The 144,179-nt window shown below is 38.6% G+C and overlaps 3 protein-coding genes across 8 annotated transcripts; 1 reads left to right on the top strand and 2 right to left on the bottom strand.

The window, feature by feature from the left end:
• Positions 1 to 1,363: 1,363 nt before the first annotated feature.
• On the bottom strand, positions 1,364 to 37,485 carry AGL (amylo-alpha-1, 6-glucosidase, 4-alpha-glucanotransferase). Of its 3 annotated transcripts, none has more exons than XM_065657611.1 (34): positions 37,238 to 37,485; positions 36,667 to 36,816; positions 33,961 to 34,171; positions 32,903 to 33,069; positions 32,226 to 32,429; positions 27,679 to 27,860; positions 27,326 to 27,437; positions 26,903 to 27,023; positions 26,618 to 26,720; positions 26,430 to 26,527; positions 25,636 to 25,775; positions 23,049 to 23,236; positions 22,113 to 22,236; positions 20,873 to 21,036; positions 20,220 to 20,321; positions 19,834 to 19,986; positions 19,603 to 19,753; positions 18,332 to 18,456; positions 18,109 to 18,221; positions 17,848 to 17,982; positions 17,215 to 17,345; positions 16,464 to 16,600; positions 14,716 to 14,849; positions 13,810 to 13,985; positions 11,350 to 11,452; positions 9,867 to 10,092; positions 9,312 to 9,423; positions 8,797 to 8,932; positions 7,185 to 7,297; positions 5,081 to 5,292; positions 4,426 to 4,523; positions 3,794 to 3,881; positions 3,569 to 3,702; positions 1,364 to 2,116 (listed from the first exon to the last, which is right to left on the bottom strand). In XM_065657611.1, the coding sequence occupies exons 2-34, from the start codon at positions 36,746 to 36,748 to the stop codon at positions 1,999 to 2,001; spliced, it is 4,593 nt and encodes a 1,530-aa protein (XP_065513683.1). In that variant the 5' UTR covers positions 36,749 to 36,816; positions 37,238 to 37,485; the 3' UTR covers positions 1,364 to 1,998. The 3 variants fall into 3 exon arrangements, with proteins under 3 accessions (XP_065513683.1, XP_065513684.1, XP_065513682.1); XM_065657612.1 differs by lacking the exons at positions 22,113 to 22,236; positions 37,238 to 37,485 and adding exons at positions 21,626 to 21,749; positions 36,910 to 37,092; XM_065657610.1 differs by lacking the exon at positions 37,238 to 37,485 and adding an exon at positions 36,910 to 37,092.
• A 700-nt stretch (positions 37,486 to 38,185) lies between these two features.
• Positions 38,186 to 67,202, top strand: FRRS1 (ferric chelate reductase 1). Of its 4 annotated transcripts, none has more exons than XM_065656344.1 (17): positions 47,268 to 47,355; positions 48,284 to 48,440; positions 54,588 to 54,783; positions 55,000 to 55,136; positions 56,374 to 56,468; positions 57,149 to 57,299; positions 58,030 to 58,209; positions 59,115 to 59,213; positions 59,756 to 59,903; positions 60,465 to 60,581; positions 61,392 to 61,507; positions 61,792 to 61,878; positions 62,838 to 62,935; positions 63,121 to 63,179; positions 63,895 to 64,038; positions 64,904 to 64,965; positions 65,065 to 67,202. In XM_065656344.1, exons 3-17 carry the CDS (start codon positions 54,588 to 54,590, stop codon positions 65,155 to 65,157), a joined length of 1,782 nt encoding a protein of 593 aa, XP_065512416.1. In that variant the 5' UTR covers positions 47,268 to 47,355; positions 48,284 to 48,440; the 3' UTR covers positions 65,158 to 67,202. The 4 variants fall into 4 exon arrangements, with proteins under 4 accessions (XP_065512419.1, XP_065512416.1, XP_065512418.1 ...); XM_065656345.1 differs by lacking the exon at positions 47,268 to 47,355 and adding an exon at positions 47,455 to 47,542; XM_065656347.1 differs by lacking the exons at positions 47,268 to 47,355; positions 48,284 to 48,440 and adding an exon at positions 38,186 to 38,267.
• Positions 67,203 to 68,594: 1,392 nt separating this feature from the next.
• Positions 68,595 to 99,005, bottom strand: PALMD (palmdelphin). The gene is made up of 8 exons (XM_065656022.1): positions 98,671 to 99,005; positions 93,588 to 93,668; positions 88,302 to 88,432; positions 79,322 to 79,436; positions 78,425 to 78,458; positions 78,222 to 78,332; positions 76,391 to 77,485; positions 68,595 to 72,139 (listed from the first exon to the last, which is right to left on the bottom strand). Exons 1-8 carry the CDS (start codon positions 98,713 to 98,715, stop codon positions 72,096 to 72,098), a joined length of 1,656 nt encoding a protein of 551 aa, XP_065512094.1. The 5' UTR covers positions 98,716 to 99,005; the 3' UTR covers positions 68,595 to 72,095.
• Positions 99,006 to 144,179: the final 45,174 nt, after the last annotated feature.

Here is a 144,179-nt window from a genome sequence, read left to right on the forward strand (position 1 = left end):
ATGTGTACAGTTTGACACCTTGTGGAAATCTTTTTCAACAGTCATTAACATTCAACTGTCTTAAGCTGCACTTCCAATTTTAAAGTGTTTTCATCAAGGAAGAGCAATTTATTCTGCCATATTGCTCCTGCTTTCTAAACCACAGGAGCTATAAGACATACCTTGAAATAATAAATAATTATCTAGGAAAACAGTAACAAGCTAGTGATACAGTAGGACATACACCTCCATATCATTATTACAAATTTTGGCAAGTTCAGTACATTATGAAAAATATATGCCTCTTGCATATTAAAAAAAATAACCTGTGACAGACATTTCAGTAACGTTTTTGACCAAATGACATCAGTCATGCATTGTGTCAAGAAAATAAAAACTTCCCAACCCATGTACTGCAGCAGCTCAAAAGCTGAGGTACAATATAGATCTTCGCTAATCATAACTTCTAAGTACTGAACACTTCAGAAAGGGAGTTCAAATACTTATTAACCTTCCAAATAAATAATGTGAATATAGCCACTTATTACAATTCATCTGTCTTCAGCCTATTAACTTGCCCTTCAGTGTATCTATCTGTAACATATCTCTGAACAAGAGGGCACACTTGCACTGTACTTTAAACAGGGTACGGAAACTTGAAAATACAATAAAGTCTTGACCTACGTGTTATTAGTGCATTATAATTACATCCTGTGTGTATTTTTTTTCAACATATGTTGTCTAACATTAAGAAACGCAATACTACTTTTGCTTTCCCTCCCTGTGATGTGGGAAGTGTTATCAGCCTCACTTTCTGCCTGTTTATTACACTAAAATGAAAAAAAAAAAAAAAAATTCACATGACTAGAGAGTTGAGAATTACCAGCTGCTCTTTTTGTCAGCCACCCTTCCGTTTCGGAACACTGACCGCACTTTGCATCGCATTCACTGGATGCGGTTCCCAAAGACCTCCACATAGAGGCAGCACGCTTATTCCTAGTGGGGTCACTTCAAAAAGGCCTAGAAACCTCCACTTCTCTGGTGGTAGGGTCGTATCTCTTCCCACTGATGTTAAGTGTTTTCACCTGCTTCAATGAAGCCAGGATTTTCTTAAGAATAAAGGGCTAAGGTGACTATACTTCTTCAACAAATTAATTTAATTAAGCAGTCAAGCACATTGGCTTCTCTATCTTTGGCCTCCCCTAACATATAGGCTGTACACTATATGCACATGCACATGTTTCTTATGAATGTCTCACGGTGAAAAAAAGATTTAAATAAAGAAATAAGTTTGCTACATGGCCCACACTATTTAAATAAATTTTAAAATTGTTTACCATAGGATATTAACTTATTAGCAATAATGAGGTAACTCTCAAAGTAGTTTAAAATTTTCAAAGATTTTATATATCACTTCAAATGTTGGCTTATTACAGTACTTGTAAACTTTATTTCTGTGGTTGCTTAATGGAGTGTTCAACTGAACACATACAAGATATTCCTCATAACACAGTTCAGAGAGACAACATATTTGGCCTTCATTACTGTATGGTGCTATAGCACAAAGCATAACAAACTCAGAAAGCTATAGGTTAGTCTACTCCTCTTTAAGCATGCATTGGCAAAATATCCATTTACTCTTAAAGAGACAAAAAAAACCCATAAGAGCTGTTCTTCGTACTTTTAGCTCAGGAAAGAGCCACTTTGCTACATTTTGATTCGAAAAGTCTAAACCAAAGCTACTTAAAATTAAGCTTGTGCATATTCTTAAAATTGCTCCTTACTAAAAGTTTCTGCATCAAGTGTGCACTGCAGTTTTATTGTCATGGCCTGATTTTCAAAAAATAACCCAAACCCCACACAGTCTGAGGGCATGGGAGCTGCCAGTATTCAGCATCTTTGAAAGTCAGGACACAGCTTAAGCAATTGTGCGGAACAGGATATTTCCCTTGCAGTGTAAGCCAAGAGTCCATTTATGCCCAATAATAAGAATACCATCAAATCAATCAAAACAAACTTTTACAAGTCATAAAGGATTTCAAGGATAACACCAATTGACCAGGCCTGAGTTTCACAGCTAAAAGGGCAATACTGTCCATTCTCATTGGTCAGTTCTGGAAGCCCTTTCCAGGACGATCTGATAAAAGAAAAAACAAACAAACAAACAGTGTAGTTGTTAGATTATACATTGAAATTAAAAACATTTTATTTCAAAACCTTTTAGAAGATTATTCCAATAGGAAACTGAAAACCATGACTAAAGGTCTGTTGTCCTAAAGGCGCAGTATGTTCTTCCATAACTGAGATCTGATTAATTTTTTTTCATGCAGCTAGAAATTGTAATTTTTTGTGGGGGTGCCTCTCCTTCGATGTAGAATCTCTGGTACTGATAATACCTGAACTTACACTACTGGCATGTTACTCCTGTTTCTCATTCAGATAGTTTTGCAGTGGAAGATTTACAAATTATCTTTGAGACAACGAATGGTATACAAACTACACTTGAAACTGGATTATGGTGCTAAAAAGTGAAGATGCCATGACTGCATAAGCCTTTTTTTCCCCCTCTGTGGGAATAAAAACACCCCAGAAACTAATGTACTTACAGAAATACTCATAAGTTGAGCCTGTTGCTACGTTAATAATTCTGTACACAAATGAAATACCCAAACAGTAAAAGTGCACTACTTCAGTAGTAAGGCCAGTGTTAAAAAAAAAAAAAAAAAAAAAAAAAGGGTACCCAACTAAGTTATTCGGTAATACCACCAAACAAGACACTAGGACAAGACACTACATAAGGCAAAAAGTTGATTAACAAATCCCTTTTCTTCCTCATGTGGTTAGACAAACCCTTCTGTCATGGCCAGTCCTATCAAAACTGAGTTACTCTTATGGGTACAAATACATATCTGAAGTACTGCAGAACAGATTATATGGAATAAATGGCAAGGCCAAAATCTTTGTTTTGTCTCGAATCCTTAAGAATTAAGAATATGACAGAAAAAGAGGAAAAAGAGCCTGATTTTGATGGTTTGTTTTTTAAGAGAGAGAACTCAAAATGCAAAGGAACATCTAAGGGCCATAAGCAAGTTCCTCTGCCTTAGTATAGCAAGGTTATCAAGATTCTGAAACAGTCACTACTAATTTACTCATTTGTAACACAAGAAATCCTAACAGCATTTTGCAGAGACTTATCTCGCACAATTTTAATCTGTCACTACTAGTCCTTTAACTATTTCGTTTTGCAGGTTGTTTTGAAATATTTTGATTTTTTTTTTTAAACCCAATCTCATTAACATCTTTTCTCAAATAATTTTTTGGTACAAAATTAGATTCCTAATTATTACACAAGACTTATTCCACCCAGTCTTCACTTGGGTATTAGTAATTCTGCAATCTATAAAAACCACTAGATCTCAGCTGTACTTGAAAGCTGACTTGAGTTCTGCAATAGCACATATAGCAGTGAACTTTGTATGTAGAAAACAGATACTATTTATATGACAGATTTGTACTGTTACATGAAATTGGATAGTGGATACCGCTAGCTTGAATGAATATTTTGAATCTCTGTTAATTGGTGTCTTACCTTTCAAGGTGAACATAGTGGCGCGAAAGAACATTCTTAATCATAACTACAGTTTTTGCATATATCTCTGGACCAATCAACTTTGAGAAGTACAATTTGGCACGAAGAAAATATCCAATTGGCCACAGCCATTCCTAAGCAAAGAATGATAAGAGATTAGTATTACGGCTGTTAGTTTGAAAAAGTGACAGCACTTTTTCTAAAATTGAAGAAACTGGCTCTTACAGGTCCTTGGTGATAATTAAAGCCTTTGGCTACATTATAGTTGTCGTTGTCAAGAGCATTATCATATACTCCACAGTAAACCATATCACTACAAGAAAGAAAAAAATAAATTATGCAAACAAAGCCTTAACAAAAATGATACATAAACACAGAAGGCAGAAATGAACCACAAATTCATCATGGCATCTACATTTAATGATGATTAAGTCAGGGAGGTCTCCATCAGGTTCTGTATTTTATATGACAATGAATTCTAAATAAGGTTTGAACTAGTGGGAAAATGGTTCAAGTCTCCAAATGATTTGAATTCATAATTTTGCCCTTATGCTTTTACACAAACTGTAGTGCTGTCACTACATCATATATAAGTATGTATCAAGATGAAAATTCGACATCTTTTATTATACCAATTCTAACTTGCTTATTGTGTGGCATCCAAAGCCACCTGGTGACCGTGTACATAAATAAAATAAAATAAAGTTGCGTGGACTTTTAGAACAGCAAAATAATTATTCTGGAAGTATTTACTGCAGCCTTTTCACAGGTACATATGAGCATTTTAACAAAATAAATACTACAAATAATTCCTATTCTTATGTTTTGTAATTAACACTTATCTCTACTATACGTACTCTGGGTCTAAGGTCTTCATGCCTAATGGACCAAGCAGTTTTTCCTCTGCTATCTGCAGAGCTTTCCAAGCTCTCTCAGGTGTGAACAACTCAGGGGCCTAAAACAAAGATTTAAGGAGTTAACTCTGTGCATATACGCACATAAGACTGTGTATACAATTGCAGACGATCACAAAAAGCCTAAGTTTCATATTACTGAATCAACTTCTCGAACCTACAAGTCAGAGTAAGCAAGAAGACAGAAGCTATCCAGTGGTGGTTTTTAATTTTATTTTAAATACACTTCCCAAGTATTATTGCTGAAGCTCTTTACAAACCAAACAACCCACCCTTATTAGCTAATTTGATGAGAAAAGTGGCCTCCCAGACCTAACATTAAAAGACATTCTGAATACAGCAAACACTGCAAATTTATCCTGGCTATACACTGGACAACAGCTTCATTTAGTTAAGTCCTGCCAAAGATGTATTTTTAGGAGATACTCCAAGATGGACCAATATTAAAGGCATGGAAAAGAACAGCTTTCAAAAAGTTATTCTAAGCAATGTATGGTCCTGATATAATGCCATGCAGATGAACCTTACAATGCAAGCTTAGTTCAATAATAATGAAAATTCTAAGTGCAAATGCTTCTCCCCACTCCCTTTCACTTACCACAACCATTGCTATTGTAAAATTTGGCCTGAGTTGATAATCACACCATGGACTCGAAGCTCCATAGCTGTCCTTATAAATTCCACGTTTATGAACAAGATTCGGATGTTTCTCATTAGGATCTGCTGGGTTCTCAGAGACAAAGAATAGCCTTTCAAAGTGTCCTTGAATTTTTCTGTTCCACTCATCGTATGTGATAGTTTCCTCCTTTCCTGCAAGATGTTACATACAGGTTTTGTTTTCTGTAAACAGCCACGGTGGTAACACCAGAAGTATGCTTATGATGCTTATGGCTATTTTTACTGTTTTGCATATTGAAGCTTTTTTAAGATACTTCTAATACAATAAAGGACATAGTAGCATTGCAAAAAGTTATTATCTAGAAGTGGAATTATACTGCAGATCAACTCCAACACAAGCACAACTTTTTTTTTTTTTTTTTTTTAATTGTTTGGTTTTTGTTTTGGTTTGTTTGTTTGTTTTCCCACACAACATTTTCTAACTTGCAGTTAGCTGGGAGCAAACGGTATGAGGTACTGTGATCTGTAGTAAATATTTAATTGAGTAAGTTTAAATTTGTAATTAACATGTCAGTATGGTAATGTGTCAGCTCTTTCATAGCACTTTGTATACATATTCTTGCTGTTTTGGAGACTTCAGAGAGTGTCAAAACATTAGGATAAGTGTCACTTTCGAAAGCTTTCTCTTCCTGAATTCCTGACGCTTAACATAACAGGAGCAGACCAAGGATCACCTCTCTCCAGCTGGTGATTCTCCATGTTTAGGCCAATTCTACAGTTCACAGGAACAGCTCACTGAAACTTCAAGTGAGACTAAAAAACCATCAGGTTTTAGTCAGTAGAATTGTGCTAGAGGTATCTTCCTGATTGAGACACACATACGCCTTAAATAAGCAAGGCTTTTATGAAAGAATCAAAAGCAGTAAAAAAATTGTACATCAGTTTTACATTAGGTGAGTATTTCTTAAAATACAGCTGGAGTATAGCAAAAGGACAATACTACCAAAATTGAAATACGGTATTTGCTGGAAGTACAAAACCCTAGAAACTTTAAGTCTATTTTTAAGAAAGAAGGCATAGATTGTCTTATGAAATTTAAACTCAGTTACATGAGATTAACAACAGTAGTGAGTATACACACATCAAATTTAATCTAAAAGAGTTGTTTATGATTCTGGAACAAAAGAGATAAAACGAGTCCTATAAATATTATTTCTACATCTATGGATTATAATACTGCTGTGTACTGAATTCTAAGTTGTCTACTCTAGACATAGATTTTAAGAAATCCTGAAGTGACAGGTTAAGTTCATGACTTAATCTGTACTGTCTAGGATCAATAGGAAAACAAAAACCACGAAACAAAAACAAAAAAAACAAACCAAACCAAAAACAAAGAAAAAAATCCACAAAAACCGCCCCAAAACCCTAACCACACATACATACAAAAAAACCCCCAACAAAACTAACTTAGTCACATTTTCTAAAATAGAATAAAAGAACTGCTAAATTAATGGTTTTCCAATATTATCCTTTACTGAAGAGTAAAAAGGCTTTATAGGGCACATATATTCACTTGGGCTGGGTAAGCTCAAAGTAAAGTAACTTTGTACCCAGATTAGTATCCCTCTGAAATATGCAGGACATCTAAAGATATTTATATAAATATCCACAAAAAGTGATTTTCTGTATTGTGAATATTGAAAAAATAAAAATAAAAGAATAGTCTTGTGTCATTTTACTTATTCTGGTAATAAATAGATACATATCATCATAATACATAATAATTCTACCACTTACATCCATTTTGAGAAATGTTATTTAGTCTCCAAAATTCCTTTTTAATCTGCACCTTAATGCATGGAATAAAATCTTTGAAATCTTGACAAGAAAATAGCAACTCTCAATAAATTTCTGTAGTAACAAAAGATTTTAATCATATAATTTACCAAGTTTTTCCTCTTTTACCCGTATACCTTTTCAGTAGTTTGATAGTCATCCCTGATGATATATGGCCACCATTTCATTGTTTTAGTTATCTTTATGCTCCAGTAATACAGTTATGAGATGTGCCTGTTTTTTACCTTGTCTTTTTATGGTAACTCCACGGTATGGAAACACATTTTTCCCAGATAAATCCAGCAACCAGCGAACAGTTGACTTGCAGAGGCCAACAATCTCCACAGCAGAGCCATCTCTAAAATAATGATGATAAAAAAAAAAAACACCAAACCCAACAATTAGTTCAAGAAAGCTATTAAAGTTCAATAAGTAACTGAAAAGAAAAAAAAAATCACTAAGAATCTTATTTATAATCACTAAGAATCTTATTTATTTCTCCTAATATTCCTCTATTTCTCCTACTGAGCATCCCAAAGTTCTACAGTATTGCAGTGTTTTGTGAGTAACAGCTCTCTTATCACTACTGCCATGATCTCCTGAACTTCAGTCATACTTCTCTTACCCATATTCTCTTGAAAATGAAGAGTCCTTAGACATTCCAGTCTCTCCTTGCAAGGCAGCTACTTCATCTGTTAGTGTTTTAGCTGCCCTTCTCTACTATCCTTTGTGATGTCGTCTTGAGACCAGCACTACACATAACACTCAAGATACAAGCACATGGTGCAGGTGCAAGGTCTCACAAAGAGGGTGGAATGATGCCCTCTGTCTTGTTCTAAAAACCTTTACTGATGACACCCACTATTATTTTTTCATTAGCTTTTTTGGCTGCTGCTGTACACAAAGATATTATTTCAGAAAGCTACCAATGACTCAGATTTCCTTCCTGCGTTGTAGTTCAGTTCTGATAGCATTGTGTGGGCATGGTTCAGACTATTTTTCCCCTAGATGTATATCTTGATTTTATCTATGCTGAAACTCATTTGCCACTTTTAGGCACACTCAGTTTTACAAGGTACTTTTGAGTTTCATGAAGGGCCTAGAACAAGAGAACATTAGCATAAGCACACTCTGTCAATTTACTTTTATTTAGAGCGGTAGAATTCCACCTGATGAAAGAATGGAGGAAAGGGTGGAAAACAGGTGAGACTTTCTGTCAGCTAACAGTCAGGGAACGAGCTTTCTGTACAATAGACTAAAGTGGCATTATCATACCCAGCTAATTTGCACAGATTTAAGATAATTTTATACCAGTAATTAAGAACACAAAGAAAGGATCAGCTCCAAACAACTTGATTCTCTGATATTAAAACTGTGCTCAAAACAAAGGCTCTAATCTGCACACGCACTCTGGTAACATAGGTAATATTTCTGCCGTGATAGATCACTCAAGTAAAAAGCATTAAAGTAAGTGCTAAATGCACTTTTGGGCTTGCTTCTTTTTTTCAGGTGATATTCAGATCATCACCACATGCATATATTTCATATTATAATGAGTTTTATTGCCTGCTTGATGAAAAATTTTTCTCCAGCATCACTGATTTAGCCTCTTCAGGGCAAGTACCTCAACCTCTCTTGGTTCCCAATTAAAATGCCTGACTTGTCAAGCCAGATAATGTTTTCCTTCAGTTCTCACCCACAGATGGCAAATTGATTTGAAACTGATGCTGTACTAAACGCAAGCAAGGATACCTGCAGCAGTTTACTAGCGCATTGTAAAGAGCTTATTTTTAAAGTGTTTAATCTCAGCTAAAAATATAATTTTAAAATGTCTCCCCAAAAACCTGGCTTTTGTACCTTGGAGTAGCTGGAATTCCTCTATTGCGAGCTCTGTCGCTCTCTCCCATTTTATCCATCCAAGTGCCACAATTGAAGCGATTCCCTCCAAAGACAAAGCCAGTTTCCTGGTCAACGCCTGCAGTTACATTAAAACCTGCCGAGCAAGAATATCATGTGTGAAGACTATATTTTAAACAAAACCAAATCCCAACTGCCCACCCCGGCCCAAACCTCTAAACAAACACAAACCTCTTAAAGGAACAGCAAAGCCTCCAAAAAGAGATTTGAGGTGTGTTTCTGAAGGCAACTGTACTTTTAAAGTGAACTTTTGTTTAAAGATAACTTGCACCAAAACATAGAAACAGTTGCTGATAATAAAAAATTAGGCATTTTTTTTAAACATTGAATGTATTTAAAGTACTACATTTTTAGTTGCATTAAATCTTCAAAAATATACTCAATAACTAGAGGAAAAGAAATAAAATATAATCATCCTCTTTTGACTTGCAAAGCTAGTGTTTTATGTATGTTACCTTCATCTCTCATGTTTTGATCTATCTGCGGACCAGCATTCCTTTCTCGGAAATTTATGCCTTCCATGTGCCGTTGCATTGCTTCCTGTATTACTTCATAAAGTGGCTGATCCTAGATTGAGTGCATGTTTGGATGGTATGTGAAAGGCAAGATGAAAAGTGAGTAGAAAGGTAATATCTAATGTGCAAACAATAGTAATTCTTAGCCTCTATATTTTATGATGCTTCAAAATAAAAGCATCTCAAATTCCAGTAGCAGCTTTGTCAATAGCAATACATCATATACAATTTTTAATATAAGCATTGTTTCAAGACAGAGTAAAGAAAAAAAACTAGAAGCTCATGGATTTTTTTTCTCCATTCCCAACTCCCTGCACCTGCCTAATCTTATGATGCACATGTAGTGAGATGTGCCTAAAACACAGAATACTTGTGCTGTAATCAGTTTTCACCATAAACAGCAGATAGTGACAGCTTCTCGTAGCTAGAAAAATTACATCCTTTCCTTAAAAGTTTGTAGTTGCGTTAAGTACTTAAATCAGAACTATTATTTACCACAGCGCCTGGAGGTTGGGGAGAAGAGTCATCTCTTGGATACATCCTGGAAACAGGACACCTGAGAATGTCTAATCCATTTGGAACAATTTTACAGTAGTCCTGGATGCACTGAAGCCACCACCATACAGCATCACGACAATTGTATCTGGCATGTGTCCCCTGGCCAAGCAGATTGGGAATGAGACCATGTCTTAAAGTCCCACCAAACGCTAAAATGATGTTTCTAGAACAAAAGGAAGACATGGTCTTGACTAAGCTACTTTCAAGGCCATTATTGGACCAAGTATTAAGTACAAAGCATTCAAGTTTACCTTAATAGCAAGGTAAGCCAAGGAAACAAAATGGATCTTAAAGACAGATGCCAAAAGTTTGCTGCTGAAAGCAACTAATTACTTCATTTAGCGTGAACTTATTTTACAATAAAAATTTATCTATTCCCTACAAATTCCCCAAAATGAATATATTTAAATCAGTTTGTACAAATCATACATCTGCTAACATGAAAAATCTAGTTTGCTTTTTCATACATAGTGTTACAGAGCCTAAATCCAAATCGCACCGAGGTCACAGGGAAGGTTTTTATTGACATTGTTTATGATTACCCTGGTATCCATTCTGATGGGTGGGGTGGAATGGGGACGGAGGGCAGGAGTAGATGGGAATTTCCTATTAAAATACAGAGAGGTGACAGCAACTGAGATTATGAGAAGTTTCATTTGAGAATCGCTATGCATATCTTGCAGAAAACATGGATTCCAACTAGCTTTAAAAGGGAATAGAAACACACTAGTAGACTGCAGATCTTACTGCATGAGAAAGGTAATAGTTGGCCAAATGTACAACAGCATAAATATGCTCTCAATTAAAACAACTAATTCTTATGTTTGTATCATGTGGTGAGCTTCACCCAAATTAAAAGATTAATGGAAACATCAAGTCAATAGATTTGGCTTATATCTGGCTCATTTGTCAGGTTAAACATTTACATACAGATACCAGATGGTAACAATCCAAAATTAGCTGATTTCTAGTATTAATAGACAAATACTAGCACTTACCAAACTCAAACAACAAAAACCCCCAGTAGACATAAAATCATACTTTCTCCTTAAAGTAGTATTCTCTTGCTACTTCAAATTTGTAAATAAATAATTTTGAAATTATTGCTCAGCAACAATGGCGCAAGTACATATGAAACACTATCACTTTAAGGACAAGCAGTAGTGTTACAGGGGTTAAAACTACCTTATCGATAAAGAACATCAGCTTCATATCAGTGCTAAGAAAGCAAAACAAAATTATTTAAGTAGAGCTTTTAAATCCACTTAGAGAGAACTCCTAAATCCATCTGGGGCCATTAAAGTTTTATATTGCACATCAACAGTTTCTAGCAGCTTGCGTGTCATCTCAGGTTCTGAGAGCATGCCTTTTTCTTAAGTACCTGCAAAAGCAATAAGAACTAAGAATAAGTCAGTCTTACCTTGCTTCTAGATAGCGCCCAGTAACTAACATTAGACCTCTCAGTGCAATAAAGGTATCCCTTCCCCAAGAGCGAAAAATTCCAGAAGAAAAGTGGGGTAAACCTAAGAAGAAATGTCATTGTTCATCTCATTTATTGACATGGTAGAAACCTCCAAGCACACATGCAAAGTAACCAGAAGTAAACATACATTCACATTTCTAATTTTTTTGCCAGCTTAAGATAAGTAAACAATCCTTTAGATCAAGTTCTTGACAAAACAGAATAAAACCTCCTTTTAGAACCATTATTTCTAGAATTTCAAGACCACACAACAGAATTTCTCATATCAATAACAAAGTCATATTTAAATTTTTAATAAATCACTTTGTGCCATCCTTTAATTTAAAAGCAGAAATAAAACAAACAAAAAGCCAGAACTATTACTTATGTATGAGAGCTGTGTCAACTCAGTAGCATAACAGGGATAAGACTGGAGAGCTGAGTTTCTTCAGCCCCATATTGTTCTCAGCCACTGTAAAAGGAACCTGGTTTCTCTTTTCCAGCAGCTTCTAGTACTACATCTTACTGCAGACAGTGTAACTTGTAACTTGAACAATTCCGACTGATAAAGCATAATAATTAATTACAACAGTAAGGTCCACCCCTGTCTTTCCTTCCATTTAACTTTCAGTCTAACAAACAAAAAATTCCATATGGTAAAGTAAAAATTCCATATTGTGAAGTTTCAAAACAGTAGTCTCTCGGTGCATTCTAACTTCTATCACTTTTCCAAAGTACTTGTGAATACTCAATACAGCCTCTACACCTCCACAATGGTACATGGCAGCAGCATGTGTGAATCACAGTTTATGTATGAGTTACAAATCTCAGACATGAGTACCGGTGAACACGTGAAGGGAATATTTAAAACTAAACCCTTTAGTATAATTAATCTTTATGACCAGTTTCAGGGAACATTGTGCCTGTGTGCTTCTAGGTAACACTAAAGCAAGGAAATGGAATGTTACTAAAAGCAAGAAACTAAAAGCAACAAAATTCCATGAGAGAAAGACAGCAAAAAGAAGAAAATAAACACCCTGGTGAGACAGATGCCATAGAATCCGTGGATGTTAAAAGTTTCTGTGGTTTCAGAAAAGGAATGGGCCAACTCAGAACAAAAATAAATTAATTCTAAGCCACTAAACACAGAACACAATACTTCTGACACAGTAAAGTGCCCAGTCCAAGGGCTGCCAGAAGCTGGCAGAACATTCAGAGGTATAAACACTATTTGCTGACTGCTTTTATGCTCCTTCCTTCTGGAGACTGTTTCAGATCAGGTGTTCTTGTGGTCTGTTAATGGTTCTTTTTCTGCAAACTTCTAAACACCAAATTCACCCTTGACCTCCGCTACAATTCAGTTCTTAAATATACTTAGCATAATAGGTTTATCTTTTTTAAACATGAATTTATCTCAAGCAAGTCTTTTGGAAAGAAAGAGAATGTACTTGTGGATCTCCATAAGTGACAGAAGTGGATAAAGCTAAAAATGTCTCTAAATAAAGTGCTTATGAAGTCCCCCCTCCCCAAGAGCAGTAATAAAAAGGTGGTGAGTTTTTTGTTTGTTTGTTTTTAAATCTTAAACACAAGTTAAAACACAGGTGCCCTGGTTTTGTTAAAAACAAGACCAGTTTCTCTTTTAGTGAATTTTCCTTTCGGCTAAGTTCTTCTTAGTAACTGCACTTTTCTGAAGCTGGCTACATGTTTTGGTAGACATAGCAATGATATGCAAAGTCGCTGATAAGAATGCATGTCGCGTATTTGCAAGGAGGAGCAAACTGAACAGGTGACTAAAACTGACCAACTAAGTATTCCATCCCATCCATGTGATACTTCATATAAAAGTGGGAGATCGAGGGTCTTGCTCTCTTCAACTATGGCTGGCATCTAGGCAGGACCCTGCCTGCTGTCCCTGCGACCTGAGGCCTAGTGACAGACCCTGCATCCTTGAATCCAGTTCCAGTTTGCTGCAGCGTCCAACCCAGGACTTCCAGGTGCCTGCCCTGCAGCTGCTGGAGCCGTGCTGAGCTGTGTCAGGGAATTCAAGATTGGTTTAGTATGTTTTGCATATTTTGTATTATTTTCTCTATTTTATTAGTAGCATTAGTAAAACATCAACTTTTTCCAACTTGCAAGTTCTCTCTTTCTTTGCCCTCCTATTGCCTTTCCTTAGGCGGAGAGGGGGCTGCAGGGGGGAGAAAGGGGAGGGTGTTAACAAAGCATCTGCCACTGTTTATTGTCACCCTGCAATCAAACGGTGACAACACGGGAAAAGTGAGAAAAACTGCTGCCTACATTGTACACAGAGTTGCTGACATGCAGATACCAAGAACAACCAAGACAATTTTAAGATAGTTACTATAAACAGTTGAATTATTTTGAAAGACTTCTTTTTTTAATAACATTGTCCTCACTTACCAGCTGCCAAGGAAACACAACACTGTTCTTTCTCATTTGTAATCTCATTCAGCCGATAGGGAACATCATGTAAGGAAGGAGACAGATCTGGCAGACAAGAATATTTTCCTATCCCACACATCTGGACTGACCCCAAGGAAAGGTGTTTAACAAATGTTGATCCATTCTGCACAAAGCTGTAATTCAACATTAATTTAATTAAAATAACTTTACATTCAGCAATACAGTCTATAAAACGTACTTTTGTTCATTTACAGAAGACTTAAGTATTATGCATAATAAAAATAATAAACAAGGAGTTAATGTTAATATTTTGCATTAACTAATTTTGTATGTAAGCTTTAATTTGTAAATCACTTTTTTCTCCAGAAGTGGGTGCTCAATGTTAATGTTAAATTCTAATTTTTAATGCCAATAGGAGTGTTTGTCAAATACTTCCTTTTCCAAGACACAAAGGAGAAGCAGAAACGAAAGATTAAACAGATATTTCAAGAACTAAGGAAAGTGCTCAGATAATGAAAGATATTTATCTGTGTTAGAGAAGAAATGTTAAACAAAGCATTTGCATCATGTGCAATCTTTTTTTTTTTTTTTCCCTGAACTTTAAAAAGAGTCATTGCAGTTGTATTAAAATTAGAAAAAAAAGTGTCTGAAGTCTGGCAAAGAAATGATGGCTTCAGGTTTCCTCCTCCTACTGCACAATGCCATCAGTAACCCTGGGTAGATATCTGAACTCTCAGCCTTCCAAACCACCACCATTAGAAAATTGATTTGATATTCACTACCAATTTTAGCCTTCTGCATTGGACAAGTATGAAAATATTCAAATTAGATTCTCCAGCAGATAAAACTTAAAAGGTGCAAATATATAGAGATGCCTTTATAGCTCTGACATGCCAAGCATACCTAGACATCTGACGCCACCCCACATCCAGAAGCGTCGTGTATGCACCCACTAATATGGCATCAAAGTAACATGGGATGAGGTAACGTGGAATTCTCTTTAGGTAGACAAACATAGCCTTCAACCATTTACCAACCTATTAAAACACAATATTATTAGAACTTGATAACACTACCATTCAAAACCCAGTGCTTTCAGGATCCACCTAGTTAAAGTATTTGTTGCAGGTTTTGTACATTTATTACACTCAGGTTATGCCTGACCACCTCAAAGATGAGGTGATCTTCAGTTATTAACATCACCACTAGCATGCAACCATTCATGTCTAAGTTGTCCATGCCAGATAATTGTAATAGAATTACTGTATCCTCCTGCTCCGAAATTTCAGCTGAGAAAGATGAACTCTAAGAAAAGTAGTAGCAAAAAACCTGTACTATGACATAAACAGAACATCAACTATAGAAAGAGATGAGATTTCACTAGTCTTGTAGCAAATAATATCTCAAGTTATTAAAATTGAGTAGCACTCAAAAGGCATCACTACAATCCATGCGTGGGAAGGAGGTTTCTCATTGCTTAAAGACACAGGACTGAACAGATGAAGCTTGAGACCAGAGATAGAAAAATTATCAGAAGGCTAAATTAAGTACAGCCACTAGTGAAAATGACTGCAGATCTGGGTCTAGGACTGCAGATTCTGGAGCTTCACCAGTGACACCACCTTCTGTCACTGCAAAATGTTTGACACCTGGGAAGTATTTCTCTTTGTTCCTTCTCATAGTATTATAGAACATTGTGGCCACCTACTAGAATGTCATTCAAGAGTTCAACACTGCAGATGAATAAAGTATGTATCAATATATTATGGAAAGTTACTTATGTAAACAGTGAAACTGTAAAGTTTAGTTTCATATGGCTTCAGTATAGCTATAGGAACTTTATTTTCTGTGAAATAGAATGAGGCACCACAAATTGTGAACGCAAAAAATATACAGGAAAAAATAAGCAACGGTCTTTGAAGAGCAATAAATCTGGCAAGTATCAGACTAAGTTCCTTCCTAGAAAAGCTCAGTCTGAGGTCAGATTCAGCATTCACTTCAGTACATTGGACTGCTTTATCCAGTCTTCTGCCTTGTATCACTACACTTGAATTCAGAAAAAAACCGAAATAAGAATGCTAAAGCCTTTATCATTATATCCATCATGTATGCTACCCAAATCAGGTCTTCATCTGTGAAATTAATAAAGAAATTGCCATGCAGGAAAATAAAACACAACAACGAAAGAAAAGGAGTGTATTGCAATGCAGTTACACAGGTAACTTGAATGTCAGTAATTCCTGTCTTCTCAGTGCTCAACTGTGCAATCTTACTATAACTGTACCATAATAACATATGCCTCAGTAGTACTGAGATTCTCTTTTGAAAGTACTTAAAAAAAAAAAAAAAAATGGTCACCTCATTTTTATTTGAGGAAAAGTAACAAACAGGGAAGGACTCCTGCAGGCCTTTATGTAAGAGCTAACAACCCCTTCATGCCCTACTTATTTTTCACTTCACTTTTGCAGTCTATTCATAAATAGAATTGAGGCAATAAAAACATATTAACGGTTTAACCCCTTAGAAGAAATTGCCTAGACAAGAAAGACATTACAGACAGACTGAATTTAAAAAGAATATATCAATAATTGAAAAGGAAACCAACCAGTAATTTAAAACACCAAAGTCACCAAATAAATATTTTTACTCACTTCTGCACAGGCTCCTGCACGTGAAATCAGACGATTACTGACATAATCAATCATCCAGTCTCCAGATCTTAAATTATCACAAAATGGATGACCCAAATCATTCTTTGGTCTGATGTCTGCCATCACTGACATTAACCCTGCAGACACAAACCCAACAGTGCATTAAAGGACACATCATTATCACAAGCATCAATTAAAATTCAAGAGGAAAATGTAGACAGCAACAGATGCTTTAACTGGATTTAACTGTATTATTTCTCCTGATTTACAGAATTAGTTAGGATAGAACTCAGCTGGTATTTTCCTCAGCATACATCCTAGACAGTTATGAAAATCATTGTGTAATAGCTAGCACGATGGAATTCATACATTTGGATAAGTGATCAACATTCCTCAGTAACCTAGTAATGCCAAGGGTTTAATTAATGTTACTTTTCACTAAGGGCATATGCATTTCCTTTTTATTTTAAAAGCAAGCGCATTAGTGTTAAAATACATATTGAAACTTAATTTTGAAGCCCTGAGTATCAAGACAGAGGCTTCTTGTTTTAGTATGCCATTTCCTGGGTACAAGACTGATTAGTATCAAGGTCAAGCAGAAAAAAAAAAACAAACACCAAACAAAACACAACTTACTGTTTTTTATCCAAACAATATCACTAGCCATAAAACAGTACTAAGGTATGATCTAGATTGAGCAGCTTTACTTTTTTTCTTGGCAGAAAAAAAGAATGCTGTAACTATCTATTACCTTGGAGGCCTGCATACTTCAGTGGTGACCAGTTTGGTATATTGTAACAACCTCCACCATCTTCTTGTTCTTCTGACTCACACCTATACAGTACTTGATTTAGGTCAGCCAAAGTTAGTTTAGATGCAATACTGAAAAAATAGTGGAGAAAAGAAAAAAAAAAATTCCAGCCCCAAAAGCAACATTAGCAAAGGAATAGCAAAAGGATTTCACAAGCAATTCTAGTTTCAGATTTACATTAAAATAATCACATATACACAACTCTCTCACCACTTAATCTTGGAAATTAAGAGCCTGATTTTTCAGATGTTCTGAGACGTTCTGCTCAGATGTTTCAGTATTTATTTATAAACACAGTATTAAGTACAAACTCTGAACAATCATACCCCAACGCTGACATGCACTCCATGTTAGTCAGTTTACTTTAAGCAGCAATTACACAGAAAACAAACAAAAGAGCCTGGGATGTTTAAGTATTGATCCTGCTCAGCATTATACAGAGTATCTCAGAGGTTTTTATTGCACTCTGACAATGCAAATTCATCTGTGGTAAGAAAAAAACCAATATCCGCCCTTAAAGTGGGTTCCTACTGTAGCTCTCAGTTCTATTTCCGAAACTTAAACAATACTCACGAAGAAAATAACGTTTTTAATATAGGAGCTGAATGATCATCAGGAAGACTTCCAGACTTAAAATGAGGGCTGAACTGGATCAAATGATTGCGAAGTACACCAACAGCCTCTTGTGCCTTTGGGTCAAGGCTAACTCTGTAAATGCAAATGCATAACTTGTAGAAATATAGCACTTAGGATAATTATTCCCAAGTCTCAAACCAGAGAACCCTGTCATTCTGTTTTAACTAACACAGTCATTTGGCAATTATAATAACATACCTGAACACTATTACACTTCCTGGTGTTAATCTTTCAAATTCTATCTCTTGAACAAATTCGTTTGGGCCTTTTATGGCAGTTCCCGCCTGCTTTATAATTTTACTGTCTTTAATCTGAGAAAAGAAAACACATTTGCAACTGAAATTCACTGTCTTTTTTCTAATATAAAATATCACGAATTACAAAATATTACATCAGAACATGGGTGAAGGAGGCTAATTACCTGGATATGCTCTCTGAGTTCCACTGTGAAATTAGGTAATCCATTTATAAAATGTTCATCTTTTTTGTAAGGACTAGCAGTTCTCTCAATAGTCCTAGCCTCAAGTACTACTTCTTCTATTTTTCCTAAGAAAAGTTAAATCATGTTGTAGCTGTTAATATACTTTAAATGAAAAGTGATTCTTTTGAAAACATGAAGCAAAACCTAAAACTAAAAGCCTAAATATTCAAGATACAAGTCTCTGTTGTACAGTTAAAGAACATCTAGAAGTGACAAAAATATACGGGGAAGTGTTTTAAAATATCCTATAAACATTTCTTACCAGCTCATTTGCTGCATTGTACTTAAAACTGCAATTATTTTTTTAATAAATTAACCATAAAATCAGTCAACAATTAGTGAATTACAACCTGTCTTTTACTTATCACCAGCGCTGTTAGTTTCCTTGTTATCTTTCTGGGGACTGTATTAGATTGGCTTCCAAATTGTGGCTATGGATGGTTTATCTAAGTGTAACAACTTACTAATATTCAAATATTTTAATTTAGCTATATCCTTTCAGTAATTTGCAAACTAAGGTATACAAGTCTTGCAGCCACTTGTAAACATATTAACATATAACGTGACTGACTTTAAAACAGGCACACACATGCACTGAAAGAACTGAGTATGCTTAAAAAGCCAGTTTGGAAAGCTTCTCTTCAGAAATACATCCAGGTTATGTGTAGTAATAACAAAGCATAATGATTTCTAATTATAGTAAATACTTTGGATATTTGATTAATAGTATGTATGTGTTACCTATACGTTATCTTTACATTAACATGCAATACAAAGTTGTTTCTCATTAAGATTTATTTTAAATTCACAAAATAAGTTATATATAAGAACACATTGACATATATGATGAGATTTTTAGCCTTTTTCTGCAGCATGGCACTTAATAAATAGTAATCCCCCCAAACTCTATACAATTAACCATCTTGCTCTCAACTATTTCTTACCAGTTCGCAAACAAGGCACTAAACAAAACCACAATCTAATGCGGAGCTTATAGCAGGAAGTATACTCAAGATAAATGCCTTTGAAAATGCTAAGCAAGGTACATGTGTTATTGCTTCTTTTGGTACGTGCATGTTAGTACAAATAAAAGACGTGTTATATACTGAAAACTCTCATTGATTTTATGTGTTTTATGTTAAAATGTATGGAATCAGAATAACTTGAATTTTTTTGTACACCTGCCATCTCTTGAAGAGAAATCTGATTACCTGGGATACACATTTCAGGTACTTCTTTACTGTAGAAGGAAGTTTTAGGATCTCTGAAGGCAGTTCGACTTACAGCTACAACAGACTGGTGTGTGTTAGGGCAATGTCTTGTCACTGCCACTATATCTTCATCAACTTGATCTACGTACACCTAGAAAAGACACACCATTTCAAACATTCTCACTCAGAACACAGATATGGAGAAATTGCAGTGTTACCCTCACTTCTTGCCTGATTAAAGCCTTTAGCCCCCAGCTCCTGATGCAGCCTGTTTATGGCCAGCCTTCCTGCTAGAATTCCTGTTTGGAAATTTACTTCACCAGAAGCCAGGTGTGCTGCTGGATTCCACTTTGCATAAACTCTTTCTTCAGATACTACAGAGATCTGTAAATAAATTAAGATTTAAGTAAATATCAGCTACTCTGAAAAAGAAAACCAGCTGGAGGTCTCAACTATATAATCAATTAAAATTTCATATGAAATTGGACAATCCAAAGTAATGCCAGCTAGTAAACTGCTTAAAATATCAAATAAACAGTGTTAAAATGTATGTCCTAGGACGAGAACAAAGTTTACATTGTTAAAAGTAACTTAGGAGTCAAACTGTAGACACATACCTGGTGTGGCACTAGTTCATCATAGCCTTTGGTGCTTCCTGTAGCACAGCATGCCATGGAAACAATCATTGCACTAGGAAGAGCATCATATGCTGATCGGTGCTACATTTAAAAATAAATAGGCGATAAACAGTGAAACGAAGATATAATTCATCCCTCCCCATTCAGCATACAGAAGATATGCTCAGTTTAACAGAGGAATTGCTAATCACATTATCGTAATTTTCTCAATCACAATAGAATTATTGAAAAAAATACTACAAATGCACTAACAAAAGCAACTTCAGAGAAACCCTCAAAAATAAGCACTCCAATTCCCACCATTCTCTCTCACTCTTTCCTGTAAAACAGGAGCTTAGGAGAACAGGTTAACAAGCAGAGACAGAACCACTTATAGTAGCTGGAATGAAAGAATCAATACAGCTCTTTAAGTAGCTTTATGTACTTTTTCCCTTGAAAGACGAAAGCTTGAATGTCAGAGGGAGTTGTTATACAATTTTATTCGGTGTATGAAAACTTGAAGATCTGAAATATATTTTTCCTAAATATCGCTCAGGAAGAACATCCAGATTGCACCAAGCCCTCCCATGGTTCAGAAATATCAATTCAGAACACATTAAATGTAAACTTTGGGTTTTGGTTTAGGTGCTCACCTGAATTGGACATTCATTATCATGCGTAATATCCATAAACAGTGCATGAGCAATAGCTGGCATCAAAGGCCTCAAACGTGGCTGAACAAAAGAGCCAACAGGTTCACCTCCAAAACGATAAACTAACCTTCCCTCTTCATGGCTATTATAAGCAGTCATTGCCTCTAAAGAACAAAATACGTAAGTGTTTGCATAAGAATAACTACCACAGAGTACAGCATGCACAAAAATGTTAATGCAGCATTTGACAGCTGTTATTTTGCTCAATCATTAAAAAAACCCACCAAAACAAACACATATAACTATATTCTCCAATGTGGATCCACAACCTTGGAGTATTCCATTTACTATAATATATTAAGGTACAAAAAGCTAAGGAAAAAAAAAGGGGGGGAGGGGAGGAAAAAGCAGAGATCTAAAACTGTTTCTCGTAGGCTTTGAGAAACTCATGCGACAAAACTCAGACATGATGCAGAACCTGCATAGTAGAACTGTGCTATAACTTTTTTCTCTCACTAAAATAAGAGTGAAATATTTAACCTGTAAACTAATGCAGGATGTCTCCTCTTATCTCACAGCTAGTACTGTATTTTTTGCCGAGTATCAAAAAAGTCGTAATCCAAAACCTGTACTTCCCATTACATGGTGTATGAAATTAAAAGTGCATATAACCCAGAAGAAACCTTTGGCTCGGAAAAAGCACGTCATCTATAATCTCTCTTTGGAAAGAGACCACACATGCAGCAAGCCTACCTCTTATTAAGGAGGTAATGCCCAGCCTATTCACAAAGATATTGTCCAGCTCCTCATTTCCCGTGAACAGTTCAGCCACTACATACAAATCGGCTCGCAATTTTCTAGCTGTGTCCAGCATGTACTGCAAAAAGCACAGCCAAAAAAGCCACAAAAAGGGGAAAGGCAGATATAAAAAAGGACAAGTTTCAAAGCTAGGCAGGGATTGGACAATAGGAAAATGCCATGCAGCAAATACAAATAGAAAGCCAAAAGTAAGGAACAAAAAAGTTGTTACACAGAAGAGGACATACAAGCATAAGGAAAATCAAGAATTAGCATAGAACACAGGAGAAGTCAAATAGAAAACAAAGAAGAAGATATAATTGCATAAGCAAAGAACACAAATACGTAAAAACAACAAAAAAGGCATAACAATGTTAGTTTCACATTAAAAACTCCAAACCACACATGACAATCCTACATAATTTTCAACTGCTTATTGTACCTCTAATCAGGCTGGTAATTCCCAGTCGGTTGACAAAAACATTGTCAATGTACTCACTGCCCGTGAAGAGTTCAGCTATCACATAAAGATTAGGTCTGACTGATCTGGCTGTTGCTAGCATCTCCTACAGATCATAATATATTTTTAATACAAGAAATCCATTGTCAGCTTTGTATATGCAATCATTAACATGTCTTAAACATAAATGAGTCATTCATATATGCAGTTCATTAAAAGTATCCATAACAGGTAAGATTCATAAGACCATGTTTATATTTTATAGAGATTATGTAGGGACTGAGAAATTCTCTGAAGACTTTAAGCTAATTACAACTTTGTTTTCAAACACAATCACAACTCAAAATGCAAGAACAAAGGTTGAATAAAAGAGATACCTCTTAAGGTAAGAAATCTGAGTAGGACTTTAGTTTAAGCCTTTGAAATTACCATTCCAAAAGCAGTAGCGGTAAATAAAAGAACAGCAGAAATTTTGAAGTGGTTGCATTTAAGAGCCACTTGCAACGTTCGTGCGGGCAAATCAACGAGTTTTAGAGAGCTCTCCATAGATCTAGGTAAGCTCTGTAACCAAGCTGAAACTAAGCACTAACAAGTTGCACTACTTGAATCTATTTAAGGCTAATTTACCAGATAAGTACAATTTCTAGATGTAGTCAGCTCCATGGTAAACAATAAGCACTATTTCGCCTAAATTGGAGAATTAAGAGATACAATGGCTACACCATTAAATTTCTAACTGTTTAAAGCAGCTGAAACCATATCTAAGCATGACCAGTCAAAATTTGGCTTATGCTAAGAGGAAGATTCATTCACACCTGAACTCTGCCATGTAGATCCTGCAGATTTTGTTGCAACAGTGCAGGAACTTACTTCACAGACAGAAGCTGCTTTATAGTAAACATGATTAATTTTGCGTACCTCAGCTACATGAATTGGTGTTGAGTGACAGTTGTCAAGACGAACACCATGGAAATATTTGGCAGTGATTTCAGTGTATTTTTTCATGTGTGCCCAGAGGTATGGGCAGTCTTCAGGTTTACTACCATAACGCAGTTTCACGCTGTCTCCCCAACAAATAAGCTCTCTTCTCAAGTAAACATTTGAACCTGCAAGAGAAATTCACTATAGTGTGTATATATATAGTATAGACCGTCCAGCAAAGTTAATAAGTGGTATTTCATCTTCTACTGCTGAAGAGCAAAGAACCACTGTGACGAAGACTAAAGACTAACAATAACCACATCGACTCAATCTATATGCCCTACACTGACGTATAATTTCAGACTACTTCAAGGGAATATTTAACTTCTATAGTGATACTGAAATAACTCTTCAGATTGAAATAAAATTCCTTTTAATTATTGAAAGTAGTATAAAAACCGTACTTGAGAAAAAAAAGAAGAAATAAGCAGCAAACAAAGGAACAGAATCACCAGTTTGGTTGTTTATCCTGGCCAAATTTAAAAAAAGCATCTCGCTGTGTTACCACAAATAAACTGCCACAGCTGCAATTTAAAATTTTATGTTCTGTTAACAGGCGACTGCAATGCTGTAAGGCAAGTTTCCAAAGTACTCAGGCAGACAGGCCACTTAAATGGACAAAGTCTCTAAATAATTTTGTATGTATGAAAATATTTATGCTCTATCTAATCTAGTTTTATATGTTATTTTTTGCCTTCTTTTTGATGCAATCAATAAAAAAAAGTTTAAATCTGAGTTTAACTGTAATATACTTACTGCACATAATATACTGAAGGAGATTTAACTGTGACAAAGACTTAATCAGTCACATCTAAAAAAGTTACTTCTGTCCTATATAAATCATATTTGACAATGGCAGTAATATAATTTAAAAACCAACCAACCCACCCCACCAAACCCCCATGTTATTTGCAGCATGTAATGTCCAAGCACAACCATGGAATTGTCAGTCATCAGACCCCACATAAGAGAAATACAATTATCTTCAGCCATCAGTCTTTCAAAGGTCTATTTACATTTCTGTTATCTAAACCTGATCAAAGCATAAACAGACTCAGCACCACTCAGGACAGGCAATACAGAGCTACTCCATCACTTTCTGCTACTCCTAGACCAGCTATAACAATGCATCACCACAGTTATTTCAGTGGTTGAACCCTGAATTAGATCAGGAAACTGGTTCAGCTGAAAAGTAATCCTGCCTTAGCAAAGAGATTATTTTTCAGCCAGACTAATTTCCTAAGCTCACATTATGGACACTGATGTGATTTGGCCTACGCAATGAAAGACGTACAAGAGTGAGCAGCTAGTAAGTAAAGAGCAGGGATTTTAAGTCACCACTACTTCCAAGAACATTCACTTAAGCAGAGCCTTTTATCTTTGCTAATGACAACATAGCTACATGGACAGAAAAATTGGCTTTGGATGCACACCATGATTTTTTTATGGGCCATTTACAGAACTGGCTGCATTTGTTTTGCAATTCATGTATTTGTACCCTTATGTTTCATGTTTGCACACTGTATTGTCAGCTACAATAATGTGATATAAAACAAAGGTATAACACAAGCATAAAGCACTCAAAAAGCTGTAGATGAATTAAGAGAGAAAACTCAGTAATGGAAGTATGCTAACTGAAGCCAGCGACTGAAGGAAAAAAAAAAATGCAACGGTCTGCTCAGAAGACATAGCAATTAGCTGAAAGGCAAATGAACAAAAACACCCTTGAAATATCTATTACCTTCATCTGCGTGAAGGAGGAAAAAAAAAGTAAATAAAAAGCAGTGAAAAGGCTGTAGACTATTTTGGAGAAATTGGGTGTCTGCTAACTCCCCGTCACTCTGGAGCATCAATCAGGTTAGCTTCTAAATTAGATGCAACCAAACTCTAAACCAGACTTTTTTCATTAGAACTGAACTGGCCTTTCTTTGATTCAGCTTATAAAGTGAATAACTACTCTGAAAACAAGAGTTGTCAAACGTGCTTTTTTTTGGATATCAGTAGAATTTGAATACAGTATTTTAGTGAATGGTGAATTCATACCCTATCTTACTTTCACAAATAATCTGCATACTTAGCTTGGATTAATTGCATTATCTCTTGACTGCCACTGGACCTTTCAAGGATCCAGTTTTTGCTCACTAATACATAAAATACAATCCACCTTTTTATTGCATTAGTTTTCTGCTACATTGTCATTGTCTTATGGAAATGCCAACAAGCAGTGGTGTTGGAACAAAGCACAAAATAAGCAAAGAGAATGCCAGAAGTGAGGAAGCAGGATGTCCCTATTTCAGTGGCAGAAAGCTGATAATTTGCCTATTAAATCTTGCAAAACTACCTCAACTCCCACTTCTTACAGTAGTTCTGTATGCTGAAGGGCAGATAAAAGTGCTATGAACTGACTGCTGTTCTGCAGCTTCACAGAAACACATCTGGAAAAAAGACAGATTAAGTAAAATCTTTTTTGCTTTGGCTAGAATATCAAAAGGTTTATAAGATGATTCACAGTTATTTTACAAACCTGGTTCTGCGAAGTTTTTAAGAGGATCATCTCCCATAACCCAGCCATTATGAGCCATAAAATAACAGGCTTTATCTGGTTGATGTATCATAGTTTCTTCTTCCTGCACAGTCAGCTCTTTGAATGGGTAAGTAAAATACCTATGGAATAGACAAGCTATTAAAAAATGAAACAAACCAAACACAGAAGGTAACCTAAGCTGAAATTATTTGTCTTTGAAATTAAAATATCTGCTATGAAGTGACTTGTAGATAAACCAGATATTTAAAAAAAAAAAAAGCTGCTAGGCTAAAAATGATGGGGAGTTTTCTATTTTATAGCATGCCTCAAAGAAGGAAGGACAGGTGTTGCCACTATTATCTTGGCGTCAGCTGGTACTGTAAGATTAAAGCCCCAGCTCTTCAAATACATGAGTGGCATCAAGTACATCAAACTTGAAAGGTGTAAGCTTCCCTAGCTCCACCTCTCTTCCACCTAAAAGAGCAATTTGCACTATGTAAGGCTTCCATGTGCTTTGAGCACTGTTTCATGCTCTCTGGTGACATTTGTTTACTAAACAGTTATCACTGTTGTTTAAAAAAGATAGTCAATTCATTGAGTGGCATTTGTCCCTGAGAAAGAAAACATAGGCCTGTACATATAAATGTATACTTCTAATGAACTTTGGACTTGCTTTACCTGGATAGGTTGTAATAGTTTCCAAAAAAAAAAACCCCACCAAACCACACAACACCACACACCACACCAAACCACAACCCAAACAGACAACAAACAAAACCCAACAACAATAATACCTGGTAACTAAAGGATATTTTCTACTGATAGGACCCTTCTTAGGACCATTACCATCCAGTCGTTCATAAACCACAGTTCCCACAAGACAATTGACAGCCTAGAAATAATTAAACTATGCATTATCAAAATGCCTGCATTTATTTGCAATTCAAAACAATTCAGCATTAAGACACAGAAATTATAAGACCTGCTCTTGATGGTGATTTGTTTGTCTGTACTGTTCAGCATTCAGTTCCTCAACCCTCTTGCGAAACCAGTTACAACATTCTTCTATTGCAGCTGGGCCATTACTTAGCAGGAGGACATTAAAAGCAGAGAACAATTAGAATAATTTATTTTTGAAACATGCAATATACTTAACTAAAAGAAATGAAAAATTGAACTTTTCCCACCTCTGAAAATAATCTCATTTATTTGGTTTGGCAAATTTAACTTCACTTGTGATTTTAATTTGTAATCAATAATACAATACCTGTGTGGTATGAATGTTGCCAATGCTATATTCATATCTACAGTACAACCAAGTCGTCTGTAATCAGGGTCCTGAACTATTTGAAGATGCTGATTTGGATCAGATTTAGTGCTCATTTTGCCTAAGAAGATAGAAAATAGTATTCATAAAGTAAAAATAGGAATTACATTTAAAAGACATACAACTTTCATACTTCTAGCATAAGCAACATATGGGTAGATAAAAGCTTTGAAGGGGTGCAAAATCTTCAAAGGCTTTACTAGCCCTCAAAGCATTCTTGTATACTTAAATCATCACGGTAGATTTCTCACATAGCAAAAAATGGGATTATTTGGTTTTGCAGATTACTGTTAAGCGTACCTATAAGTTTCTTGAACTATAAATATATAATCCATGTGCTTTGGCAACATACCCTTTCTTTACCTTGAGTTAGAAGGGCTTTAAATTGCTGCACAGCTTTGTTAACATCCACTTGGAAAAATTCCCATAGTTTAATTTTTGGATATATATCTTCCCAAATTATTTTACGGATACACTGTAAAAATAAAAATTATTTTAGATTATAATGTTGATGATGAATATAATTAAGAAAAGCTAAGTGTTTGTATTGGTTGTTCAGAAAAAAAACAAAAATTGGGGAGTAAAGTGTTATTTAATTAAATATATCTGCAAAGTATACACCATTTTTTGTGCACTTCCACACCCTTAGAAATATTAAAGGTTTATTCAGCTATTTATAGTGTGCATTAGCTTATACTTAGTTCTCATTCACTTACATTCAGGTGATGATCGTTTTCAATCAAGGGAGGGAGTCCTTTCGCAATATACTTTCCATCAGCCACCATACAGGTCAGGTGCCACAGAGCTCTATCCAAGACCCATGCTGGCTTCAGGTGAGGAGAATTCACAAGGTTATAGCCACACTCTGGATGCATCCTGAGCCATTCACTGTTAGTGGCTTATTCGAGAAAGGGCAAGGGGGGGAAAAAAAAAGTACGTACATAAGCTGAACACTCAGCTGTTTTGTACAAACATCTTAACACCAAGAAGTTAAGGTACTATGGTATGTATAGCTAGTTCACATTTCGACTAAAGTTTTCCATACCAATAGAAAATCATGTCTTATGCAGAGGTGTGCATTACTGATAGCCATTTGTTTTGCAACAAATACAGTTGCAGAGAAACTTTCTTAGTTACATAAAAATATGCAATAGTATCACCAGATCTAAGACACTAAATAAAACAAAAAACCACAACGTATTTTTGTTGCAGGAAATACATCGAATAATGGACATTAAATGTTCTGTGTGTTGAAGGCCAAACATGCATTCCAAACCAACATTTAAGATAGAGCTGAAGAAGATAAAAAAGTAAACAACTTAGGCTATCAGATGCTACAAATGCACAGCCAGAGAGCAAGACTGCACACACACAGACCAAAAAATAATTAATGAAAAATGTAGTTAAATGGGCTTTTAAGAAAGAATTAGCTGTGACACTGTTGTGTACATAATCAGAAACGGTACCAGGGAGGCTCGCACAGGAAGATGAGTGCACTGCCTGGTGCGTGCAAATGGAACACTAGTTCACGTCCAACACTGTCTCTATTTTCTAAACTTCCCCCATAGCATCAACAAGAACCAGAAGATATGCTGAACAGTAAGAATTAACTCAGAGAAGGTAAGGAACCTTCACTACAAAATGGATGTGATATTCTAATATAGACAGTAGTGTGACTGCAGCAGTGGGAGTAAATATGTACATAGCAAGAATTTTTATTTTGGAAGTATGACAATGAAGAAAAAATCCTCAAAAGTTCATTTATTTCAATTTTTGGAACTGTCCTAAACATTGTTTAACTGAAAATAATTTTCATATATTCTTTTGAATGAATCTCAGCAATTGAAAAACTAAATGTTAAAAAAATAATGGCATGCATAAGAACAAGAAAAAATTTACTGAGGTTTTACAAGGTTCTCTAGAAACAGAACACATCTTATTATTCCAATGTTTTAGAAAAGCAGTGAAAAATATAAGTAGTACTTCACACAAGCAAAAAAATATAACAAATTATTATATTTGAAACATGAAGAAACAGCCATTAGTGTGTCCAAAATTAAAGCAGGACCATTAACACCTAAACCCCGTTTGTTTAGTTCAAAGAATTCAAACAAAAACATCAAATGGAAAGAAAAGAGTGTACTCTCTCAATCTGTAGTACAAACAGCTCTTCTGAACACTCTCTTACATTACATCTCAAGACCGTCATGAACGTGGCAAAATTCCATGTTTATAAGGTCAAACCACTTGTGGAAATTAAATATCTTCATGGTTTAAATGCCACCTACAACTAAAACCACCATACTTATTTTGAAGTTACATAAAGCAATAATAAGCTCAGACTGTTAAAGGCTGTTCTAGGCCAATCAGATCCCCCCTTCCCTTTTTTAAATACATATACTACCTCTGAAAAAAAAAAAAAGTTTTTCTCCAAAAATCAAAACTAGTTTACTCCACTCATCTAGCAAGACCCATGGTTTTCTATAAAGGACTTTCATGAGTAAATACAATGAATTCTAAAGAGTCAATATATTATCTAAATCTAAGGTGTTATCATAAAAAAAAAAAAAAGAAAAAAGAAAGAGTCAACAGGCTTTCCTCTAATTCTGGTATGGAACAGAATGATGTTTTCTGATCAGAAGATAAGCTCCAATGATTCACAACATAACACAAAAAAAAAAAAAATCTAATTCTGAAAAAAAAAAAAGTCTAAAATATCACTTGTGATTAAATTTGTTACAGCTAGGGAGAAAATACACACAAGTATAAAAACATAGAAATATTATGATGAGGAATTACAGAAAACAATTTATAAAATTTATTACATTCTTATTTAAAAGAATAATTTCACATTTTTCAAAGGATGAATTAATCGTTGTGTCATTTAAACAGAAACTTAATATTTAGTTATGATGCTCACTGCCCAGGACATTTTCCCCCCCTTCCCTTTATAAAGCTGAGAAAAGGTGGTGTTTGATGTGATTAGTCAAGTGCTTGGAAACCGGAGTTACTCAAATGTTAACTTGCAATTAGACAACAGTAACCTTTTCTGAAAGATAAAGTAGATACAATTTATGTTCATTTTATTACTTTATATGATTTATTACAGCCACTGAAAGCTCAGAAAATAATAAAAACCCCTCAACTCTCCTATTTCTGTCTCCTGGCGAAAAGCAACCTCCAGCGAACACAGCATTTTCAGTTTTAGAGCTGCACAGAGATGTTAACATCAAAACCCGATTCCCACCGCTCTCTACTATGCAAGTGGTCTGTTCTTCAGTCCGGTGTGAAAACAAAACACCTCCGCTTACCCATTTATTGCTGCAAGCAAGCTGGCTGACTGTACCCCAGGAACAGAGGGGAAGCATTGCCATTTCTATACAGTGGTCACAGCCAGAAAGCAGAAACTACCAACAGATACAACCGTCGTAAACTGAGGGGTCACAAGGTGCTACAGTTACCAGCATTAGAGGATTTACTGTGAGACACCTTAAGCTTTTAATGCAGACATGCTGCAGAATTAATAACTATGTGCAAGTATCCATAATCTGCTCATAATAACTGACTACACATTTTGTGTCTTTTATATTCAAATACTTCTATGAAACATATTTTACAACTAAATCATCCTAATGTGCAGGAATTAACTAATTTAACTACTAGAAATTACTGTTGAATTAATATACAAAAAAGGGTAAATTGCTGTCTAATCAAGATCCAGACGAAAAAACCCCGAAAACTATTTGCCTATTTTCTCATTTCAAAAGCCCCCAAAAAAGCTCCACAGGCATATATAACTTTATTGTTTACTCAGACATATATCAATGTATCTTTCTGCTTATGCTAAATTTGGCATTTAACAAAGTTTGGTGTCAGCTGTAAATCAAGAAGTCTTGGTTATAAACCTAAAAGTGTCAGAGAAGTTCCGGGGCGGGGGGAAGGCGAATAGAGTTTGAAAGCAGGAAACAAAGCCATCAAGGATACATTGCTTAATGGCACAAGTCAGGACCACGGCCATTTGAATATTTCTACCCTGTTAAAAGACTCTTCTAAACATCCTTTCACCACAGTATAAATGTTTATTCATCCATCCCAATAAAGATTACTTTGAACTCTGAATGTAACCTGAAAAAGTCCTTCTACAAATGTAGCCAATTAATGTGACATTTTTCTTCTCAAATATATTTTGGAGTCTAATAACTAGACTTCAGTATTTCTCTCCATAAAAACATCCTCCTTGGTAGCACACAAATATACACAGTAAAAAGACAACAGGATCTCAAGCATGTGTGAGAGAAACTGAACATCCAGTTGGTAAAGCCCAAGAAATTTTTTGTCCAAAATTGGGAGAATGTTTAAAAGCCAATTCCCTCAGACACATAGTCAATAACTATACTTAGTAACTTTTAAACAAACAGATAGGACAAACAACAGGGCCCACATTGCATGGCAGACTGATTGGACAGGAATGTTTGGCAGCAGTCAACACCAAAGAACTAAAGCAAATAAAGCTTGAAACTCACAGATATCTGTGGTTAGAGTTGCTTTAAGCCTCAAAGGACTGTAACATCAACATAATCATGTGTTGTATTCTCTGCTATTAGAATGCTAATTATTCTGATCTTTAGATTTACAGCACAAGATGAAAACTGCACTGTAAACATAATCAAAGTAAACTCATCACCCAAATATTCAGCAAAATTACGAATGATGAAGTACTATAATTTAAATTTAATCCGATCATACTGAAGAAAAGCCACTGTCCCTCAAGCAATTAAGTAAAGCCTTCAATGCATTTTCTATGCTTAAAAAAAAAATCCACCTCAAATACAAAGCCCTATTCTTTTTGTTGTCCAAATTAGAGCACTTCTAAGCAGCTACAAGAGTAACACCTGGTTTAACAAGAAAATACTCAGTTTATGTTCACCAAATAATTCATAATGCATATCCCATTCACTTATGTGGGAGCTGCACACTGCAGATCATAAAAATAAGCATATTATAAAAACAGACACATGCACACTTTACTAATTCTAAGAGGGGCTCTATTTACTCAGTAGTAATACCAAATTCTTTTACATCTGTTACGGAAACACATCAGTTATAATTGTAAAGAGTTGTCCAGGATTTGAGAAATTCAAAGAGAGACAACCAAGTTGCTTAAACCAGCTACGAAAAATGGGTTCAAGAGGGAAGAGTTAAGGGAAATAATTAAATATAATCATAGGACCGATCTGGTAATTAATACACACAAAAATCATACCCGTATGATTGTAGACTACATCTGTGATGCAAAGCATATTCCATTCATTTTTCATTTTTTCCACAAGTGCTCCTATATCGCTCCAAGTACACTTTTTATCACGGCTTGAAAATTCCGGATTTACTTCTAACTGATCAGCCAGTGAATAACACGATCGAGACAGTCCAAGCTTCTGCAGTGGTGTAAAATGAATCATGTTGTAACCTAGGTAATAAGAAGCCATTTATTTAATAAGAAAAACAAATTTCAAACAAAGGTAATTGAAAGAAGCATAATAAGTTACAGTAATAACATGTACTTAAAGCCAGTGTTTGGAATAACGAGTGTAAATTAATCTTAATTGCGCCCTTGAAATTCTATATAACACAAGCGTTTAAAAAAAAAAAAAAAAATTGCTGTCACTCTGTCAGTTCTACAAACTTCCAAGTCTATCTGAAGTCAAAACCATAGAACAAAAGTGGTTTCCTGTATTAGGAAATCCCTGAATTTTTGCACCTCTGCAAATATTTTAATAGTTTGACTGACTTAATCTGTTCACTAAATTTAATCTAGTGGAAGATATTTAGTTTACTAACTAAAGAACAAATGAGCTGTTTACACTGAAGCTCTTTGGTATAACTTTGTTTTTTGGTCATAAGGCAAAAACGTATATCCCTTTTTATGTGTATTGGCATTACCTGTTTCTTTTGCAACTTTAAGCCTGTCTTCCCATTCATGAAATGGTCCCAGACACTTAGCGAGGAACGTCTGGAGTGTAACACAATCCAAAGGTAACACATGATTATCAGCTCCAACATGCAAAATAGGATCCACAACTATGTAACCTCCACCACTTTTTTCATTCCTAGGAAAAAATAATTTTCATTGCTAAACACCCAATGTACCAGTCAGTTTCAGAAAGTGAATCCAACAAGCACAGCTATTTCAAGAACACAGTAGCCTAGTACAGCAGCTGGGGGGAGGTGGGAAACAGGACAGCAGGACACCTGAATAAATTAGGAAACACTGAACCGATGTTCACCTCTTAGACATCATCTCTACTGGACTTACAAGAATACAATTGGGATACAGAGCTTTAAATGCTCTGCAAAAGTCAGATACCTTTGTCATTTTCTGAGACAGAGTACTGGTTCCTCCTTTTAGGATATTGAGAGCAACAAAGAAAGCATGACTGCCCATCTTTTATACAAACACCTCTATTTGGAGCACTCTCCTCCAGAACAGACCTGAGCTAAGTGCCCTTTAAACCCTAAGGGAATTTAACCACGCCATCTTCCTGAAACTCAAAATACTCCACTAGAGTCAATCCAGGTACTGGCAATCGCTTCTGCTGAAACAAAGGAGGAAGTAAAGAACGTGAAGTAAAGAATGACAGAACTTCCGTGCTAGAAGGATAGAAAGCAATCTTCAAAGTCGATGAAGAAAGTACAAATTAATCATTCGGATACTCAGAATGCTGATGACTTAAACTTGTAAAAATGGCTTGCCTTTCCAACATTCACAGAAAACTGACCAACTTTGTTCTGGATATTCTCCAGAATATTTTTTACATCAGAAAGTATTAAACAACCATCACAGCTACTGTCTTTCATTAGCAGGTTCAGATAGGCCCCATGGTGGCAATTTGAAAAAATGCCTGGAAAAAGTGTGTTTATTCTTCACAGTGATTTCTTCAGGTTAAAATGTAAACCAAGAGATAGACTGCACTTGGCTGCAAGTATAGAATTTCACTTACCCAAGACTGAAATAGTACTGGTATGACCCAGAAATCTGGAGATCCAGCTTGCAGTATTTGTCAGAGTCATCTTCTTTTCCTGTGGGATTGTGCCATGACAGTGTCCTGAACTTGTGGCGATCAAATACTTCTCCAGAAGCTGGATAATTCGTGTACACAGTAACGGGTTTGCCTTGAAGAGTTGGGCCCAATCGGAACTGTAGCTCAAAACCTCAAGCAAAAAAAGATCACTTTACCAAGAGAACTAGATATTTCTATTCTGTAATTATGAACCATATTTTGATATTATGTTAAGAAGAAAATGCATCAACATACCCACCAAGAGTTTCAGCAGAATGGTATATTTCTACGGCATCATCTCTCCCTACTTTCCTAACATTTTTCTTCGCACACTTTACATATAGTTTTTCTTTACTTACATGGTACTATTCAACTCCTTTCCAATTTGTTACTCTTTGCTATATAAAAAAAGTCTTAAAAACAAAACACAGCAAAACGCCACGATCATCAGACTACATACGATTTTATGCAGATTTTGGATTATGTACTATTAAAGTATTTAGCTTTACCAAGTGTATCTATTAAACATTCCCATGAAAAATCTGGAAAAAACAGAAATACATTTCAAAACAGGAAATATCTCAAATCCCTTCATTCTCCATTGAGTGTTCACTAAACAATGCTACACTCCTTATGCTTTTAACTGTAAAATGATATGTACTTGTGTGTAATCTACAATGTACAAACAAATTGTTAAACTTTCAGAGAGCTCAACAAACCAAAGGGAGTTTTGTATACATGCTGCAGGTCACACGCACAAAGAAAGAGCAGTATTTAGGCTTAAGACACCCATGATAATGAGAACAAAATTAAGTTGAAATATTAGGACCTAAAAATCATACTGTAGTCTGTTCAGCTGGATATGAAAAATTTGATTTGGTCAACAGGTTTCAAAATAGGTTTCTACTTGCAGGTATGAGGGCCACCATCATGTGCACAGCTAATTACAGGGTCCTTTCAAGCAACTGAAACAGGTATAAGTGCTTGCACAACAACTTTTACTAAATTACATGCCAGTCACGTAGTTAACTGAGGTGAGATGCCTACTGGCCCCAGCAGTCCACAAAATTTGGAGTAAAAGAAACTGGAATATTTGTAAAAAGAGAAAGCTATTAAAACACAGATAATGAATTATAAAGTGTGAAAAAACCTGAACAATGACGAGTGCCAGTATCTTAAGCTGAAAAAAAGCCACTTGCTTATTAAGTAGAATCATGGGGACTCTAGTAGCAGAATTCAATGTCTGAGCACATTTAAATGCAAGTCTCACCAAGCTCACAGTTTGTCTTATTAACATAATCACCACTGCACCAAACACCACTATGTAAAGCATTGCTTTTAGGATATGGATATCTGTCAGGTAAAATGAAGCTCATTTGACTGAAACCAAAATAAAAAACCAAAACAACTTTAATCAAAAACCAACACTTCTGGAAGGTTAAGTACACTCTCCTCAGCACCATCCTGACATTACAGGGATTACTAAAATTAGAGCGCAGGGATATATGCCATTGATATCTTATTTCCTGTAACAGTTATACTGACAACAGGAATGCTGTGCTCAAAATTAGCTATGCCCTCTCAGAGACTGTTACCAACAGAGGCACTTTAAATGTTTGATAGCCCCGCACTTCTGTGTGACTTCTTCCAATAAAATCTACACAACTGGAAGGATAAGTTATAAAATGTTAGGGTCAACTCTGCACTTGTTCACTAGTGACATTTTCTTCGATTACACTGTCAGAAAAATTTGAAATCAATATAGTTGAAGACAATTCTTTTCCTCAAAAATCAAAACCTTGTTTCTCTACCAAAGTAGTTTGATATTAGGTTCCTAGATCAGTAGCATAAGGTAATAAGACCCACAAAATTTCATAAGTAATAAAAATTGTTGTATGATTCAAAATGGTTTCTAAAGACAGTGGCTTTAGTTTTATGGTCCAAATTTGCTGAGCAGCATAATAGTGGACCAATTAGTAGTCTGGGTGTGTTGTGGTTTTTTGGGTTTTTGGTTTGTTTTTTTTTTTTTTTGGCAAATAGACTGAAGAACACTTTCAGAGAGAAATAACGTCAAGTTCTCAAAAATATGCAGCCAGAATACTAACATAGCACAGCTACAAGAAATCTGACAGGCAAGATAAGCTTTAGGAGGAACTAAAGATCTCGTATTCTAAAACATTATCTCAGAGTTTTCAAAATGTTACTAATACTGAAATATCTCAAAATAATAACATTAAAGATAGGGTGCTGCATAACACATTGCAGATAAATACTAGAGAGCTTGACTTATGAGGACAGGTTATAAAAGGAAAGGGCCTAAAAACCACTTGGCACTTAGTTCCCATGCAGACTGATGGCTCCCAGCCCATCTGCTCTCCATTTCTCAAGGGTTTTATCTGTCAGACCAAACTGCAACCGGAGCCCATAGAGCTCTGCAGTGGAAGCAAGCATGTCCGAAGTTATTAAACATTGAAACAAGAAAAATAAATTAAAATAAACAAACAAGCAAACGACCACCACGGCAGGCTGAGCTCCCTTTCCATCGCTGCCCGAAGAGGGTGGCGAGCTCCCGGCCGTTCCCTCTCGGCCGGCCCCGAGGGGTCCCCGCCGAGGAGCAGGAGGCCGAGGGGGCCGCCCCGGACCCACCTTGCTCCAGCCTGAAGAGGGTCTTGTCCAGCTTCTCCATCTCGCCCAGGTGCAGCAGCCGCGTCTCCTTACCGCTCGGCATGGCTGCGGCCGCCGGCCCGGCGCTGCTCCCGCGCCAGGAGACTCACTTCGGGGAGGGAGAAGCGAGCCCTGCCGTGAGGACAGACAAAAACCCACAGGTCAGCGGCGACCCCCGCAAACGGCGGCCGCTCGGGAGCGCCTCACGCCGCCGGTCTCGCTTACATGTTCCGCAGCCCCAGGGGACAGAGACGAGGCGCTGCAGAGAGGGGCCGCGGGTTCGAGGCAGCTGTCAGCAGGCGCCCAGCCCGCCTCCGGCCGGGGACCGCCGCGGGCAGCACCCGGAGCAGCTCCCGTCCCACAGCGCGACCCGGCCCGCAGCCAGAGCGGCGGAGGTGCCCCCGGCCCGAGCCGCCCCGGGGGGGGGGGGGAGCCTGACACCTGTCACTCTCCCCGCTCGCCCCGGCGCTGCCGGGAGTCACCGCCAGGCCCCTCATCAGCGCCCTGCCTCTGCGGGGAGCGCTGCCCGCCTCAGCCGCCCCACCATACTCACGAGCGGGCCCGGAGAGCGGCGGAGGCGCAGCTCCCCGCGGACGGTGACAACTGCCGAGGCCGAGCGGAGCCGGGGCGGGGGCTGGAGCAGCCCGTCTGTCCTCGCCTGCTGCGGCAGCCCCGGGCTGGGCCGGCCGGGCGGGCAGTCACGCACTCGCCAGCAGCCGCGAGCGACTCGGCGGCACCGCTCTTTAACTCCCCTTTTCTTGCTTTTATTTGAAACAAACTTTATTGGTTCCGCCGCGGCCGCGCACGGAGACGGGCGGCGCCTGCTCAGCTCCCGCGAGAGCGCAGGGCCCGCCCGGGCCCGCCCCGCCCCGGGAAGCGCCCCCTGAGGGAGCGGTTGCCTCGGAAACCGCCGCCGTCCCCGGCGCTGTGGCGGCGCCGGGCGAGCCCCGAGTCCGGGCCCCGGAGCACCCCCGGGCTTTCGGGGAGCGCAGGGCGGGGGTGCCTGATCTCCTGCCTTTGCCGCAGCCCCCACCAGCGCCTTTACAGACAGCTTGTGCGTGCCGGCACGACAGCCCGCCCCCTGAGGAAACCGGGCACCTGGAACTAGAACTCCGAGTGATTTCCCGGCCATTCCGCTGAGGAAGACGGGACTAAGGCTGCCTGAACAGCCCGGCTGAGGCCTGCGGGCCCCGCCGCTCCTTGCCGCGATGGGAACGCCGCTCCGCGGGCGCAGGGGCCGGCGGGGCACCCGGCGCCAGGCAGCGGCTCCTGCCCCATGGGCTGCGCTGCAGAACAAACACGATGTCAGCCGGGCTTAAGTGCTATACATAGTACGTGGGCAAGGCTACAAACTCAGGGGATCTGTCTTTGACCAAGAGGCAAGGTGGCTTAAACAAACCCCAAACAAAAGCCAAACGCCACCCCTCTTCTTTTGAAGCACACTGTTATCTGAATCGCTGTCACCAGACAGCCCTTAGCGTTGCTCTACACTGCAGAATGCCCGGGACAGTTGCTCCAGGCCTCTCACCACCGAAACCATGAACTGCACCCCACTGTAAAGGTCAGCCTTCCAGCTTCGGAAGGTCAGTCTATTTTTATTGCCTAGAACTACGTCAAAAAAACCCCTGTACTTCTCAATTTACAGTCACTATGTTATACTGTTTATTATTTTTGTTTATTTTCAAAGATCATATATTTTGTGGAGCTGGGAGGAGTCTGCAAAACAATTTAGGCTTTACTTCCAGTCATTCCATGTGTAAGCTTATAACATTGTCTTACTGCAATGTGTTCATCCAATTCTGATAAACTCAAGGGCAGCTCAAAGGCCTTGATATTCACGGTAACATTTCCACCCATTTCAAACTGAGCTTGCAATTTTTCAGTAGCTATTTTTTTTCCTTCCTCCTTCATCCCCTCCTCCCTCCAAACATTTTAAGAAATCTGTTTGTTCCTTATTACACTTAGCATTTTTTTGTATTGTTGAGAAATGTTTTTCTGTTGGTGTAAGTAAGTATGTCGACTTTTATGCCTCCTGACAATATCAGGATCCCTAGATAGACTGAGGGAAAATTCCTAGTAAAAGCCCCCTGTGTGTTTGTGCAGCTCTGCTAACATTCACTTCAGTGAGACTCATTCAGATGTGATTCAAATGTGATACTTCCAACCTGGATTATTTTACACAGATATTTCCTGGGTGCCCAGCAGGATTCTCCTCTCTTCATTGTCTTTCCTGAACTACTCATTCCTTACTCAGCTCGCTGGCCTGTGTGCTTTGTATACTGGGCACTTAGCAGAGGCCCAGCTCTCCTGACATGCTGACTGTTTTCTCTGAATTGGACATATCCTAGTAAAGGAGATACAACATAGGAATGGAAAATACAAGAAGCTCCCACAGGCATGACAATCATAGGAATGAAACCAAGAGACACGTCATTGAGAGATCCGGACCGTCTCTTTGCTACAGTCCTCAGCAGGCTTTGGTATCCTGAAGTGACTTTGCAGTCAGTCTGCCAGAGTCTTGCCTCTTCCTCCAGGTTTGGTGTTGTCCTGTCACAGACTGCAAATGGGGTGGGATTTAGAAATTTCATAAGCTGCTTATTCCATGAGGAAATAACACCTATGTAGCCAAGTCCTTTGCATAAATAGCTACCCCAAACCACATGCTGAATACCTTGTGAAAGGCAAGAAAAACCCAAACAGGTATTACTGAAGGCAATTTTACCACTGCTACTAAGTTTTAAAATGTGACTGGTTTTCCCTATTTGATAGGGACACTCAGCCAATTCCAATTACTAGGTTTGTACTGCCACACCTCCACTATACTATGCATTCAGACAGGTTTTGAAATGTACCCAAATTTATGAACAAGGATTTAAAAGTTTCTCAAGACAAAAGTCACTAGGAACCAAACTAGTATACAACCTCCTTATTCCAAATCCTGAAGCAGTTATTTTGACCAACATTTGTGACTGTAGCTAAAACAGATGTTAACAGTGGAAATGAAGGACTTGATCAACTACACAGCAAACAAGTTCCTTAACTACTATTAAATCACTTAGTAATTAGAACAGTATCACTTCATTTGCCTTCAATTCAATATGAAAAAAAAAAAACATTATAAACATACTGAATGAATATAGCAGGTCCCTTGATTAAGTTTAATCAGGACAGCAGAGCAGACTGCTATTATCCCTCCTCCATCAACATCACCTTTACGCTGGCACATCCCTTATAGACTTGGGGCCCGTGTTAATTTAGCAGACGCAAATTGAGCAGGCATTCTGTATGTGGGAACCCCACCGGCAAAACATCAGTGCACAAGTGCTACCATTTAGCGTTGCAGATATTGTGTAGGACACAGCCAACAGCAATCACACGTGGCATTTGCTGCGCTGGCATCTAAATGGTGGATTTCACAGTGCCATTTTATCTTCAGTTTGCAGTCTCTCTGTGTGTGACATGATATACCACAGCAGGAAACAATCAATAGTTAGTTCAAAATAAGAGTGGATACCATATCAATGTTATTATCAGGAAGTAATTTTCCAGCATTTTCAAATAAATTAACACCAGAATTCTTCAGTCCTTTTACAAACACCTTCCTAGTACTCTCTCCCTTCTCACCTTCTGTTTTGCAACACGGGATTACACAACACTCACCCTGGCAGTGGCCTCAATACACTCTGGAAAGCGTGTTCACTGGGTGTCAGATCACACGTCATGTTGCTTATGCCTGTTGTAAAGGTTATCTGTAGTAACTTAGAAAACTTACAATGACAGTACTATTTTTTTTTTCTTTAGTAGCAGAACAATAGCTCCCAATGACAACAGTAGAAGCCAACAAGCACAGAGAGAACTTAACTGAACTTTTAACTAAAATTATAGGCAGGTTCCTTTGGCCTGTATGCAGGAGATATGAGACCGTAAAATTTAAAGTGATAGCACAGTTTTTCTCAATGCCCCACACTCATGACCTGTAAATTCATGAATTAACACTGTCCTATTGTTCAAACAATAGGAAGCTTCAGAGATGTTGAATCTTCTGTCTAGCTTTTGTCTTCTAATGGGGAGATCTCATCCAGAAATGCAAACCTGATTTTGAAAGAAAGCTGCTTTTCTTTAAAACTGTATGTCTGCAATTTGATTAGACTGCAGTTTTTTTCTGTGAGTTAGATCTTTGCTGTGCAGTGGCTGAAAACAAGTGCTGTTCTTAGGCACATTATGTGCCCAGCAGGCATTTACATATGGCCTTGGACATTAGAATCCAGTATTGAGAGGAAATATTGGTCAGAACATGGAAGTAATCACCTGCAGCCTATTTTTTAAAAAAAATTCTCTTCTAAATAGCTAAACAGATTGCAATAGCCTCATAGGCAGGGAATAAATAGTAGGCTGGAATAAAAATGTCTATATAAATAAGAAATCAAAATGAGATGGAGAGGCTAAGACACTAGCCTATGCAGTTTGTTCTTACTGAACATGTAAATGCCCTTTCCTCTGATTTCTTGGCAGTGTTGTTTGACCTTTCAAAGATGAACCTGGTGTCATCATGAATTTTTGGATGACAGAAACATTTATGGTTTGTTTTTAAACACAGCTCAGCCATTCTTTTACTGTGTGGCCTCAAATAATCAATGCTCTCTGCTTTAACTTCTGTATAAAGTTAGACTGCTATTATTTTCTAATAGAAAATTGTAAAATTCAATGCATTTATCTTTAAAGAGGTCTAAATAAAATTTTATTATAGTTACATGTAGCTTTTCTTGTAGTTGCTTAAGATACATTTAACTGTGCATTAGCTAACAGCATCACATTAATTTGATATAAATAATCTTCTGCAAATGTGGTAACTTGGCAAACAAAAATTTAAGTGAAGCCACTGAATGTTATTCTCATACTTACTTAGTTAAGTGTAAAATAAATTCACATGTACTGGGTCAATTTTTGTTTTACAAGGAGAACATATTGCACCAGTTTGCTGAAACACTACCAGCACTTTTCCTGTAAATTGTTTTTCTTTCTACTGTATCAAACTATACTGAGAATACCATGGATGTTTTACTGGTCCATTAAAATAATAATCCTTAAATCTTATCTAGACAGTTCTTTAAGCTCAAATGGTAAAAAACTGATTGGACTTGTATCTGGTGTATAAAATTGGCATCTGATTTTTAAGCAAAGAAGTAACTATGTACTAAGGCCTGAGGTTATCTGAAAGCTAATACTGAGGTCTGTGGGCCGTAGTGATTTAAAGAGTCGGCTACGCTGTGGTATTTTGCAGATGTCACCAAATGTGTGACTACAGCAAGCATTTGTTTTAAAAGATAATTTTCATCTCTTCCTCATCTTCATGCCTTGAAACAAATTCCTTATTTCTTACTGACAAATCTCTTTCAGACCCAGACCTCTTCTCAACCAATTTTTGCATTCTACCACCAATTTAAACATGAGCAGGAAGATGTTGCAAGGGTGGTTTGCACTAGAATGCTTCAAACCTTAAATTCAGACTGACAAATCTTTTGCCATATAGGAATCATTTACAGTTGAACTATCACCAAATGCTGCTACCAGAAATTCAAAGTCCTTACTTGATGTTTGTCTTGTTCATATTATCAGATCTTTTGGCTAGCCATGAACTTGAGCTTAGGAGTGCTGCTCAGAAGTAGCTTGCCCATACCTGGGCAGCAGCTCTCAGGGGAACTCTCAGGACGCAGGAATTACTGCTGTACGCTGGGGCAAAACTGCTGCTGCGCAGTTCTTCAGAGTCTCTTACCTCTGCGCAACCCGCTGGCTCTCCTTTCCAGCTCAATTCTTATTGGAGGATGAATTGCTATCTCATACAGTAGTGCAGTATTGATAATTTGCCTCTGAACGTGTCAGTGACATATTTGCTGGTTCCCTGCAGGTGCTGTGCAGTAGGTTCCCCCCAAAGTTTGGAACTTCCTTGGAGGTACCGACTTGCACAGATGATGTACTAACCTGGCTCTGCAGGAGACAGCTTTCCACACCATCCTTGGACTGGGTCCCTTTACACCTCACTTGATACTCCTCTGTGCTCATCAAGTGAGGATTGCTGTTTATAGGACTTGAAAGCTGGTATGAAACGATCTTCTCTCTTCTCCAAACTCTCCTATGTTGGATATGCCTTTTACCAGCTCTGTTATAGCCTGACCAGTTTGTTAGCTTTTGGAAGTCTCTGCAAGCATTTAGGTGAGACTTGCTAAAGTAAGAGCTAAAATCCCCGCAAGCATTCCTACCGAGCACACTCAAACGTCACCACACAGCTCCTCCACAGGGGTACTGGGCATGTATGAACCAGCATGTTGCTTTAACCAACAGCATTGCACATCATGGATCATCCCTACAGAACCATTGCTCATGCTTGAGCTCAGAGCAATCTCAAACCCCACAGCCTGAACAAAGAATGCAGTTACAAGCCATGAAGGAGACAAATTGAGAGCTGCTGAGAAGGTGAAAAACTGGAAGTGGGTTGTTTGTGAAAGGACCTCTGAGATGGAAAAGACTGGGAAAATCAGTTCCTACTCTGAAGGAAAGTTAGAAGGAAAAAAGCTGTGGGGCAGAGGTGGAATTGAGATTGGCTGGCAAAGAAACTGATCGGCATGCAGAAAGGCACTGTACGAGATTTGAATTAATCTTGTAATTCTACATTATGAATTGTGTAATCGGGTCTAAAGTGCCTTAAACTGAAGCACTTGCAGGTCAATGCTTTTGCCAGCAAGCTCTTTGCTCCCTGTGAAATGGAATAATAGCATCTCATCACACCTTGCTGATATAATAAAATTAATAATTTTTAAAAGCACCAATGATGAAAAATATAGAAAACTCAATAAAGTTAATAATTCAATACTTTTAGTAGTATGCATCAGATAAAGCAATGTTCCACATCCCTTGAAGTGAGTAAAATGATTTTACTGCAGTCCTTTAACCATTGATTTAATTGTGCTGTGCACTGAATTAAGTGGAGGTTGCCATTACATCATAGCACCTATACAGGCATGGCTCAAATCATATCAGGTAACCAAACTAAATTATTTCCTTTCAGATAAGCAAGGAAGTACTATTATTGGGGTAGTTCAGCTACTGATGTGTCAGGATAGAAATACAAAACCGAGTGGGTTTCTATGTAGTAAAGAGTGGAAAACCTCATTTTACTTAGTGGCTACTGCCACCAGGTGGCTAGTCGGCGTAATTGACTGAAAGCCGTAAAATGCTTTTTTTCTTTTCAAATACCTCTGGGTAAACAAGTATTGTCGTATAAATACATTTCCAAGTGTGAATTTTTATGTGTGACATAAAATTTAAAAATAGTGAAAGTAAAAAGGGCTGATTAGTAAAGAGGATATAGACCAAAGGGAAGCAGACATAAAAAGGATATTTCTGGAAGTCAGTGGAATACATTTCTCTAGTTTGTAGGTTAAGAGTAAGTCAGTTGATAAAACAAATAAGTATGAAACAGTGCCAAAGCTCAAGGGAAAAGAATTAATTAATTATGGGAAAAATATGTCATCCTACATTGTGACTTTTATCATCATTTATTTCCTTTTAGATGGTCAGGATTGTTTTGATGACTCAACATGCCTCTCTCTTTGGAGGAAAAAAAGCATACTCATATTACTTTTGTAGGAAAAAAGTCTTCCTATCTAAGACAATATTATTGTTGTTATTTCCTAATATATATTTAGCTAAGATAATAATGCTGAAAAGCTTGAAAAATGCTGAAGTCCAGTCTTGTAAATGTGGGATACACAAGAGGGAGATGAATAAATACAGGTGTCAGGACTGTTCTCTTCACAGGAAGACCAGTATCCCGCATGTATTTGCCAGAATCTAAATGCCCTTTTTCAAACACATGTGAACATATCAAACCAGAAAACAGTGGTAACAAAAACTTCCTAGATCCAAGTTATCCATCATCAAAACAATCTGATAGGGATTCAGCCTTTTTGCACATCACTTGATTTGAACTCAAGCAATATTTCACTCTGATAATGTTGCCAGTAGCATAAAGAAACCATCTGCCTAGTGAACACATATATGAAACTTGAGCAAGGGCTGACCTTCTAAAATAACACAGTTTTTGCTCTATAGTTAGCTTAATACCTAAGAGGAAAATTAATTACAAGGAACCATGTAACAACACGGGTTCTCTTGAGACCTAGCTTCAATGGCTTATTGTTTTTCATATTACGTTGGGCTTGAAAAATATCAGGATATGCTCTGGACAGCACAATATTTAATTTCCAAAATTATATATATTCTACTTAATTGTTTCCTCAGTTCTTAAGCAACAGACGTTCCCCTTTATATACTCAGCATGAAGTCTCCCTTATGAAAGTGCTGGTGCTTTCAAAATTACAAGCTGTCACTTAGTTCCTTGAGGTCCTGTAACAAACTATGCAAAAAAAGTCATCAGCTTCTTTTCATGTTAGATGTTGTTCATTTGCCACTTGACATCGTCATTCTCTGACATAGTTCAATGGTTGATTACACAACTTTCTCTCTCCTCAGGCTTGCAGGAAGATTATAAAACAACCGCCAGCCCTCTATATCTCTGATCATTTGGTTAAGCTAGAAACTTCTGCTTTGCGATAAATACAGAATTCTTATGACCACACTAACAACTATAATTGCAGTACACTTTACAAAGAAAATGCATCTGCAGACTTTTTATAGTTCATATATCCTAATGCATTTTATTTCTTTGATACATATTGGATACTGACACTTGACAAATTAGCATGCAGTACTCTTTCACAGAAATATTTTCATTAAAGCTGTAGAACTCTTGAGTATTATTTTTTTTTTTTTAATTAAGGAGACTAGTATATTTGCATAGCACGTCCTTCCAGACAGATTGGTGCTTGCCTATGCAGGAGGAGTATGAGTACTTGTAGTTAGAAAGTAATTTTATTTTCCTGGGGGAGGCGGGGTTCTTCCCCCCTGCCCCCCAGTTTTCTTGCTCTGTAGCTCTTTGGCAACAGCCAACACCTTCTAAAATAAGAAAAGCTATAAAATGAGAAGCAAAACAGTATTCCCTCCTTTATCTGGTTTACCTTTCACAGATAAATGAATTTTTTTTCTTAAACTCTGATTTCAGTTTCCAACAGGCCTGTAGCTTGCATTTTCATCCCTCCTTGTGGGTCTTAACGAGGAAATTACTTCCAGATATTCATATATTTATAATAGTGTTTCAGAAGTATACACCTCATCTTGTCCATGAGCCAAGACCCTAAAATAAGATCTTAAAAATATTTGGATATTAATTCTACTATAACCTGTGTAAGTTATGAACCTAAATATTGTGAAGAATATTGGTCACTGTGGTCACCAGAGTTTTCATACTGTAAATGTATTTATGTTAGTATTTGTCATACTAATAATGTATCTGCAAGGAAGGCCATTTTTAATCAGCATAAACTAGAGACACACAAACACTTAATGAAGCATGTATGTATTTGGGCTTATGATTTTATCAAACTCTTTCATATTTTGGGGACTTTATGAACAGCTGTTGCAAACTGATGTTCCACCCCTCCAGCTAAGGGGAAATATCTGTATTTAATTTTAAGCTATTGATTATGCATGATCTTTCCTCAGGTGCTGTACACTTAGTGAGATCTCAGCCTCCCAGTGACTTGCACAAGCAAGATAATACAAGTGTAACGGTCAAATAATTTGTCTGATTAGGCAAAGTAGTTCATTATGGTTTTTCAAATTAAATATATCTTATAACATGCTATTACAGAGTAACTCTAAGGTTAATGTTGCTTTTATAAAAACTGAGAAAACAGTAGAACACATAGAGCATTTGCAAGCCTGCTAGATTTTAATAGCTAGTGCTTTTCAAGAAAATGACTAAATTAATAGTATTAACTAGAACTACTCAGAACTGTTAATAAGCAACTGAATTACTAGAGCCCTCCAGTCAAAGTGTTTGTTAACACAAACATAATGTTTCTATTTTATGGGAGGGCACTATTAAATAATTGCCTTTTTTGTGCCGCTTTGATTTACGAGCCATTGAGAACTTGGAATAAAAGAAAAGCACAACTCTGAGAAGCCTGCGGAAGCAACCGCAGTTTCTGCCAGCAAAGCCCAGTTACAGCCAGTACTTATTTGCTTTCTTGATAAGAAAAACCTGATTTTGCAAACACCTTCAGGCACGCGACAGACCGCGCAGATGAGCTCTGCGAGCTTTCACAAGGACAATCTCTCAGGAAAACCCGCGGGGCAAGGCTCGAGTTGCAAAACCAGGACCTTCACCAACACCTCCGAGGTCTGAAGGCTGCAAAGAAACTACGTGCCCTTAACACACGCCCCAGGTTCTGCTCGGGATTCACAACTGGCAGCAACTTACGCGAGAGCACGGAGCGTCTCAGAGGGCCCGGCCCGGCCCGCCCGTCCCCGGCGCCCCCGCGGCAGCGGCCCGGCCCTGGGCGAGCCCCCCCGGCAGCCTCTGCCCGCCCCGCTCTTGTGCCCTCCGCGGGGAGAAGCCGGAGCGGCAGAAGGGGCGGGCCGGCCCGCCCGCCGCTGCCCGCTGCCTTTTCTGCGGGAGCGGTGCCGGAGGGGAGAGCGGAGCTGCGCGGAGCGCGGGGCTGTGTCAGCCGGGACACTGCTGGAGCTCAGAGCGCTTTGGTCAAACCAGCGCCGGTGAGTGCTCAAAGTACTGCAAGCTTCTTGAAAACTACACATGCTTAATAGAGTATCTACAGCAGCTGTGAAGCAAATTAAATTCTGGTGAAGCTTTTGGAGCACCTTGTAGCTTCTTCCTTTCACACAAGCATTTCTGAATTCCTATAGAAAAAACTCTTAAGCATGTTTGCCTGATTGAGTAAAGGTAAGCTAGGACTTACTTTATGTGGAAGCGAGGCCAACTATGTGCCTCTTGTATCTTGTTTGCTTCTTAATGTTATGTAAATATTACTTTCTTTTTCTCTTTCATTAATGTACATAGGAGATAGCTGTACATTAACTGTTACAGTAAATGTGTTGATCCTGTTGTTGGATTTGCTTGTTTGGGTAACAAACTGTCATTTTTATGTTGGCCTGCAACTTGGAGTTCTTCGTATAGATAAAAGTTTGCAAGGTTGGGGCCTTAAAGATTATATGCATAAAAATTATACACATAAAGATTGCATAGTGGGATATAGGGAGAAAAAAAAAAGAGTCCTATTGTATTCTTTGAGATAGCTTATCCCTCTTCTAAAAAAGAGTGTTTCTTGGCTGGGGAGCAATTGCATGGCAAGCTTGGAAATCATGCTCCAAACTTGTACCAACTTGTGCTTTGAGGAAAAATGTATAAAAAATGGTGGTTTGCTTAGTTTTGTTCCCCCCCCCAGCTGCACCAGAAGATAATTAAATTAATTGCTTAATTTGAAACTCTGAGGTCTGTGGAAGCACATGTCTGACAAAGCAAAGGAAGCTGCAGGGTTGGTGCTTCATTATGACTTAACACGCTTCAGCTGAAGCGTGGGGTCTGATGTGCGCAATCTGGGAAGCACTATAAAATGTGTGCCTGCAGCGAAGAATGCTCTTACAAATGTTTCCTTTTTTGTGTGTGTACCGTTTTTTTTTTCAGACAAACTTCCTCTGATCCTGGTTATGATAAAGGTTAATACTGTTAAATGCAGGTCAAATAGAAGAGATTACAATGTGATGTGAGTTGTCTTATAAGTAGAAAGCTAATAGCAATTTCACTCAGACTTAGTTGCTATAACAGAAGCACTGGCTGTAAGGTAAGTACCTATGTTTAAAGCGTTATAAAAACTCATTTTGAAATGTACAAGCCTTGATGTTCTCTCTGAATGTGTACTGAGTACAAAGGCCCATGAGCCTGAGGTGTGTATATTTTGTTATCTTGTGGGCATGGGGGAGAGGGTGTATGTGCTTATTTTTAAAAGTAATGAGTTATTGTTAATGTGAGTGCTACTTGTTTTCTGCTCTACCTATTGCAATGTGGCCACGTTTAAATGGGCAGGAGAAGTTAACCCAGGCCTTTTTTCTGAACTCGGAGGTAAGGTGACTCTTGGATAGTGAGGCCATCTGCTTTTGCTTTGTAAAAAAGTATTTCTAAAGAAACATGGTACAAACACCTTCTGTTAATACAATTTATTCTCCTTTAGACAGCTTTTTCCTTTCGTTTGCCTTCTTGTCTGATGGCGCTCAGGAGAAGTTCTGGCTATGGTAGTTTTTTGCACCTTTGAACTGGTAATAAGTTTACTTTGTCTCTCCTCTCATTTCTTCTTTCTCTCGAAAACTAGTGTTAAATTTTGTACTCTGCAGCTAATGAAGTTCTTTTAAACAGCTGAAAGAAGGTAATTGCTGTGTAGGGATCCTGAGTCTGTGTGTGAATGTTGTGCTCTTGAGGAATTAGTCTATGAGGGCTTCCTTAGCTGTTGATACCTGCAGGGAGTGTAGGAGCTTTTTCAACACAAGAGGGAGTAACTTAATAACTTCCATTTATCCAAATCCAATTACTGTAAGATTGTATGCTAAGTATCATTAAAATGTTCTTACTAAATTTTGACATGGTTGTTTCAGGCTTTTAAAGATTCTGTTCCTTAAATTGTAGTGCTTTTTTTTTTTTTTCCCAACTTATTCTTCCCTCCTCTCTACTTAAGAGGAGGAGGCAACTCCTGAATGAATGGAGTAATAAATCCTAAATGTTCAACAAGTGTAGTTGTATTGCATTGAAACTTTACAGAAGCTTGTAGTTCTTACTATGCGCAAACCTCTATTTCTCTTTGCAGTCTGCCTTGCCAGGCAAAATTTCTTGTAGTTAAGCCGCAGATCATTACTTTAGCCTTTAACAATTAATATTTTATTTATCATAGAGGTGCTGTTTTCTTGTCATGGTGCATCATAATTATGAAGAATGCGAGGCTACTTCATCTCCATACTAGTTGAAATGGTTGTTTCTCATTTGCTTTTTGAGGAATATCTGTTGCAGGTTCTCAATGAACTTTTTTTGTCTGCCTCTTATTTAAAGTAACTGTTCTGCATCCAACTACTGTTGGGATTTGTGGTCATGCATAGGGTACCTTTGGGATCTCTATTCTGATTTTTCTATGTGACTTTCCTCCAAATTTCTGGTGGGTTGTGTGCAATGTAAGGAAGGGTGCTCTAACAAAAAGCTTAATTTCTGTCTTGAGTGCTGACCAGCCCACTAAACATATAAAATAATTTGGTAGTATGGCTCAAGAGATGCTTGACAGAAACTTTAGACTGCTTTAGAAGTCAACTGTTAGTATTGAGTAATCTCTATATGAAATTGAAGTTTACAGTTACAATCAAGATTCATATAAAATAAATATTAAATGACATTCCAATTACTCAGCTTCCTTGGAAAACCTTAACTTCTTTCTGAAGCATTTTGCCCAAGTTAGGCAAGGGTGCTGAAGAGATGCCTGTTACTCTATGTTTTTTTGGCTTGCTGTTAATTTAGGGCTGTATTGTGAATGGCTTCAAGTATGCAGTTTTCTCCGTTCCTCTGCCCTGAGAGTTACATGGTATTTGAAACACTTAGAGTTACAGGTAATGATGAAGTTTCTTGAAACAAACTTGTTCTGAAGCTTTCTTTCCTGCCGGGGGTGTGAGTTTTATACTATACTGAAGATTTAAGTAGAGAGGGTGGGGAGGAAATAATAAATTTGCAGTCATTCTTCAAACTCATAAGTATTCAAGTATTTTTTTCTATTCCAAAACAAGGTATGAACGTAGTGTTTGAATAACTGTCTTGCACTGTAATGGTGTGGTATATGCTAGTATCTAATCTCTCTGTAGAGAAAGGACTCCTGGATCTTACACTGTCTTTTGTTGTGTACAACCTGTTGAAAAGTCTGTGCCTAGTACAAGACTGACTAAAATCAGCAATCAGCACTATGTGGCTGTGTTCTGATGATGGAGCCAGTGTGCTCTGAAGCACATCCTTGTAACCCTGACGGGGGCATTTGTTGGTGCACCTACTGCATGGTGTGCAGCTGGCAGGTAGGGTGGAGGAAGGAGGTTATTTGTACTCTCAGGCCTTTGGTGAACACAAGCATTTCAGTGTAATGCATTTGTCTTGGAAAACAAGTCACTGGATAGTGCAGAAATGCTTAAACTCCCTGTTGTTCTAGGCTGCTCAAATGATAGCAAGTTAACAAAAACGGTGGAGAATTGCCAGTTGAAAAATGCTGCAGGAATTGGCTTTTATGTTTGTTAATATCATCATGATTCAGTCCTGAAGTCAATTATTCTTATTCCTCTTTACTACAGGGAACTCGACTGTCTGTTAATTAGTAGGCTGCCACCAATGAGTTGCATTTCAAAGGGCTGTAAATAAACCACTACAGCCAAATCTTCTTAATACAACTTGCAAGCAGAATCTGTCAAGAAGGACATATCTACAACTTATACTAAGTTATAGTAGAAACTGAGGGTATTAGAATGTGAAGTAACTGTGTGTGGTTTGTTTTTTTCTAATTCACATGTGTTTCTGAGAGAAGTAGAATAGAGTAACAATTCTGTAAGATGTGATAGATTTGATCAGTCTCTCAGGTCCCTCTTGATACAGGCGGAGAACTGTTTTTATTTTTACGTTATTCTTTAAAAGTAATTTATTATTTTGTGGTGAGGTTAAGCATGATTCACATGTTACACTTCAGCTTTCCTGAACTTAACTTCTCCATAACAAATCCTTTTGCCATTAATCCTAATGCTTTTTATTGGGGGTTGTACGCTATTGTGGCTGTAGAACTGCAGTCAGAGCAAAGAGGAAACCATGTAGTGCCCCAGAAGAAGAGTTGATTGTTTTATACAGGAGCGACTTGTTGCTTGCCAGTGGCTGAGTTCTGTTGGTTGGTTGTTTAGCAAAACAGATAATTTATTGTGCAAATACTTGACTGAGGATGGATATAATTGCTTATTGATCTTCAGCCTGAGTATAAAGACAGTTTTTCTTTTCCGAAGAATTGCTTGTTGCTGATTCATTAGTTTAATTATGTGTCTTCCTTAGGTGCTTTTTTTAGTATTGTTCATTTTTGAACTACTAATGATATGTGCTCAGTTTTCCAGACTAACTCACTTTTGCCTTCTCTTGCCCAGGCTGTCAGATCCGTGAGGGCATGACATACTATTTCGTGCTCTTGTAACAAATACTTTTTTAGAGCCAAAGGAGACATCCTAACCTGCTTATATGAGGAAGTTATAGGCATCTCTTGGATTTCCCTTTTCCCTTCCTGTACATTCAGATTTCGTATTCTCGTCTTTCTTGCTCACTGTGATTGGGATGAGGCTTGTTTTGAACAGGTCTTGGCTGAAGGCTGAGGTGATGTGTGCGTGTTGCAAAAGGAGGTGAGGAGGCACAGTGAGGTGCTAGCTGAATTGGGGGCAGCAGATGAGTGATTGTAAACTTCTATTTTTGCTTATTGTAAACTACAGTTTTAAATAGGATATTCTCCTATATTATTATTTTACTATGGTATTTGTGTTAAAGTTTAGAATTCTTTAATTTGAAATTAAAGAATAATTTCTTAAAGCTCGACTTTTCCAGAATGTTGACCTATTGTATTGTTTTGTTTACAATGACACTTTAGGAGATATCTTCCTAAAAATACAAAATTAATCTTTAACCATAGAATGACTGATGTTATAAGAGTGCTTCCCATCTTTGTCTTTTGCTTTGTAAGTGGAACACATGGTATTGTGACGTATTTCCAGATTAGAGGAGGAAAGGGACTTCTCCAGGCAACTGAGTAAGTGTTGTTTGAGGAAGGCTAAATTTTAATATAGAGATTACTATTCTTTATAGTATTTAGCCCATATCATTGAACATGCATAGAGAAAGCTACTCTTGTACAGTTAACCCTGTTTAAACAGGAGAAGAGGTTTTAAAAAATTCCTACTCAGTACAGTACTTCTTTCAGATCTGGGGCTTTTTCATTCTCTTAATCTCTGCTGCTTCCTATTCTGACAGCTTTTGAGTCAGCCGAGTCTGCCAAAGAACATTTTGTGTTTCATTTTATATCCCTACCACATCCTCTGCTACTTAAACTAGAATACTAACCTACTCTTTTTCTTGTCTCTGCAGTACGCAGCCTTATCTCTTCTGGTACCAACTGGTTTTGAAGATTTCACTGATGCATATTAAAGCTGTTTTAATGCCACTGTAGTACTGAACCTTAGTCCTTAGCTTCCTATAGGCTTCCTTAATGTATGAATAAAATCATGTTGATGTAAATTTGTGACAGTTTGGAGAAGTGTTGGAACTAAAAGGAAAGGCTTACTTTAACGAGAAGTAAAAGATATTATCATAATGTTATCTTGAATATTTGGGAGGAGGAGTTGAATGTGGTGTGTGTGTGTTTGTGGTGTTGGTGTGTTTTGTTTTTGTTCGGTGTGTTGTGGTGTGTTTGGTTTTTTTTCCCCCCCAGTTCCTGGAATGTAACTGTTCAACCCCCTCTCATCTCTGATTTTTCTTCTATTTGCTAGTGTAAGTTTGCCGAGGAGCTGTTATGTTGAAGTACAAATGTGGCATTTTCCTGGATATTGTGGAGTTTTAGCACTGAATGTATGAGAACTTTGGAAAAGTTAAGATTGATGACTCTTAAAGTGTGCAAGACCAAGGACATGCCTTGTCTTAATTTGGCTGCTTTTTAGGTATCAGAGCTCAGTCTGAAGTGGCTTTGTGCTCTTTCTATCTTTGCATCCATATGTGATGTTGGGGAACTTCATAACCTGATACTAGTTATCATTTGGTGCAAAGTGGGCATGACTCTTCCAGAAGGCAGACCTACTTGCCTGATGTGTGTTCCATTAGAGCTGATAACCTGCTTCTTGTGCCTAAGGATTGAAAGGAGGTTTATCTCTGTTCTCCTGGCGTTTTGGACATGCAAACGCTTTTTCTTGCTGGCTAAGATGTTCTGTAAACCACCGTACAACTGTAAGCTCTGCGTTCTGCTAAGGAATGAAACAATTACCACAGCTTTTTTTGAAAACAGGATTGTGGCAGAGTAAAACATTAAAAAATGAATGCTGAAATTAGGGTTCATATAACTGTTTTGGGTCATACTACCTACATATTTTTTGTGTATACTGTTCCCCCAATGAGAGTGTGACAAACAGCGATATTGTTTGACTAATTGACTGGAAGTCCAATATTCAAATGGAAGAGTTCCAAGGAGAAGTCTTGTGCTTGTCTGCCACAAACATACATATTTATTTGTTTGTATCTTTATATCAAATTCCTGCTTTGTGCATGTAGAAAATCTATTTCTGACATTCGACAAGTTTAGCTTCCCTGCAGAAAGAAGAACTTGTTACTTGGGAATTATTTGTCATATGTGAAGAAATAGACACGAGTTGTGGAAACAGAAGGCAGTCCGTAATGATGCACAATTTGGAGCTGTGATTAATAACAGAGTGGGCTTGGTACGACTAGCTGTGTAATTCCTAAGTACTGTGGACCTTTATACATCAATGAAACATGTTTTAAGGTCCATCTGTCCTGTGCCAGATGTTTAAGGGACTTGGATTTTTTTTTTTTGGAGGGGGGGTTAGCAGGGGGGAGAGAACAGGAGAGTTGTAAGCAAAAGAAATGTAAAAAGTGATGTCAAAATGTACTGAGAGAAATAATCCTCCCCAGTGGATGGAGGGGATCCCTCTACTGTCAATACTCTTGATGGCCTGAAACATGGTATCTATGAACATTCTTGCAAAGTCTGGCAGTTATCAGAAGTACACCTTACCTTTAGCTTCTGCAGCTGGGAGTACTATCTTCTCATGCATGCTTTTGTTCTAAACATGTTTTTAAATTTCAGTGTTCAACTGACTCTTCTACAGGTGAGTGGTGACCTGTAATTAAATGTTTGTATTTAATTGTCCGTTACTCTTACTTTATATAGATGGAGCTGCCTGGTCTTGCTTTTGCTCTTTGGATGTTTATTTGCTTCTGTGCATCTGTGGATGGCTATCCGAATGGAAAAGTAAGAGAAGCCTGCACTAGCATGATACCTTGTCATGGTGGCTCTCCACAACTGTCACCTGAGCACACGATTACAGTGGATAAGACTAAATTTAAACCAGGGGACAACATAGAAGGTATTGTGTCAGTCATAGCTGAAGAGTTTAATTTACTGTTTCTTTGTGTTATAACATGTCTTCACTCAGCTATACTCAATTTATCTTGTTGAATCTTGTTCATGTGATCCATTTAGCAGTCATTCAGAGCTTGAAAAATGAGTTTCTGGTGGTCATTGAAATATTCAGTTTTTCCTCTGGAGAATATTTCAACTTCCTTTTATTTTTCTTCTTCAGTTCATCTGTCTGGACCAGAATTTGAAGGATTTTTCATACAAGCCCGGGATGCAGATCACCTGGATAGCCCTGCGGTTGGTTCTTTTGTGTTAGCTGACCGGAGACTTTCTCAGCTTCTGACATGTGGCCGTACCAAGGTATAGTGTGGTATCTGAAAATGGGATGTCAGGTACTGAGGTGTCTGTACTCAACCATGTCTGCAATAGGACAGATCTAAGCAATGTAATCTTCTTTGAGCTCAGGGTGTCTCTAAGGAAATTGGCGTAACTTGCGGTATAGAGGCCACAGTCCACTACAGCTCTGTCAGACTATTCTTATATTCTTATGAATAATTTAAACTAGCCTGGTGGTAGAAGGCTATTGACCGCTGCAGGAAGATGCAGCATTCATAACATAACTTTTATTCGTGCACAATGAATGTAGCGTATTCCTGCTTATTGTACTTAATATGACAAAAAGGAGGGCATGCTCTATTTATTCTGAGGAGAAGAGTCGTCAATCATTTTTCATGCTTGTTAAGGACAGAGAAAATGTTTTACAGCAAGGAAAGTTTAGCTCAGTTATTGTGGTAAACTAACACCAGAATAGACTATTTTCTTTAGTGTTGCTCTGTCAGTTACTCTTAATGGAGCCTTCCTAGTAACAGGTTAGATCACAATCTTCAATATCCGTTTTAGATAAATTGATTTTGCCATGTGCAAGTGATGTGAACTGTGGGTGGTGTTCCAGCAACCCACTTGAACTTCATGAACATATATTGTCATCTGAGCTGGTGTGGACAAAGTTCTCAATCTGCCTAGATATATTTTGTCTTCTCTCCACTTCTATCACCTGCTCCCCAGTGGCATCCAATTAATGCATTCATCAATGCCATAAAGCTATGGGGATGTCTGAGTTGTGCCGTCTGTGCTCTGGGGACTTAGTTCAGTGCTGTGTCTGATCTGTTTGTATTGTGCAAATAAATCACTGATCCCAAAACTGCTTTTTGTTTTTGTCCTTTGGAATACTAGTTCTGTTCTTGCTATACAGTCATTGTGCTGTCCCTTCATGCTCTTACTGTCAAAAAGTAGGGCATAATCACACCATTTCTGCACAAATGCCACAGGGACCTCTGTCTCATCCTTGGAGTCTTCTGGATTGAAAGACCTCTAGTTGTTCCTTTGAGCCTTAAAGTTTGTTAGTATGTGTAAGTTTCAGTGGTAGATTTTATTGGAGTTAATGATGACTGACTGGGAAAGAGCCAGTTGCACTGGGTCTGTGCTGTGTAATGGTGCAGTGTCTGTTTAGGATTGAGCTGCAGACTGTCATGACTGTTAGCTGAAATCTCCTTAGTGCATATCTACCATGTAGCTCTTGATATGTGTGTGTTTACAGAATTCAGCTGTCAGTCACACAAGTAAAGCAAAAAAGAAATACATAAAAGTTTATTGGATTGCTCCCGGAGGTGCACCAAAACGTGTACAGTTTCTGTAAGTAAATTATTTCTAGTTTATTAAAATGCAAATAAAGCACACCTGTACGATCATCTGTGTCAAATATTGGCCAGCAGCTGAAAAGTATCCTTGGTCTAATGGACTGGAAAGTTGACACTTCTTGCTTGCTGCAGAGTCTACGTTAATGTAGACACTTGTGGGTTTTTTCAGAAATGTTGGAGATTTTTAGTTTGGTGTGTGGTTTCTTTTTTTTGGGGAGGGGGGGAAGGAGCGGGTAGTAGAAGGGGATTGAGAGTCCAGCTTCTTTATTGGTTCTAGTTAACTGCTTACGTGTCATGCCTGTAATATACAGTGTTAAGAATCTTTTTCTGTGCTTGTACCCAACAAAATGGTTTGTATACCCTCTTATTATACTGCTACCTTTTTGGGAACTAATGGATAAAAGTTATGCAACTTTTCTCTGAGGTTGTAATCTGTGCCACAGGCAGGAATGTTTTTTTTTTTTATAGCCAGTAGAACATGCAGTAGTATGTTTAAAATTATTTTTCCACTGAAATTTCAGTTATTTTCCTACTTTAATACATAAAATGGTAAAGGTTTGCATAAAGATAGTGGGTTTACAGATAAGTTGTACAAACTATAGAAGTGGTTCCTTTTTTTAAAGTAACAATCAGCTATTGATCTATACAATAATGACACTGTGTGTTGTGTTTAAGAGCTACAGTTGTGAAGAAATACAGGACTTTCTGGGTGAAGATTCCTGGTCCCATTGTTTCTCAGCCTAATGCACTATCCCCAACAACACCCTTGGGTGCAACATCGAAGGCTATATCAACTTCACACCCTGTTTCCTACTTATCAAAGCCAGTAAGTAATTATAAACCTAAGTAATTCTGTCTTTAATGCTTGTGATCAATGGAATTTAATGAAATCACATTGATACAGCCTATTGACAAAAGGGAGAGATGATGGATGAGTAACTTGGATATCAGAGACCAAGAATATAGACAGCTACACTGTTAGGTTAGTTGAGTTGCCTAAACTTGTGTGGGTTAAATTAAATTTTGTGATAGCATGCGTGGGTCAAAAGGTTGACAGAACATTTAGAGCTTAATGGTCAGAAAATATTATGTGTATCTGGGAAGAGAGATGGGAAAAGACTTGCTCTGATCTTGACTAATAACTTCCTATTTAGTAACTGCAGGCTCAGAAACTTCCTTCAATGAGTTCATCTGTGTTACTGACTTACATTAATCATAGAATCGTAGAATGGTTTGGATGGGAGGGGACCTTGAAGATCATCTACTTCCAACCCATTGCCATGGACACCTTCCACTAAACCAGGTTGCTCAAAGACCCAACCAGCCTGGCCTTGAACACTTCTGGGGATTCGAGTAAAAGTACAGCTTGGAACTCACCACTATTTTACCTGCCAGGCCTGGGGTAATTGTAGGGATGGGTTAAGAAATTGGCATGCAGACACAGATGGCATTTCTTTGCTGTTCCTTGTATGCTTTCTTCTAGAATGGGGTAGAAAGGAAGGAAGAAGAGGGAAACTCTCATTGCTTATGACTTGTTCCTTTGCTTAATTATCTAGTTTAATACGTCTGATTGTGGAAGTATGAAGTTCTGCATTAGGAACCCTTCAAACTGTGATCCTGAAAGTGCTTCCTGTTTTTTTCTGTCCTTCCAACAAGAGGAGAGTTCAGTACTTATTGAAATGAGTGGTCCAAGTGAAGGATATTTAGCGTTTGCATTGTCCCATGACCAGTGGATGGTGAGTGTCCTATTGTACTACTTTACTAAGATCACAAAAGCAAGTAAAGTTTGAATGATACTCTAGCAAAAGATGCAAATGGAAAACTGAAATGCTGCTAGATGTCAAACAAGGTAACTTTCCTTCCATAGTGCTGGGAGAGCTCCCAGGCTGCCTTTTATAGGTGGATATTCAGTTTTAGCTCAGGCCTGACTATTTGCAGTAGAATTTCCCTGGGGATATTGGTGTTGGCAGAACCCAACCTGTCTGCACAGTAGCTGACTGGAATTCCTGGTGGGAGTAGTCTTGCTTTGTTACCTGGCCAAAAACGCTTGCCTATCAGAAGCCGAGTTGCTATGCTTTCTGGAAGCCATTTGCACTTCATCATTGTTTGTACGGGAGTGACTCCATTCTATCTTAAAGTGTTTAGAGAGTCTTTTTTTTCTAACTGGTGTTAAAACGGACAATGCTGTTGACAAATGCATAATCTATGAAATAACTGTTACACAAAGGAGAAGCTGTTTATATTAGTATTTATGTCCCTAGTGCAAGAACACTTGGTTCTTAACACTACTTGGTCTTTATAGCTATGAAGAAAGCCAATTTTTAACTGAAGAGGGTGTTTAAATAACATAAACATCCACGTCTATGTTGTCTGGTTAATTCAGTAAATTCTAAATAATTAAAAAAACTTCTGATAACATGGTTGTTACCTTGGGAGGGAGGGTAAATCACGATGTGCCTTATTGTGTGTCGTCTCTTTGACTTAATGTGGTTCCCCTGTAGTACTGAAGTGTTTGAAAGCTGGAAAATAACTTGACAGCTAGAGGATTCTCTCTTGGGTCTTGTATATATTAAATCACTAAACAAATTTGGAGACTGGTTTTTATTGGGCTATAAATATCTTTTTCATTTAAACTCTCCAGGGTGGTGATGATGCATATGTGTGTGTTAGTGAGGACCACCATGTACATGTAAGCACTGCCTATCTGAAGGGGCGAAGTCCTCCTGTTCTGGATTCAGAGGTACATTGGAAAATAACTTAAGACACTTCCACAAATATAGGTTCAAAGTAATGAATGGTTGGCTGCTGCTTTGTGCTTTTATTTGCACAGCAGCTGTAAATGGTAAGATGAATCTATAATTCTTTAAGGTGAGATTGGTTGGGCTCTTTCTTCCCCGTGAATGTTACCTTTGGAAGTTAAAATTTACTTTTAAAAAGTAAGTCACATGATAGGAGCTTACTCTATTGAGGAACTTTGTGTCCATTATTACTCCATCCCTTTGGTAGGCCTGCAGTTGCAATTGATATATCTTAAAGATTGGAAGGGAAATGGAGATTGTTATGAGCTGGAAAAGTTTGTGATAAGAAGTCCAACCCTTATGTTACTGGGTTGACTTATTGACATACCTTCTAAGTTGGTACGCAAGAGATTTTCATTCCCCTCAATCATTGCTGTTCTTTCTTTGTGTACCAGTGACACTCTTGTCTTTTGTAGGGTGACTTTTAAGCCAATTACTCTCCCAGTCTGAAAACACTGGGTATTAAATGTCTCGTGTTTCACAGAATGCCCTTGAAGATGTATCATGGAGACTTGTGGATGGTGTTCTTCAGTGTTCTTTCAGAAGGAGTATTCGTCTTCCTGATTATAAAGGGAGATTTAATCTGGATGCGAGCTACTACATCTTTCTGGCAGATGGGGAAGCTAGTGAAGGTAAACCTGACTTGCATCTGGTTGCTTTTCTGTGAACAGCTCTAAATGAGTTAAGAACCTGTGTATAAGATATGGCTTAGCTGAAAATTAGTATCTGAACTAAGGACTCTGTTTTCCAAGTTTTAGGTGCTTAGTCCAGTTATCTTTACTACCTCTCCAGATCATGGTTTTTGCTTTCGGAAGTTCATCTTACTCCTATATGTGTGTTGCACACTCACTTGATGTGAAGAACTGTTAGCTTCTTGAGAGTTGGCCACATGTTCGAAATGGAGACTAGCATCAAAGGGAATTAATTATTCTTCACCTCTTGTGTGTGTTGTGGAGAAGGCTATTTTCTGTAGAGGGATGAGTTGGTTCTTGTACATTAAGTGTGCAAGACACCTTAGGTAACATCTTAGGTTCAAATTTTGATTCACAGACTTATCATATTGCATGCCAGCAGTTCAGTTTGTATGACTATGCTTAGTGGTCACAAGAAGGCTTTAAACAAAGCGTGAGCGCATTTTACAGGTGCAGTGGGTTTCATCAGCTGTAAATAAACCACTTTATGTCATTGCTTAGGTGGACTAATACATAAACATCGTCGTCAGCCTCTGATCACCAATGGAATATACAATGTCACAGGCCTTCCTCAGGATATTGGAGGTTCCCGGTCCCCACGTCTTATCAAAGCTCATGGTAAGCTGCAGCTTCTAGTTTTGTCTTCCAGTTCTAGACTTGCAGAGACTGGAGAGTTAGGTTTTCCTTGTTATTGCAGAGCAGGTATTTCTTCTTGTCTTTCTGGCCCTCATCTTATAGATACTTTTGGCTGGCAAGACCTGAGACTGAAGTAAGAAAAAGCAAAGATTTTAATAATTTTTCGTTTCAAGAGCAGTATTTATAAAATTCTTTTTGCCCAGGAAAATGAGCCTGCATTTGCCTTTTTCCCTTAAATTCATAATTAGGACTTGTATTTGTTTACCTTTTTCTCTCTGGCTTAATTTGACCTAGTTGCATTGTTGGTATAATTCTGTTTGAAATGGGGAACCACTCAGCTGACAGTCCAGAGCCATTCAAGTTAATGAGAATATTTTCTGTCACAGTACTGAACTGTAAAGCAGGCCCATGAGAGAACTCTCACTCATTCTTTGTGAAACAAATTGTTACAAATGTCACCTTTAATTCTCTGATGTCTAAGTTGTTGGCAGAACAGCATCTCTCACCAGTATGTACTGACTGTACTGGTGCATATGAAATGTGTGGTAGCCAGAGCTGCTCTGTTGTGCTGTGTGGGCACAGTGTGGCTCTTTTATATGGACATCATTTGCATTCTAGCAAGATAAATGCTAGCAAGTTGTAGTCTGAACTAGGTGATTAAAAACTTACCACTGGTATATTCTGACCATATGTGTACCAACTAAACTATTGCCTAATCTTTGAAGCTGTGTTCATATGCAGCTAAATTATTCATGTTTACATAGAATTTTTTTTTTTTTTTTAAATTTTCAGGAGCACTAATGTTTGTTGCTTGGGTTACCACAGTTAGTATTGGTGTTATTGTTGCAAGATTCTTCAAACCTGTCTGGTCTCATTCATTCCTGTTTGGAAAGGAGATGTGGTTTCAGGTAGGCAAAATCTCCCCATATCTCCAGTTGTATTTTCTAGCTTCATTGTAAGCAGAATTATAAACCTACTAGATTCAAGAAATAGGAGATTAAGCTTAGTGTGATTTTATCTTTCTTTAATCTTATAAAATGGAACAATTACAAAGCAGAAGTTCACCTGCTTTGCTGGTAAAAAGAACTAAAGAGGACACTAGGTACATATTAAACTGTAGATGTGTTGCATGTATTTTAATGGTGTATTAAGAAAGCTGTAACGTTTCTAAAAGCAAACTGAACTTTTCTAGGTGCATCGTATGCTTATGTTGACCACAGTCATGCTTACAAGCATTTCTTTTGTGCTGCCTTTCATATACAGAGGAGGTTGGAGCCAAGTAAGTGTGGTTTTTGCTTTGTTAACTGAAATGTAAAGGCTGGACCAAGTGAATGAGAAAGAGGTCCACTGATGACTTATTAGAACTATTGTCAAGGAAATGGCTGTGAAACCTGCCCTAAGTAGGCTGACTTCAAATCCTAGCAATACAGAAGAGGAGTGTTTACTCCTTTAACTGCAATTGCAAAACTTGAATACTTTTCTACCTTCCTTCCTCTTTCCTCCAAATAAAGTCCTTGCTTACAGTTGTTTTATGTACTAAATCAGTCGTCTTCACATTTTCTTAGAGAACTAGAATTTTGGAGGGGAGTGCGGATGGGTCAGCTGAATTGTTAACATGGTAAATCCTCTGGGAATAAGTGTTGTTATGGAATTGGATTTGAGTAACTGTATCCAGTGATTACACTTAGTCTGGAACATTAGAGATTGTATACCTCTTGCTGTCACCTGTGTAATATTTGGTGCAAGGTAGTATCAGAAATTGGGAAGTCTAGAGAGTGTTTGAATTAAAGGTGGGAGAAGAATGTGGTCACAGGTATGAGCTAGGGAAATGGGATTGAATGTTTTAGGGTTAAGATTAGAACAGATAGGGTGATGGGGAGACCAGTGCTGGGAGGAGTTAGGCCTCTGCTGAAGACACAGGATTGAGGATGAAGAGCTTGGAACATAGCTTCTGTACTCATATTGATCTCTGCTCTTCAGCTAGTAGAATTTCCCAATACAGCAAAAAGGTGGGGCAAATCCTGAGCAGACTTACAATATCTCATGCTGCTAAGGTGAAACATTGCCATCCAGCTACAGGGCAGCTTAGTGTGTTCTGTCACCTCTGCCAGTCTACACACAGTGCTGCTCTGCCATTGTAACTTACTAATACAAGTGTAAATAGAATTATCAACTTCTTGGTATTTTTCCTGTCTTTATATAGATGTGATATTAAAAAAAAAAATGTCCTGTGTTTAGCGAGCAGGTTTTCATCCCTATCTCGGCTGTACTGTGATGGCTCTGACAATCTTTCAACCATTGATGGCAGGTTTCAGACCATCTCGTCATGCACCAAGGTACTCATAGCTAACTCATTAAGTTACAGCCACAAGAATGAAATAACCCTGTTTCTTTAAAAATATTTTCTATAATACATTGAAAAGATATATTTAAAGTAGGTAAAATTATCCTTTGATTGTATTTTCTTTTTTTTTTGGTCCAAACTACATAATCAATAAAAATTCTTTTTGCTGTTTTGTAGGAGGCAATTATTTAACTGGTTTCACTGGAGTACTGGTACAACAGCTAGAATACTAGCTGGTGAGTAGGAGTAATAGTTGTACCTCCCTTTTAAGTGATTTAGAGGAACTTTGTTCATTGTCTGGGCTATTACTTCTGTAAAAAATCTATGGACATCCAGTCCAGGTATCTCTGAAGATGCTTTTTTCTTGCTGGCCATCTTATGTGTGAGTTTTAAGTGGCCATCAGATACAGCTTTAGGGAGAAAAAGTGACTATGTAAAACCACAGAGATTACAGACAAATCTGGAGAATTTCTGTAATGAGGACCTCTTCTTATCTGGAGTGATTTGTTTTTGTCTTGGAAGATTTGAGGACAGTGTTCTTACAGTAATGTAGTTCAATGTTATTTGATGGGAGAGAGAAACTTGCTTAGAGAACCAGAACCTGGGCTTAATTCTGTTAATGGTGACAAGTTTCCCCAGGCAGCTTAAGCACAGAAGTTGGGGTGACTGTGGTCTTGCTGGTAGTCACAAGTGCTAGTGTCTGTGTGACAGGGATGTGAGAGGGCACTGAGCAGGATGAAAACTATCTTGGCCTCCTCCTTTTCTCCCTGCCTTCCCTGTCGCACTGTCCCCAAACCCCCACCTTTTAGCTGCATGAACTCCTTTAACCTCATTCTCCAAGCAGTTGTAGGCAGTTCATGGGGAAATCTATTGCTAAAGGTGTTGAAAGCATTTTTTAATTACCTTGACACAGTACATTTAGTGTCTTTTTATCTTGTTTTTACTGACTAGTGGTGACTATGTTCTTGGGAATGGATCTACCAGCACTTGACCTACCAGACCCATGGGACACCTATACAATGATTGCTTTTGTAGCTTGGCATGTTGGTATTGATGTTCTTCTGGAAATACACAGCTATTGTCTCATACGTAAAGGTACAAACCCAACAGAACTCCTATTGTTACCTTGCTTGCTGAGCATTGTAGTATGCAAAAAATATAATAGTGAACTGAATTTCAAGAGGTGTTCTTTGACCTCTGACTTGTAAGCTGAAGGTAATATCTCTTGACTAATGGTGTCATATCTTCTGTACGAAGTTTAATATGGGAGTAAGCCAGTTTTCAAGACCAAAGTGTTATAGAAAATAGTAGCCTCTTATTTCTCAAACCACAGTTTGTGGGATCTGACTTGAAATGTGTATTTTGCAAGAATCTATTGCTTTGGAAGTTCTTGGCTTCACTGGCTGGTGTCACTGAGAAGAGATGAGTGTGCACACGTAAATGATGTATATCTCTGGCAGAGATGAGACATCTGCAGAACTAAAGAAGCATGATTAATTAAAAGGTTGTGTAAGGTAGCATGTGGAGAAGGAGTGATGATAAAATATGTGAGTTTAGGTTTAACTGCAGTAAATACTTCCTAGAAATAGAGAACTGAACTTGAAATGTTAATGGAAAATACTTCTTAATCTAGTTATTTTAAAGTGAAAAGATTTTAGATCAAACAAATGTTTTGTTCAGCTCAAAACTCAGTGTTTTGATGGTTTACCATAGCAAAAGACAAAATGTTTTGCCACTTTGATGTCCAGAATTTACTTTTTGTAGGTCAGCTCCAGAATAACTTCTCACTTTGCTGTGATAGTACAGGTTACAAAATTGCAAATGAGACTTCCAAGTGCTTTTCAAATTTGATGCTGTATAAGACTGACTTAGTCACAAGATCAAGACTTATGCAGTATGAAAATGAAAAACACCGTTCCTCTTAAGAGCAGGCTTAACTTTTTTTTCTTCCAATTAACAGTCGAAGTAATAGAGGATGACAGAGTACAGATACTGCAGTCGCTCACATCTGCAGAAGCAGAGGTAATTCACAATTTTGGAAATAACTACTATGAGATGGGATGATTCTTTGTTTAAACCAATAAAAAGACTGACATTTCTATGGCTTTTGTTCTCTTGCAGGGTCGCCTGTTTAAACAGATTGTGTTAACCATCTATGTCTGTGGAAATATAGTATTCCTCATTGCCTTCCTGGCAGCAATCAACCAAATATGAAATCAGTAATTGTGAAATTTGTGATGAAATATTGTGCATTTGAAAAACCTGCAATGAATGCTTTTTTTCCCCCCCTGAAAATGTAATTGAAGAATAATAGCACATGTGCATCATGGTCAGTGTTAGGAGAACTTGAATTTAAATCTATAGAGGATGCTGCAGCCTGCAAAAGCTGTGTTCTGATGTGACTTTATTGGGAGCCTTTGCCTGAGTAAGGAATGAAGTCTCTCTCTTTTTTTAAGCACAATAATTAACGTGATTGAAGCTTACAGGTTAAGAAGGTTGAGATGATGTGCTGAAAATGCAATTTTCATAGTCTGTTCCCTAGACCTTTTGTGAATGTTACTGGGGAAACTGGGAAGATTGATTCTGACAACTTCCTGCTCGTGACAGTTTTCTACATTAAAAACCAAACAAGCCCAAATGACCTCCAGCTTGGTAAAAAACTGTCACAAATGCAGGTTGATGCATGAGCTAAATGGTGTTGTCTATCTTTGCAGTTAAATGCAAAAAATATTCTCTCTGCTCTAAGAGCAGTACACTTACACAAGCATATGGGTTTGGGAACTTCAGTCCTTTAGTAAAACCACCATTTGCGTCACTCAAAATATTGTTGTGTCCCATCCCCTTCAGTGCTTCTGAACCATACAGAGAAAACATGTTTGCAATGTAAATGCATTGAACCCAGTAGTTTTTCTCTAAAACTCAAACAGGAAGAATCTATCCGTGTGTGTGGATTTCTGTGTTTTGCTGTCTTTGGTTGCTTATGGCTTCTGAATTTTCTGTGTGAATAGGATGGATTTATGCCACTTGATGCTTAAATGGAAGTAAAAATATTTGCTCAGGAATGTTGCATTTGTATTTGCACTATTGAGCAAAATACAGATAAGGATTTGGTTCAACTTCAGGAAAAGCAGCTTTGGTTAACATTAAGTGGGAGCACTTTGAGCTAGCACATCTAGAAGATAGAACCGTTTCTGTAGAAATATGGAAGTTTTTTTTTTGGTTAACAAAACATTTATCTAAGTACATGAACTGCGTATGGGGAATGAAGAGAGACTATATTGTTTAACTTTTTTCATTCATGGTTTGCCTGTATATGGAAGGACGGACAGCCTTGAAATGGCATCTCAGAAACGAACATTTAATATGCCATACAATACAGTGCTTTGCATTTGTTTTTGCAGCTTTGAACAGTATGCTTCCACACATCTTCATTTTGATACTGGAAAGCATTGATTTTTTTTTTTCTTTTTTTTTTTAGTCATAAGGTTTCAAAATATATCTTCAGCCTGGGGCTACTAAGGTAGCTCGGAATAAAGGTGTTGGAGTATTGTATAGAATAGTAAATAGTGAGGCCTGGCTTGGTACGACTATTACAGCAACATCTCTCTACTACCCGTTGGCCAGCCCTGTAATACTAGTATGCGTGGGTCAGGTAGTGGTTCTCTCCGTTTACTAAAACTGTCTGTTTCTGTCTCTTTCATCTCCTCAAATCCACAGTGTGGCCTCTTGCAAGGACAAGTCATATTCAGAAAGCTACAAGTTTGTTTGTGATCTTCTTTTTGGCTGCTCAAGTAACTGGTTTAGCCGTAAGGGCATTTAAAGAGCTGGGATTAATCTCTTTGTCAGCAGCAGACTGCAAGTGAGTCTAAGTTGAATCATCCCCATTCTTCCTGGAAGCTGAGAAGAGGGGGACTACGAATGAAATATGGCAAAAAGCCAGGCTGAAAGGAAAGAACTATACGGCTAATTGTGTGGGTTTGTGTTTTGTGGGGTTTTTTGTGGGGTGTGTGTGATGTGTGTTTTGTTTGTTGGTGGTTTTGTTTTTTGAGAACTCTGATTTCAAAAGCCTGAGAATCAACAAGGCCCATCTAGTACTACAGTTTTAGGGGACTCTTTTGCATACCATGGGTTTATAGAATAAAATCTTTTAACGTAAGCACAATTTTTTTAAAAGTCAATGCCAGATTCTTTCTGTAATACAATAGCTATACTGTGTGTTATTTCATTTGCACGTGACAAAGAACACAGGGGTTTTTAAAACATGAATGTATATGTACTAATAAATTTTGTCTCTTTTAGTAAGGTAAAAACACTATCCAATAGAAACTAGAGAAGAATAGACTTGCCTAGTAGCAAAATGGATTGTCTATTTTCTTTGTAGATGTTGTTTTATAAATTAAAGCAATCTAAATACTTCCTGGAGAAACTATTATTGAAAGGGAATGTTAAAATAGTTTATCTCTGTAATGCAGATTTTCCTCAAGAAGAAAAAAAAAAAGTCCTTGTTTAACATCTAATACAGCTTTAAAGTTGGCAAAATTGTCAGTTATTCTTTGGATAACTACTTCCTTCCCAGTGTTAGCAATATTGTATAGTTTCTTCTGTGAGGCCTTGTGCGTGGTATTGTGATTTATTTGATGGAAAGACTTGTTAATTTTGTGTGATGTTTGTTCATGCCATCACTCCTGCCCTCTTTTTTTGTGACTAGTAAGGGGAAGGAATGTGTCATTGTGTTCTTGTGACTTCTGAAATTTCTGATATACTCCTTTGGAAAAAAAGAAGTCTGTGGAAGCGTTTGATATCAGCAGGAAGATTGATGACAAGCAGTTTGATTCTAGAGACAGCGGTGGCTGCTGTATATTTTCTTTTCTTGAATGATAAAGTGTTATACAGAAGAAAACTCCCATTGCTTTGCTTCATAAAGGAATCTTGCTAAAGTCAAGAAAAATTTTCCACAAAGAGATCAAGAAGGTTTCAATGTTCTCTTTTACTCTCAGATTAAACTTGTGATGACAAATCAACATTAACATATTTCTTTCTGGGTTCTAGACATGCAAACACTCTTAGTCAAGTAGAAACTTGTGATCAGTCTCGCAACAAGTAGTTTACTGTTTTGATTGAGTTGTTAGGTGCAGCCTTCAAGCTCTGCTCATCTGTCCTTGACTTAACTACGACTCATGTTTCTTGCATATGCTTTGAATGAAAACTGATGCAAGTAGCTCAAATGCAATAGAATTCACTGCTACTTTGCTGTACTCAGTTGTTTTTTGGTTTGTTTTTGTTTGTTTGTTTTGTTGTTGTGTGTGGGTTTTTTTCTGCTAACTGATGTGCAGGCTTCAGAATGAACTAAGAAAACATTTCTCTTGTTTCTCTTCCTTGCATTGAATGTTGCGCTGTTTTCTGTTTTACCAAAATCACAAGATGGGGAGACTTCATGTATACAGGTTAATAACGACCACGTTTTCCTGTACCAGGGTTTGGGAAGGCTGGAAAGAGAGAGAGGAGGAGGTTGCTCTGCCTCTTGTGTTCTGTCGCTGTTTGTGACACTGCGTGGCGCTGGTGTCCAAAGAACTGCTCGCTTGCTTCAGTCTGTCAGTGAGAGGCTGAGACATGTAAAGGATGTCCGAAACAAAAAACGTTACTAGGTGAACTAATCGGAAACATTCTCAAGCTTTATTAAGAAACTTGACTTTTAAATTCAAGCTAGTTCATACAGATAGACATTATGAAATGGATGTTTACTTGATTTCTATGCTTAAGTTTTTGATTGAACAGTTATGGCCTGTTTTCTTTTGTCATGTGTGTAAACCGTGTTCTTCGTGGGTGCATCTCTTTCCAAGCAACTGAAGATGAACGACAAGCATTGAGGAAAAAGCTGCAATCTCCTGCATTGAAATGCAGAAATTAATATCTTGGTGATTTTTAGATGACTCTAAGTGAATAGAAGGATGGTTAAGAGAGATGATCTGCTAGCAATTCTGAGAAATTCCGTGCTCACATCAGTCTGACCCATCTTCTCTAGGGGCTATGTGTAAAGTGGGGAGCTGTTGCATTCATTTTCCTGAGAAAGTGGCACAACAGAATTGGCACAGGACGAGAGCTTTGGAACATGCTTGGCACCATCTGTTTTAGCTCATACCTGAGCTAATTCAACCACTGTATAGCTTCTGCTGGTCTTCCTCATGCTGTGCAAAAGTAACTTCACATATTTCAAACCACAGAAGCTGAACATCTGCATCGCACTGACCCAGGCATCTGTGGCAGTCATGCTGGACAAACTGTATTGCACCAAGAAAGACTCCATCTCTGGCTTTGTTTCAGAGAGACTTCTGTTTTGCTGGGCCTTAGAAATTGTTTGGATTCAATGATGAATTGAAATTTTGCATGGCATCTGTGTTGGCATGTGAAAAAGATTATTTGCTGCCTTATAGTTCCATTCTTGTTGACATGGGTGCGGGAAAGCTCTGGGGCTGCAGCGCTCGGATGATGAGCATCCCTGCTTCCCAGAAGCACACGGCTCTTGAATGCTCTTTTCCTACAAATTAATGATCTGATATCCGTGTGGCTACATAGCTAATGTGTTAGTGTGGGACAGTTCAGATTCATCTGGCATAAACTAAGTAGTTTTAATATACATAACATTAAAATTGCCATATGGCAAAGCAGAGATTTGCTGAGCCCAGTATTGTCTCCAGAAGTGGTAGTAATGAGTGCTTAGAGCAAGAAGCGTGACAAGGCCACAGTGATATTTTTCTCTTCCCAGCAAGCTCTCCTTGCTACTTGCCAGAATCTGTGCAAGGATGTCCTAAATGTCCTAAGCTAGGAACTGCAGCTGGACCGTTAACTTTTGTAGTGATTGGATTTTATCTATGAAGTGTGCAATGAATTATATAAAAAACCTATTAATGCTTTTGCTCTCCCTTTTAATTAGTTGTTCTCAAAGTACTGCTTGTTTTTGTTTTAATGATCTGTATTTTGTTTTTACCTTCCTGCCTTTATCACAGTTCTTTAGGCCTCTCAGGTCTGTGTCTTACTGTCTTTCTTCCTGTATGACTGCAGCTGTATTTAGCTGTTTCTTTCTTCTGATAATATTCATTATCCATCTCTGTTTGTATCTTCACAGATGGGCTGACCAAGCGCTACTCAAGTTGTAACTATGAAGGGTATTGGTAGTGAATTTCACCTGTAGATTTACTATGCATTCTCTGTTCAGTCTCCTTTCTTTTAAACTACTTTGAATAATACTGCATTGGCAACAGCATTCTTGTTCCTTTTCCAGATAACTTAAGTTTAATAGCACAGATTATTGGGGAAGTGTCCATAGCAATCTGCTGCTGTTACGAAAACTGCTTGTGGCTACTTCATATAACTCTCCTCCTCTATATCTTTTTGGTGTATGCTGTTAAGAACCTTTGAGAAAATGTAAAAACAAAAAACGAACCAACCCCAGCAACAACAAAACCCAAAGAAAGAAACAGGATAGACAGAGAAAGCGTAATATAGTTAGATTTATTTGTTCTTATCTACTATTCCAATCTCCAGGTAACAATCTCTGAAGAATCCTAAAATTTGAGATTATTACCCAATTCAAACTGGGAGCCACCAAGTGTTTAGAGGCTAGAAGTCAGCTGGTTACTACCATCGTGCCTCAGTATGAGGTAGTAGCTTCAGTTTCCTGCTTTGAAACAAGGAAGACCAGCAAAAAAAGTTATGATTTTTTGCTGGTACGTAATTTGAGTTAGCTATACTAGAATAACACAACCTGAGCTTTATCTGTTTAGTGATTTTTAAATTAGGCTAAGATGTAGCAAAATAAAACTATCATACTGATTTGAATATAAGGATGTAGTGCTAAGAGGCACTTCCTGCTCCCCCTACCCCCAAGAACTATGTACTGGAAATATATCTGACTTGCATGTGATTTTTTTCTAGGTATAATTGTATCTTTTGGCTGCTTTAGGGGTTCTGAGCTTGTCCCTCATGTGCAAAGAATTAACTTGTTCCTTGGTGAGAGCCTGGGACCTTGCTTGGAGGGCTGTGCCCAGCAGTTGCTGCACCTCTAACAGACCTTGTCTTGCATCTGCAGGACAAGCCATTGGTGACTCTGTATTTCTGATGGGAGGCTTGCATTGATTTTTTTAGCTTCCCTGGCCAATGGAAACTTGGTTACTGAAAAGTGGAGTGGGTTTTTTGTTTTTGTTTTTCTATTTTTTTTGGTGGTGTGGGTCTGTTTGCTTGGTGTTTGTGTGGTGTTTTTTGTTGTGTGTGTGTTTTGTTTTGTGTGTGTGTGGTGTGTTTTTTTTTTTTTTTCAATGGAGAGGCACTGCCTGTCTGGCAACAAGTTTCCTGGAAAAGCAGGGCTTTCTGAGCAAGGAAGAAAGTGAAACCATGCTTGGAAGGTCAGGCTGTTCATAGTGTTATGCACAGGATTGGTCTGCGAGGTTATGGGTGGGCAGCATGTATGTGGCATGGGCAAGGGATTAGGGTCTGAGGATGGCTATACTTTTATATGTAAAATAGAAGGGTGGGTGGTCTGTGGAGCTATAGGAGGTGGCTAAATATTTAAATGCTGACTTGACTATTTTTGGTTTGGTTTGCTGTCACTTAAAAAGGAATGCTTTAAATTTTGGCCAAGGTGGTATGCTTGGAAATCAGCTTTTCTATTTACATTTCTTCCTGTTCTTATCTCTCATGTTTAGTTTTTAATTAACCAGTGTTATTAACATAAAAATGTTGGAATGGCATTTTCAATCGAAATTGGGTAGTTTGGCATACTTTGTTGGGAAACTATGCCATGTGAAGTCTGTGGAGTTGAGTGTTTATCTGCTCTGTGTATATAGCAACAACATATTCCTGATTGTGGGAACAGGTACACACATGTCTTCATACTTGGATGTACACTGCATTTACGGTCTTAGGTAACTCTCCATTACTTTCAGCAAATCCAGGATGCAATTTGTGTGTATGTGGCAGTTGGTCAAATCTAAAAGTCTGTTAAAGGTCATTGGATTATGCAGGGGGCTGAACAGCCTGGATGCATAAAAGAGAGGAGCAAAACAAGTATTATGATCCAAAAAAGGTGTGTTGAAGAAGCTCTTCTTAGCTTTATTCTGCTTTGAGTAGTAAATTTTACTTCTGTGTCATTACAGCTGTTAAATCACCTTTTTTCCCAGCTTTGCCATTCTCATCCTCAGAGCTGAAAAGAGAAAACAAACAAAGCCATTGTGTTTTAAGACTGACTTTCCATTTCTGATGCTAAATCTCCTTACTTAGAATAATAAAGAGTACACATACCTCCGGTGGTTAATCCAGAAGAATAAGCATTGTTTTAATGATATAGAAAGAAATCAGTAGAAGGCATTAGTTCTGGCAATTTTGCAGTAAAGTGAGTATATTAAGAAATTACTTCATTACCACTGTTTGAAAATTAGCACAGCTCTTTTTTAACTGTTTTGTTTCTGTTACCTTCACTGAGGTGTTGCAGACAGATGGCATTGTCCTTGACTAGATGCTGACAGATTAATAGGATTCATGAATAATTAAACAAACTCATTGTTTAAACTAAACTCCTCAGTGGGAGCTGTAACTGTTTGGAAGCCTTTTTCTTTTGTGTTGATGTTCACAGAAAACTTTCCGCTCTTCCTGGTGTAGTGAGTCACAGCAGGAGTTAAGTCATGTTCCTGATGTGAGTCTGATGGGTAACTTAGTATCTATATGAACATCAGTATGGCAGTTGTCTGTAACTGGGTATAGTGTGGGTTAGTTTGAAAGTGACAGCGCAGGGCAGATGATTAAATGTTAAGGTTATTTTTAGAATGGCAATGTAATGCTGTTTTTTGATAGTGAGAGCCTCCCCCAGCATGTAGTTGCTCTGAGAATGCAGTGGGAATAATCTCCAGCTCTCTGACCTGTTAGTTTGAAGAGTCACCCAAAATAGCATGTCTCATTCCTTCACCCTGCATATGTCTCTGTACTGAGAGGGTGAAAGCAGCTGTTTACTTGATTTATGCATGTCAGCAAATGTCCAGCTTGAGTTACGTTTTGAATGCTGAAGTTACTGCAAGTCAGAAGCATCTGAGTGTAACTTTATATCATAGGGCCACATGTTAGGCTTAGCTCTCACAAAGCCCTGTGTACTGTTTGCAGACCAAGGGATCCTGAAGGATTCAAATCGTGGTTGTAAGAGAAAAATCAATTTGATGCTTCACTTACAGCCAATAGTCCTTTTTTGTATTGCTTTCTGAGTTACAGAAACAGACGGTGTGCATTAATATTTCTCTATTAAAAAACTTTGTTGTATGTTACTTTCTTCAACACAAATGGAGCTAAGTCTCCATTGTGTTTTTTGAAGGTTGCACAGATTCCAGTGGTAAGAAAAACACTCTGGCTCATCTAGAGTAGCTGCCTGCCAAAAGCCTCAGACCTTCATGTCCCGTGGGAGCATGTTCCACACTGTCAGTAGGCTTTACTACCTATCCAGCCTCAGTTTTTCCTTTCCTTATTCATTCCACCATGTTTAGCCTTTGTTCCCCCTCAAGGACTTTTAATTTCCCTAGTGAGTATTGAATCTTTAAAACATTGGCACACTAATGCATTTGACTGAAATTTAGAGAAGAAAATAAGCTCTAATAGTGAAAACCCTGGTGTCTTAATTATAGCGTTGTCATCCTTCTCTCTGTATGTTTTTTCTGAGGGCAAATACTTTGAGATATTGGTACCACACCAAGCTCATGGGGAAAGGACAATTGCTCCCGTATGGAAAGAGGCATGTCCTACATTTGTCAGTTTGGAGGCATGCTGAAAGCTCCTAGTTTAATCTGCTATTTCTCTATATAGGTTGGCAAATGGAACAATTCCTCTGCCTCTTAGTTGTCCTTGGCCATCACACTAACTTTTTCAATAACTTGCTCTGAAGGTTCATTTCTTTCCTAAAAGCAAGATCGTTACATAAGGGACCACCTCCCTCGTCTGTCCTGCGTTTTCCTGATTTCCATTTTCTTTCAGGGAGTCCTCAGTGCCTGATTAGTGTCCAAATGCTGCAATTGCCTCCCAAAGCTTTCATTTCAGAGAGGATTATTTTTTTCTGTTGTATGATTTGTTGTTTTAGTAATGAATGATGAGGTATCAAAAATAATTTTGATTCCTCTCTGGTGGTGTTCAGGGTGAACGTGCTAGGCTGGGCATCAGTGGCTGCTTTGAAAACAGTTTATTTCTCTAAGAAACAGCTCTGTGTAATACATTGTTCTAGATTGAGGAGGCTTTCCTGGTTTTGTTTCTTCTTTAGAAGTTGCAGGAGGATTACAGGACTGCTTGGGAAAAATTGAGTCACTTCCTGGCTTTTTCCCCTGATCAAAATGTCTCAGGGAGTGGCAATAAATAAGTGGAGGGGTGAAGAGGAATATGGCTTAGTTCCAAATTCTACTGAGCATTTAAGACACTCAGAGACAGTGGTGAATGTTGGGGTGTAATTTTGGGGCAGTTGCCAAACTGCTTTTAGTTTAACTGGGACTGTGTTTTTCGTTTTTAGGGGGTTTTTTTTGGTGTGTGTGTGTTTCTGGTTTTTTGTTGTGTGGTTTTTTTTTTTTTTTCCCCTAATTGGCTATTTTTTCCTTGGTAGAATAATTGTAAGTAAATGGGTGAGATCAAATACAGAGTAACAGAACAGATTCTCAAAAGCCTTTGCTAGATTTACACTTTGTTTTGCGCTAACCTCAAAAGAAAGAGAACGCAGATTATTCGGAGAGTCCATGAATGGCAGGGAAAATGAAGTTTCAGTTGCTTCTTTCAGGAGACAAAAATAAGCAAAGTTTGTTACAGGTAGGAGTGCTCAGCTAACATCTCATGGCCCACCTGAACAGTCCTGCCAGCTCACAGTTACTTCTTGGAAACCCCTCTCCTGGGATCTGTTCAGGAACACCCACATACAGGGGCTGTAGGATGAATGAATGGTTTCAGGAGCAACCAGCTGGTGGGTGGGTGAGTGTCGCTTCTCCATTATATGCCTCTCCATGTGTGATGGGAGGATTAAGGAACTATCCTCAAAACGTAATGGGCTGGAGCTGATGCTGGAGTGGTTTATCTTGGCTGTACCAGCTGCTTCTGCTTTCAGTTGCTGGCAGCAGCCTTTGGTCCTGAGGACCCAGGGAAGTGCACAGGTGGCAGGATTGGTGCTTGAGAGGAGCAAAGGTCCTCTCAAGTGATAGAAAAGTACAGTGGCCTCATTGATCAGAAAGGCCAGGCAATGCTGCTGGAATATTTCAGGCTGTTGTGTGCCTGATTGCACAAGGCTGATACTTCTGTAAACTGAGAGCATGATTTACTGATCAGCTCTTCCCCATTAGTGCATACTGATGTGAAAATACTTGAAGCTCTTTATGTGATCCAGTGACCACCCTCTCTCCTGGCTTTACCTGGGTTGTAAAGAAATGCTGGGCTGCCAATGCAGCTTGAGGCAGGGTCCAAACTTACGTTTTTCCTACCAAATTGCAAAATCATTCAGAATGTACTCTGGAGGAGGAGCAAGGAGAGGATGTGGGATCAGGACCCCAATCTTCCTATAATTCAAGCACAGTGCTCTTTCCTTGCAGTGGAATGTGACTGCTGTCTGAAATCCGCTTTTCTGTAAATATACTTAAATGTAGATAAATTGTATGTGTTAAAGTGCAATGTAATTGTAAAGAAGAGCTTTCTGTGTTTCTGGAAGATCTTGCTGTTGTTCTTTCAACCTTTTATTATAAAACTTTATAGTGAGAAATAGACACCTAGATATTAATAGAATATAAAAATTTTTACAAAATAACATTATGCACTATATGAACTAACCACATGCAGTGATGAAACTGTTTCATTGTCTTTCAGAGGCTATAAAAATAACTAATGCAGGTTAACAAAAAATATCAAAACTTGCATAAACATTGTCAAGGCAAGATTGGCAATGCTGATTGCAGAAAAATGCAAAGTAAAGTTGGTTATTAAACAGTCTTTCTAATTTAAGGAGCAATTTGAATTATCTAGGAAGTAATTAGAATGCAGATAGGCACAAAAACATTGTAACAAGGAAAGAGTGTTAAGAAGCAATGCTGTAAGTTACCTGGTAGAAATGAAAACCAATTCTGCCGATTGACCTAGCACTAATGGAACTTTCAATTGTCACTTGAAAGAGAACCACTTTTAATCTTTGAAGATTACAGAAATGGCTTTTCTGAGAGAGTTTATTTTTCAAATTTTGATATGGTAACTAGTGCATTGCTAAAGATGAAATAATTCCAACAGTACCAAAGTGCAGATTGGCATTTGTTAACAAACAAGAGCAAAGAAATTATTAGTAATTGCATATTAGTCCATGAAACAATCCAAATAGTAAAGTGAGACAGTTGCTAGCAGATAAGAGTGGTATCAGTTTGCTACATGAGCGAACAGCAGTGACGTGATTTTCCTTTTCTGTTACCTGTTAGTGAGGGGTCTTCGGTACCGTCTCCAGATCCCTGGCTGTGAAGATGAGCAGGGTGTGTTGGGGAGCTCAAGCATTCCTCCTGTTCTCGCCGGGAGATGGAATTTTTGTGGGGTACCTTGTTCAGGCTTGTGCCCAGACTGCTTGCAGGGTTTGTCTGTGGGACCTCTGGGAGTTTCCTGCTCGGTGGCTGATAAACCTGACTATAGTGGCCTATGGGATGATATGCTGGTTTCTCAGATTTGCTGTCATCTTCATCATCATCATCAATAATAACTAATTCTGCGCGGATAACCCCATCATAACGTGACAACTTTTGGTCTGCTTCTGCATCGTCATCATCAATGCGCTGATAACCCATGAAAATCATTGTTACTGGTTCGGAATCATCCACGTAACATGGTACAGCTTGGACAATGCTGTACTGAACATCTTCCTCATCTGGAGGTGCAGGGGATGTTTCATTAAGATGGGGGGGACTTAAAAACCTTCTCTCATGTCTTTCGTTTGTATTCTGGTAAGGTTTTAATTCCTCATGTGCAGCTTTTCTTTCTTCATTATGTATCATACTGTTCTCAGGGTTAGTGTGCACTTTCTTCTCTGAAAGGGAAAGTACTGGGGAGGAGGGCTTTGGCTGTACTAAGTTTGGAAGATGAAGCCCATTTTGTTTATGTTGCTGCATGAAGGGCTCTGTTTTGGAGGAGAATTCTGTCTGATGATTGCTAAATCCATTCAGTTCTCTTCTGTGAGCATCTTCCAGTTTTGGTCCAGGAGCTAATTTGTCTTTCTGAGGAGTAACTGGCCTGCAAAACTTGTTTGCAAACACAGGCTCATGATACTCCGTGGGAGACTGGGAATTTTTTTCAGTTGCCTGCCGTAGCAGGTCTTCCACCTCAACAGGAGCAAGTTCATCCATCCCGTTTTGTGTTGTGCTGCCATTTGAGGACACTGCATAGACTGACTTCCTGCCATCATCATAGACTTTAATTCCTGTCTCTTTAAACTCCTTTGAGGGAAGAGGTATTGTTGATAACACTGTATTCTCTCCTGTCTTCATGTCTTTTTCAACTTTAATTTCCATGGCAAACAATGCTGTTGAAAGAAACAAATGCTTAAACTGATAATGCAGTAGCTGCAAGAAATATTGTGGAAGAGTTCTGACAGCAACAGAGAATGACTGTCAGCACAAGTTATCAACTATGTGAATTTATCACATACATAACCAATATATTGGATTCTCGCTTTGAATGCCCTTTTCCATTCTGTCAAAACTTGAAGTGGAAAAAAAAAATTCATTTGGATCTAATTCTGTGAGGAAACACAAGCTGCTAAGGATCCAGTTTTCATTATGTGATTGAGAAAGCCAGATTTAACCTTGGTCCCTGGTATTGTGCTGGGCAATAGCAGTTGAAAGAGCTCAATGTGCTAGAAGACTAGTCGTGGGCCCTCAGAAAGGTTAGAGGCTTTGTAGTAGTTGGGAAATAACCAGGCTGCTGCTGGCTGTCCAGGAGGTGTAAGTGCAGATGGAAAACGTGAAATGTGTGATATGAAGGGAGGAACTACTTAAAGTTATGCCACGTAGAGGAATGAAGCGCTGGAAAGAAGTGGCAATGTTGAAAACACTTGATCCTTATTTTCAATGGCACAGACGTTACACTGGTGTCCCACCTCTCAGTTTTGATGACCTCACTAGTAACAACGCAGCTTAAATGAGGACAACATTGTCCCTTATCTGTAATGTTTATCCTTCCCTTAAAGTGTACTAGATCCAATTAATAGGAAATCTTTGCACACATTGACACCCTTTGGAGTTACTAATAAGCGGTACCTTTTCTCTTTTCTTCATCGTCGGCAGCAGCATGTGCTGTACTTTTCAGTGCAGAAGGCCTGAAAGACTTGGGAAGGTCGGGTATGCTGGTGTATATGTAGTCTGCAGCCTCTGAGTACAGAAGATCCACAAAACATTTAGTATGTTTTCAGTGACTTCTACAAGAACTTTTTTTTTTAAAAAAAACCAAACCCTAAACATACCTTTTTTAATTCCTGCTTTTTCGGTCTTCACAGACTAGGAAAGAGAACCATTGACAATGTGATTAGTCAGCTTTAAGATGTTAACTAGACAGTGCTTTGCTTTACCTGATAGTTTTAACTTTGTGTGCATGGCTTCATACTGAGAAGGGGCTAAAAGTAGAAGCTGCTCATCTGGAATGTGGCCAGGGAGAAAGTGAAATTTTGGTGGACTTTTTTGCCAATATGCTTCCAAGCCACACAAGGAAGGACAGGAAATTGCCAAGTGTTAGCCAGCCTCATGCTGTGGCCCAAGCTGGTTGCATTCAAATATTTTTTTCAAAGGCTCTGCTTTGGCTTTCCAGTTGTGTTTATCTCCCTGCATATCTTTAGAAAGTGTTTGTGTGTAAGAACAAGTGGAGAACTGAAGTTTAGTTTCATCACTGTATTTTTTTAATACAGTTTAAGATGATTTTCCAAATATCAAAACGAACTTTTGACAAAGACTGATGACTGATAATATGGAGTCATGTTTCACTATAACCTGGCTCAGTGATTTGGGGCAACAAATGATGCGGTTTAGCTGGGCACATCAGCTGAAGGAGGCCAGATATATCAGCCTGTGTACCTGTTATGTCTGTCCCTGGCTGAGATGCAAAGTTGCTGTCAGTGGCAATGTTATTTTGTTGAGGTGTGCTGTAGATGAGCAATGATAGGAATTGCTCCCCGACCCATGTAAACAAGCAAGTGGAAACGTTTGGGCAATTGAACAGTATAATATCTTGGCCCCTCTTGTATTTGTGCTACTGTCACTTTAGACAAAAGCTCATGACCACTCACAGGGTCCAGCTAGTTTCCCTTTCCCTCATTATTATGATGAATGAGTAATAAATTCTACTTCTGGAGTAATTTGGCACTAACCTTTATTATGTCTTCTGTTGTTTTCTCAACAGACTTAAGTTTCTTTAAAATTGCTTCTTCCTTTGCTGACACTTCCATTTCCTCTCTTTCCAGAGCCTCGATTTCCTTCTCCAGTCTGCAATCACAATTCCTTTTGATTTAATACCAGGCAGAGAATAACATTGCAGATTTGACTACATTGTGAATATGGACTTTAGTGCAGCTGATTCTACTTACCCTGACAAATTTTGCCCTGAGATCAGCTTGTATTTCATGTGCATCAGGAAACACTGTGAAATAGTATTCTCATTTAAAAAAAAAAAAAAAGGTACCTGCCATAAATTCCTTCTGAGACTACTTTGAAAACAGTGGCTGATATTAACGTATTTTTTTCAGGAGGGAATAGATAAAAATATTAGGCCCTCACAGCATTTCCTCATCCCTAAGCAAGTTTTCTCTCCTACATTGTCTCAAGAAATGTGATTACTTAATTACAATGAAGATGTAGGAATCTAGTATACAAACACTAGGGTTATGACTTTAATTGCTTGTCTCCTAATCTTGTATGTGTACTTATACACATGATGAAAAGCAGCAAATTCTTTTGTTGTAAGAAAGTCAGAAGAATGTTCCAGTGCCTGGTAGTACTTAAAGGGCTAGAATAGCCTCATATGCTGTATTTCATATATGTAGCCAAGCTATGTTCAGGAGAATCCCCTGCGGAGGAAAGTTCTGTCAATCTATAACTAGAAGCTACAATTTTGGAAGAACCACCTCTATCAATGGAAATTAAATTGTATTCGTATTTCTGAGAAGTAGAACAAGTATTACTTTTTTTAAAAAAAAACAATAATAATGGAATTTGAAAGTACTTTTTGTAGGTAAAACAGCTCTTAACTGACTTTCTAATATAAAAATACAGCTAAAAATCATAACAGCGATGTGCTTTGCAGGCTACTTTTATGAAGAGGATAACTTCATAATTGTGCAGATTTTGAAAGCTAAGCAACCCGCATAGCGGGAGGATGCTCAGGAGGCCGCAGTCTGAAGCTTTGTTGTTTTCCAGTCTGTCTGGGATTGAGAATGTAGAATTTAAAAGCACCCAGGATGCCGAAGGGGCTTTCTGTGGAGGGGTGAGTGTGTGTGTGTGTGTGTTCAGATCCAAGATGCCATGACAGTTCTCCATGGTTTTGCATATGTGAATGTGGCTTCTAGGCCTTCAGAACTTTTTGCTTTGGTAAAACAGGTGTAACTGTGCTTGACTGACAGCCTGAAGTTTGGTTCTTCAGGCGACAAAATCTCGATTAAAATGCAAGATATTGCTGATGTGGGGTGGGTGTTATTATAGTGTTCCTGGTAGACTAGAGCTTGTGTTAGATACAGACTTAAATACTGGTAAGTTTTAAGGACTCCTCTTTGAGGCTGTGTACTAAGGCTTTTACAGATGTACACATCTTAGCATTTTGTATATTTAGTTCTCTGGGAAAAGTGCTGATACCTTGTTTCTGGAAAGCATTCCTTTTCAGCAAAACAGCAATCATGTAAAACACACTGGTCCAGCACACTGAGGACGAGCAGCTGGGCAGGTTAACGTTTGCAGTGTTTGCTCAAGTAGTGTCCTCACAAGTACTACCCATGAATTTGCAAGAAAAAAACGATGTAGTGTTGTATATAGGTGTGATACATGTCACATCAGGTACTGATAGCAATTGCTTTCTAAGAAGCAATTAGGTGAGATTTCCAACACTAAGAAACAATTGTTAAGGGTCTGTTTATTAGAGGAGGAACCTTGATTGTACCCAGGTTTAGTCAGTGAGAGCTTTGTTTTACAAAGACTACAAGCTTACCCCTTATGAATACCCAATATCCTAACTTCGGCTGTTCTCTAAGCAAGATATTCCTTGAATGACTTATGTCTGTCAAATTTTAGCCATGCAAACGTATGTCCTGTTAAGACTTGGCTGATGGGCTAACTATTTTCTTAAAAAACCTTTGTCATTATGGAAAAAGGGAGATTGAAGCTCAGCAGCAGAAATTTCTTTTGGGCTACTGACTCCTGCTATATAAGTTCAAGACTATTCCACTCTGCGCAAGCACATATTTGTTGGGTTTTAGACAGAAATTTTGCCTTATTAGTGTAGTAGTTGGAAAATCATTTTTCCACGAAGATCTAGAATCAGGTCCAGATTTAACTCTGAACTGGGACTTGAACTGAATCCCTCATGCTCTACGTGAGTACCATATAGCCCCAGTCTCCTGCTTCATCTGCTTTTTCTTTTTGGGATTGTTTCTGGAAAAGCTTTTAACTTAAAGGAAAAATCAAGCAAATTTCAAAACCCTCCATATATGAGTGAAATATTTCTTCCATTGTTTTTCAATCTCTGTCCAAAAAATCGATGAGTGCAGACTTACGGCAACTGCAACTGGTATCACTAGCTGCTGACATCGGTCAGAACAGAATTGCAACGAAATGATTTGAGCTGAAGCTACAAATAAGTTACAAATAAATGGCCTATAACCCTGATACAAAGTTACAAATGGCCTAGAACCCTGATAGAAAAAATGGTTTTATGTTTTGACCTATTCTTGAGTATGTGCTAGCATCCAGGATATTATACTGAAGTCAACATTAATAATAGAAACCTGCCATCCCTTTAGAGTAAGCAGACCAGAAAAGTTGAATGCAGGCTGGCAGAGCAGCATTATTTATCTCCTTTGGTGTGACTGCTTGAGAAGTCTGAATTAACACTGTGGCTCTTTTCCTGTTTAAACTCAGATTTGTAGAGCTACAGTAATACGATACTATGTGGGCTTTTATCTGTTAGTGAGAATACCTTTGCGTTTCAAAAGAAGAAGATATCACAGACCTCAGAACTGAGATGTGAAGAAAAATGCATTCAGGATGAAAGTAAAAGCTAAAAATGTTATTTAAAAGCAGATAACACTTTGGACCTGAACTCGGCAAGATGGCCTTCGGAGCCTGCTCAAAGGTACTGATTATAGCACTAAAATTTAAAAATTTTATAATGAGGGGATGAATATTCTTGGAGGGCTGTAAAAGTAATGCAATTACTATGTGCCATACTTCTGCACTTCTTACAGAATAGTATTTTTTTAATATATTGGAATGTGTTATTCTTACGAGACTTGATTGCAATGTTATCATAATGCAAAAATTAGTCTTTAAGAGCTCACAGAGACATAATGAACTGAAGAATCATTAACCTTTATTAGGGGTTTATTTCAGTCTGGACTTTAAACCCTCCTAGACACATAGGTGGAAGAAGAGGAAGAAAAATCCTCGAAAGGTATTTAAAAAAAAAAAAAAAAAGGTGGGGAGGAATGAGGAGAAGAAAGAGAAAATACAACCTCAAATAAATCAAAGATGATAAATCCCATATAGTTATCTGGGAGATCAAGAAAAGTATTATTTCAGTTTATATACACTCTCACACCCATACCAACACCCACTTCCTATGGTAATTAAGAGGACTGATTCAGTGCTCAGTGAGGTTAGGGAAAAATTTTCACACCCATGTAATGGGAATTGTACCTAGACCTTAAGTATCTCTTTTGCCCTCGTACTTGCATATAGACATAGATTTTTGTGGTTCATTTTCAGAGGACGATATGAGTGTGCACACTGGAGTTTGTTGAAAGGAAACTTTTAAAAGATGCAATCTGTATAGCTCTAAGAAAACAAAGTCTGTTTGACTTTGTGCAGTTGAAAAGTTAGTCCAGGATCTTTTCAGTGAGTTTAAATCTTTAGAAACTTTTAATCAGTGACATTTTTATGAAGCTACATTAGTTTGTGGTTGTCTTGCAAGGGTGTACCAGGTACACTAGCAATAATAAGAAACTGTCTTCCAATGCTCCTGCTATGTTTTGTAGATAAATGGAAGTATGGCATAGATATTGTATTAAATCAATCCTTCGGATATTTGTTCTTCTCTCCTTGAGTAGTTTTTGTTATTTGAGAGAGGAAAATAAGTAGCGTGGAGGTGTGGATAAAAGAAGGAACCTTACAAGCTGAGATAATAAATTGGAGGTTTCTCTGCCAAAGTACTAGCTGAATTAAGAAATTCTCCAGAGTGTACCTGTGTGCTGCTGGCAACCAGCTGATCTGCTGGGGTTGGCGCCACTGCCACCCCAGAAGAAAAATAAACGGCTTAAGAATAGAAAGCAGACAGGAGAGTATCACCCTGGAGAATACCAGACTGAGAGGAAAGGGCGGTTTAGCAAGTCCTCCTGTGTTTTGAGGTGAGTCAAATGCTTTAGCACCCCTGGAGTCCATGTAGCTTCAGCCTGCCTTCATGTATCACCTTACAAACCATTGCACAGACCTGAGTTAACTGTGATGTTGTTTGTGCATTTTTTAAAGTGTGTTGTGTAGCAACTAATTCCATCAAGAATGAGTGCTATTTGCTGAAAATTAAATGAGAAAATGGGACTCCTAATTCTTCATTCGGCTTCTACCCTGACCAAGGACATGCTCACTGTAACTTCTAACGTGTAGAGAGGGGGAATGGGACAGATAATGTGTGGTTTTTCTTCTATAACCAGAATGTTCAGCTATTTGTCTGCAAGGTGGTTTAGGCCCCTCACTGTTCCTTTTTTTTTTTTTTTGTTGATACAAAGAATGAAACTCTCCCTTTTATCAAAAAATGCTCAAATCTGAACTGATTAGTAGACATACGTTAGCTCTATTTGACACCTGAGTAAAGAATGTTTTGAAACAAAGGTCCCATTTAGAAGTGTGATGGAAAGGCCCATGTGACTTCTGGAGATAATCTGCCTACAATTGTGTCTGTACTCTCAGCAGAAAGAAATAAAGACTGGTCTAAGGGTACTCAAAAAGTTTTTAAAGTGATTCAGATTTTTTTAACTGATGGTAGAACTCGTGCAGAATAATCATCAGAGTGGACAGAATCTGTCTTAATCAAGTGAAATTTAATAACCAGATGCCCAGAATAAAGAATTCTACTGAGCTTCTCAATAACATACCTTACTACTCCTGTATGACATGGCTACGTGATCAGTTTAGCAATCTTTCATTTACAGGACTCTGTTGGCTTGGGTGCTATCTATGGCACAGCAAAAACACTGTGCAATTACTGTATGATGCGTATTTTGTGCTTTTTAGTGGTCTTTGTTCATGCTGAACTCTAGTTTTCTGTATCGCTGCTGGCTGGTTTGAAACTGGGACGGATATGTCTAAACAAAACAACTATATATGGAAGGCAGCATGGATGTTTTTCTAGAGGCCTTTACTAGACAACTATTGAGGAGTGGTAGGTAGTATAATTTATAGCAAAAGATGCTTGTCGTGAATAAACCTACTTAAATTCCTAGTTCGGTGGAAAGTTCCCACGTGAATCCAGGTATGTTCTTCTGCCTCTGCTCTACATATGTAAAATCAAATGTCCTTGTCTGAGCCCTCTGTGTATTGTGAAGATAAAAGTTGCAAAAGACTCTAAGGTCTGTAGATTATAAAAGTATATCAGTAACAAAAATATTTCTTTTGATACGGAGGCCTTACAAACCTCTAAACTGTCTTTAGAACTTCAGCAATGGTGAGTTAAGTCCTCTTAGTTCAGGATGGCTCAGAAATGTAATTAGGAGCATTTCTGTACTGACTTTCATTTCTAGGGTGCATTATACCTGTCAAGTTCTTATCATAAGAGTGGAGACAGCATGTCATTTTGTGTTATACTTTTTCTCAGTTAATATTTTCATTTTGTGCTGATGTAATTTGTCTTCACTACGAATCTGAGATATTTCAGATGTGTGTCAAGAAGTAAGAATTATTTTAAGGAGGAAGCAATTTGGTGGAGCTACCCAGGAGAAGGTCACAGGCAGGAAAAGTTAGTTGGTAACACTGGTATTCACAGCTGTGGAAATACTTAGTTTGCTGTGGAAAAAAATCAATTGCCGTGAAAGAGTGGCACATATAAAAACAAAGGGGAAACCATTTGCAGGTTCCATTAAGCAAGTGTAGTAAAACAAATAGCATTATATTACTGGAAAAAGAATAATATTTTTAATAAGAGGAGAAAGGCAAGTAGCTACAATCAAACACTTATTGCATTTTTTCCACTCTAGCACTTAGAGTTGCAAGTAAACTTATTTCATTTTCATCAGAATTTAAACTGCTGGTTTATGGTCAGAATATTAGCTATCTAGATATAGAAATATTATTTGTGCTTGTAATAAACTGAATCTGGAACTATGTAGGAAAAGAATTCATACATAATACACTTCTCCTAAATGCAGACATGTAAACAAAACTGTTAAAAAACAAACAACCCCCCCCCAACAAAACAACAAAAAACCCCCAAAAAACTCACCCAAACAAAAAAACCCCCAACCAACAACAACAAAAAAACAAACAAAAAAACCCCTACAACACACAAACAAACACAAAAACCACAGCAAAACATACTTGCCATCCCTGCATCCCATGTACATGGGAAAGAAATTCTAAAATGATGGGGTTTTGTACCTGCTGAATGTCAACCATGTCTCTGGCAACAATTCTAGTGGGAAGGCAGCAGGCACATTGCTATAGTCAGGCTGTTACAGGCTCAGGTGTACATCGAGTGTATGAGCTGAGGAACCTCTGCTTTGTTTGGTGTAACAGGTGTGCTCTTGGCCATGAGATGCAGCACTAAATGTGCGGTCTTCCCATTCACAGCGTGTCTGCATGTAGTCCTTGGGGCCAAGTTGTTACTTCAGGTTCTATGTTGTGATTTAAGAAAGCATTCGGGGACAAATGATGGGTTTGGCACTTTCATTTCTCCTTCCTTAAAGCATAAATGTATTTAGAAATCTCCCTTTAAATGCCTATGGATGTATTTTAAGAGACCTGGAAGCTTCTAATTCAGACAAACTTTAAAATTTATAACCCCTCTGCAACTTTTGGATCCAATTAAGAAATAAAGCAGTGGCAATATTCCTCTGTGATTCTAATTTACCTACATGAATTAAAGGAGGTTTTTCAAGTTTGAAACTCCAGTTGGATTACTGTTTTACTATTTGTAATAGTGATAAACTTTTTTCTAGCATTAATAAAATTTATATGGCTATATTCAGAGAAGTAAAGCTCACTATGTGTGTTCAGTTTTGGTCTCTGAGGAAATAAAAATAAAGGCCACTGAGTCAACAACAAATTCAGGACAGTAATAACAAAAACAGTATCAAAAAAACTCTGCAACCGTTGTTACAAACCCAGGATTTTGTGAGACATGGGAATGACGTATGTGGATAATCAAATCTATTTGCCAAAATCTCCGAACTAGTATTGTGGGTAAGTCCTAATCCTGCATTCCAGGTCTTCCCAGGGATAGGACAGGAGGGACCTGTGGCCAGTGCTGCTGTGAGACAGCTCAATTGCAGTGACTCAGGTGCAAAGAACCCTGAAGGTATGTTATGAGATGACAGACTTGTTTTAGATGCTGGGGATACAGTGCACTTCCTGCTAAAATATTTCACTGTTTTTAAGGCACTCTATGTCAGGAGTTCAATCGCTTTCGTTTTTAGTGGTATAGACATTCACAGACCCCCGCTATAATAGCATTACTTGTTCTTTACTTGGTTGTAATCAAATGAATTAAAACAGTGTAGGTTATGTCAGGTGAATAAAAGCATCCTTCACCCAACATAGCTACACACCAAATCCGCTTCTTGACTTGGTTCTGAGATCTAAGAAAAAAAAAAAACCAGTAGTTTTAAATATCTCCCTTTGCCAAATTTCTCAGGGCATAAAGGACATCTCTGCCGCACACGGCTCTTTCCTGGCGGTCACGCTGTCACAGGGACCCTCTTATGTGTCTTCATAATCACAACCCGCTGGGATGTTTTTAGAGCAGACTGTCTGCCTCCTACCACTGCAACAAAGAATTCCACAGAGGTACATGAAAAGCTGTTCTGTGGAGAAAAGTGCTTCCAAGCAAGAAGTCAGCATAATTATAGGACAAGGTGGCACTAAGCTGCTGCTTGTCAGCCAAGAGAACTATCGTTTATGTCGGAGAGATGGAGTAAGGAGGGAAGAAGTGGGTGGGAGAGAACCAGAGGAGGTAATCTTGGTGACAGCTTTGCCAAAAGAGTGTGTGTAGGAGGAGAGTGGAGAAAGAGGAGGGTATGGAGGAAGATGCTATTGAACTGAAATAGAAGAAGCCTTAAAGGATGATGAACCTCTCCAGGATCTAAAGAAACAGGAACACTTCTTTTCTGTGCGTGCTAATGGGTAGTACCAGTCAGTATGCCTGGACCCGGGGAGGGAGCTGCCTGTGTATTCCCCGTGGTATTTGGGAAAGGCTAATTGCAGCCAATTAGCACCTCGAATCATGTCCATAGTAAATAAAGGAGTCATATATGGGACTGTCTATGCAGTATGGTGTTAGCCATATGGGGTGGGGAGGCACTATTCAATGAGATTTGTAGGAATATCTCTAATAAACGATATAATAGAAAAAGGCCTTTGCTATAACAGACTTCTGGGAATAGACAACAAAACATCATGGAAGAGAAAATAAGGCAAGTGATACTAATGAGGCTAGGCAGCTGGTACTGTTCTGAAGTGCTGTGTTATGGTAGAAGGCTGGTATTAAAGGCTGTGCAGGACCTAGTGAAACTGAAGAAGTTTTAAAACTATTTACTGTTATTTTGAAATTCTGATTCATCAATTGCTTTCTCAGAGCAACACCCATATACTGTGGCTTCCGTCTATTGAGTATAGCATGAAAGGGTTATCTGGAACTAGAGAAATAAATACTATGCAAGATATTTATTGTGCAGTTTGATGAAATTCACAGCGTAGAAGCTCGCACAGTGTATTCTCTACTTCTAGCAGACCAAAAAATATAACAAATATTGCTTTACTCTATGTATTAAACTGTGTATTTTTAGCCCTTGCTGACATTTTGGTCTTTTACAAAGTAAGGTAGGACTTTTAAGGAGGGACCATTTTAACCCAAACAGAAGGGCAGGGGTAGTACCCTACCTGAAAATTTCTTGTTCCAGCTCATGAGTCCGTTGTTGGTCCTCCCGATTCTGCTTTTGCATTTCTTCTTGCTCTTTTGGAGTTAGAGAACTAAGGCCGTCCAAGAGCCATTTTTCTCGCAAGGCCTTTTTCTGATGGGGAGAAATACAGACAAGTAAGTGCACTTCAAAAGTTAGACTATTCAATCATTTACTCTATTTGTCTTCATGCCATAGGTATGATCCACACTCTTGTGCTGTATCTAGCATAAGGCAATCTGGCAGCAGTGAGTGCCATTGAAAGAGAAACACTAAAAAGCATTTGTGTTTTGAGATTGACTTAAAACCAACCTCATTAAGAACAATGTCCCCTTTTATTAGTCTACCCAACAAATATGTAGAGGATGTCAGTTGCTACCTGTAACAGATTAATATTTCCTAAGTGGATCCATTGATATGTTTGTCCTCAATAAAGCAAAACAGTTGTATCAAAATATACACATTACAAACTTGCGCAAAAAGTCCCAATCAGAAGTGCTATATTTTTATTCCAATAGCCCAGATTTCTGGGGTCATGGCACTGCATAAATTCTGGGAGGGCTTGTAAAAGGTGAAAAGCTTCTGTTAATAAGGTTATATAGAGGGGGAAGAGAACTCTAGGGAGTTAGTGATGCAGTGCTATCTCTGGAGTTTACAAGGAAACTGGGTAATTATGGTAGTGAACTTGCATTTCATCTGATGAGGATGTGTGGGATAAGAGTGGGACTGGAAAGTTGCGGCATGTGTTGGTGATGTCTGATTAGTGTTTCAGTAGACCTGCTGCATATTTAGAACTGCTGTTGTAGGGGCAATCCAGGGCTTACGTATTTAGCTCCTGCTCTCTTTAGTGCCTGTGGCCTTCTTTCTGTAGGGGCTTATAAATGGGTATATTGCATGTGTACAGTGAGTGGATCTCTCAGCTGTGTTTTCAAATTGTGAAAAATATGGCTATATATAGCTGCTTTACAATATGAAAAGTAACATCTGAAAGTCATCAGCGTTCTCTAAACTATTTCTGGTGTAAAAAACCAAACAAACAAAAACAAAGAAAACACCCAAAAATGGAGACAAATTCATATTTGCAGGCTAGAGGCTGTAAACCACGTGAACTTTCTTGCACTCTTTTTATTCCCTTCAGTCTAATTTGGGAATATAAATCCAGTTGCTGCCTCAGGGAAGAAGTAGGAGTCAGGGCTCCTTAGAAATCTCCTTCAAAAGGGTAAAAACCTTGTATGTGTGCTGCTTTTTTTTTCTTCATTAACCATGAATTTGTACTTTAGATTCCTTGAGCTGTCTGATTTCCATGTTACTTTTTTTTTTTTTCACCCCTATATAGTTTTGTTAATTGTAGGATGTGGATAAAGATTAAATTGGATTTTGACTACTGCTGCTTTGAGGCAGAGCTGTGCCGGCACTGGCGAGAAGGCTGCGTTAACCTGGTTGCAGCAGCAGTTGGAATTCCTGGCTGCATCCTGTGTGTCGAGTCACTTAAGCTGTTGCTTCCTACGCTTTTCTGTTTACTGTATACTTTACATAGAGTTATTAGTGAGGCCCAACAAAATAAGATTTTAATAGAATGGTTTTACCTGATCTGGTAGATGCATGTGGTCTCACTGTCACAACTCTTATTGATCACAAAATAAAGTTTTCTCAAGATGGAGGGAATACAGTTATTAATTCCCTTTCAATGAAGCTGATTAGATTTTAATACAGCTAGGGCTCCTAGAAAAGTGAGATTTTAATCTTGCCTGGACCTGAATTAGTCTAGCATTGCTGTCTCCAAAAATCTATAGTTCCAGTGGGAATTCCAGAATAGCAGTGTGGCTGGCACTGTAGACCTCAAACTGATAACACCCATTGAAATCAACAAAAGCTTCATGTGTGTAAAGGGTTAGGCCCAAGTAAACAAAGTCCCTAAATACAGGCATAACACAATAGTGTTATTTTGCCTTTTCCTAGAATAGTTTGCTGCTGCTCCCAACTAAATGCCATGTAATCTTTTAAATTTATTTAGCCACTTTTGAAAGAATGACATACCACATAGTCTGGAAACAGCCAGTTTCAAGGCTGCTTTGCAGAGGCATTGACACAAGTCAGTGAGGGAGCAGCTGTCTCAGGGCTGTCAGGTTCTCTCTGCTGTCTGGTATGTCCTTCTGCTGTAAAGCATCTCTAGCTCAGTACTAGGTTGGGCAGGTGTTAGAGCACTTATAGGAAAGCACTTTCATTTTGCGTTAGGCTTGATATGTTAAGGGAAAGGGATACTTATACATTGTGATGTGATAAGACCCTGGGAATGGCCAGAGCACTGGAAAGGAATAACTCTTATAAGTTCGTGGTAGCATCAGGAGTGCTGCAACAATATTTTGCAAGTTCTGTTAATAATGTCCTGCATGTGCTCCAGGTATAACTCCACTGTAATCCTTAACAATGCTGGACTAACACTAGAAGATTCATCCTTCCCTGGAAGGCAGAGGTGGTTTGAGTTTGTGGGTCTTGCTCTCCCAGTGATACGGGTCTTTGCCTTATGGCATGTTGGGCGAGGCAGAAATCACTTTTGCTGTTTCCACAGAAGATATAGTTCAACACTGTTAACTCCTGGATTAAGAAGGTGTGTGACCAGCAGCTACAACGTAGCGCTGAGTCCAGGCATGTCAGAAACCAAAAACTTAATAAGCTAAACTAGAAAAAGCTTTTGGCAAGTACATGCAAATCAGTGCTGACTACACTTTTCGAGCAACTCCGGTCCTTTCCTTGTTGCCTCAGTGAGAAGGATTCCAGGTAGGAGGAAGAATTAGTTGCTGGTGCATCTAGAATTACTTGAGGATGGAATTTTCCTTGTACCCTCACTAGCAGCCCCCTAACGGGGGGGAACTGCCCTTGCAGTTCCATGAAGCCCTGTGCACACCAGAGTCTGTATTTGCTTGCTTGTCCTCTGCTTCATGTAGTAGAGGTGCCTGTGTAGGGAATACATGTTCCTTTTCCAGTATAGTTCTGCTAGATAACTAAGACCTGCTGTGATACCTCATCTATCTCTTCCTAGTAAGCAGTTAGCTTGGGGACAGCAAAGAGAGTCATTGGGAAGCCAGAGCAGAGATTCTCATTTACAAAAAGGAAATATTTTCAACAAAAAACCACAACCAAAAATCCCCCCAAACAAAGCAACAACCTTTTAATCAACCTGTTGCTAAGGGTTATAAACAGGAATGAAGGACTAAATGAGAAACAGGATAGTGATATCCAGCTCACAGGAACATCTATACGACAGTGAGATTTACTAACTTGCAATAGTTTCCTAAGGGACAGGTGCAAGTTATGTTGAGTAGGTCGTGGAGCTCCAGATTTCACCATGTACAACTGGTAGGAGTATAAATGGGTGAAATCAACCTGACTCACTAGGGAAATGAGCCCTTGGTAAAATTTGCTGAAGTGCATAAACACTTGGAAGTCTAAATCTGTTTTAAAGTGATTTCTGCACTAGATTCTTGCATTGTTTGACTCTGTCAAAATCCCAGCATTAGTCTGAAGCATAAATGTTTGTTAAATGATGAAGCTTCTAGGGCATCAGGCAGAGGGTGTTCATAGAGTAATGTTGCATTTATACTAGGTGCCTGCCTTGATACTTAGTTGGAAAAAGTAGTCTCTGTTTTGGGCGCTCCAAATAGCTAATAGTACATATTTATTTATGCACCATACATATACAACTTAAATGCATGTTTAATTCCTCTGCTGAGTAATTTCCTCTACAGATTCTCGATTTGCTCCATATGCAATATGACTGATCTTAATTTAAAAACTTTTCTGCATGATATCTGTATGATTTTTCATAGAACAGGAAGACAAATCACATCCTCTGTCCTCTTCCAAAGGAAGAGCATTTCAGTAATATTTTTCCAAGAGTGCTTTAGCTTCTGTAAAATTCCATAAAACATCTTCAAAATAAGTGCAAGGTGAGTTTTTGTTTTCTTAACTTTTTAACCCTGTTGTACCTATTAATGTTAGCTGAAGGCATGTACTAAATCTGTAAGGAAACTGCCCTAGGACTCTGCTCACAGCAGTAGTGAGGATTAGCGGATTGTCTAGAACAGATCAGTTTATCCTTCTTAAAAGAAGGGCGAAAGAGTCATTCTGAATTTATAGGCATAGAAACTTGAAGCATAAATTGCAGTACTCCATGTACCCACATACTGAGATGGAGGAAGGCAGTCACATGTTTGCTGTTCATTAGTTACAAGACATAAAGCAGGTATTCCCCTCTCTTTTAGGCAAGACATCACACAGTTGGTCAAGCTGGTCCTTATGATCACTACCTTCCAATAAAACCGAAGCACGGGAGACTTTTGCTTTGGCTTGCCTGGCCCAGCAAACTAGTGTATCATCACTTCTCATTTTTGGCTTGACACAAAGAGGGTGGATGAAACCCAGGACCAGGTGTCTATTTTCAAGAAGAGCCTGTTTTAAATATGCTTCTCCCACATTTGCTTAGGGAGACACACCATGCTCCTGGTATTGTATTCAGAATCTTTTTTGAAACTGTTTATCCACTGGCATAACTAAAAGGGTGTGTAAATACCAAGTCTTGCATATTTCTGGAAGCATAGATTTTACCTTATCTCCCTAAATTATGGGTAGTGCCAAATTGCAACAGACATTTAAAGAATGGTTCTATTAGGTAGAAATCACTGCAATCTCAAGTGTCTCCAGAGCGGGATCCTTTGGTACTTTAGTAATTTTGCTTTTATAATCCTGAGTTTACCAGGCCATATTTCAGGACAATATTTGCAGCATTTATGCGTTTTTAAAAAATACAAAGAAACTGCATTATTTTACCACGGAGTCATTAAAAAAGCTGATAAAAGGTAATGGCCAAATAAAAATAGGCTTTTTTTTTTTTTTCCGGAAGAGTGTGATTAGACCTCATGATTGTGCTGCACACTGTACCTAGTGAGGCTGCTATACTGGAACTAAGGAGTGAACACACCCAGTCTGAAATGTGAGGCTTAATTTTCAGCTGTGAGTTATTCCTGGTTATGATCTCATTATGTGCCATGAAAGTGATCAAATAACATTAGCTCCTGATTGTAATTTTTTTTTTTCAAAGGGTGATGCTTATTAAAGTCTAATGGAGTCCTGGCAAGACTCCAAAAAGCTGTGAAAATTTGGTAGTAAAAGCACAACTTAAATGCATGAAGATTTGCATTCCAAAATGCAAACCCTTTATTTATGGTGAAGGACTTGAGGCTATCTTTAGTTGCATAAATCCAACACTTACCTTTAAATGTTGGTGTTTCATTTTTTCTTCTTCCACTTTTAGACGTTTCTGTGTAATTTCTTCTTGCAGTTTTCTTTTGTCCTACAAATTAAAAGAGCAATGAAACTTTGTTCAGAGAAGTTACCTTTTGCAAAAAAAGAAGTTTAAGTGTTCTTCAGTATGATGAAGTCAATCCATGCAAATAAAGCTTGTATGGCGCTCAGCGCATAATCCTTAGCAGCAACAGCTCGTGTGTCCTATGCAGGTATGGTTTCCGTTACTCTTTCTCTAAAGTACATTTAGACATGTTAATGACCACAAAGCAGTGATGATCCAAATGAGAAATAATTTACCGTTGAGGGGGGTAGGGAAGAAAACAGTAAGAAATAATATTCGAGCATGATCATACATGCAAAATGAGGTTAGAAATGGGTCCTGACCAAAATTCCTAAGGCAGCCCACACACCATTTAGGAGAGGAGCGAGTCTGCGTGGTCTGTACTGTGCAGCTGTGATATATCACTAAATGAAATGGGCCGTTGGTGAATCCAGCACTGAGCCTATGTATCTGGTGGCTAATAGCGGAAATAAGCAGCAATAAATAAAGACATAGAAATATATTTCATTAGTCTCATAGAGGTGAAGATGAACACAGAGAAACGTAATATGCTTCATATATGTTGTTGTCGCTCAATTTAAAAAAGATTTTTCTGTGCGAAGGTGGTTTTCATGACTGCTGAACTTCAAAAGGAAAGACCTCAGGTTGTGCTTATCTATCATAGTGCCACCTTAGTCCTTTTTGCTACAGTTGATAGAAAAAAGGAAATGGGTGAACAGTCCACCTTTTCTTTCAATTTGAACAGATTACTCTTGTCGTTGATGGGTTGTTTGTGTTCGTAGGTTTTTTTTTTTTTTTGAGTCTGTTTTCAGAGAACTCTGGTTTAGGAAGGAGTTAAGTTCTTCACAAACATAGGAAGAGACTTGCCTTTTCAGCCCACCTGAGGAGTGCAGCAAGTCAGCGAGGACGTGCTGGGCACGAGGCTGGGAGTTGTTCTCAGGGTTTCCCTGCAATCTGGGATTTGGAAACGCGAAGAGCCGTAGCGTGCTTGGCTGAATCGCTTCACTGTTACTGGAAATCAGAAATCAGCAGTGGGGCCAGAGGCTATAGGGACGCTTTGTTGAAGGATAGGAAGTAGAAGAAAACAACCCAGCCTTGTGGAGAATGAGTGTCAGTGATCTCTTTTGCAGTCTGTGAAGTGCAGTAGCCATCTGTAAATATCATCTGTACATTACAATTTTTACTTGATGGTGTTAGTTTGTCTCTTTAATACACCAAACAGAGCAGGTAGGGATCTTGCCTCAAGGTACATGCTACCTTCATCTCTGTAGTGGTTTTGAGTTTTGACAATGCTCTTTAATACAGTTAACAAAGCTACTGATGTAAGATCACTACAATATGTAATTTTTCTGCAATGTCCCTTTTAGAAACTTTATCCAAGAGCTGCTGTGCTGGATTTTACTCGGCCAGTCCTGGTTTTGGAGACATAACATCTGGTCTTTGATCTTCACACCCTTCTTTAATCAGGAGATATTCCTGATTTCATTGTATAAATGGCCTTTAAATAACCTATCATTAGATGAACAAAGTGTGACAAGAGCTTGTGTTTACAGATTGTTACAATTATTAAGAAAACTGCTTTTTCTCTTTAGTAAAGTTCTGGATAAGAGTCTTAGCCAGAGAATGAACTTTTACTTGGTTTATACTATTAAAAATATTCTAAGTCCATTTAGATGTTCTTTTTGTACCAGTGGAGATGGGCACTAAGAGTTTGGGCAGTCTGAAATGAGAAGTCGTACACAAAAATCCTGTGCAGAAAGAAATCAGAGTGTAAAGGCACAAGTAACTGCATTTTAAATTAACTGTGTAATAGGGAACCTATTCAATAATGAAACTTTTGCCTGTTTCTTTTGTTAGAGGACTATGTTTCTTTTACAGTGGATTTTTTTTTTTCTCAAAGTTTTCCACTTGTATCCTTTGGTGTTCAAGCAGGTTTTAATTTCATGGGTTGGTAATAAACACCCATTATACAATTATCCAGATTAAATAGGTTGAAATGGTTTGTCTTTTATGTATCTAGTCAAAGAAAGCTTAAGGTGTAATGCCAGAAGGTAAATTCAAGGAAGATGTATGAGGAACCTTTTTGAACTTGTGTTGCTAGAATAGTTTTTAAAACCTGTTAGGACACTTTCTACAGTATATTCTGCTATGGTTTGTCTGCAAATAATGTCTTACCATATGAAGTCTTGTCTATATGTCTAATGGACTAAATGTTTATTCCTAGGTAGCTAAGGGATCCATACTTCTGCTAAACTTCATATTCTGCCCCAGTAGATAATCAGGTTGCTGGCAGAAGCCCTCTAATCCTCTCTTACTATGCTCTTGTTAATGTGGGCAAGATTTGCCTTTTATGAAATAACACCTTCATCCCTTCCCCTCTGTGCATCAATGCAAGGTGAGACTTGAGTCTTGGTCCTAATTTTCACTCCTACTGATACATGTTGGAATCTTTCCTGACTTTTGAGCATAGAAAAGATTTGTGTTCTAAACTGGATCTGTCTGAAAGAAAGGGAAGCACCCCTATGGAGCAGTGTCTTGTGGGATCTTGTGTGCCAAATCCATTGTTTTGTGTCAGTGTTCCAGAGCAATGCCACTGTTGGTCTGCTTGGTCCCGTGGCAGATGCCATGTACTGTCAAAGCCAATGGAGCAGCTAACAGTTTAGCTAATGTATTTTTGTTTTCATATAGTTTTCCAGAGGTAACGCTTGGTTAGTGCGGGGTCTTGTAGAGAGGTATGGACACTTTAGTCTGACATGAGACTGCAGAAATGTCATAATTAAAAACTTCAGTCGCAATTTAAGTCTTCCATAATTTCTGTTTCCATATAGAATGGAGGATTTGATGAGAAAAGATTAAGCCTAAGGTGGTTCTTTGACTGTTTTGTCTCACAGTTTGCCATGGCTAATGCCAAAGGTTTTGTATTTTAAGATATGACAGTCTCTCTAACAAAATGGATACATTTGATTTTTTTTTTTGATTGTTATATTCTATATGCACCAGCAGCAGGTGAAACATGCATAACAGAGAAAAACGGTTCCTTTTCAGAGCTGTGGGAGCATCAAAATATTAAAATAATAATAGAGTTTTCCTTTTTGCTTTGCTACATGGAGAAGATATGAAAATGATTTCAAAACCCACAGTGGGAGTGCCAGATGCTGTAAAGGAGCCAGGCATTTAACAACAGAAACCAGGCAGGTTTTAGTGCAGGTGTAGCTGTTTACCCCTCGGAGCACCCTGTGCTGTCCTTTGTTGGATCCTTTACAACACACACCTTGTGGGTAGCGCTTGAAATTCCCAGGTGTGTTGCTTGGGACAAACCTTCCCAGAGCCACTGAGTAACTTGTAGTTTTAATGCGCTGTTTTCTTAGGCAGCTTGAACTGCAGATTCTTAAACCTGATGGTAACTTCACCTTATTTAGACTCTATTTCTGCAGTGCTTTACAACAAATACACTGTTCCAACTAAATGCTGTCAATTAATGGAAGTACAGAGCAAATAGTTCTTTTACGCAGCAAGTGCATTAAATGAAGTCATGGCAAGAACCCAAATGTGATTTCCTATTTCCTGTAATGCAAGACACTGGAAACTGTCACAGTTTATTAAAAAAATACTTCTCCAGTATTTGTCTGGAGGCAAAGCTGCAGCCAGAGGACACTAACCCTGGTATGTCCATAGGAGCCCTCACCACCGAGGGTGCTGCCCCGTCCTCCTGCCAGACACTGGGAAGTGTAAAACATTGCAAAGCCCCAACTTCTCTGGGGAGCCAAAACATTTCTTATCTTTTGAGCCCATACACCAGAGACAAAGTCCAGGTTGTGAATCTGGTTCAAACACCATTACAGTTAGGCAAACAAATATACGCTAAACCCTCTGAACATTTCAAAGTACTCATTGTGGGCTCTAATCAAGTGTCAGGTAAATATGGGCCTGTTGGTTTTTATCAAGCATCATAATTCAAACCCAATAAAAATAAAATCAACGTATTAAACTCTTGTAGATTTCCAGTTATGCCTTCTCACATTTATCTTTGTTCCAAGAAGATATCTTTTAAGGCTGTCAACTATTTATTCAGCCAGTAGTGACTGGTTCACAGCTCATCTATGATGCCAGGAGTGTAAAAAAAAAAAAAAGAAATTTCTTCACATTATTTGTTTTTAGAGATTGCCTGTAACAGTGAGTGATCCTTCTGAAGTTTTGCTTTCCCAAGGGCCAAATATTGCTTCAGTTTAATTCTTTTGTTACTGAATAGGTTTTGCTAGAGATCATATCAGAGGAGACCTTGGATTTAGCCATTTTTGTTATCAGCTTATATTCCTTTAAAAAGTAATCCAGTAGTTCCTTTAAAACACAGTCAATATTTTGAATCAGACTTCTCTTGAGAAGAGAAACTGAAACTGTTTTCTAATGTCTTCAGCATAAATTTCACTGAGTATTTTTTTTTCCTTATTCTCCTCTGAAAACTGACAAGTAGGAATTGGCTTAATCCAGGCTTGTCCTTTTTTACTTCTCAGACAGCAATATTTATGATGAATCATCAGTAGTTCAGAATTTGGATTTAATTCAACAAGGTAAACCCCAAAATCTTTTATCTCTGTCTCTTTATCTTTTTCATTGTGAAATGGGAAAATTGATTTGTTCTGGAATTCTCTAGCTGCCTTTTGACCTGCTGTCCTTCAGGCAAACATTCAGTTGTGATGATAGTAATATGTATTTTAGACTGTCCGGTAGTGATTTGCACACATACTTTCACTGCCTTTTAATTTAGTTTGAAAGTGCAATACAACCCATAATAAAGTCAGTGCAGGCAACTTTGCTGTCTTAAAGCAGTAGTTTATAAACCAGAATTAAGTAACAGTTTAAAAAGTAACAGTTTCAAGCAGACTTAAGTCTCTTTCTTTCCTGGAATAAATCATTCTGCAGAAAACACACAGTAGCAATAGCACTTTTTTTAAAAAAAAAAAATACATATGGAGTTATAAGCACTTACTGTTATGGCCTGGAATCTTTCTTTCAGCAATTCGTCTTCCTCCATTCTGGAAATCAAAAACAGACAAGTAGTGAAGGAAAATAGAATGAGACCATAAGCAAAGAGCCTCCTGGTGTGGCTATAAAACAAAACAAAACAAAAACAAAAACCCCAAAAAACAAACTGAGGTGATTTGATCCTATTCCAGAGCAAAGAGAAGGCAGAAATTTTGACTTGTTAGGGGAGTCCCACAACAGACGAGCAGATCAGTCCAGGCAGACACATGTAATGAGGGTGTGGAGAAGAGGCAGCTGTGGAGAGCGCTGGCATGAGTTGACTGACAAGTTGGAACAGTGGAGCACAAGCCCTTTTCCTTCAGAAGCTGCCAACTCTTTGTTTTAATGTGCTCAGCTAGCATGCCATTGCTGCTTTAACTGTTACATGCCCAAGCCCCAGTCTTCCAGGATCATGGTAGAAGTAATTTTTTATTGTGTTCTTGTTTCTCTTTGTTCCCTTTGTGTATGCCTCTGGTGATAAACAGATGCTTTAAACTTATTAAGTATTCCTATTATGAAACTTATTTCACCTTTATATTTTAACCTGCTGTAATGTTAGCACTGTAGATATCATGGGTTTTTTTGAAATGGCCGTTTTAAATTTTTAGACGAGCTGTATTCACAGCTAGCAGAATGTTTTAGAACTGCTAACCTAAATTGAAATAAACTTCAAGCAGTCAGGTCTGTCATGGAATGTAAGTGTTAATCTGTGCAATTACTGGTCAGCTCTCCAGGACTCAGGGAAAGCTTTGTCTAAGTAAGGATTTCAGGATCATCATTTCAGCGTTACCAAGATGAGTCTAAAATACCAGTGGCTCTCACTCTGGATTTCCATTCAGCTGACTCGGAGGGTTTTTTACTGTGGACTTCTGCTGAAAACAGCATTATGCTCCTTAAGAGATGGCAAACATTTTGACCTTTCCAGCTACGTGAGTGGGAGTCAGCCTTCCAAAATCAGTCTAGGAAACTTGCAAAACAAGTGGAACTGCCTCTAGTAAAATGCAACTGTGGAAAAAATTCTAAGCAAGATAAAGCTGAATTCAAACAGCATAAAGATGTAAGGTGAATCTGGAATCCCTTCGTTACCCTCAGTACCATGTAACTTAAGCCTTTGTAGGGACACCAAGAGGAGAGTCAGTCAGCAAGCTTGGGTTTTTTTCCTGCTAATTCACTGAGATGACTAAACTCAGCAGGATTTGGTGAGGGGTTTTACTTTACATGTCAGTACAGTGACCTGGATCTTGTTCACAAATCTGGCTAATTAATAGCGAATTCTAAGAGGTTACAAAATTGAACACTTGCTGGTAAAGCTACATCCTCATAATTCAATATGAATCAATATTTAATTTCAATTTCCACCTTTTTAGTATGTCGTCACTCATCCATATACAGAAGCGGACTATCCCCCTCCACATTGGGATTAAGGATGCATTCATATTTTGTTTATACTGTGATCCACCCTAAGCTTTTGTTCAAACTTGCAAAGACCCCGTGTTTTATTCTCCAGTGAAGACACTTTTTTTTTTTCTTTTAATATTAATATATGCCTCATTCAGTCCGCACCTGAAATTAAAAAAGTTACCACATAAAAGCAAGTGTGAAGTTCAAAGGCAAGTCTACTGAGGTATATCAAGAGACAGGTTACATGGGAATTTAAACATATTCAGTTTATGGATCTGAAAATAAGTTCAACCGCTCCACTGAATTGAATATATTCTTGCTGCAGAAGCCAATAGAAAGAGTGTCTTTCTGTTTCAGCTTTCATAAGCTAGTATAGCCTGTCTTATTATATTAAAAAAAAAAAAAGGAAACTTGATCATCTTTATATTCTGTGAAGTTCATCTTAAAATTCAAGTGTGTATGTGGACTTCAAAATCTTTAAAGCAGAAAATTATTATATCAGAAATAAGCAAGTCTGTTTTGGTCCAGAATCTGTACTCTAAATGGGATTCCATTCTCAGTGGGTGGAGAAACGAGATCAGTATTTCGAGTTCAAATTAGAATCAATGGGATTGCATTGCTTTAAATGTTTATGTTCTAAAATATTTTCCTAACTTTATGCTCCAAAATTATTTAAGCACTTTTAAAAACATTACTTTTGGATGTTACATATTTACAGACCATAAAAGTATTTAACATGTCTTTCTCTAATCTAAACCCCCAGATTTTGAAGTAACCTGAAGATGGTTCCTAAACTGTTAGTTCCCTTTTTAACTGACCATTATTAAGAAAGTATTTAAAGCACACTTTTAACGTTTCAAATTGTTTAAATCGTATATGTCCGCTTGCTAGGAGGGATTTGTTGTTCAGTCAATAGGTTGTTTTCCAGCTATCTTAATCCTATTCTAAATGGGATTTATGAGCAAGAGAAGAAATGGACCAGCTGTCATTTTGTCTGTCCCTTAAGCCTGCTTCACCAATAGGACAATCCACAGTGTTGTAGGTTAGTTCAGTGAATCTGAACAGCTGTGTTTGCAGTCCATGGGATTCTTGGAACAAAGTTTTTTCAGAATTTGCCTGCTAGAAATATATCCAGAGGAAACTATCAGCCCATTCTGCCAGTTTGAGCAAAACTGTGACTGGCAACTGTATTATTTTCCCTTTGGCAGAACAGATTCTCTCAGTTATGCAGAAGATGTTTGTTGGATCACATGATGAGTCATACAGGTTGGATTTTTTTGGCTTCATTTCTTCCTTTGTTCATTTCGATGTTGCGCTGGGTACCTAATGTAGGAGTAATAATGAGAATCTAAAGCACAAGGTGAAACAGTTGCATTATGAAGTCTTAAAGAAAAATGAGTGGGAATTTAGAAGACAGCAATATCTTGAACGAAAATCTAGAGCAGAACCACAGAGGCATTTTCACAGCTGGAAATGCATGTTCCATTGTCCATTTCTGGAGCAAAGTCTGAGTACTGGCATAGAGAAGTTCTGTCACTTTAGAACTGTAGCGGCAGTCCCTGGCCATGCTCTACAAACAAAACCATCCTCAGTTCTACTCTTACTCGTTGCACTGGGGTTTCTTTTCAAATAAATCATTAACCTCATACATGTACAATGAGTTATAGGTTATTGTAGTAGTAAACAATTGCTCCTAAGAAGAATCATCTCATTAAAGGTAAGGACCGAGAAGCTTTCACTTTTAGAAAGATGTATTTGAAAGAGTGAGTTTGAAGTGAATGGAGTTGGTCAGATTGTTATCAGTTGGAAACATAGCCTATACTTTTTTTTTCTTTTGAAAGACTTTCTCTTTAGCTGTATGTTATTTCCTAAAAGAAACAAGTTTGTCTCACTCAAGGGCTGGTTTAATGCCTTCAAAGCTGAAGGCCATTTCCACCATTAGTCTGCAAAGTACTTCCAGGTGTTTCAGTCAACAGTGTGTTCATGTTGCAGAATAAGCAGCAAACAGCTTTTGTCTAGGATACACCAGCTAAAGAACTCTTTTGGGGTTCATCTTGGTGCGCCTTTTTTTTTTTTGGCTAAAAAGCTGAAGACAGTTACACTTCTCAGTGATGGAAAACTTGGCCCTCAGTAAATAAAAGGTTCGAAATTCAGGGAAAGAATACTAGCCAGAAGCAGCACCTATTGCATTAAATTTGTTTTACTTTAACCTGATTTCTTTCATATTATAGAGAACGTATTTTCTTCTATCCATCAAGTCACAAATTCCAATCTAAACTGGAAGGTGTTTCATGAAAAATGTGTGTTGTTAAAGTGGAAAACAAGCTTTAAATTGATGATAACCTAGAGGACTGAAGTTATAAACTATCCTCAGAATATAATTCTATATACATGTCTACATGCAAATCTATATTTAATATATATAAAATTATTACGAATTATTTAAGATACCCAGTATCTTTATGGGTACTTGTTTATATATTGCATCTAGGGATATATGTAACTAAGACTAGTTGTGTGTTGCATGTTTATGGGAGTCTTTCTCATTGCTTTTTATTTCTGTGGCTCATACTTCTATGGCTTTCTAGTCTCTCAGTTTCTGTTGGCCACTAAATCTTTAATGACATGTTTAACATGTGGGATTGACCAACCCTTATCAGGTGAATAAAATTTAAAATTCTTTCTTTTATACTTTAGTCAGAATCCAGATTATATTAGCCAGTATGCCTGAAGATATGTAATAAATCAGGGTGAAAAAGAAGAAAAAAAGCCTCATGTCTCTCCATCAAATTATACAATATTAGAAATTAAAAAATGTGTGTACATTTTTAGGCTCTTAGAGGAAGTTCCTAACAAAAACTCTGCCAGCTCTCAGGAAGGATTAAAGTTTTACCTCGAAGGCCAGTTTTGAAGAAGTAATTCCCTACTAGGCAGGTCTTTCAACTTTATAAATTTCTTGGATCCTCTCACTGAAGGAAAACAATAGCAGAGTATCTCAGTTTTATACTTTTTATGAAGCTAAATTCTACCTGCTTTGCTTGTTTGAGTAGACACACCCTGAATCTCTGGGAGGAAAAGCCTTGAACTATTATGTTTCAGTTGGTACAACTCCCTTCCTGTTGCTATTCATAATTACGAATATATTAAGCCTTTAAAATCAAAGTGAAGAAACAGCTGTTGGTCATTGCCTTCAATTGTTTTAAAAGCATTTATTATTTTAATCATATTTTATAATAAATCTGCTTGTCAGATATCTTCCAATATTATAGAGAAGTTTTAGAATGCAGCTCAGGCTCTGCCGTCTCTTCTGTGGTAGGTGTGTATGTCATATGCATAGTGGAGCCCAGCTATAAATGCCATTGTGCTAAATGCGGATGATATTGCACATATTTTCAAAAATTACACGGTGAACTTTGTCAACGTCTATTGATTAATTTTTGGTTAGTTAAACATGGTTTTTGTAGCCTTTTTCATGTTCCCAGACACTTGTAAATTCTTGGCCTCGTGTATTTTGGAAATGTTTATGAAACTCTGAATGTTTGTGGTTTTCCACAGCAGCTTTAACAAACTCTGTCTCTCATTTAGAAATCACACTTCAGCACTTTAGTGAATAGTTGAAGTGTAATTACTATGATGATATTAAATGTGAGATTGTTAATGGAATGTGTTCAGGTGCCTAGATAAGTGATAAGATTGTGTGGGAGTTTTTTGTGTGTAGGTTTTTGTTTTAGTTTTTCGTTTTTAATGTAAACTTAAACCCACAAAGACTCTGAAATACTTAGGATCAGAGCCTTAAACATGTTGTGGAATGCATTGCTTACAACCCAGTGTTTTCCAACTGCTGTAGATACACGCTTCTAAGAATAGTGCAGAGTTTTAAATCCTACCCAGCCAACTGTGGGGGGAATTTTTAGCAGGGCTCTGAGAACCAGCTTTAGTGGTTGTGTAGTTTGGTTGTGTTCCATTAAGTGAAACCAAATACCCCATAACCAGAGCCAAATCCCGGGGAAAGTAACAAAACCCACATGGGTACTGTGCTGTCTATAGTCAGGTCAACTCCATGACATACTCTTCTGATTCTTGTTCTCTGATGCTCTTGGAGAACACAAAGAGAACAGTAGTGGTGGTTGGGTCCAATAGGCCTCAGTAGGGTTGCAGAGCAAAATTAGGGCCTTGCAGATGTATTTTTGTAAGCACTTCGTGCCAGATGTGGCTTCTCTGAGTACAAGTGCTGCTGGTGGAAGCCTTGGAAGTATAGGTGATTTGTCTAGAAGGCAGACCTGAAGTAGGAATTATTTAGGAGAAAACCTTTCTTCTGGAGCTGGGGAGGGGTGGCTGAAGGGGCAGGGACAAGACTGGAGGTGGCGAAGCCATTTAGCAAGTTCCCCTGATTAACAAACTCTTGTTTGCAGGCTGAAGAATGGAAACTGTGTAGGTTACATCAGCTGATTCGTATTTCCCGAGGCATGGGCAGGGTGCTCACCCTGCTTCCCTGGGAAGCTGCCTAACCAGCCTCTGCCTGTAGCAAGGTCTGCCCTGAACACCGCAGCTCTGGTGTTCTGCAAGATGGGATGAACCTTATCTGATAGCTTTCAGCAGAGCAAAGAGGAATTACTGCATTCTTCACCTGCAGTTCCAACCACTTTCCTTCTTCTGACTATCCTGTGAACCAATCGAATTTGCTAATCTGTCAGGAAAGCAATTAAAAAAAAAATAAAAGAACACATCAAAACCAAACCAAACCAAACCAAAACACAAACAGAAAAACCCCTTAAACCCCCAAATCAATGATCTCTGCTATGCCAGTGAGCTTAAAGGGAGATGAGCAGTAGCAGGAGGGAGTACGAAGGAACGAATTCTGCCTGGGAGATGTGACTTTTTCAGCAGCCGTGAGCTGCTAGATGAACTCAGCCGTCTTGCCGGTCTCAGGCTTACCTCACCACAGTGGTCCAGGACCATGAGCACATATGTTTGGCTATTTATCTGAAACTTGAAACTGCCGTGCAAACATGATGACCTCAGACCCTGGCAATCCTTCCTGTGCTTCCAGATACTCAGTATCCTGCCCTGTGGGTAGGCAAAAAATATCTCGCATGCAATTTGTTTTGCGTAAACCTTTCCAAGTATTAATGGAAAAAATACAGGATAAGATTATGCAAACCTTTATTGTTAGCAGGGCTGATAAGATTATTTATGGCAGATAACACTTGTTGCAAGTACAGGCCTATTTTCTTCAATGAAGAACACCTATCTTTTTTGCTGAGGAGTTTGTTATTTGGAAGCAGTGGCTGAGAAAAACTCCCAACTTGTCAGTCATTTGCACTGTGAACTTCAGCCGTCTCCTGTTTGTTTGCAGCGTCGGGTAGGTCATCTGAATAACACAGTGACTCGGGCGGGATGGCTGGTGCCTGCTGTGAGGAGCGCCGAGCGATACAGTGCCAGCAGCTGGAGCTGAACAGTCATCCAAATGCCTGTGACAGTGTGTCACCAACGTACGTCTTTCAACAGATTCGAATATTTCACTTCTGCTTCTCATAGCACTATATATTTCCTTAACCCCTTACCTTTGAGTGGTGATTATTAACTAGGAACAAAAAAACTTGGTCTGATATGGTTTCCTTTATTTTTCTTGTAAGATTTTTGATTGTCAGGATTTCAGACCTGTTTCATAGCTACATTGTCTTACCAGAAAGATGATAGTATAACTTCGTGCTTTTCACCTGAATCTGAAGTAGCTCCTCTGAGTGGTATTACACTGTTTGCTTGGTATTCGCTAGGGGGAAATTACATGAGCAATCTGGACTGATCTAATGGCTGTGTGGGCACTGAGAAGAGGCATCCTTACCTCTCAGTCCTGGACATGTGTCCCCACAGCTTACTTGTCTGTCTGCTCGCTGAATCCACTCACTAAGGCATCAGGGATCTAACCCAGCAAAAAGGTGGCCCTTGCTGAGCTAGTGAGTCCAGTCATTGCCCAGACACATCAGATGGGTGCCAAAACATGGTAAAGGAAGAGGATAGAGCGTGGATCTGTGGCTACTGGAAAATGCAAAGCGGGGGGAGAGAGCAGTGGAAGAGGAGGGGGGAGTAGGAAGAAAGGGAAGTGGTGGTAAACTCTTACATAAACTAAACTGTTAATACAAATTTACATTTACAGACTATTTAACACGATGTGGGGAAACTTTTTTTTTCTTCCACCTGAAGGCTGAATAGGCCTTTCAAACACTGTGGTGGCATATCAAAGGTTAATTTTTATCACCATCCATGAATAATGCAAAAAAATAATCTGGCCACAAGTTGCATGAAAAGAATATTTTTGGGAATATAAAAGCTCTTTTCTTGTCATATCAGCTCTGGACTAGTTCTTTACCCAGTGACATCAGGAAAGCCAAGCTAATCTGCAGCTCCTGGTACTGCGTAATTAGATGTAATTTCTGAAGAATCTCTTTGCAAATTTTTCTTCAGCCTAGCAAGCAGGACCTTTGGTTGGTTGGGAGATCCATTATAGTCTTTGTGTAGGTTTCTCACTGTCCAGATGCACCTGGAGACTGATGGTTTGTGAAGGCTGGAGCTGGATGCTCTTTTTAATCATCTATTTTAGTAAAAGATTTTTACATTTGAAAATGTCATTGCATTTATCCTGTAGGTGAAATGACTCTTTGAAAAGGGTTTTGATGCATAGTGTTAATCTGGGAAAGTAACTTGTCAGGTAGCTTCTTATTTCACAAAGTATTACAATGGCTTCCTCTAAGGGGAATCTAGCTGTATTATCAGACTTGCAGGTAATGGAGTTAAGAGACTTCAAGAAGCCAGTTCTTGGGGTTTCAATTAGAAACTTAATCCATATTTCTTTCTTGTAATAATCACTGGATTGGACACTATTCATTTTGCTGTTTGAAGGAAAAATCAAGAACAGCCTAGCAGTTCTAGTTAACTACTATTATCCTTTAATTTAGTTGGTCTGTTCTCTTATTCTGCTTAATGCAGCTCAGGATTGTAAGAGAAAATTGTCATTATCTCATGGCTGCTCAGCACTTGTATGACAAACTTTGTGTTTTCAGTTTCCAGTGGACCATCGGCAATGGGAGAAGAACCAAGGAATGAGCAGCATACAGTGTAATCTGTCCTTTCGCTGAAGGAACATGTCAGGGTGAGTATCGACATATTTTTTCAAACACCAGTAAAAAGTTAGTAATAAATTTATTTATACATGTATTTATTTTCTGCTGAGATTCAAGAGTGTTTTTTATTGAAATACTTTCTCCACTTGTATGAAATATATGATATGGTCATGTTAACACTTGATTCTCTTAGGGGACAGCCACTTATTTAAGTATTGCTTGGAACTTAAGCCATAGATCTCAATAACTCTTACACTGATTTATTGCTGAGTTGTTTGATGTTATAGCTCAGAAACTGAAGTGCTGAAGTTAGATCAAACAACTTCAATAACATCACTTTGGACCTCCAGCTAGTAGAGGAAGAAACTTTTGGGCCCTACTGATCTATCAGAAGGAAATGTCAGATGAAACATAGCTGAGGGACCTTAGCTCTCTTTAGTCCTAAGAAATGTCATAGGGCAAGGTCTTATTATTCAGAGTGGATTATTTTTACCAGTATGAAATTTATTTTGTGGTTGACACAGTTTCATTTAAAATGTGTTGCTCATACATAGAGACTTTCACGCCTTTTGAATCATATAGGCTTATTTCTTATACAATCTCCTAGCCCTTCATTAGTTTCATAGTTCTGTAAGTATCTCAGCTAAAAATACTGGTAGGCCATGATTTCAGGTTCCTGTTTTGACTACTGGTTATAATACAGTAGGTGAGATAAAATAAAAATGAATTTGCGTTTTTTAAGAGTACTTGCCACCACCAATACAAGTTGAACAATTTCTGCAGTTAAGTGATGTCTTGAGGGTTACCTGTTCTTAACAGAGGCTTTTGAAGTAATTGTTTGGCTTCAGACTACTTCAGAAACAAGTTCCCCTTATTGGGAGATCTGATCAATGGCTTTCTGAAGCTGGGTTAAAACAAATTTAAGATATGTGCATGAATTCTTAAGAATTGCACTATAGATCAGAAAAGGAGCAATTTCTACTCATTACCACAACTCTTAGCTATGTTTAGCTTAGTTTGTTTATGTTCAGTTTGTGGTATTGGGACCTGTCCTGAAAAACCAGTGCAGGTGTGTGTTGGGGATGTTCAGAGCTGTGTTGGTGTCCTGTGCTTGCTCTGACTGGGTTGTCCAGAGCTGAGCTAACGCTGCTGGTTGCTTGCTGCCATACATAAATTAGCAATTAAAACCGACAGTGCAGGTACTGGAACGGGTTTGTTCAGTGGTTCCTGCTGGGAGTTAAAACAACTCTTCTAGCCCCCCATTCCTTTGACTGCAGCCTTTTGTCTTAATTGCTTTATTATTATGATAGTGTCAGCAAAACCGAGCTGCCAGCTGGTACTTTCTCCAAACGGCGTCTGCTTTCCAAAAAACCTCATGTGAGCCTCAGCCTCTTCTGCCGCCTCCTCCCACTTCTCCCAGACATTATCCTAATCCTCAATCTTTCTCCTATCCTATATTAATCCTATAAACCCTGAGCAGATCTGTCCTCCTCTGGCAGTGTTTGGTGCGGCAGGTCCTGCTCTGCAGGGTGCCAGCTGTCTGTGCATGGGCTGCGCTCACAGGCTGCAGCCAAAACTGACCACTGTGTGAACCCCAGTTTAATTGTCCCTAAACTAAGTCATTATGAAACCTTTGGAGCAGCTTTAAGTGCTCGGAGGACATCCTGAAAATATTCCTTACATACTGGGTCCTTAGGTTGTGTTGTGTATAATGTTTATAGTGTAGGACTGTCATTGAGTGAGTGAAGTTAAATGCCAGATTTGAAAATGACATGAATAATACAAGAATATATGTACAGGACAGACTTTGAAAGATCATGAGCATGACTGAAGCAATCAGTACTTTATTCTGGTTATGTAGAGCTTTCAAAGAGAAATGTAAAACAACAAAACATCTCAACTCTTCTTGTTTCTTCACTAGAAAATTACTTTCAATTCTCTAATTAACCTTTTCTTGGAAGTACTGAGTCACTTGTGGTTTTCTGTTTCCTGTAGGTAAAAACTACCTGTAGTGCAGCTTGTCAAAAACATTTGGTATGAAAGGCAAATATACTAGAGACTGCCACAAATCCTCCTGTGCTAAATCAGCACTTTCAGATCCACTTTCTGTTCTGCTTTCTTTTTTTTTCTCCCCATATACTTCCATCTGCATGCTTTGAATGAATCCTACAATTATTAGATCTTACAACCTATTATCCTAGATTAACCTCTTAGCTGTATTTTTTTAATCTAGTTTTGCCTTTACTTACTTGACCTTTTGAGTGATTAGCCAACAAACTTTGGTCTGATTTACAGGAACACTCCTAGCTGGTGAGACAATGACTAATCTCTCTAATTTATGGTTACCTCTAGTATCTAGATACCCCCAGTTTCAGTTATGGAAGTGGAATAAGAATTATTTTAATTCCTTTGTATATCTTTGATTATGCAATTATTTTGTAATTTAATAATTCTAAATAATTGCATGCTCCTGACTAATGAAAAAGTATACAACAATTCATGAACAAGGTGCCATCTCTTTCCATGTAGATATAGGATGATTAATAAACAGTTTGAGATCTGTTCTGCATTCTCATTTATCTGTAGGCTAAATTAGTAGTCTGCCTGGGTTAATCTCAGCACTTTGGAAGTTTACAGAGAGTCTCTCATGGCATCTGCCTCCAGTCTGCTTAATTAAAAAACAGTTAGATTTGCCTAATCGGGGGTGTGTGTGTTTGGTTTTGGGGTTTTTGGGGGGGTGTGTTTTTTTGTTTGTTTTGGTGTTTTTTGTTTTGGTGTGTGTGTTGTGGCGTGTTTGTGGTTTTTTTTTTTTTTTTAAACTCTGGTTTGCAAGGCTTACATCAATAACAAAGCATTATGTAGGAATAGCTGGAGATCTCTATTTTCCTTTATTTTCCTTGGAGACAGTAATAGCTGCTACCACAAAACCTTAAGGCCCTGGCTGTGGTTTCTCTCCTTTGCAGATGTCACTTTCTCTTGAATGGGGAAGAATAGTTTTTTCTTCACCATTCTTTAGTATGATAAGTAGAAGTGTAGTCTTCAACAGAAATTTATGTAATATCTGGCATATACTGCAGTTTAAAATTCCCGACAGAAATGTGCATTGCTGTTAAAAGAGGCAGATAATATGACTCAGATATTTTTGGCTTGTCAGTCTGTCATCAGTGCCAGGCAAAGCGTTGGGTAGGCTGATACAAGATCTAAAAATGCATTAAAGAAAAGTCACACAGTGAGTACCAATACATGGGAAATAAATTCTGTCACTCTTAACTTGATGTTACTTCTGGGAAAGGCAGTAGAGAAGATAAATTTTCATTGATACCTTAATTAGGAATCAAATTTACATAAAGCCAACTCAAGAACTGAGAGACTGTGAGAGCTAAAGAGTAAAGATAAGAGTTCACTGGCATGGGGTGATCTGGAACATGAGTAGACTGTGTGCTCATAACCAACGTTCACTTAAATACTGTCAAAAGCGGGGTCATATGTTTAGAAAGGATGAAATTCCTCAGATTAAGGCACTGCCCTTAAACTTCATGATGCTGAGGAGGTCTTGGGAGTCATTCTGGATAGTCAGAAGAATATTAGCTCTGATAGCAAACCTGTAGCTAAAATGGCTAATGCTCTAAAGAGATTCAAATTTCTTCTGTATTCGGGAATGAGTGCAACTGTTTTGGGGAGCAGGATTGTCCGGTTTTGCTGGCAATATTTTCAGAGGGATACTAAACCTGACTGGAATGTTATGAGAAGAATGATAGAAGGATTTAATAGAAACTATATTCCACAAAAAGAGTTAAACTTATTAAGTAGAAAGTGGAAGAAACAAATTTGGCAATAAAGGGCCCCTTTTATAAAATGATAACAAAATTCAGTGACTGGATGTTGAAAGTTGAAATTTCTGTGTGCTAGAAGAGGTTTTTAACAGTTAGTGTTGCAGTTAGTGCAACGAGGTCTGAGTGCAGTGTCCATTGCTGCAGACTTAAAACAGCAGGTTCCTTTGGCCCTATAATCAATGGACAATAATGCTGGGGGAGTGGCAAAAGCAAGAGAGTAAAGGTGGGAGTAAGGCTTCCATTAAACTAAGTTTACTTAAGATTGATACCTAAACAATATAGTTATATTCAAGTCTTTATCTACCAATGTTTTGTAACTACTAGTAGATGAATGACGGCAGGTAAAATTATTCAAGTTATTTAGGAACAAATTTCTTAATGAATAATTGAAAACACTGCTTACAGGACAATTTTAAAAGCTATCCTATTGATATTTTTTTCAGTTTTCTTCTGAATTTTCACACTCCCGGAAGAAATTTTTTAAAAACCTAACACATCCAAATTTGCTATTTGTCACAGGGAGGTGGTGTTTTTGGCAGTTAGCTGTCAATATTATAATAGCATCTACAGTCCTATTGTACTGGTCATGGAATATATTTACAGCACATGTTTGTTGTAACAGTTGCTGGATCCACTTGCTTACAACCTTCTTTTTGGGACTTTGTACATTTTAAGCTGTCTTTTGTAATCCAGAACAAGTGATTTTTCGAAGGGGGACTGGATTTGTGGGTTGTTTAGCGGTATGAGTAAAGAAATGTAAGTATGAAGACTGTGTCACTTCACTGTCTTATCACAAGCCTAGATGAAGTGAAAATGAGTTTCTGTAAATCAGGAAAATCAACCTGTTCCACTGTGTATTTCCTGCTTCCTATCTGACAGATGGGGACAATAGTCCTTTCCTAGCTCACGGGAACGAGTGCCATTATCGACTGTGGACAACTCCTTCACAGCCATTTAGACGAGTCTGAATTCAGAATCTAGGCCAAATGATGGTTGGTCATTTGGTAAAATAAACCCGGGGTGGGGTGGGAAAAACAAAACAAAACAACCCAACCAAACCCCCACCTTTAAACAGATTTTTTTGACTTATAGGTATCCGTACAAAATAATAATTGCAACCAGACATGGTGATAATGGAATATTGCCAAAACTGTGCTACCAAAATGCAGTTCAGCCAAGAAGGGAGCTGAAACAGCTGCATGACTCCTGTTGAAAGCCCTGGAAATCACAAGCAAGTGCTCACTGTGAAGTATGAGCTGCCTGTGTTTCAGAGGGTGTCTCTGTTCTATTTTATTTCTGTTGCAATAGGCTGCTGTGCCTTACTGGTCTCCATAACTTAATCTTTTTAATGAATTGTTTTGGAAGATGCAGACCCAGCATCAGGCTAATATACTATAGTCATCATTAGCAAATGTGATTTGCTCTTGAACCGTCTCCTATACTAATCATTTTATGTGTTGCTATCCTTTTTCAGGAGTAGTGGCACTTGCTGAAAGCAACCTGCCCCTGTCAGTTTGCCAAGGGGTCTTGTCGTGTGACTGAATATCTCACATAAAATGTCTCTGTGTAGCTCGGCTGACTTCTCAATTCTTTGCATGCTGAGACTGTTTGAGTAGAGCAGGCTGACTATCTTCACAGAGGGCTGTAGTTCAGATCTCATCTAGTGCCCTTTCTAAATCAGCAACCAGACTGATGGTACGCATTAGCAGTTGACAGCACTTGGTTTGGTGATGAGAAGTGACACTTCTCACCCTGGGAGACTGGAGGCTGAGCCAAGGGCTGCCATCAAATTTCTCCTCAGTCACAGCCCGTGCAGGAGTCCCTGGCTGGTTTGATATGCAGCAGAAAATGCAGACAGTAAGCAGAGCTTCTGGTAAATCCTTGTCTCCCTACATTCAGGGTTTCCTTAGGGGTCAGCCTGTTGGCATGAAGATGCACTATCTGTCTGGGAGGAACAGGGCTTCTGCGGCTTGGCAGAATCACCATCTCTGTTATATTGCAGCAGTGTCACTGCCTCCATTTAATCTTCGTGACAAGGATGTTGGCTGCAGCAGGCACAACTGCTCTTTACAAACGCGTTGCTTGCATGACAGGCTCAGCACACCAGGGCAGGTTTTCAAGAGGCTCAGTCGGCTCCTGTGATGCTTACGGCCAGTTTTCTGAAGACCTAGGACAGTGAGCTCCAAACAAAGAGCTGTAGAAACTGCCTCTAGCAGCAGTGGAGAGGCTCTGCTCCTGTGTGCAGCAAACATCTATTTGTGCAAGGAGCAACCGCAAGTTCTCTTGTTTTCAGAGAGGCTGTTTATTGGCTTTCGAAATAAAAAGTGTGACTTGTCAATAACTGAGCTTCTCGTTGGTATTGAATTCCTTCTGCCCTGATCAGTGGTAGTTGTTGGTAGGTTATTGTATAGTCAGTATACAACACAAGCCACAATACTGAGCAGAAGAGATAACACCTCTCTCTAGCTGCCTACACATATCAGCAAAGTGTGTATCTGTGACTGTAAAATCCACAAATCCAGATATTCCTCTTATGCACTTATCTCTATAAATAACCCCTCCTTCTTTCAGAGAACTGACCACTAACAGAACACAGTCTGTACAGAGTCTTTTACAAGCAAGGAGGCACGTTGTGATCTGGTCATACAAACACTTGGGCAGACAATGGTGCCAGCGGTGAGCTTATAAACTAAGGAAATAAAAGGGCCCTTCATGAAAGGTTTGGCTTTGAATCTGTGATGCTTTGCATGTGCTACCTTTTCTGATAATGTCAGAGACCTTATCTATACCGGGCAAAGTGCACTGTTAGAAGACACGTATTTAATATGCTTTAAATGACAGACCATGATTCAATGCTTACTGTGACCAAAGATCATCTAGAGCTAGCTGGACCTACTTAGCCTTCCACTCCCTTGACTTTAGCTGTAACTAGATAACTCATTTTTTAACAGAGCTATCTGTATTTAGACAATAGCCTGTTTTGTGGTATTTATTGTGTTGTTTTTTCTAACAATACCTTCCAGTTTGGGAAGCATACTGAACATTTCACTGTCGGAAAGGTTACAAAATTTAATGGGAAAGATAAGGCATAGTGGGTCATGGTTCTGAACACACAAAATATGAGAGTAAACTGTTGTTTCTGATGAGCAGTCATAGGAAATTGTCAGAAAAACACATCTGGTAGTGGGAGATTTTTCTAGGCTATAGTACTGACAATGAGTGAGATAAGGGGAAAATTAACCCCAGGAAGGGTATTTAAGACCAGAAAAAAAACCCCAGAAAAACATACAGGAAGCCCAGTCCTTGGTTTTGATTAGTTTGATTTAGTTTTACTTTTGGTACTATTTCACGTCTAACTTAGAGATGTGCCTCAGTACTTCTGGAAACATTCAAATAGATCGTGCTTGAACTTCTGGAAGAGATCTTATTATAAATGTAACCTGAAGAACGCATAAAACAGGAAAGAGATCATTAGGATCAGAGATCATGATGAACACTAGGAAAAACCTAACTAATACATGAGAAAGTAAGTTGCTGAAGAAGCAGTATTCATGATCTATAGTTTGGTCTTTTGTCCGGCCATCAGCAGGTACATAATAACAGAGCCTGAAAGCTCTTCGATCAGCAGTTCGGCTCCCACGCTGGGAATGAGGCAAGGCTTGCTCAGCTGATACCTCATTCTGACAAATAATTTGAGTTACAGGATGGACATAGGGTAGGAGTCAGTGTGGCATTGGTGAGAACAGTAATAGAGTAAACCTCTACCAAACACTGTACAAGTATAACAAGACCATGGAAAAGTTAACCAACAGCAGCACATCTAGTATTTCTTGTTCTGCTGGAGTAAAGCAAGCGCTCTCCAAAAAGGAAGCACCGAAACTGGCCTTGCTCCAGGGATGAACCTGCTGGGGCTTGTAGATGTCAGCTGTCCATCGTGGGTGGGTAGATTCTATACGTGTTTCATCAGATCCTGGCAGGGTCTGCACTGCCTGGGAAGAGGGCTGGGTTGTGTTCTGGTAGATATGGGATGACACAGTAGCTTAAGTGTGGAAACAACACAATTACACTTTCTTCAGATTGCATGAAACTGAAGTGAGAGCAGAAAAACATTGCTTGAGCTGGGATTTTAATGTAAGAGAGGGTTCTCCCTCTTGTGAAGTCCTAACATACCAGTACCCTCTGAAAGAACTGTTAGTTTCCATTGCATGATTTTCTACTGGGTGAAATTAATGTTGCCAGGGAATTGTCCATAGGTGCTTGTATACCGCGGCTCTGAGAGCCATGTGAGTATAGGACACACTTCATAGTTACTGATTGTGATCCTTCCAGCATGCAGCACAGGGAAATTAACATTAATAACTCAGTGTGGTTAGGACTTAATATATGGAACCTGATCCTTTGTTTATAGAGCTGGATCCTCTGTGTTCACTAGTTTGGATCTAGCCTAAGTCCCCCAAATCTGATGTATAACTATTACAGAGTTACTTCAGGTTTCTGTCAACAACGTACAGAATCAGGCCTGGTAGTCGTGAGCAGCTCTGGGCACTGTCAACCAACATGAGGTTCCCAAGAGCTTTAGTCCCCTGAGTTACAGCACAAAGTTTGCTCCTGGGAGTGAGGTGGAGGGAAGTAGCTTCATTTGTAGAGTTCAAATTTGTTAAAGAAGCTTCTGGCTGTGCAATGTAATTTCTTTATAGCGTCTGCTGGGATATTGCAGGCTTGGGCTGAAGGAGTGGCCAGCTAAAGAGCTTAGCAGCTCATCTCCAGTGAGGGAGCCAGCCAAAAGAACATTACTCTTGTAATGCTTAAAATTGGCCGGAAAGCTAGAAGTAATTTTCAGTGGCACATGTAAGGTAGGTTTGGGCTTGTTCGTAGACTCCCGGGGGTAGTTTTCTAAAACAATGTTTCTTGTGGCTTTCTTCTAAAGATGCACATTCAATCTTTATCCCTCTAGCATCACGTTTGTAAGGAAGATTGAGTATCATTGTCTGTTATTTTGATAGATGTTGTAGAGTTATGCTGTGAATAATAAATAACCTGGATCTCTCCTCTACCTGGAAGCCCTTGAAGAGCTCTGTGTAGATGGGAAATATCACCTCTTACTGCTGTTCAATTCTCACCTCAAAGAAGGTAATTTCTGTGAACCTCTTGGAACAAATGTGTTTATTTTGAAACAAATTCTTGAACTTTAACCAAAAATCCCACTTAGGGGACAGGCTGTGACCATGTTTATGCTCATTTCTGCATGGATCAAAGTGCATGTCCCAAAACAGCAGCCATGCGTTATTAGTTTAAGCATCCCTAAAATCTAATACTTAAGTCAAATAGACACATATAGTAAATAGACACAATTTCAATTTTATTTCATTATGTAAAAGAACATCTTGAAATATAAAGATTGGTTAGAAAAATTTCTCATTTCATTATGAGGTTTTTCTCTTCTGGAATTTGTTGACTCTTTTTGCACTCCACTGAGCAATACGCAGAGCATGTTTATCTCTACTATGCAGGGAACACATGAAGAACACCTACAAGTGAAGTATTTTTAGTTCAAAACATATAATTACAAGCTCTGTCTGGGCAGATTCAAGGTCAAACTTGTTGCCTCAAGGCAGAGAATCTTTATGGGAAATGGCAGCTAAGGATTAAGGCTGTAGAGGAATATATTTGCCCCCGTCCAAATTCAAGACAAACTGCACTAATGTGCTTCAGTGCATTGAATTACTCTGCTGCACAATTAGAAGTATCTGCCAAGAAGTTTTTTCTGAGAAGACAAATCTTTGATTTCTAGCAGCAGCATGGGGACAAATGACAGTCAAGACACATCATCATGGCTATTCTGCAGACAACTGGGAGCTCTGCACTCACTGCATTAGGGGAAAAGGAAATGTTTCCTGAGTCTTTTAGCTTTCATTTTTTGTTAGTCAGCCATTACCAAAACAAACAAGGCCAAATTAATTCATTGGGTATCTTTGAAGTCAGAGGAGTTATATTTGTACTAAGTCCCAAGCTTCTTAGTATAAAGGCTGTGATGAATCTTGCAGAAGAATCCCTTTTTGAGAGCTTTTTGCTAATGGAATGCAGTGTTTAGCATGGCTTTTCATTATTCATCATGAGTCACCCTGCTGCCTGTTCAAAAGCTGCATTTGCAAAGAAGTGTGTTTGCTTTTTCTCAGTTTTCAGTGAAACCTGAAAAAATTCTCATGAAAACAAGAATTGTGCTTGGGCCATTAGTGTGCTGTGGGTTAATGAGGAGATGGGTCAACTAGGATAAAGGTCATGTCAGTGGCAATGTTTTGTTTCACTTACAACATTTGAAGGTCTCCTGGTGCCTAAAAAGCTTCATAGGGTTCCTTTTGCTATTACAGCTCTGTTTCTTTACCTCTCTGCTGTCTGTAAAAAGTCATGAAGGGCATAGTGTCTTTGCAGTCTTTGACCTGGGTTACAGCCAGGGTCACCAGCAGGGTACCTTTCCTTTTTCCTCGCTCTTAATGTAGGGACAGATTTTATCTACCTCTTAAGCTGATACAAAAGGTAGTAGAAGTTGTTTGCACAAATGTTTGCATGGTCCCACTAGGATGAGCATAACCCATGTTCAGATTTCTTCCACTGGCTGCTTCATATTCCTTGTGATGGCTTTTTCCTTGGAGAATTAAATTGGTTTTTCTGCACCTGATAATCCCCATGGTAGGTTTTCTTCAATATTCTGACTTTAGCATTACATTATAATGATTTCAACAGAACTGACTCTCATCCCTTAGAACCTAGAGCAAGTTGCAAATACTTGGCATTGCAGTCTACGTAGCAGACAAACACTTTCAAAAACTTGCTTTTGGGAGGCCATTACAGTGGATCTCTAACTGATGGACAAACCCAGACTTGGAGACAAACGTTTGTTAGTTTTCCCACTTTATTCTTTTTTGCATAACAGCTGCTGTATTTTCCAGCTGACTGTTTCCTCAGCTAGTACTGCCAACATTAGCTGTTTCCAGACTAATGGAAACTTTCTTCTGAATGAAGCAAGTTGTACTGCCATCTATTCTAAGATGGAAAACATTTGTAATCTTTACATACAAAGAAATTAGATCTTACCGTAAATATAGAAACAAAGTACTGTTTATGCCCAGATCTCAAATACATCTTTGAAATATCAGTGAGCTGGAAAAACATTTGGGAATGTGAAGGAACATGAGTGCTCTAAACACCTCATAATGAAATGCAAAATGTTATGATTTTATTTTACTTCTTGAGCTTTTTATTCCCGTAGGAGATGGACTTTTTCAAAAGGAAATGTGGCAAAGAATGTATTTAGGGAGGGGCACAACTGTAGCCTGAATTGTTGGCTTGGCCTTATTGCATTCTAGATAGAGGAATGGAAGATGAATGGATTCACAACCAAATCGCACTGCACTCATCAGCAGAAACTTCAGAACCGGCGCAGGGGCCACGTGTCCGCCTCCATGTGCAGCTGTTAACCTGCAAGGATCTCTGAGCCTGTTCTGTAAATGGGAGTGGTCAGGTATGGTGCAACCACAGTAACAGAGATGTCTGTAACCTACCTAAGAGAGAGAGAGAGAGATATATATATATAATTTTTGTGCCAGGGATTCATGATCCTACAAATCTGGCCTTTTTGCTTTCTAGTGAACGTTTTCAGGCCTCCCGAAACAGTATGACTGCTGTCTTTGTTCTTTTTCTGCAATCAGCAGACAGAGGCTTGCATGGTATTTTGTTCAGCATATAAAATGCTGCTTTCGAGTTGTTTCTCAAATTTATCTGGTGTATGAAATAACTTTATAATTTAGGCAGTTTTGCACATTCAGAAATGCCTCAATTAGAAAATAAACAGAACTCCAGAAATGAAGCTACGAGTAAATGGACATGTAAAAATATTCCAGCTTTCTGTAACAAGCTTCAGGCAGACCAGATCTCGTAGTTAAATATTAAGATATTGTGATGTCTCTGTCTTTAAATTAGCAAACGGATTATCAACTGAATGACTTGATTGTCAATCTGTTTATATATATAGATCCCAGAGGGAGCCATGCTTTTCTGTAACTTTCACGTAGCAACTGCCAGAAAAGAACATGTAAAGAAACCAGCAAAAAGTACTGATTTATATAACTGTATTTGTGTTTTTATATAGACTATATAATTGCTAGAAATACTCGCTTTGCAGGAATAGGTTGTGACAAGTCATCCATCACTTGATATCTGGTCCCCCAGCAGATATTTTGAGAAGTTAAGGAACTCTGCAGTAGCTTCTATGTCTTTGTCCTACTAAGATTTACTGGCAGACCTATCAAGTCCTTGCTGTGTCAGTGATCTCCCAAAGTCTTTCTTATATTTGTTGATTGCCTGCAAATTGCTATGGTATGCTCATTTCAGGGACTTTTATTGCAGGTCAAAGGTAAATACAGTGTTATAAAGTAAACCAGGAAAAAATTCACCTCTTATCCCATGATTTAGTTTGTCCAGAGGTCTATGTGGACTTTTTCATTCGATGCATGGCTTGTCCAAAGTAGAAAATGATAGATGGAATTGAGAATTAAACTATCAGCATGCCACCACTGAGTTTTAGTTCATTTATATCACAATAAATCCATAATCAGATATTTTTGAACCTGTTTGGATTGCTTGACACTCTTTGAATGTTAGACTAATATTATTACCATCTGTTAAGCATGAGACCTTCCTATGCTGGGAATATTCCTTATCAGAGCAGGGTAATCTTGCGGTTGAAAAATCTCTCAGTCAACAGATGGAGTAGGAATCTCCCTAGCTGATGGCTAATAGATAAGTGCTGCTCATTAGTGGTTTCCCTTTCATACTTACTGCTTGCTATCTAGCCTTTGGGAAACCCGATTCCTGTAATCTCTTTAGTAATCAGTAGGGACAAATGTACTTAGAGGTGTGCAGGAGTTAAACAGAACAGGAGAACTGTCTTGGCTTTAGCATAAGCCAAGGGAACCTTTCCAAAATGGTAATAATTGAAGGTTTAGTGCTATAGGTAGAAAAATCCCCCTATAACCATACCTTCATAGTGTTTGCTAGGAATCACGCTGTCTGCTGGCATGTATGGAAATATACAGTAGTGGAGAACCTGACACTGTATTTCCTTAGCAGACTGTGAATTCCCTGTGGAATTCCAAACCTTGAAGTGTCTTCAAACAGAAGCAGCTCTCTTGAGTTTTAAGTCATGGGCATGTTCTGTGAGTACCAGCTTACTCTGAGTGAAATGCCTCGAAGTTATGCCGTTTTGTTGCAGAACATGCCACATGGAAACAGCTGGATGGGTGTTGATCTATGATTGATACCACTGAGTCCTGCTACGTAGCACTGCTGGAAATTGTGCACGCTGATAGACCGTAGTCAAACAGGCTGTTATTGCTGACACTTGGAATCAATCCAGACTTTCCCTCAACACCAGCCTTCCTGCCCTCCCCTGAACCCTTCTACCTTCAGACTCTCATGACGTGACCTATTATGCCTTTTCTTCGCTGCTTCCAAGTACTTAAATTAGTGAAATCATACAGGCTCCTGTTGTTCTGTGTGCAGATAAACTTTGCTATCAGTTGTATAGCTGGTTGTGACTGATTTGTACAAGTCCCAGCCTGAAGGTGATACGCACAGTGCCAGGCAATGGCAGTGCTGCTCTTTGCTGTCTCCATTTTGCTCTGTATAGCCATGTTCTGTGCACTTCTGACACGATCCCATCTGGTATTAAAAAAAAAAAAAAATCACATGCAAATTGGAAGAGGAATGGCACTGGGGCACTGCTGAAAAATGTGAAAACCTTTATATTCATCTAGGTCCTGGATTTCTGAGAGGAATTTACCATGATACTTCAGCCAACAGGAGCACACAGACACTGGGACAACTTTATACGTCCTTTCTTCAGCAAAAAGGTTTGGAAATCAATGACTGTTTGTTGGACTGAAGCTGCAAGAACTTGATTTCAGCCTTCTCTGTGCCTGAGGTTGGATTTATTTTAATTTTGAAAATGAGTGATATTTTTAAAACCAAAGTCAGTGAAAATCTTTGCTATGTATTAACCTGCATCTGCTTGATACCTGTCAGAGTAAGTTAGCAGAGCATTAATTTGTTGAGATAGACATCTGGAGATTAAACTCATTCCTTGCCAATATTCTTTAGAAGTTTATGTGAGAATGTCATTCCACCGATTCCATGTATAAATTTCACTATAAATGTAGATTTGATTTTAGAATCCCTCTGCTGTCAGTGGAGATGGGCATCTCCAGAGGGCACTGTGACTATTCCTAAAATAGGCAAGTTGCTTTCTGGAAGTGGTCGACTCCCTCTGCTGACTACAGAGCCTCTTTCTGCTGTGCTAGTTTTCCTATGGACAAAACAATCTTCTTGATTCTTTGCATACATGTAAAACAGACCCGAAAAAATAACAATGCAGGTTAGAGCAAGTCTAATGTGTGGGCAAAGGAAAGTCCACAGACTTTGAAAATATATTAAATTGACATTTATAACATGAAAAGGAGCATTTATGCTGGTTTTTCTGGTTAATGTATGTTCTTTATCCCCCCCTAATATGAGCATTCAGGAGTGTTAACTCTACTGGACTGTTGACTACTGTCAAATCTAGGAAAACTGAAATGCCATCCTGGAAGGGAACCAAGCTGTATCTGTGTCTATCACTTTGCTGATGCTGCACAGCCCAGTGCTGATATTTCTGACAAACCCCACCAGCCCCACTGCAGGCAGGTAGGGAATAATCTGCCCTTTCCTTATGGGCCTTACCTGATCTGTGGCAATTAAAGATTGGCTTGCATTCAGAAACATGAAATATTTTTTTTTCTATTATACAAAGCTGATATCCTAATTGTACTTAAATTCTGGGAGTGACTACTTCATCCCTTTCTTAATATTGAATAATAGGTTTCAACAGCCTCCTGTTGCAAAAGATTCCACAGTTTGATTACACAGTGTGTGTAGAAGTATTGTTTCCACCTTTTATGAAATACCTCTTTGTTTTTGAACAGAGATGCACACAGATTAGGAGTTTTTCCATCTTCCTTACTTTGCTCCTTTCTGCATTGTTTCTAAAAATAAGTGATTTTAATATTCTCTGCTTTTCAGGGAGTAAGGTCTGGGTGTGGGGGGTTTTTTTGTTTGCGTGTTGGTTTTTTTTGGTTTTGTTCTCGCTTCCCCAAGTCTGTTCTAATTCTCAAAAATCCTTTCCATAGATGCAGACAGAGTACATATAATATTCTAGACAAATTTGGGCTATTGATTTCTATAAACACATTCTAACATTAACCGTTATTCACAGTTTGAGACTTTATGTATCATCTTTGCATTTTTGGCTACAGCTGTGTACACAGTTACATCTTTGCTTACCTAAGATAATTCTGCTGTCCATTTCTTGACCAGATATTGCCATGTAAACAAACCTACAGCTAATTCAGAGTTCAGCAGAGTGTGATAGTAATTCACACTGTCCGTATTTATCAGCTTTGATTTTCCTTTCTCGTTTTTTTGTGTCCATTCACCTAGTGTGCTTGGACCCCTTTGTGTAATAATTTCAGTTTTTATTGTGATGTGCATGGTGTGCTGATTGATAGCGGAACTGAGATTCTGCATTCTTAGGTAGAAATAATAGCCCATGGTAATCTGTGTGGGAAAACTAATCAAATTTGTAACTAAGCATATTAAGGGAAAAAACCCTATATATTGTGTTACCTATATTATTTAGATGAAATAACGAACACTAACAGCTATAGTTAAATGAGTGAGAAAGAAAAAAGCAAATGAGAAACTTGATAATTTCTACACCAGTTCCTAGTTCACCCGCTTATTTCTCTAAAACAGACAAATGTCTCTACCAAAACAAATCCAAAACTATTTATGTCCAGGGTTCTAATTCACCACAAAAATGACTGTGGTAAATTTTCTTCTCTGGGAGTTCAGCCTGAAATGAATATTCTGAGCATCACTATTAAAGCAGGATGTGAGGGAAAGGTGAACAGCCAGAGGAGACTTCTTCATGCAAAAGGAAAGCCTCTTTCATTTAAAAGAAGCTCCATCTGCACAGGCAAATTCTATAGGCATGGTGGGGGATAGGGAGGGGAGAGGCAAAACACAAGAAAGAAAATTGGAAGAAGAGATTGAAATAAAAGGGCAATCTGAGTATATAATGTAGAGATGCAAGATAGAGAAGATTGAAATTATCTGTTTTCAGCAATTTAAATAGAAGGTTAAGGTGCCGGAGAGTTCGAAAGGTGAAATAACCAATTTTGAGAGTGAGAAGAGCTGAGCAGGAGTCATAATTTATGGAGGTTAGGGACTGAGAAGTTAGGTCAAAATGAGCTTCATGAGATTGTGACTTCTGATAATGGCATTGTCACATAAGACAGCAAAAAGCTCAGTGTGGGGGATGTTGAAGGTAATCTGCTGCTGGATATAGCTCTATCCAAAGAAGATGAACAGAGCAAGGCAAAAGTTGTCTTTGATTATAGTAATACTTGTTTCCTAGTGATGGCTCTCCTCACAATGCTTTTTGCTGCCTTTCCTGATCATACAGAATGTTTAAACTAGAAGTGGCTAATTAGACTCTCGTGTTAAAATAAATTGTTATAGTTCTGACAGTGAAAAGTTGTCGTTTAAATTAAAGCCAAACCACACAATCTGTATGTCTATGTAAGCTGTTATTATTGCTGCATATGGCTGGATTCCTGATGGCCAAATCAGCACAGTGACCAAAGTGTTTCTTCTATATTCAAAATTACTGTCTAACACTGTTTAATGTCACAGAAGCAGGTTTAGAACAGTTGGATTAAATTTAACTATATTTCAGTATCCCCTCCTTTCTGCTTCACCTGTCTTTCTATCCTCTCTCTCCTTGTTTTCCCCTTGTCTCCCAAGAACAGGTATAGTCACAGTCACACAGATATTTTAAGACTTGTGTAGTTCTAACTTTGAAATAGATACTTAACTATTGTGAACTGGTACAAATGCATTGAAGGGTACGCTGGATTAATCCAAGTATTTCTCTGTCCTGTCCTCCCTCATCTGAAAGCACAAGAATTCATAATCCAGATCCACACCACAACTGTAGATGTATAAAGTAGAATTTTTTTTTAGTAGGTAATAAAAACAGAACGGAGAGAAGGATCAAAATACTATGGAAAGACAGATTTTGATAATCGCATTTCTTAAGAGCAATATGTAGCCTAGGCAAATGTTAAGAAATTGGGGTCTTACCTTTTTTGTCTTTGACGCTGAGAAACTGACGTATCAGACTGCATTTTGGTGTCACATTTATCAGTACCACTTTTCAAATGACGACAAGGTAGAGGACTGTAAGAAGTACAGTCTGAGATGATAAATCCTTTTGATGCTGTGTTATTGAGCTTCATTCATGAACATATCCATCGAGGTGAAGCTTGACCTTCTGTGGAGTTAAGAAAAGCAGATGGAAAAAGATGCTTTAGAAATGTCCACGGTGGGACTAAGAAATACTTCCTGGAGACTTTTCCTCTGATAAATCAGTTGTCATCTAAAGGACCTACTTGCGTTGTTTGCCAGTTATAATCTGGTAAATATTTAACTTGCTAAATAAGAGACTTGGGGCTGTGTGATTTATAAGTGGGTGTAGCCCTCACTTTGGCATTTATTGTGCCCATTTGTTCTAGACATAGCCTAACTAAATTAGCAGGTGAGGTAAAGACTGTGGTGATTTACTGTAATTTCTTGTACAGATAAAAATGCTAGGCAGGTGCTAAAGGTTGCTTTTAACAAAAATTATAAACTTTCATATCACAAACTATTTTAAATGAAATAAGTGTGGTGGCAGTCTGGGAAAAAACACAGCAAATGCCTTCTAGAATTGAACTTCTGTGATCAAGAATGTTAAATTTTCTTAGAGATACAATGGGAGGACTATATTGGATATGGAATCAATACATGTTTTGTTTCATGCAAAAAGCATATAGAAAGCAATAATTTCATGGCACCTGTTTGATTTTTCTGTGCCAAGTTTCATGACACCTTGGTTTACTGATCTAGTGGTGTATAAAGAATGGTAGGAAACATGGCTCTGTATTTGACAGGAACCCATACCTGCTCCCTGAGCCTGTGTGGTCTGAGATATGGCTTCAGCACACATCTCCATAACAGAGAAAATCTGAATCAAATCTGCAAAGGATTTTGGGCAAAAGAGTATGTAGTCTCAAATATTCAAGTTGTATATTAGACAAACTGAAAAATCTGGAAAAGGTGCTTCTCTAAACAGATACATCAGGAGCAGAGTTAAGGAAATGGGGAGATTGGGAACAGGTCAGAAATGTGAGGGGCTAGTGCCAGTTACAGTGGAAATGTCAAGGCTTGGGGAATCTGGCTTGTCAATGTATGAACTGTCATAGAATAACAGAGTCTTTTTAGTTTTTCCATTTTGTTGATGTGGGATCTTTTTGAGATGTGGAGATGTTCAAAGGCCAGCTGGGATATTGTTCTGTGCTTTGTCATGTGAGTAAAGGTAGGCTGGCACAGGTGCTGGTTAGCGCAGAAATACCAACCATGTGGCAATCCGGGTCCAAGTCTACGATACTTGTTCTGGCTGAGACAAGCTTTGTTCTGCAGGAAGGGTACCCCATTTCCTGGGGATGACCAGGATTACCAGCTGTAAATAAGCCCTTTGCTGATGGGGAGGTTTGCTGACTTAGACTCACTAGTCCCAGAGTTCTGGCCTCCTTCCAGCAGAGCTGAAGGCTGGGTCAGGGTACCACCTCCTGGCCTTCCTCCTTGAGTCATTGTCCGGTCTTTTGAGTAGGTAAACAAAAAATTAGTTTTGTAGGTGTCCTTTCTACACTTGGCTGGGTCAAACTCCTAAAACCCCTTTGCTTCTTGTGTATATATTGCCCTAGTTATTTGTCTTCAGGAAAAGAAATATTTTAAATAGTAGCGAGGCAGTAATTTTAAAGGAGGTTTAAAAAATAACCTTTAACACTGACTCCTTAATCCAAGATTTACATCTTTAGGTTGTGTAGGAACCCAAATGTTCTGAGTTTTAAAATATTTCCTTTAAAAACAATTGTGCACATATGAATCTTTCCAGGACATCTGTAGTGTATGTGGCTGGAGTGTGGATCAGGTCTTGATGAAATGCCTTCTAAGAGTTATATTTCAAGTGTCACACCGACAAGGCGTGAGCTGATGTCCCCCCCTCCCCGGTCCCTCTGTCACTGTGGGGTGGGGGTGGGCAGGGCTCTGCTGGGCATGGTGGGGCAGGGACACCCAGCGGGGCTCTGGGGTATCTGTGGGGCGGCAGCGCGCCAGGGCCAGGAGTGCTGCTCCCATCCACAAAGGAAAGGAAAACAACCCCAGATCCCATTTTCTTGACAGCAGGAGCCAGAGCACTGAATCTTAAGCCCTAATTCGTCAAAAAACTTGTGCTTCTTACTTGGTCAGAAACAGTATAACTTATTTAAAAATATTTATCTTTAATATTGTTTTTTATGATCTCTAAAAACATGCATCTGGGATTATTTTTTTGCTGTAGGCCTATCAGCCTTTAAAAAGGGGATCAGAAGTGTAATTATGGTGTTATGTGCATCCCCTATATCTATATTTAATAAAGACTTACTGTGTGCTGTATTCAAGCATTACTCACAAAGGTTTAATTCTGGTCTACTGTGAATGTTTTGGGCAAATTTGGGTAAACCATTACCTGAATAGTAACACTAAAAGTGGAGTGCAATCTAATGAACATACACAAGTATTCAGAAAAGGCTGGACAAAAATTTAAAAAGTACCTGCTAGGTTGTGACTATTAAGAAAACCTCCCTCCTTTCATAACTCAAATTTCTTGTTTATTCATGAAAACATTGCCTGGGTCTACATGATGCAAAAGACAGGAATGTGCAGTTAGTGCTCTAAAGGTTTTATTTTGGACATTCAAAAACATGCATAGTTGTACGTTAAGGACCACAGACCCTGTTTGCTTTACTTTATATTGAGACTTTTGTCTTCATATAGTAGTGTCTGTAGCTCGAAATTATCTTAATATTGTTTGTTGTACTGCAGGAATTTTGCTTGTATGAAGAGAATTTTCTTTCTGGAGCTGCTACATAGTATTATAGATGTGATGATACTTTCTCGATTACTTTCTTTTGAGTCTTGCTGCTACTGAATTTTAACCTAAACCAGGTTTAAAGCAAAAGAACATGTTCTCCTCCTCTGTAAGATATAATTTTTTTACTGTTGCTCAGTTTAACCAGACCAGAGAAGCAGTAACATGGTGAGCTGGCAACTGAACAGCTCAGGGCAACTGATGGTTTTATGCTTCATTAATATTTTGTTCAACTGGTCAGATACAAAGGACAGTAGCAAAGTGTGTGAAGTCTCTACTTTTCTATATAGTTGTGGTGAAGCACCACCTAAGTCAGTCAAGAGCTCTACATACTTAAGCTTCCTGAAAATTGGGGTATTTTATGGAGACGTTGAAATGCAAATTCATAGCTTGACTTGATGGCTCTATAGATTTGCAAATGTCACCCACGGTCACTAAGAGCTGATCCACTGCAATTGATAAAAATTGTGTTTTGTTTGGCACTAGATTGCCTTTCAAATTAGTATTCTTGAAATTAATTTAAAGTATACGCTTAATATATTGTTCAATTTTGTTTTATATGAAAGTGACACCTCCTGCCCTCCCCTGTCCACTGTGCCACTTTCTGTGTAGCATTTTCCTATGCAAAGAACCACCAAACTTCCATCTAAAACATCCAAGTGTTGCTCTGATTGAATTTCATTCCTGACATTCCAAATCTGGGCTTAGTTGCCCGCTTCTTAAATGTGTTGTAAACATTTCCAAACAAATATAAACAATTGTTAATATCTTCCAGCTTCTCACAGAGTTCTGAAAATAGGTTGCTTTGAAGTTTTGTTACTATATTTAGTTTGTCTGGTAAAAAATAATTTTATTTCTATTTAGGCATGTCAAAATTCCTTTGGTTAGTTTTGTGTGAGAAAGCCTACATACAGAAAAGCTGAGTGTCAAAGGTCTTAAGCCTGTAAAAAAAAATTTTTTTTTTTTTTTGGTCCCTTGAATGTCACTGGAGAAAGAAGATCCAAGACACTGGAGGAGACAGTCCTCTTGGTGTTTATTTCTGTGGCTCATGCTGCAGAGCTGCTCTCATTCACTTAAAATGTAAAAGCAAATTTTTCCTCTTAGGAGGAGTAAAATTACTCAAAATTGCCTCATTCCATTACCTCTAATTTTAAAAAATTGCCTGACCATCTGTTTGTCTTTCACATAGCATCACCTCACTTTGGAAGATTCATCCTGATTCCACTTTTCAGGGGTGCATCGCTGGGTGTAGCACAGAATGTCTTTTATTCCTCTCTACATCCTGCTGTTAGGGTCTCATATGGAAGAATTTATAGTGTGTCTAGATTAGTGATTTAGTTCAGATCAGGAATCTGCTTCTGAAGCCAATCTGCTTGTCCTTGCTAAATGTGCTTTGATTCACATCATGGAGCAGGCTTGGGGTGCTTTATTGGATCTCTTTCAGATGAAACTGGAGAAGACAATGTGTTCCAAGAGCACATTTGGTCACCAACTGTATTCGGCTCCTAATGCGACCTGATTTGTTCTTGCCTGAGGTAATCCCCCACAAGATGTGCGTGGTGAGTGTGTCAGGTTGTCAGCACCAACCACTTCATGCCACAGCTCTGTTTCTAGTGGAGCCTGGTCCTTGCTGATGTGTACCTGGCCTCTATCTTTTTAGTATGATTCCTTTTAGCAGAGGTGGTATCTGTCTCTTTGACCTTGGAAGTTCTTGTGGAAATGTCTCTTAACAACTCTGTTTCTGTGAGAGCACACATCTAATTGCACTTTCTCTATTTTAGAAGCGAAGGAGGAAGGAAATAATTTCTTTGCCAGAGCCCAGTCTGAGGTTTTACCGAATATATGGCACATTGCTCAGTGCTGGGGTTCTGCTTTGGCTAAACTAGAGAAGCTGGAGTCAACTGGGTTTGGGTTCAAATATCCCAAGTATCCCCCAGAGTATTCCCCAGGTACTCTATGGAGCTTAACTTCAGGCTCATCCCTTCTACAAAAGTAGGAGAGTGGAGAGAAACACAAAGGGAGGTTTGCCAACTAGCGAGAGGGATGTGACAAAACAGTGTGTTCTCTGCTTATGCTATATGAATAACCATTTCTGGAGTCTCCTGGGATGCGTTTTCATTTCCATTTTCTTTCTTGCCTTCCCAAAAACCACCTCCCAAGAAGAAGCGATAGAGGCTGACCCTCCAATGTCATGTTTCTTCATGCAGTATCTTTTTTGAGAAAGCTCAGCTCTAGTGAGACTAAAAGAAAAATAAATCTCAGTAGTGTTGAACTAATGCAGTCCTGATGGCATACTCCTAGACTGGCTGAGATTTAATGGCGTGGCAGTGTAGCAAATTTCTGGATTTTTATGAGATAAGCAAAATATCTGCCTTGTACGTCATGCTATTAATAGGCTGAACTTGATTAAATTAGAACAGAAGCAGTTTATAGACTAAGTCAGGTATACTGCGGAAACACTGAATTCAATGTCAGCGACACAGCAAAGATTTTTAGGTATAAATCACAGCTAGTTGTGGGGGGTTTTTGTTGTTTGTGTGGTGTGGGGCTTTTTTTCCCCGTTTCTTTTTCCTGCTCTGTAAAAGCTCAGAGTTCTCTGTAGTTTGCAATGAACTCTGAAACAGGAAGTGCATAAATGTCAAATCTGAAAGAATAGTTTGACATCAAATATTCTCTGTAGGAGGGGAATATTAAGTGCCTATAGGACAGTTCAGAGCAGTTTTGAGGTGATCCTGGTTTTCTGATTTTAACCATGATTTGGCACTTGTAATTCTGTACTATTGTTGAAGCTAGCATTTATTGATATACCTAAGGTTCATGTGTCTCTAGTACCTAAGGAAGTGATCTTCCTAGAGATTTGGGGCAATTATCTTGTGGAATTTAGGTAATCTGTGGTAAAAGTGTCCTCCAGTTAGTTCAGTCCAAGCAAATGGCTTAAGCTGAATTTACAAAATACTTGAGGTGCTTTTCAGTTATGAAACATGCTAGTCATGTTTGTTCCTCACTGGAAATTGGAGGCAGGAAATAAACTTCAAAGAGATGTTAGCGTAGCAGTGTGTTATTAACTCCTCTTTGCAGTTGGATGAAGCCTTGAAGAACTTGGGATAAAACTGAGCTGTCTTAATGAAACAGCATTTAAAAAAAATTGTATTATGTACCAAGCTAATAGCTGCTTCAAAAATTTGCTTCATTAACTGGGAAGTATTAAAAGCTCAAAACCACTGTGAAGGATGTGTTAATCAAAAATATTAATGAAATGTTCTGACCTCCAGATATATGTTCCCGTGCACAAAAATAAGGGCTCTGTAATTGAAACCCATTAAGTATTGTGGCTATATTGGCTGAGTTAGCAGCCTCAGGTGCTGGCGGGCATTCAATATTGCCAATTTTTTGCTCTGCTGGCTATATAAAGCAGGGGGATGGTGTTGGGGAAGAGAGTCTTAACAGCAATCCAGTCTTTACTAATAGGAAGGTGCTTAATATGCAAATGAAAAGCTCTCCTAACTCCTCTTCCAATATAGATAGTAAGTGTATTCAGTCTGTCCTCGTTTTCTTCCTCTTAAAAGAAGTTTATTATTTGAGACTGAGCTGTGCAGGTTTCTGTGCTGCTCAGTGGTTGTGCTACAATACAAAGATCATAGATCTTGTTCCCATGTAAGGACATTTCTTTCTTTCTGTAGTAGAAACTCATTAATTTTAATACACACCAGTGAAGCAGCTGAGTGGGCTTTGAGGTCTCCTTCATAGCAGCATGTTGTGTTGCTTCTGCACCACTGAGTTCATTTTTCTTTTATTAAGAAAGCAAGGAGGAATACAGGGTGTACAGTCCTAATGCTATCACGCTCAGACATCACAGGGCATCAGTGCTCTCCAGAAACATAGAAAACTTGCTTGAAGAGTGAAACGAAGCATTCTTTGTTTTGTTTAATCCATGAGCGAGGGAACACGTGGCACATATTTCTACGTGATGTGCTACTTCTCTTTTCCTCCTTACTCTAAAGTTACAGAGGTCAAGGCTAGAAAAACTGGCTGTGTAAGAAATAAATACTAGTGATGCTATATAGAGCAAATAAAGTACTTGTCTGCATTTCCTCTGCTAACAACCGTTTGTAAGATGTTTCTTCAAGCCTCCAATGTTAACTGTGCTGATGTATTTTTACAGACATACATGTTTGCTTTCTGTGTTGCTTCTTTAGGATTGAGGCTTCTATCAAGCCTTGGGAGCCCAGTTCCATTTCTGCCAATTCCTAAATGGGTCTGAGAGTCTCAGCCCAGTCCTGCCAGGATGCATGAGGGAGGCATTCATCTAGTATTCGGGTCAGTGAAGCTTTTTAGGGGAGGCACACAGCAGTGCTCAAGACCTTAGTGTATTGATTCAGGTCCAGTTCAGATTTGAATTCAAAATGGAGGTTTGTTGCAGCTGTCACATCCTCCAGCCTCTTTGTCCCACCTCTCTGCTATCAGTACGTGTATAAAAAGCAAATAAGGAATCTGTAAATTTCAGCACTCTGTCATTCTGCCTGAGCACTAACTTTGAATAAGTGATCATTTCTGCATATCCAATATTAGCCATATTTTTACTTTGTTCATTAAAGAGGCCTCTATTTAATTTCAATTTTGATTCTGCAGAATTTCTCAGGGCTCAGATGTGGGGATTAAATCTAAGCAGTTGTTCTTAAAGTTTCCAAGACCAGGTCTCCTTTCTTCTTTTCTCTTTTTACATTTGTGTCTCCTTGCTGTCCCTATGTAAATAAGCCCTTTTTTTCTGGTTTGCCCCAAGACTTTTTTACTTCTAATTTACAGGCCTGAAAGTCTCCTGTGAGTGCAGTAATTTCCATACTCTGAAAAACATGCATCGCAAGCTCCAGCAGAGGCTTATCCAATCTACCTCTCCTGGGCAATTCGTTTAGGAAAAAGAATGAAGGAAAGCATATTGGAATGTCTTCCAGTAACCCCATGCTTTGTCTCCCTGTGGGTGACTGATTAGTGTCCGGTCAAGAAATGTACGTGTTAGTTGATGTGCTGGATGACAGAAGGTATCTACTGTGTTTGCTTGTTTGCAGGTTGTGTACAACAGAAATGTTCTGTGCAGTGTCTGTTCTGCACTGGGACCCAGAGTGCGGCTGGAGAGCAGAGAGGCAGGCAACCTTGCATTCTTGTCCTTGTTACCTGCATAACTGGTTGGGTGAATCCTTTGGTGGGAAGACAAAAGAGCTGAGCATGTTTTGCTAAGTAGACTTTTGTCTGGCATGAGCAGAGACTAGAGGGCTCTTGTGAAGAACAGAGAGTAGACAAAAAGCCAAGCACTGGAAAGGCTGAAAGAAATAAGACTTTCCTGAGGACCCAGAGTGATGTGCTGCAATCTAAAGATGAAGCAGAATTTATTGTGTGCATTGTTCTGTGCCATGTCTGCATTACTGTCAGTGCTTTCATGGTTCCCTGAGAGTTTTATCAGCCATCAGCAATGAAAATTTTAGCCAGATTAATGTTTCTGAATCTTTACACAGTATTCTGGTTGCCAGTCAAATGGGAAGGAGGAGGGGAAGGTTGTGATCTCTTGGAAGCAGTGTGGCCTTGCATCAGTGTAAGCTGGCTGGAAAGATTCTCCTACCTTTTATCATTGCCCTGTCAAGCAGAAAGCCATATTTGCCCCAGAGTAAGTAAACAACATGTTTATATTTAAGTTAATCATTGGAAGAGTTGGCAACACTCATTTACTGTAGGAGGAATGGTGTTTTGCATGACCAGATGTCTGCATTCCTTAAGTTAGGAGGACATAGTCAGGACCCTGCTGGCTGGCATGCTAAAAGTAACTGGCTTGCTATCAAGAAATCTGTGGTAGATGTTTGAGGAGGGTTTGAATCAGAATAGTAGGTTGGAGTATGAGAAGACACATAAATCCAAATCCTTCCTCTATCCTCATTGCTCAGGCGAAGGGAGCTGGATGCCTGGCCACAAGGCTGGGTAAATATCCTGGGAGTGTGGTAGCTGGAGAGAAGCTTGCTGTTTGGACAAAGTCAAATCCTTACTGTGAAATATCTTCATGAAAAGCACTGAGGCTTTTTACCCAGAGAAAAATCTCAGGCCCAGAGATAACTGAGATTTAGAAAATGTCAGGTTTTATGAGAAGAGCCAGATGATAGCAGCACAGAATGCAACAGAAGACAGAAAATTCCTGGGTTAAATAGCAGGAGACCTGCCCTTGAGAACTGAGTCAGAGTTCAACATTTCCATGTCATCCTCCACTTTGGCAGTGACTTTTGAAATAAAGGTTTATGGTTCTGGGAAGAGAAAAGAAAACAATCCTTTTGTTCTGTGTACATGTGTTGATCTTTCATAAACTATGCACTAAATCAACTCAAATCTCTTCTGTGTGGCATCAGAGATAAACAATTCTGCTTTATCCTTTCAGAACCAGAAATCTTGTATTTTTTCCTCGGCTGTATAAATTCCTCTACCACGTCCTACCCTCTACAAATAATACCTTCTTAATTCTTGTCATCAAAACCTGCTCTGTGACTACTGCAGTCTCCAAGACAGAATTCAAGTTATACCTCTGAATATAATGGGAAATGCAAGCCATATGCATGTTAGTTTTTCAGGATAAAAGCTTAACTACTGATGTCTGAATCAAAGAAGATTGACTTGGGCACCTAAGAAACTAATGTCTTTTTTGTTGTGTGATGGAAGAGTGCTGTCTCTGTGGCAAACTACCAGCCCGTGTCTTCCTGTAGGCCTGTTTACTGATATTGGCAAAGGACAAGACGGTCACTGTGCGGAGGCTATTTTCTCTAGATCTGCTGGTTTGTATTGGTCACAAAATCAGGGAGTTGGGTTTTAACACAACCCTTCAGAATTGCTTCTGTAGAGATACCTGTGCAGTCTTGGGGGAAGCAAGCATGCGGCTGAACACTTTCAGGACATGTATCAGTATGCGATAGGAAGGGGAGACAGTGAAGCAACGCAAGGTCACAGCGCGCTCACAGCTGCTGTGGGTATGCGTCACCTCTGTGCTAGTACCATTTGGATAGGGGATTGCACCTTTGTGTGAGGGTAATTCTCAACTTTGGGAGAGGTTCCACAAGCCAAGATATTCCAACGGTGCTATTTTAATGTTTACTGACAGTGTTCCCCTCACGAACCTGTAGGAATAATTTCCTGGATAAGCAAAATATAAATGGCTGTAATGCACTTGAGCATTGAATGATCTTCTGCCAACAAAGACTACTGAATTAATGCTTGTTACATCTGCAAACCCCTCAATCACCTTGAGGCTTAATTTGAAATTTCAAGGATGGGGTACTTCAAACTACTGAACACTTAAAGAAAGAAGAGGTGCTGCAAAGAGGAGCAGGGACCGTACCAGCCTCCGAGTTTCTGTGTGGGATGGGAGTGCAATACACTTCAACTATTTTCCAGAATGACAGACTCTCATTGCTGCTGTGACAGGCTCTGGCTCTACAAATCTCAGTTATTGTAGAACTTGGCCCTAGTTAGTTTGTAGAGCAGAACCAACTCTTTTGCCTGCAATTCTTGACACCTGTAAACAGCAGGAATTGTCCAGCCCTGCTTCACCGGACTACTTTGAAAAAACTGAGAACCATAGTGTTTAGCCTTGTATTTGCATAAGCACCTTCCCTGTGACTGTGCTCGCCATGAGTTTCTACCCCAGCACTTGCAAAAGATGAGATTCTGGGTTATTCTGGTTCTGTTAGTTGTGATAGTCAATAAGGGCATTTGTGCTAGAAAAAAGGGGATATTTCCTTGTGCAGCCTACCCAGCGCAGCTCATTGTTATGGCAAGAGAGCAGGCTTTGGAAGAAAGTTGGTTCTCCTTTCCATTCCTGATAGATCCTACAAATAATAAATGTCTGGGTTCCTCTGGCTGGTAAAAAGCAAATTCAAGCCACTCACTAGCACTAGTAGGGGATATCTGGAATTCTCACGTATGGAGAAGCAAAGCCCTTACCTAGCATATGTGCAATAAAACAGGAAGAGAAAACACCTTAATGGAGGTTGGAGGGGAGGGGGGCAGTGGGGAGATACCTACTGCTACTTAGTGTCTAATGCAAACTAAAATCCTTGATAATGGGAACAAGTTGCTTATATCCATACAGCACTTTGAAGATCTAAAGTACAGTAAGCGCTATTATTTTTACTACAGAAGCTAAAATTACTCTTCTAAATAGATATATTGGAGGTTTATCTTTAAAACATTGTATTAAAAAGGCCTACATGAAATTTTTCTGAAAAGGAATGAATGATGTGGTACTTTTATTAACATAGGAATAAAGCATTCACAATTAGACCCTCTACTTCGTACAGGTTTGGAGGAAAGGAATTTGAGTCAGCACATGGTGCCATTCAACATATTTAAAGGTAGTTTAATAAGTGCATATGACTCTTACTTTAAAAATTAAAAAAAAAAAAAGAAAATAATTGCTCTGGGAGACTGAGTGCACTGTATCCATGCTATTCTGCACCTCTGATTGTAAGTACTACTATCAGAAGGGTGAACAAAACATGGCCACGAAAATGGGCATCATAATTGTAGGCTTATACTGCTAGTGTACATTTTCCAGGAATACTAATTTGGTGCATGACAGTGGTAAGCACACGGATTGTCAGGAAGTGCCTGTGCTGCTCTCCTTCAGAGACCTGTGTTCTAATAATTAAATTTTTGGTGCCTTTTCTAATGGACAATTTCCAAGACAGCCACATATTGGTGTGTCTACTGTTATTCCTTCAGAGTGAACAGAAATATCCTGACACTTGTGTCTTGTCACAGTCAATTTTAAGGCTTTAAACATAGAATCGTAGAATTGTTTAGGTTGGAAAAGACGTTTAAGATCACAAAGTCCGACCATTATCTAGCACTCCCAAGTCCACGTCTAAACCATGTCCCTAAGCACCACATTTACAGTCTTTTAAACTCCTCTAGGGATGGTGACTCCACCACTTCCCTGGGCAGCCTGCTCCTAGTACCTGACAACCCTTTCTGTGAAGAAATTTTTGCTTAATATCTGATCTAAACCTCCCCTGGTGCAACTTGAGGCTATTTTCTCTCTTCACTTCTTACTTGAGAGAAGAGACCAACCCCCTCTACAAACTCCTTTCAGGTAGTTGTAGACAGCGATAAAGTCTCCCCGCAGCCTTCTTTTCTCCAGGCTAAACAACCTCTGGTCCCTCAGCTGCTCCTGATCAGACTTGTGCTCCAGACCCCTCAAGAGCTTTGCTGCCCTTCTCTGAACTCTCCCCAGGACCTCAAAGTCTTTCTTGTAGTGAGGGACCCAAAACTGAACCCAGGATTCGAGGTGCAGCCTCACTAGTGCTGAGTACAGGGGGATGATAATTTCCCTAGTCCTGCTGGCCACACTATTCCTGACACAATCCAGGATGCTGTTGGCCGCCTTGGCCACCTGGGCACACTGCTGGCTCGTGTTCAGCCGGCTGTTGACCAACACCCCAGGTCCTTTTTCTGCCAGGCAGCTTTCCAGCCACTCTTCCCCGAGCCTGTAGTGTTGCCTGGGGTTGTTGTCACCCAAGTGGATGATGTGGCACTTGGTCTTGTTGAACCTCATACAATTGGCCTCAGCTCATTGATCCAACCTGTCCAAGCTCCAAAAAACCACTTTGCTCTAATTAGCAGCAAGTTTAACACACTGAAGTTTTGCAGCTGTCACACGGATATGCTGAAACTGTTGTACTCTTGATTACAAAATGTTGCATTGCTGGAATGACAAAACCTGCTGCTCATTTACTATAGAATCAGTAACATTGTCTTTACATCTTTATATTTTCTGGGCTAGGAAGGACCACCATGGCTAGATATGAGGATAAACATGATACTAAGACTTCTGTGACTTCATATGACCAGGCTTGGATTTTGCTGTGGGTAGAGAGCAATTCTTAGAAACAGAAAATCAAAAGGTAGGAGCTGGCAGCTGAACTTCCTGCATTCCTCAAAAAGCCTTGTCTCAGAAATATCTTTAAATGAAACTACCTTTCCAGTTTTGTTTTAAGTGCAGTGAATGATTTTTGTATTAAGTTATTCTAGGACCTTTATAAATATACAGAATAAATTAAATTACATTGTATGTCTACTTAATATTCATTTGATTTGTTGAGCAGCATTTAGAATTGCTTTCTTATAGTACATAAACATAATATATGAATATACCTACAGGAGATTAGACAGATTCTGGGCTGAAACAAAGTGTCAATCTGGAGTGGTAGAATGGTAACCAAAGAAGGTAACATTTTCAAATAATGGACCTCACTAAAGGAATTTTATGTTGTTTCCTTTGAAAATTAAATACTGACTGTTTTCTTTGCTGACTCTGACGCGTATCATACTTTATCACGTGTTCTTGCTAGTATTGTTCATTTTTCCAAAGAAAGATAGAAAGAAAATCCTATTGTACTTGAAAAAACTTCTTTTTCCTGATTAATTTATGTAGTGATGTACATTACAGTATCAAACTGTCCAGAGCCTCCCAAACTACCTCCTAATAACAAGCATGAAAAATAGTATAACTTTTATTGGCCACATTTCCTTCTGCAATATTAAGATGATGTATACACACTTACTGTGCATATGTAAATGTCTGTGAACCTAATATGAAGTTATCAACTTAGTCTTGCGTTCTGTTTTCAATGCCTGTGTTTGCAGATCATTTTAACAGAGTTGTATTTGACAAAAGGATGAAACCAGTTTTAACAAATTTTTGCTTCACATATATGGCGAAACTGTGCAGATTGCAATTGATTTGTAACTGTAATTTGCTCGCCTGTGTTCCTCTCATGATTTCAGTTTTCTATGGCTTTATTCTTCACAACTTGTTACAAGTTGTTTCATAGCATTACTGTATGCTATTGTGTATTTGCCAAGTTTTACCCCAAAGGTATTTGCATTTCAGTTCTGAGTGAAATTCTTTCTGTACAGTAGGTGATTTGCAAGGTGCTTTGTGATATTTGGTGATAAAAGGTGTTATGTAAATTATCTTTACCATATGGCCTCTTCGTGTTTCCAATTCAAATCCACTGGGAGAAATCTCTCTGCAACATCAACAGAAGTGCATCTGGTCCACACACAGCCCATGGCAGAGTATTCTTTTGGTTTGATTAGTCCTTCTGTAGAAGTTCAAATGTATTAGGCATAAGAAGAAGAAACAAAGCTTCTCAAAAATGAAGACCACTCTAGAATGTGTTTGAGACATGCCAAAAGCTGTTCTTAGTAGAGAAAAGCGTAACAGATTTTAAATTGGTTTGATCAGAGTGAAAATGACTTGTAAGGACACTGTTTACAAACCATCTGGAGTTTTAGGTCCGTAGTTTGCTGCAGAAATGCTCCAGACCCTGCATATTCAAGCACAACATGCTAAATTTTACTAATATTGCCTTTCCCTTGTTGCTGACCACCAGTGCACTGATACGAAAGTAAATGATGACTGTTCATGCAGCTACATTCTGTGCTGCTTTCAGATAAGGGAAACAAGTACTCCTACCCATGGGATATGCTGATTGTCATGCCTGCAATGCAGGCAGTTTCCTTCTACTGCTTACAGAAATCACGCCAAATTCTTTCCATTGCAGCCTTTTGCAATCTGAAAACATTTTCAAAACAAAAATGACAATGCCAGTGAGAATGAACTCTTGACAGCAGTATAATGAAATATGTAGGAGGTAGCACTCCATCTCCAGACTTTGAGAGAAAATTTAATTCCACCTCCGGTCCTGCAAGATGTGGTATTGGACCAAGGATTTTCAGTACAATGATTAGCAACAGTGTACAGTCTAATTCATGCATGGTGAGAATAATCCCTTCTGGTGCATGCAACATTAATACTCCAGGGTTTTCTCCATCTGTTGTCACGTATGCTTAAAGTGTAACCTCTTTGAGGCAGGAGGTCACTTTAATGTTACGCGCATAACTGTGCCTAGCACAGTCACACACTGTTAGAGGAATATAACCACTACTGTAGTACAAATAACAGGGGTTTTTTTGTGTGGGTTGGTTTGTTTGTTTGGGTGGGGTTTTTTTGGGGGTGGTTTGTTGGTGGGGTTTTTTGTGGGTTTGTTTGTTTGTTTTGTTTGTTTTTTGTTGTGGTTTTTTTTTTGTCTTGGAGAAGTCACAGGAGTGAATGAATAATAATATTACTCCTAGGTATATAAACTACTTCCTAAAAATAGATGTATTTTTTTAATAACTGAATGCGGGTATAAAAATTACCTCATTACTTTAATGAAGGTCCAGATTTTCACATAATATAACTTGTGGAAATCTACTGACAAATGTACCAAACAGCAGGAGAAGAGACTTTCTGTACTAGTGGGAAGACAAAAAAACCCAATCATGGTACCTGTGGTGAAGGTAGGAAAGGAAATTGGGCTCTCTGACGGCTCTTGGCTCTGGGAACACGTGCCATTAGTGTGATTTCTAAAACACAATCCCTCAAAACCGCCCAGGCAGAGGTGTCTGCTCTTTTCTTCCCGAGCACTAAGAATCTGGACTGCGTTTCTACAGCCATGTTAGGAGGAACATTGCTATTTCTAATCCTGCTGCAGTAAAGAAGGCAACTCGCATGATTATATCAGTGTGGGATTACAGTGTTTCTGGTGAAATTTTCATAATTCAGACATATTAATGACTGGAAGGAACAAGGAAAGGGACGATGGACTTTCTATTGCTTCAAGTAAAAACTGTATGGTTGTTAGTTTTGAAGAAATTCTGTGGGCTTCTAAATATAAAATTAGAGTATTTAATGACCCATTTTGCACCTTATGTGCTAACCATATTAAAAATGTAGCAAAGATTACAAGTAGGTGCACAAAAGGAAGATTCTGTCTCTATATATCAACCTCTAGAAGGAAATTTGCCCTCAGGCTTTTTTCTTTTTTCTTTTTTTTTTTCTTTCTTTCTTTTTTTTTTTTTTTTTTTACTCTTGGTGTACTGAGTATCCTCAACAATTAATTCCAAGCTGCTATTTTTTTTAGTTTATTAATAGATCATAAATAAGAAATAGATTAAATTCGTGGTTGTATATTGTCCTGCTAACAACCTGCACTTTCTGAACTGATCGGTGGGCATTTCCCAGCAGTGTGTGCTGGAAAAGCAGGGGACAGAGATGCGTCTTGTTTGCTGCTCTGCTGAAGTATGTGTGTGTTGGGCTGATCCGAAGAGGGGAATTACATTATTTTTTGGGAGAAGCTAAGATGCGGCTTTACATTTTTTGTGTGATGAACATCTCTTTCAAACACATTTCATAAAATATTCCCTACTGGAAGAGCTTTGGTAAATTGCTTTTGCAAAGAGACACTACTCGAAGGATTTAGAAAGGCAGTTGGAAATTGAGCTTTCCTCCAGGAAAAGACATTGAAGTGATTTTCTTTTTTTCTTTAAAGATTATTGTTTTTCCATCCTGAATTAAGATAAAAAACCAAGAGTTCGCAGACTCTCTTGGGGTAAAAACTGTGTTTTAGGAGAAGCAGGTTGAAAATTTCAGTTCACCTTTAGCTGCTACCAGGCAATACAGCTGCCTCTTGGGAATGGCTGTATTTTTCAAAATCCTTTCGGTTCTTTCATGCAAGCACTTTTTAGCTGATGGTGTCGTTCTTTCATTGTAATTTTGACCAGCTCAAATAGTTAGCCAGCCATGGATGTGATTACAGACATGAGTGGAAGATTGCAATGACTCATTTCACTAAGGAGAATCCAATTTCAACTTGCTCGGACCGTGAGGGATCACACACATTTCAGAAAATTGCTGGAAAGAAGTCGCGTCTGCGAGTGGGGTAAAATAGCGCTTTTCATCAAGGAAAACCAGCGAACTATTGTCATTCTTAGAGTGGCGTGAGTTTCACTCCATTGGATCCTGGAAAATGCCCTTTGTCCTGAGTCCTTCTGTGCGGGGGGTGTCTGTGGCGAGGGGCGGGCTGGGGCAGAGCGCAGCTGAGCCCCGGCGCCAAGCTGGTGGTGCCTCTGTGAAAGCCTGTGTAAGAAAGGGCAAAATGCCGCGGAGGTGGTGAGGAGTAAGGGAAAAAGTGTGAGAGAAAGCCCTGTGACCTGCCAGGCAGGAGCAGGAGGGGCAGGATGAGGCGCTCCAGGCGCCCGAGCGGGATCCGTGATGTGAATTTGATGAGCGCTCCCTAACACAAGCCAGCAGGTTCCCTCACATCTTGAGTGAAGCGATTGCAAGTGTCTTTCTAGCATTTCCTCATGACAAGCCAGGGCAAAAAAATATTTCTGGTAGGGGAGAGCACATATCTTTCTGAGAGAAATAAGAATGTCTACTTTTGCCTTAATCTTTTCATTCGTGTTGTGAAACAAGAAAGAAGAGTGGTTGCTTAGGAGACAGAAAATATACAAGTATTAATATTTGATTCTTCAACTAGATCGTTCACTCTTAGTGAAGTATATACTATATAGTATTTAAAGCACTTGAGTGGAGTCTGAGGAGGTGGTAACCCCAACCATCCCCATGAGGTATTGCAACAAAGTGGGAGTTTCTCCAGAAGGTGCATTACGGTGCCTGTCAGGCTGCGGCGAGCAGGAACCCGGGCACAGACCGCAGTGGCCAAGAAACAGCAAAGCAGTACCCTGAGCTCAAAGCAAGGTGCTTCCTTACTTACAGCCTCTGGTCACTGGGCTGAGTACAGGTAGCTCTTTATGCCTCCTCTTATTCTGTTTTCTTTTCCAAAGGCAGTGATATTTAATTACCTACAGTTTGTTTCTTTTTGTAATGAAAACAAATATTTGCAATATACTTTGTGCAGTGCAATGTGTTGTGTCTGATGCAGCCTTACAGAATGTGAAAGCTAATGGATTTTTGCAATTTGCACAACTGGAATTTATTTTTCTGTTATTTATCTGCACAACTGGTACTGTCTTGCACACGCACGGAGAGGCATAATGATGATGTCTGCGGTAGTTAACACTGCTGAGAAATGTAGATTTTTTTTTTTTTTTTTTTGTGACATGTACTTTATTGCTTTCCTTTAAGCATCTTAAAACTTTTTCTGGGAGGTCAGATAACTTACACTGGCTGCATCCTGGGCAACAAGAGCAAATCTGTTGATGCTATCACAGTGATGACTGGGACTCCCAAGCAGCATATCTTTCTGGAGAACGTGCTCAGACACTTAATGGTTATATGGAAGCCATTTAGTAATAGTACAGAAATAGTCTCTTCTATAGAATTACTTACCCTTCTTACAAGACCACTGAAATAGCTTCCTACTTCAGGTTCATTCCCCTCTTCCTCAATGATGGGTTAAGGGAACCTGTGAGGCTATAGTCATCTCTCCTGGGCAGCAGCCCCAAGATGTGAAGAGCATGCCTGGGAGCTGTGTCCAAAGTATTTGCCACCTCCCTTGGTTGGCTCCAAACTGTGTTTGGGCTTTGGGGCAAAAAACTTTGGAGCATCACAGCAAGTAAAATGAGAGGTGTTACACAAAGAATTCTTGAAGCTCTAGACCTTGCTAGGTGGGAATTTCTTCTGTTTTGCAGCTCCTGCAGAACCTAACACTGAGGCTGGTCCCAGAGGGATCCTTTCTGTGGGCTAGAGGTGGGGCAGACCTGTGCTGCATCTAGGTTGCTGCAGGAAGATTACTCCGACTCACAGGCTGTTTGCGAATAGACATGGTTTGGCTATCTGCCTCTTCCCTGAGCGTGTCAGGAAAACTACTTATGGCCTGAGTGGCCCAACCAAACAACTCTAAGTGTGGTAATGTTTTATAATCCAAAGTACCACAAAAATAAGATACTTTTTCACCTCGCTAAGCTTCCTGCTTATTTACTCATTTCCTGTGCACAGTTAGAATATTAAAATTAATGTTGTTATTCACCTGAGTATATCCTGTTTAACACACACAGGCACACAGGGCTTGCAGAATCAGGTCTTCATCTGAATTATTTAGGATAGAATTTTTTCTGAATCGGAGACTAAATCAATTACAGTCACTGGAGATAAACCAGAATCCTTTCTGTGTTCAAATGTAAAAAGAGTGAGACTTTTTTTTTTTTTTTTAATTAGACTTTATAGCACCTATTTGTACTCTTGGCAATTTAACTGAACTTAACCAAAATGAGATCTCATCAGGTTTTAATTGTGTGGCTAGAGCATTATTAAAATAAGCCATCAAACAGCCCTGATAACACAAGCCTATGTACGCCAATACCTGGCATTAATAAACACATATAATCCCTAAATGCCTGCGTACAAATTAATCTCGCTTGGGTGGATAAATGGAGAAAAGGTTGTCCTGTGATAATACACAGTATATAAGAAATTGTTCTCTAAACATTCTGGTTTTAGTCTGCAGCTGGCAATCCATCTTCATCTGCAACCTACCCTTTCTTACCAGGTTTTTGATCAGTCGGGGACATTGTGCAATTCTGTGTCACATAGCCTGGGGCATTTTCACATGCCTTTGCATTGCAGAGCAGTCTGAATGCGACTTGTAAATTCACAATTTAGGCAAATTGTTATGTAACTGCAGTAAGATGTCTAATCTCCCTTTGCCCAAAGCTGTCACACATGGCTTGATACTTGGTAAATGCAAAGCACTTAAGTTGAAGGCAGTGGAAATTATGCTGCTCTGTACCAGCTGAGAATCCAGGTCACAATGTATGTGGAAATCATGAAGCCTCTACTCTGGTTTCTGATATTGTCTCGTATTCTAGTGTTTTGTTTTTACATATGCCTCTACAGCTACTTCTGATTTCTATTGTCCGAGTAAGAACAGGATTGAGCTTTTTTATCAGCTTGCATATATATACATGTTAAAAAGTAACTCTTGCTCTCTGCAGCAGGAAACGAAGGAATGGTTTAAGAATCCTTTTGATTTTTGGGTGGATGGTGAAGGCAGATGCACCTGAAAAAGCGAGGTGGACAGGGCTCTGGCTGCTGCTGAGGGTGTCCTGGTTTATCAAGAGGCCCGTGGTTATTCCTGGAGCCTGAGGAGGTGAGTGTACTCCCATGTCACATCTTGGTCTTGTCATTATTGTTGCAACAGTG

The sequence above is a fragment of the Caloenas nicobarica genome, chromosome Z (assembly GCF_036013445.1).
Source record: "Caloenas nicobarica isolate bCalNic1 chromosome Z, bCalNic1.hap1, whole genome shotgun sequence".
NCBI lineage: Eukaryota > Metazoa > Chordata > Aves > Columbiformes > Columbidae > Caloenas > Caloenas nicobarica.

Coding starts and splice junctions, on each gene's coding strand:
- AGL (XM_065657611.1), bottom strand. CDS start 36,748: ATGCCGAGCGGTAAGGAGACGCGGCTGCTGCACCTGGGCGAGATGGAG. Junction 27,024..27,325: donor TAAAGCCCTTCTAACTCAAG/GTAAAGAAAGGG, acceptor CTATCTTCTTAG/GCAAAATGAGCACTAAATCT. Junction 18,457..19,602: donor ACCTGAAATGTGTATCCCAG/GTAATCAGATTT, acceptor AACTTTTCTTAG/GAAAAATAGAAGAAGTAGTA.
- FRRS1 (XM_065656347.1), top strand. CDS start 54,588: ATGGAGCTGCCTGGTCTTGCTTTTGCTCTTTGGATGTTTATTTGCTTC. Junction 58,210..59,114: donor TGTCCCATGACCAGTGGATG/GTGAGTGTCCTA, acceptor TAAACTCTCCAG/GGTGGTGATGATGCATATGT. Junction 59,214..59,755: donor CTCCTGTTCTGGATTCAGAG/GTACATTGGAAA, acceptor CGTGTTTCACAG/AATGCCCTTGAAGATGTATC.
- PALMD (XM_065656022.1), bottom strand. CDS start 98,715: ATGGAGGAAGACGAATTGCTGAAAGAAAGATTCCAGGCCATAACA. Junction 78,459..79,321: donor CAACAGAAGACATAATAAAG/GTTAGTGCCAAA, acceptor TCTCTTTCCTAG/TCTGTGAAGACCGAAAAAGC. Junction 78,333..78,424: donor AAAAGCAGGAATTAAAAAAG/GTATGTTTAGGG, acceptor TTCTGTACTCAG/AGGCTGCAGACTACATATAC.